The sequence below is a fragment of the Achroia grisella genome, unplaced genomic scaffold (assembly GCF_030625045.1).
Source record: "Achroia grisella isolate CSIRO2021 unplaced genomic scaffold, CSIRO_AGI_Agris_v1 utg821, whole genome shotgun sequence".
NCBI classification, from domain to species: domain Eukaryota; kingdom Metazoa; phylum Arthropoda; class Insecta; order Lepidoptera; family Pyralidae; genus Achroia; species Achroia grisella.
The window spans coordinates 2,533,135-2,677,313 of NW_026713035.1; the positions used below are offsets into that span (position 1 = coordinate 2,533,135).

Genomic DNA, 144,179 nt, shown 5'->3' on the forward strand with positions numbered 1-144,179 from the left:
AAATTAATTGTAATAGTTTATTCGTATAGTTCAGCAATTATTTAATGTTATCTATACATATAAATAAAATTGGAGTGTCTGTTTGTAATATTGAAATTACTGTTTTTTGCTACATGCATATATCAATATAAATACGATACATACAATAAAATAGCATTTGTTTCAATTTTTGTCTGTCTGTCTGTAGGTCTGCTTGTTCCGGCTAATCTCTGAAATGGCTGGACCGATTTTGACGGGACTATTATTGGCAGGTAGCTGATGTAATAAGGAGTAACTAAGGCTACTTCTACTAATTTTAGAAAAATAAAGTTTAATTCCACGCGGACGAAGTCGCGGGAACAGCTAGTATGGTATATAATGTATATTTATAAGTATGTATCTACTAGTAGACGTTTTATTCTAACAGGTCCTTAATTTCGCCGGCGTTTAGGAATGCGGTAATTACGTACGGTACGGCAAAGCTAGCTTATAGGAGCTTAAGTGAATGTGCACATTAAGTAGGTATTGTTCTCTACCTAATTCTGCAGCATACAAGTTTGGAATTAGCATTCAGCTTAGAAACCTGCATGGATAGATTTATTAGTGCTTTGTTAATATTCAGTACTAATATAAATATTAACAACACTATTTTCTGTACTTGTAGTGTCATTCATCTCTCATTAATCGAAGAATATTTCACAACAGCAACATTCTTATCGTTTGTCCTAAAATTTTCCCATTATAGATGAAGAATTTCGTCCGTCGGGCCTGATATATGTCAAATTTCGTCGTAGAATAAATAACATTTCTTCATGGATATTTTCACCTCGCAAATTCGCTGAGGATCCATAAACCTCGCCATTTCACAAATAGCTTACAGATAAGACCAAATGGCAAGTCCATTGCATTCATCCTTTAACGCTCCATCAGTTTAAATGCATTTATGGCTGGAATTTTTTAGCACCTATGCAGATAAAATGTTCCCTTTTTGGTAAACTACACAACTTTACGATACTTTTAGTAGAAACCTTCAAGATATATGTTTTGACTTATAAACAGCTCAAGATAGCATCACTACACAATGTGCTGGCTTTCATCGGGTCAGGATAAGGAAGGAGAATATTTCGAAAGTTTGTAACTAGCGTAAAGTTTTATCTCTGGCTTGTCGCTGACGTTGTGTTTCGCCAACTTAATGATTAATATTGTCTGTTTATATTTTTGTATTATATTCGTAATTTAGAAAACGATAATGCGATTATAATCATTATCTGTTGTTTACGTGATAAATGGTGCTAAATATTATTGAAAATACATATAGAGAACACTTAGATTGTGGATTTAGGTACCGAGGTTTTCTCACGAAACTACAGCCTGGAGTTTTTCAAGAAGGGTATATTAAGGTTTCTTAAGGGTCGGTGACGCTCACGTGACTCCCCTGATGTCTCAGGCGTCCGTAGGATATGGTAACCATTTACCATCAGATGGGTTGTAGGCTTCTTTACCACCGTCGTAAAAAAAATCATTTCGCAAAGTTGATGATTAAACATAATTTGTTTATTAATGTGTGTGGAATCAACACTGAAATTGAATCAGTTGATTGTTGCACTTAACTCATTTAATGAACTGAAGCATTGCAATGGCAATGTCAATATTAATAACTCAGGTGTGAAATAATTATGAAACGTAATTAACAAGTGAAATAATATTAATATGTGTGATTATTACTTGTTTAATTCGCATACATATTTATTATCTTACTTCAGCAATATTGAATATATTGCTGCTGCTGATGAATTAATTACTGTCGCTAGAAAAGCACTCAGCACTTTTTTCCACTTACCTTTACTAATTCTTCTATCAAGATGACAGTCTAGTGCCTTTTTTAAAGTAATTTGTGTTAAAAAGCTACAAGAATTACGTTAGAAGTTTGCTAAAAGAAAATATTTAAATCTTTAATTTAATTATAACCCTAATAAAGTAGTGATAGTAGATAGTTTAAATTCACATACATATATATTGTCTTAAAGTCTCTTGCTCAATCTTATTAAACTAGAGTTACCAAATGCCATATATTAAAAAAGTGTAACTATTAAAAAATGCTTTATTTTAATAAATATTAATTCTATATAAAACTATATACATGTTTTGTGCTAACTTTTTGATAGTTACCGTAAGTCAATAATAGTAATAGCTGATTACCCTTGACAGGGTAAGACCAATTACTTTTCAATAGGCTGGGGATCCTCTCATGTCCCTGAATTCTATAACGAAATTCAAACAATATTAACAACTTACACTGTATAATTATGTGTAGTTCATTTATATTCAAATAGAAGGTTTCCATCTTGCGATCCTATTATTTTCACTCCTCGTGGGAATTTCTAACAACCCTGTCTTAATGGATGACTAGTAAATATCTCCTTTCACGCCAGTTACATGACGGGTAGGTAGACAGAAATTGAACGGCCTACGACGTACGTATATCTTAACTAAAATATGTATACAATGTAATACTTAGATTTAGAAATTAGTGTGTGACCAATAGATATAGGTCATTACAATTTAATGAAAATAAATATAAAGTTGTTTGAATAACGATACAGGCTTGTGACATTAAAATATTTATAAGCTGTTCTATATGTTGCTAGGAGCTGATTCAGGAGTAGGTGCTAGATCTATATATTTATCTATGTATATTATTTTTTACACCTTTAGTATGAGACGTACACTGCTATGTACTTACTTTACATTAAAAAATAATAAAGAAAGTCTGTTCAAAATTAATGAGAGTATCGCGTAACATGCACGCAAAATTTAATTATTGGGAGTCTCTTTGTAATAGTAAGTACTTCGTATATATTAAATTTTACCACGATTCGTTGAGCTGCTGAAGAGCAATTTCACTATGTTGTAAGTGTAGGTAGAACCTACACCTATATACATTGTTTGTTCCATCAACGCATGCCTCAAAATGTTTTAAGTTCAGAATAAAAAATAAACCTATGGTTTCAAATTCAAGTAGAATTAGAAATCATAGGTATATTTTTTTGTACTTGTCCACAAAACATCTTATGATAATTAACAACAATGACGAACATTGTATTTATACGACGCCATCTATTTTGTTAATATAATATTTTTTTTAATTCGTTTGTTGATGGTGTTTCAATGTTTTCATTCAGATATAAGTGGAACTTATGGAATAACTAATAACAGAAATCATCAAATAGATGGAAAACGTCGGAAATACGCACATTTTGACCTGTATACTAACTTACAATATCTGTTACCTCGTCAGATTCGCGGCTATTGTGTTCAAAATAGACGTGAATGCACGTCAAACTGGAACTGATGTTCATACTCGAACAATGTACCACAAACACAATAGGACGGTCTTAAATTATTGTCCAAAGCCCAACGGTGGGACCTCTTTGACGCGTCATGATATATAGACGTTCAAAGCTACAGGGCTTATGAAATATTCTGAGAATATTTCGTAAGCCCTGTAGCACGTCTGATTTACTCAGTCCTGATAAATCGGAGAATATCCTTTCCGATCAGTATCTAAGGATGAATATTCACTGTATGTATAAGACCACAGAAAAGAGTATTAACATCATGAATACTTTACTGTGTAACATGATATTGTGGAAAAATACCGATGTAATGTAATATTGTTTTTCTCGTAAGATATTCTTCTACCATTCCGTTTCTTTCTCTCTGCCTACCCCATAAAGTAAGCTATGACGACAGACATATTGTAACAAAATAAATTACAAGGCTTAGTCCACGTGAAACCTGATATCTTCTTTAAAAATATATTAATGCAAGTCCTGGTACGCTTCGGCTCTGCGACTTTTAGAACAAACTAAATTATACGGCCTTTGTGTACACAACCTAATTAAAGTTTCCCTTCGACTAATTTTCTGGGAAATTATTAAAACTTCCTAATTAAAATCCCAAGGGTCGCCTTTAATATAGAACCTCTTATATATAATCATTTCGTTTTTTCACATTATTAATAATTATATTCATTTTTCAAAAATACAAAGCGAATCTCTTTTAATCTCTTCTAATCTCTTTTAATCAATAAACATATTATATATAATAAATGAAACAAGATTCGCATTACAATGTAGTTGATGTATATAATATAGGTAGTTCCAAGTAAAAATGGTATATAATAAATAAATAATCCTGCACAATTAACACAGTGCCATCTAGTCCCAGGGTAAGCAGAGCTATATAAATACTTTGATATGTACTGATATAAATACTTGTACTTACATATTTGTTTTTTTTTAAATAGATAAGTAATATTCATAGAAAATACCCACAGTACAAAACCTCGATACAAACAATCATACTCATGAATACAAATAATTGCACCGTACGAGGAATCGAACCCGCGACCATCGGAATTAAAGCGGTGTATTAAACCTCAGAGATTTACGACCCGAATATAGCGTTTATGACGAATGCTGGTCATTGATGTTGATTACCAGATGGAAGAACAAGATTACCAAATGACCACTGCAGACCTCATCAACGGCGCACTCATTAGCAAGGTACTAATAACACTGTCATGTACTCTTAGATAGTTCTATAATATAATGTTATATTATATTTATTTATAAACTCTTTATTGCACCAATAGAATTAATACATAAGAATTATACAGAAAGGAGATATGGAAGTACAAAAGGCGGTCTTATCGCTAGAAGCAATCTCTTCCAGACAACCTTTAGGTAGAGAAAATACAACAAAAGTGGTAGGTGGCGCATGAATAGAATGGAAGATGTATATATAAAGGTAATAATAGGGATAGGATAATAATACCAAAAAATATTAGAATATAACACACATTATATATACTATATACAAAATATATACATAGATATATAAATATATAAATACACAGAAATGCAAGTACAAAACAACAATGTCATATGCAAGAAGAAACAAGATACAGAAAGAAGGAACACAGGGAAATTTAAGTGGAGAGGTAATGGGATTTAACCGAGCTCTTAAAAATTATAGAATTGTCTAAGAGATAGATTATGTAGAGAATTAGCTTTCCTAATTCAGACAAGACAGAATTAGGAAAGTGAATAATTCTATAAGGTAGCATTGTCTAAGAACGATATCTGTCTTTCTATTATCAAACCAAAGTGCGTTGTCTCGTTCAGCAATGTCCGTGTTAACTACACAGTTTGCTTCTTATTTTTTCATTCTTATATTGGAATCCGAAATCGAACTGAATATATACAACATTTAGGGTGATATTTATTATATAATCAAATTGTATCGTCAGCTATTGAAAAATACTTAATAAATATGCAAGACATTCTTTAAGTGAACGACTTATGATATTAATGCTGGATAGTCAGAAAATCTTCCGTTCCCTGGAAATTTCAAAGTCTGTAAACAAATACCTATTTTATAAACTATGTTCAACCTTTCAAGTATTCATTGTGTACATCTTAATATAATCATATTATAAACGCGAAAGTTTGTAACTATGGATGTTTGTTACTCTTTCACGCAAAAAGTACGGAACGGATTTTGATGAAACTTCACAGTAATATAGCTTATGAATTAGAATAACACATAGGCTAAAAATTTCAAGCGGGTGAATACCTGGTTTCAAATAATTATATTATTGTGTAAATACACGTGATAAACCTATTCAAACTCGTGGGTGTATATTTATTTATTAAAATTTTAATGCACAAATACAGAAATATACGGACTTAATACCTTTAGCCATTTTCTCCATATAACCACCGGAATACAATCTTAGTAGGGCTGTGTCAAACAATTCTGATCTTTATCCTCGCCAGTGAAGTTTTTATTACAGTAACGATTTAATTTGTAAGTTTAGCTGCTGTTGCTGACTCGAGCACTTTGCAATAAATCTCCCATATTATGCTATTAGTCACGTCATATTCTGATGTTGCCCTAAGCGCTCCCTTCACCATACAAATGAGCTATCAAGAGATAAAGTCACTAGAATAGTTTGACAGTGTCATGGTTTTAGATGAGTCTTGTTGTCACTCTGATGCCCTACAAAATTCTTAGTTAATACAGCAAATTCATTGTCAATTTTCAAAGTTATGTAAATGATAATTTCTTTGAATACAGTTTCTATTTTGCATAAGTGAACTAAACTGAGCGTAGCAACTGATACTGATATTAATTAACAATTCTCCATAATATAATAAACGTAATATAATTTTATTGTAATTCTTATATAATTCCGGGTAAATTTAATTTTATCAAGTATTATATCTTTAACTTCTTGTTTTTTTTTAAGGAATTGATATTAATATCTATTTAGAGTCATTTTAATATTTCCTCTATTTCATGTTCCATTAATTTCATGATTTCTTTTTACTCTTGTAACTACGTTAATACACAATGCCATCCACAAAAGTTATATTATCTTCATACATTACATAATGTATGAAGAGACTATAATTTTCATCATTTTTTAATATCTCCGTCACAAGTTCTTCATACACACTTTGGTTAAACTTAGATTTTTCAATAACAATCAAAACATTTGAAAGCAAACAGTATTGTCGTCCTACAAATTTTTACAGTACACTATAAATTTCAGTCACGGCTCATAAACGTCACTGGTGGTCACGCCAAACTTAACAGGTTATATTTTCAGTAAGTTTTCACCACAGCGACATCCATACTGATGTTGTAAAGAGGAAGGCGTGTCTATTTGTTATCATTGACAATAAAAATTACTTTAACAAATTTGGATATATTTACTTTGACGTGAATGATGACCTTGGTAGCGGTTTAGCATACCGCTATACTTTCGATGGTCGTGGATTCGATTCCACGCACTGTTCAAACATTTGTGTTCTTGAGTATGATTGTTTGTATAGGTCTGGGTGTATGCTATATATGTATTTACTAAAAACTATATGTACGTATTTATATCTGGTGTCTAGTATCCTTACACAAGCTCTGCTTACCGTGGAACCACATGGCGCTGTGGTAATCGTCCAGTGTTATTTATTTATTAATATAGATTAAAGATTATATCACGAGGACGAAATAGACTTGTATCTAAAAACAAGTAGATAAAATCGGATGTAAGAGCTAGTATACAAGATGTTACACAAATTAGCATTGATATTGGAGTAACTTTGTGATCTTCAAACAGCTGCTTTGATAGCAACTTTGTATTATCATCTTACTTAATGGACGGATTGAAAAAGAAAATTTTCATTTCCGTGTTATATTTTGTAATTTTTGTCTGCATTATAGTAATTTACTTATGTACAATTATCTTGTGTGGTTTCTTTAAAACATAATTACTAACTTTATGTTTTCATGGGTTTAGAAATTTTAATATTTTTTTATATATTGTTGGCACTTAAAATAGGATTTATAGTTGAAGAAAACAATGATTGTAAGGCAAAATTAAGAAAATATAGTTACGTAAAAGAAAGAGAGAAATTGTGAGTCGATTTTTTTAGAATTCACACAATTTCAGTCACATCTAGCAAAATCTTGTTTTGTAGATTCTTAACTTAAACCATTTACATTTTACAAAGAAAGGGGAGGACAAGTAATTGATTGCCGTAGAAGACTGTTAAATGGGGTCCAGTGTCAATTTTTGTAGTCATAAAAAAGGCTAAGGACCGAGACGATTGCAAGGTATATGTTGTTCAAAGAAATTTATGGTACGAATTTTAGGCTTTATGTGTCTTTGTGTCGTATTTATGGCGGGTAAAATTTGTTTGGCGTAACATTACAGACCCTACTTCTTCTTTTTAATTTATTTAAATTTCTCTAAACAATCTATAGAGTTATGTATATACTATAAAATACGTAAGTGGCTTTCTGTTTGTTACCTCTTCACGTCTAAACTGCTAAATGAATCTTTACGAAATTAGAAGTGCAGAAGATTGTACTACAAGTAAGGACATAATCAGTCTAGTTTATCTTTTATTTCAAAAAAGCAGATATAGGAACTTAATTACTTCCTTTTTTTATACTACGAAGGTGGCAAGTTATACGGCCCATCTGATGGTAAACGTTTACCGTAACTTAAGGGCGCCTGAAACAGAAGTGACAAATGCGCGTTCCCAAATCTATTGAATGAACATATTTATTATCTGAGATAAAAAACTAAACTATATCCTCGATCTCATGTAGTACGTGTATTCTAAATTTTGTAATAATTAATTAGTATGAAAAGTTCTTAACAAACAAACTCAGTACAATGTTTGTAATAATACAGACCTTACAGCGTAAAATAGTAACCTATTGGCATATTAAAAGCATAGACCAAAGCAAACTATCTTTTTTTTTATATAGCTAAACCATTTATCTCAACTGAATGCATAAGTAATTGAAATGTCCTACATGAATAAATTACATTTTTATTTCAGTGTATCTGAAACTTTAATTATAGAATTCATAAAATATTTAATTCAACAAACCCAAAAAATCTAACGTAAAAATCTTAACTTACATACATGAAATGTATGGATGTACAACGCCATCTAGATCGTTTTAGAATATAAAATTACATACTAAAACTTTCTTAAACAGTGAGCAAAAAGAATTTTAACGTACACAATATTTTTTGACGATGTGATAAATTATTATATCGATATATTTGATACATTTACATTTACAGTTTATTTCAGTAATTTACAGTTATTAGTGTTGTAGATGTTATTGATTAATTATTCTTTTTTTTCTGGAGTTTAGGCTATTGTCAGTTGCTTAAACCTGTAGTACTGCGACCTATATATGTATATCTATGGTGCTCGCCCTTTTAATTAATGTTATCTCCGTTATATATGTATGTATATGTATCCTATATATTGGCTGTCAAGCGTTACCGCAGCCTAGAGCAGGCATCTGGAACAAACTGTAAGTAAGCTTGGAAAATATAGAAGATTTCCAATAAAGACTTATCCTGCTTCAGTTGTTTTTCGTAAGAAGATAAAATGTTCCCTTTCTCATGTACAATCTCTTTGATATCATCTCGTGATAATGGTTCATTTCTCAAACGTTGACATATTCTGGATCTCATTACTGTTCCATTAAGTTAATTACTTACAAAGAGGGTATTAGATGTCAACATGTCAATAATTATATCCTTTAATATCATAAATATTGATTTTCAATAGCACAAGAATTTATTCGTATATAAATTTCAAGGATTACTAATATTTCTGTAACCTAAGTGGTTTTGAATGCGGTAATTACGATAAAAAGAAACCAAATCTAGGAAATCTATCTTGTATGTGACGAGATTTCATTGTAATCTGTCCAGCCGTAAGCGTGATGAAACAATAATGTCCTAAAATTATTATGCGCAACTAAACGGCTGAACAAATCTTAATCAAATTTGATAGTAATAAATAATATATCACTGGACAGTTATCTTTTATCTCAAAAGAATCGGAGGAACTCGCTGCTAACAATGTATAACAATAACATGCCGTATATGCAATACGTACAATAAAAGTAATGAACACACAAATAGAGTTAATCATTATCTAATGATTTATTAAATATAGTAATAGTAATACATTCGTTATCTCTTAAATTATTACTTCTACGATTGCAACTACGTAATGTTATTGCCGACAAAGTCAAAAGGCAACATATAATATCACTTTAAAAAGCATTAATATCATGAGATGCATCTTGTGCATTGTTATGTTCCAGTATGCTTCATGGATCATAACAGTGCAATATTGCTCCATTATGATGAAAGTAGTAAAGTGCTATTGGACTTGAAATAGAGTTGTTGAATTCCCTCTCATATTATAACGGTCTCGTTGATCTAGCGGTTTAGCACTTCCGTTGATCGCGGATTCGATTCCATACACAGTGCAAATATTTGTATATATGAGTATAATTGTTTGTATCCATCTGGGTGTTTTCTATGTATAATATGTATGTATTTCCAAAAAAAGAACTAAAGAACTTCTATCAGTTGTTTAGTACCCATAACACAATCTCTGTTTACCGTGGGACTAGATGGCGCTGTGTTAGGGTGTAGGTAGTTATTATATTATTATATCTAGGTAGACTATTTTCTTTCTTATAATATTTGTCTGTGACTGAACGCCGTTAATTAAACACATCTATGTTATTGCTCTCCGTTACAGGGACAACGTGGATGGGTTTTAGGAAACTTGGTTCTCGTGACATGTTTGACCATGCATGTCTTATTCCTTCTCTGTCCTAGGAGATACTACATTTATAACAAATTTAATTATTTTTTAGCCATTCTAATATGCAATCATCCTTTATATTATGCAAATTAAATTAAATATAAATTGTTTGATTAAAAACCATACCATGTTGTAACGAAAATCTAACAGGGATATCCGACAACAGTATTTTTTTTTATTCTTTATTGGGCTTTAAAAAGTGTACAAGAAGCGAGCTTAATACCATTGGCATTCGTAAACAACTAACCTTTGGGTAGAACTAGAAAGCTTTGTAGGGCGAAAGTAATGGCGAAAATTTGTGATATTAATACTATAATATATAATTAAGTATTTGCATTAATAAAAAAAGTAATCAAATATATATTTTATGTAGATAGATTATTCCATCTTTAATAAACATTCCATAAGTATGTATAAGTGTTTAGAAACACAACTGATTCAATTTCTATTATTTATAAGAGGATATGATAAAAATATATACCTAATAGATGAATGAATTTATACTAATATACATATATTGCTATTTGAGAACCCTACAATGTTTAAATGAAAGTATTAGAGTTGCTGGCAAAGTAGGCAACTAGAACGGTCTATTAATTTTCTTATTACCTTTATTGGTTAGATGATTTCCCCTAAAAATATGCCGGCCAGATCTTATTCTGTTTGCATCTGTCCAAGTGACAAACAATGGAAAAGAAAATCGTAGTACGAACTTTATGTAAATAGAGTATTACCATCAAAAGTTGTTTCTAAAATATAATATTTATATTACTATAGCAATATCATAGCAACAATATTGTAAGTATTATAACTTCTAAGATATCCTAGTTAGCAAAGTCGCCGGCTTAACCGATCTCTCTTTAAATTATTCTAAAACTTATTTTATTTATATTAGTCCAAGTAATAAAATCGGATGAGGAAGGCTGACGATTGTGCCCAGTGACGTGCCTTAGGAGAGGCTTATGTCCAGCAATGCACTGGGTGATGATGATAAAGAAAAAAAAGATAATTTTAGGTTTTATAGTAGTCATACTACGTAGTAATATTACAATACGATATTACACAGATACCTAAACAAATTGAGCTTTATATGTGTAAAATAGTTTTCAATGAACTTTGCTGTTTGAAATCCTGACAACAAAGTTCGAAGTACTCATAGCGATATCCAAGGTGGCAATGGTCGACTAGGAAGGTTATTTTATTTTATTATAAGGTACCTTTATTGATTACATAACTTCCCTTCACGTTATGCCAAGCATAACTTATGTTTTATATTATATTTATATAAGTTATTGTAGCAAAGCTATGGGAATTAAAATTGGAAATCGTACATTTATCTAACACAAAAATCTTCAAACTGTTACTCAAAATGTCAGATTGATACTTATATATACCATAAATGAGTAAAATAACTAAATATTAACATAGATAAAACCATGGAAGACATTAAATTGACGGCATTGACAACACTTCACATGCTTACATGACGCCAAGAATATTTGATTCTAAAATATCACGTGACTTATCTACCGCTATCTCTCGGGTTCAATGTTTGTTATATAAATAAATAAATATAAAAAAACACAAATCCGCCTTTAGTTCGTCGCTTAAATCCGCAGGGAAGCTGTTAGCGAATTGCCAGTTTCTTTATTTCTGTCAACGATAACCTTCCGTTTATTTCGCGTCCCCTTATCCTATTTGCGGACAATTTATCACAGGGTATTTTCTCCGGCGGATTAGCTACTGTAATGCGAGTCATTTGTTCAGTTGTTTACCTTTTCATAAGTCACCACTCACCACATGAACATAACCTTATGCTGGCACCATGTGTCCTGGAAGTTAATTTCATGTGATGACTCTTTGATTAAAATAACCTCTCAGTTTTACGATACCCCGCAGAATATTATATCCCAGTCGTTTTATTATTCTGAGTTATGTTTGGGTTAAGATCGAAATTTATGATATACAATGTGTGTATTTGTATATAAGTTAATATTTCGCAGCTTATTATTATTGTGAGTGTAATTTGTTTGAGATCATAACGATTGAAGTAATAATACAATGTGTGTGGGTTTTATATCAGTATAGTTGATTTTTATTACATTTTAGTCGCATAAAAATGCACAGCCGTGCAGTTCTTGTACACATTTTCGTGGGTAGGTATATTTGAATCTTGAATAGTAGGGGGAGCCTATCGTTTTCCCTCGAATAAACTTTTCATTTATTACGGGTGTTTCGTTAACGGAGAAACAGTATGAAATGTAAATTCATACACAAAGTTTTTAGGTGCTCTCCAAACTTAGGGTACTTTAACTCAGGGTGAGTTACACACAAATTCGTAAGTTTGGATACTACTAGTTTACTACTCTCAATTGATATTTTTTCCGTTAATTATGCGAAATAAAGTATTTGATTGGTTGATTTTTGTATTCACTACTGCTTTAAAAAAATACATGACCACGCATCAAACTAGACATAGGTACGTGAATACAAAAAATATTCACGAGGTCTCGAGAACACTACGATCAGTGTAGGAATTGCTAAAACGTGACTGAGAGGCCGTCTCGATACTACGTTACTCGATGGTGTAATTCGGAACGAATCGAGACCAACTTTATCCGGCATCTCCGGTCAACTCTCCAAATGAGTCGGTAGTTTGGGAGTTATGAGGAACTAGTAAATAAATAATTAATTAAGTTTACTTCTTTCACACAATGTACCTTACAACTGGTGAGGTGAAACTTTGTTAGTTCATACGAGAATACTTGTAATAATTGCGCTAAATCTATTATGTACTGGTATATTCCTATACATTTAGCCGCGACGTAGTACGAATGGTTTTCGAAATAAAAATACGTAGAGTTGATGTAAACTGATTTGAATTAAATTAAAAGGTGCATTATTAAAACTATTGTAAAAACAAATTTTTTAAACCGTTTCTGAAATTAACGTGGTTTTAAAGGATGTGCACAAGTAGATACTAATATTGAAAAACTTATTTGACACCATAATACAACCCGGGTTTTTTTTAATATAAGTGCACATATGACTTTAAGTTATGTGTAATTATCATATATCAGATGATATTAATTACTCATATTGATGCATATTTATTTATTAAATATTTAATGCACTACACAAATAAACACCATAAATGCATATGGTGGACTGAACTGGTTGTAAGGCATTTTCTCCCAGTCAACCATAAGGCAAACAGATATTTATGTGGGCAGTGCATGTAGTATAATATTTTAAAAGTTAGTAATAGATACAAAAATCTATATAGAATATAGTATAAACATTTACAATAAGTTTGTCTCTAGAAGAAACGTTTTCGTAGCCTCTTTTATTTTACAGCGCAAATGAAGAGTACCACAGATTTATGTCACACGCGCTGATGTATATATATACGCGCTATACCTACTGAGTGTATGAGTATTAACACCCAAATAAATTCTCTATTTGGGTGTATGTATTTATATCTTTCATAGATTTCGACTCTGTATTCGGACGCGCTGCAATTTACGCTCATAAATTGGAAGGTTTGATAAACAGGCCGTTGAGGAATACAAAATTTGTACTATGAACCTTTTTTGTAACTGATATAGCTCTAGATACATTACAATAGCAAAGTGACACCATCCATCATTGTGCCGAAAATGGCTTTGTTTTGCATAGCATGTCCACAGAAGCCCTTATTTTTCCTGCCTGACGAATAAGACTGTGGAGATAAAATGGTCATTTATCTTTTCTTTAATAATATTTCTTTATCCTTAAGGCTGTTCGGTCACTCTTATATAATAGAAACAGTTTGTAGCTTTCTTTCTATTTATCTGTAGCAAAAGTACCGTTGTAATTTCTTTAACGTTAGTTGTTTCCAATATAGATGCCCTCATTGTTTTTTTATAAATATTTCTTAGAATTAAATGTTATCAAAATACCAAGTATCTAAAATTTCCGTTTGAATAGGCAGTCTATTTACTTAAGAATAATTAATTTGGTTGCAATATTTCTAATAATAATATTTCATTCCAGTTACACAATACTTTCTGTTCTCCATATTACCTTGCGACATAATACAGAGTTTTAAAAACAGTTTATTTATCATGACCAGGCATTGTACTATAGTTTTTATCCGTTATTGCTCTGCCAAGCAACAGAACAAATGAGGAAGGCCCTATTGTGTAGCTCGTATATAGGTAATCTGTAGTAAACGCTATCTCTTCCCCGACAGCTGTCTTACTATTGGCGTCAAATGGTATACTATTTAATTAATTTTAAATTACATGGGTATTGGTCGATCTTGGTGTTTTCAATGTATATTATGTACAAAAAATGTATGTATCAATTTATTTATATCAGTTGTTTAGTACCCATAACATAAGCTCTGCTTTGCTTGGGACTGGATGGAAGATAAAGTTAAATTCATTAAAGTTAAATTTACATCTGTATTTCTTCTGTAGAACACTACACTGTCATCGAGCCATAGCAATATATATATATATTGTACAGGCTATTACTCGATATAATATAGATATAATTATAATGCATATTTAATGCGTAGTTAGTAAATAAATAAATATATTTTCAAATCTGCTGCTGAAGGCACCACCGCCTTATAACGCTTTCAGACTACAGTCTAACCTCAATATCCAGTTTCTATCAATACTGCAATGTTCATGTGCATTCATACATTGCTATTACAATGCACTCGAAGCGGGCAAGCCGTGATTGGATGAACATTTTGAAAATCGTTGTTACAGGAGAACGGTTAGATATCAAAATGGTACTTGTAGATTGCAATGTATACAGAATGGATAACTATATATAGAGATATTACATCATCACATATCACATAAACATTTGATGGTTTAGGTTTTATATAACTACATAGTTTTATTATAACCTGTGTAGTTTAGGAATAATGTATTGAATGATTTTTTATTTATATCCATATTTAGGGCTTCTATGTACATGTGATACTCATCATCTGCTGCTTCCTTATCCCATTTATCTGGGGTCGGCGTAATATGTTTTTCTCTTCCATTCATCTCTATTCTCAGTCATCTCGTTATTTACCTCCTTTCTTACAATATCATCTTTCACACAGTCCATCCATCTCTTTTTCGGCCTTCCTCTGCCCTTATAACATATGTTCCTATGTATTTATAATGTATAGGTGGAGTAAAAATACTTTGAAAATATCGAATTTCCATGATCCAAGTAGAATTATGTAAATAAATATCTATAGAACCATAATCATGATCGTGAAATGACTCAAATCGTAAGAAACAAATAATATATGTGTTTGAATTTGTGTTACTGATATGTCAAACATGCTTACGAGTCATCTAGTGGTAAGTGGCTACCGTTGTTTATATTCTAATATATACAGCACCACAGACAACACTACATAATAAGACCATTCCTGAAGGCTAAGGTGTCGTGCCTTCTTTTGCCGTATCTCTCCCGTCAACCAAAACAAAGGTTACCCAATAAATTGCTTGACGGCTGAAATTGTTATTAGTAGAAATAAATAGGACAAAGTAATGAATGGTGGTAACGCAGAAGATTTGGCACAAAGGCTACCTACGTAAATATGTGAAAATGATACCTATATACATATATAGATAGGTATGTAATGATGTTGTTTAATGGAAGAAATCTCACAGAAACGTTGAATTAAATTGCAATATATACATACCTGTATATAATAGAAACATATCTACATGAACACGACGTCACGTGACCTTAAACATTACTCAGGACTATGTTGTCATGCCTCATTCCTTGTAATTTCAGCTTGACGGCTGAAATTTGTAATAGTAGAAATAAATAGAAGTAAGTCATGAACTGTATAGTTGACGCAGATAACTAGGTACAAAGGCTAACTCTGTAGATATGTAAGTATGATGCCTATATGCTATATGATGATTTAGTTTAGAGTAAGAACTCTCTCATAAATATTGAAATATATTGCAATATATACATACATTTATATGACTGTGTAAAATATCCACTTGTATACTCCTAACATGATTTATTCGTTGAATATTCATGGCATGTCAGCGCGCACGGAAATCAACTGAACTCTATAATATAATAAAGCATAAAGGAATTTCTGTATTTGTTGTGTATCCTGTATATTTCGCGGATCAAAACTGTTTCTACCAGTTTTGATCCGAGATTTTTTTTCTGGTGACCTAAATATCTTGTAATGTAATCGATATAAAATAAGTGTATGTTAAAATTTACAATTGTTGAAGTAGAAAATGATGACGAAAATTAGATTTTTTGCTAATGTACATAGATATTATTTTCTTAATTTCTTGTACATATCATCTATCACTCCGTCTTCTATCTGGATAAAAACAGTCTTTAAGTCTTGTTGTTTAAAATCTAAATCCTCTTTAATATTTGTGACATAAAATACTCATTTGTACTATTTTTAGAAAATCATGGTTTATTTCGACTTTGATTGCATATGTGTAAAATAGTTAATTAAATAAAAACACTTCATTATTTTCATGTGAACATTTGACATGACCATATCTTCAGCAAATTATAAGCTGTTTTTTTGTTCATATTAGCTATTGAAGGCTAGAAATATTGAGTGCTCGGAATAATATAAGCACGAGAAATATCTCCCTTTAATCGAATAGCTTCTCACATTTATTTATTTGTAATTTTAAAATTTAATGGACTAAGAGAAAGTACATATATCTATTTATAAATTTGTTACAACAAACGTTTTGTAATTTGATAAGTAATCATATTACACTCTGTGTAGTTGTAATTTATATCATTGGATGTTTAACTACTACCTCATGTCTATTAGTTCGGTTAACCAATGAACAAATTAAGCAATAGTGTAAGTTTAACCGACGGAAGACCGATCACTGTTTACAAATAGCCGAAATCTACGACCAATTCACTTAAGTTCAGGTGCATCTAATTGAATACCGTTTAAGTAATGGCTTAAATCTAAATCTATAGTATGATAGTCTGAATATAATAATACTACTATCAGGCCGTGTGAAGTATAAAAGAATATTGCATTATTACATATGTATGGATATCTAATAGTTAATTTAGTTTCTTTCAGTTCGATCTGGCCACCCCCTAAGGGATTAGGGACCTACTACAAAACACGAACCTTCGATCGAATATTTCCACGTATTTCACTTTCTCTTCGTACGTACTTCTTATTTGTATTGATGAAATTATAAATTGAAAGCTCCCGCATGTTATTTATCTACTTATTTGTAAATGAGTTTTATTATATTTTGAGTTTAACGAAAATGTTTACTCAATTAACATTTATTACTGAACGTTACGTTTTGTAATTACAGAGTATGCCTTCTTACATAAAGATGTTAGTTAACAAAGTTAAGTATTTTCACTGATAAGAAATTTCTTATCAGTAAAAATACTTATTTTAATAAATAACATGCGAAAAGTTTAGTTTGTGTTCGCGAAAATTATCTAACACTTTCTCTCAGCAAGTTGCAGTAAGAAAAATTGTAGGAGTAAGCAACAAAAATATCCATTTTGTTTGGTCTAAATCTACCTTTAGTGAAGATCAATTAATCAAGTTAAAATAAGCTGAAACAGTAACGAAAGCGGATTGGGGAAAAATCCCCGGAATATTCCGAGATAAAAATTATTCTATATTAAAAACGTCCTTCAGTGGATGTATCCAGATTCCAAATTCAACTGCGTAATTGGCTTCCTACGTAGAAAAGTTCGGTTCACAAGCAGAATAATTTATTTGTTTCACATACAGATTAATTTCAAAGAGGCGTGCTTAATATTCATTACTAGGGTTCCTGGCATTTCTTTGTTCATCTATATACAGTATGGATAATTGGAAATGTCTAACAGACAAGAATAAGAAAAAAGCACGAAAGTAGATATAATAACTTACTGAAAATATATATCAATATTACATTTACTTTAATTGGAATACCTACTTGCATAAACAAGTAAATATTATAAAATAAATTCAATAAGGCAGTAATTTGTATTGAAAAAGTTACACTGTTTGTATTCTGCTTCTAAACATAGAAAATAGTTAAACATTGTAACTTCAACATATATCCCAAAATAGGGGACAGCGGACGTAAGTGAGTAAAAGAACTTAGAACATTATACAGTGTTATAATCTTCACATCTATAAAGGTCGCATCTTTCGTCAAATTTTCGTCTGCCATAACTCCGAAACTACTTAACCAATTTTTATGTTTGGGTTACTGTATGTAATTTGGTCCAAGTTATTAAAAGTTACGATAGTTTTTATTGCCCTTATACTATATATATATGATATATAGTATAAGGTATGCCGAATAGATATATGTATACCGAAATTTTGTACAATGTCATGTGCGTGAGTACCTCTGCTTCCAATTCAGATACCAATCTACTTTGTAAGATCTGTTAAAGGGTAAAATGCAGTAATGGCTTGTCCAGCCGCTATTTTAGTCGCATCATTACCAGCAATACCACCATGGTTCTAGATTAATTCAATGTCTATGGGATTAATAATTTGCTGAAATGATTGACCGACAGCAAGCTTATCAATAACATATACTATAATATAAGAAAAGATCTCACATAACAATGCATGACTGGGTCAGATAAGTTAATTACATAATACTTCTAAAACAATGATTGTCAGGAAATTTCTAGTTATAACAAAATTTATGGTACTGCCTACGAAACGATGAGGATGGCGGTAATTAATAAGAAGGGCTACGCCTTTCAGCACCCTCGCTAACGAAGGCTTTGTGATCGAACCTTTATATTAATTTAGACAGCGCTGGACGAAGCAACAGTTACTCATGAGTCCGCTATTTTCCATGGGAGAATATTGAAATATAAGACTACAACGATTATAATCAAAGCCTAATTTTTTTTTGTATTGGTCAGTCGCGACCAGTATGTCTGCAATCTGATTGGACTTTTTTATGACTATATAAATATCTGTAATACGCTTCTAGAATTTTGAATGTTTGACCGTGTAAATTAATAAATCATTATCATTTCAGCTAGTTATTACTACGGCTGAATATCTGCTTCCTCTATATGCCCTAAAAGCAACAAATTTCTGACAAAACTACTTCCATAATCTCGTAATATCTTTCCTTAAGTCATAGAATTCTGGTTTTGATAGAGTTCTTGTGCATGTAGTGTACTCTGGCGATCTACTATTTAAGAACGTATAAATAACAATGGAACTAGATCTTAGGTAATAAATTTTTAAGTAATTGACTAAGATGCTTTCTGTTTAGAATCGCGTAGACCTAACAAAGTTAAGAAATTCTATATAACCAGTGTGTTAGTCTGCTGTTTCCTAATTGAATTTGAATTGACGTTTTATATCAATAAGATTTAAAAATAAAATTAAGCATTGAGAATATCTAATAAAGACGATAAACAAAAAAACAGACACACTTTCACATTTGTAATAGTAGTATATATAACTCTGGTGATACATATGTAAGTCATCATCCACTCTACAGCAATATTACATATTTTTACAATAATTTTTTTATAGTATTGACAAAACATACAGTATAAACTACATACATTGTTTAAAAGGTGTATAAAATATTAAAGTAATAAGATAAACTTTACCTGCACTGCGCCTCTAAATCGTTTTATCGGGAAATTATTAAATTCTCACTCAGAAACGGACCGATTATCTCAGTTCAGTGTCAGTCCTATTACGATAGCGATAAGATTGTAACTTGAATGTACGTGTGATAACTGCGAGGATCTACTTAAATTCTGTATTGAGAACGCTCAGACATGATTAAATGATTTCATTTTACTTATTAAAAGTAATACGCTTATACTTTAACTTACAGATTCTACGTGTATGTTAACTTTATAATTTGTTTAATATTGTATGTTGACGGCCGCCATCCTCGAAGTCTTTTTATGTTCTTTTATTTTTAAATTCATAATTTTAGAATACTTATATTAGATATGGGTGTATAAAATATATTATACGTGATATTTTTATACACCCATATCTACTTCATTGTTTACTTGGGTTCCTTGCTCTATTTCAAAAAATATATTGAGTCAGTTAAAGAATAAAAAAAGGCTCAAAACTGATGGAACTACCCATCAGTTTTGAGCCTTTTTTATTCTATAATTGAAACACAGCTTACAAAGTAATCTTGATGACTGAAATAGGTGAGACTGAGATATTAACGCTGACTACTTTTCACAACGCCCACTACACACAAAATCACACACAGTGAGGCTTTCATACAAAGTTGATTAAGCGGTTCAGAGTTTACGGAATAAGTTGTGTGACTGAATATTTTTATATATGAAAGGATATTAATCTAGTGTAACAAATGTATATTAAAAGTAAATCAATTTCATTCAGCAATATTTGATAGGGTACTAAAATTCATACATATATTTCCAAACTTTCATATTTGTAATTTTGATTTTTTTTTTACTTTTCAGGTAATTAACAGAGCTGTTGGAGTTAAAACTAAAGGTTTGATTTGTTTGTAGATCTATATTTACATACCTCCAGGAACTTATCAATCTAACATTTAATTAATGTATTTAGTTAGGTACAGATTGTCAAACCGAAAAAATAGTCCGTTTCGTTCTTTCATTAATTTCCCTAGAAAATCAATTCTAATAAAAATTATGAGTGTTTGTTACGATAGTTTTGATGCTAGTACCAGTACGAGTAGTTAATATAATGAATATCTATTAGTACCTGTGTTGATTGTGCGGCTATATAAAAAATATTTAAAAATGTCGAGGCAGTTAAAATATTTACGTATGTTAATTGTGCGGATATTAAAATAAATATTTAAAAATACACTTCATACTATGTGTATGTAAAGCTTTGAGTATAGGTAGCTGATGTACGAGTATTTTCTTCTAATACTATATATATACTACCTACTATAAGGTTTTTTTAGTATGTTTGTAGGGTAGAACAGAACAGTACAATCAGGTAAATTAAAAATTTACGGTCTCTTAAATTTTAGAGATACATCGTTTCAAATATGACAACGTAGTGTCGCTATTTACTTGTTAATTAATTAAAGAATCCCGAAGTATGTATTCACAGCAGCAGCTGCTCATGTCTGTCATAAAAATTGACGATTAATTTTCTTCTGTAGTTTTCCGTCGAACAGTATGACATCGGTCAATGTTATCGTTCACAATGCAATTTATGCGTGTTGTTGTGTGTTGTTGTTGAAAACGATTTTAAATTTCCGTTAATGGCAAACGGCAGGATTTAAAATATCGTGCTCGATTACAGCCGTGAATGTTTATTACATAATAGACTGATTTCAGTCGTTATTCATTTCAAAAACTTTGCAGTTGGCACTCTCTTTACTGTTTCTTCAGCTACATCTACTTACCCTAACACCTATCTTTATATGTGTGATTGGAAAGTGATCTGTTATAGATAAATATTCTGTTTTCGTTTGATAATATTGGTGTATATCTTATCTTAATTGGTTTTTCAAGCTTTATAATTTTTTTTCTTAATACTGATCAGTATGTTTTATATTAATGGTTAAAAAATGTTCGTAGTTTTACAGTATCGCCATCTGTATAATTTTCCTTGTAACTCAAGTGAGCTTTTCGAGCGCCATCTGTGAGGAAAATGGTTTCAATACGCTAGCGACATCTACTAAAGGTGTGCTTTTCTGTAGCTTCTATTTCAGGAAATTTCTGTTCGTAGCAAAGTATGTGTAGCGAACAATGTAAATTTGTAGCTTAGTTCTAAGATTTTAAGGAAGAGGGCGCTGATTTATAAAACTGCTCTTTGTGAAACTTAGGCTTATTTTTTATCATATCAAATATCTCGCAGTAGAAAAACATATTAGTTGTTTATTACATACATGTAATGAATTGTTGTACGACTACACAATTTTACAGTTCCCATAAATGCTACAACAAATTAAAAAATGTAAACTTGGAAAAACAACTATTTGAGTTGTTCTAAGAAAGTAGTTGTAATAAAGATACAAAGTATTAAGGAAAGTTCTAATTAAGTGGAACCGTGTTAGGGTCAGGGGTACCAGACTTGTTTTTGGTCCGATGCTCCTTTCTTAACTTCCAAACACGTAACAAGGTCCAAGGAGGTATAACACACTCAAAGACACACAAAGTACACTGTTCATCACGGAATTTTTAGTATTTCTTAAGAGAAGTTTGAGCGAACGTATCAAGAAAAAAGATTTAAATTTTGTCAGATATGTGAAGAAACAGACGTTACTCAAAAAACAGATAAGCATCGGATAGGAGAAATTTTTAAGCGTCTAAATTACTATCATTGAAATATTGCCTATTGTTTCTGATAAAATATCTAAATTATAAAAATAATTTTAATTGTTATTGCTTGAAATTATGTAGATATCGATTGTTTGTCATACTTCTACAATTTTTTGTTTCTAAAATCAATTAAATGTCCTTGTTAACAAATCTTGACTGCGTTTAACGCTGAGAATATTATCAAAAACAAGAAAATTTGTTTTCCTTATAAGTTTGTTACAAATGTATATATATAGTATGACACCATCTGAGAAATATCGAATAAACTTTTTAGAGGAGGCCAATAAAACTTCGTATATAGTATAGCGGTGTCGCGGGGGAGACGAGAGGCAAATAAACAAGTCTGGGCCCGAAAACTTTCCAACATATGTCGGAATACGATTGGCCGTATTGTCCGATCTGATCGACGTTTTGCGGGTATGCTGTTTAATGCTAATAAAACTTTTCCTATTGTATTTCATTCGGAAGAAAACCTATTTATAAGACTATAAGAGATCGTTTCAAGTTTGAAGCGATTTTGTTATATTACGGAATAATCATTAGGAATAGTGGAGTAATTGAATGCTTTGATTACTAAAACTTGTAAGATCATTTATCTACCCTAAGTAAGCTAAAATTAGTAAAGTGAGGTTGAATTGAAGATTTAAAAGTACTTGTAAATAAGACGGTTCGAATTGAAGATGGACTATACAAAGTATATTGCATAGATATCCCACCTAAATCTACCATAAATTTTTTTTTACATTTCGTTTTGCAGTAGAAGAATGAGATATGATAAGTTACAGCCAGAAATTCAGCCCTCAGTAATAAATATACATTTGTACAATTTCGATAACATTACCATTTACCGAATGCCGCAAACGTGTTTACCATCTACGTAAATAAGTGTAATGTTGTTAACTAATACAGTTTATATGTAACTAAAATGGCAAACATGCTGATGGTTCTAATAAGTAGCCCTCGCTGGTACTCACTGGCTGGCACATAAATAGACAGTACCACGGACATTACATTGTCTTGTGACGCCCTTGGTACCATGCGGGGTGAGACCTTAGTATTCCAGAATAGCCACTCTGGAAAACTAAGGTCTCACCCCTTAATAACAGTAATAATAATTCTGTATGAGATATATTAAACGGTTGAGTAATCTAGTTTTCTTACAAAATATTTTGCTATCTAAAAATCAACAAACACATACACTGTCTTCTAAAGGAATTGTAAGTTGTAACTTCGGTTTTGGTACTTTTGTATCAATAATAATTTTGTATCAGAAATAAGAAAACTTGGAAGATTTGTTATATATATATTTGATTGATGAAGATTGTTTTTTTTTTCGATGGAATATTCCTTATGATCCTATGAGCTCTCTTCTTATTGTGTTTTCTATTTTTAAATCGACACAATTGATTTTCTTATACATATTTTGGATTACAAATTGAGTTCCGATTAGCGTCTACTCGAAAGATTATGATAATACGGAATTTAAATTTGTTTTTCCATGAAATAAGCATCTTATCAATCTATTAGTTACTTTTAAAATCTTAATTAAAACTTTACTACAATGAAATCTCTTTTTTAAACCACGATTGTAGAAATCAAGCATACGGCTCATCTGATGCATAAATGACCTAGGCTCTTGGTAAACATTGCAGAAGTAATTATTTAACCTAAGTACTCAAATATTTAATAGGTTATGGTTGCTTATCTAGACTTTTATAAAGCTTAATTCAACATGTAACATTTTATATAGAAGTTCAACCGAATGGTTTATATTCTTATTACATTTAAATAAGTTTATTAAAATTTTAATGTATGTTTGATTTAACTATATTTCTTTACAATTATACTATTTTGCTTTTTGTATTGCGTAGTAACTACGAGAAAGATGAACTCCAATAAATTAATTCCTTCTCTTAAATATTCTATTTTTAAGATTAGACGTAGTCAGCTTTCTGTAATCTGTCTTAAATTATTAGACGTGATAAAAAGGAGATCTGATCAAAGTGAAACATTAGTGTCGACTCATTTATAACTGTTACGTAAGATTAAATTCATTCGATGGCATAACCTCCCTAGCGAAATCAACCAGATAATTTAATTTAGAAAATACTTAAATCGTGCTTCTAGTAATTTAATACAAAGAATCTGTTTCAATTTAACATTCTTGCCAATTAGTATGAGATCATACTGAATATAAATCTATTGTGAAAGTCATTTTAAAAAAGCGGCTGTCGTGTCGTAATTTTGATTAAAACTTAGCGATGCTATTGTGTAATATTATATATATACCTACAGGAAAATAGGATGAAAGGATCTTAGCAATAGAGTACATTTCTTTTTAAGTGAACTTACTATAACATATTTTTTAGTTAATTTCTTATTATTCTACGAGGTCATTAGTACCTAATGCACTAAAATGGTCTACAAACTGGCTTTCTTTTGATATGTATAATTTTACAGGATTCCGATTTTTTAGGAACAATATTTAAATAACCAGATATCTAAATACTAAAATAACTTAGTTAATAAATAACATATTAGTCAGTCTAATATATGGCATAACGTAGGCAACAATAACTCAATCGAATCAACAGTATTGTACTTTTTCAAGAAACCGTATACATAATAAATTACTTGTAACGACAGGACATCTAAATCGAATCTTTTCTCCATCACGCATCACTTCACGTTAATGTTATATTTCATAAATCGCCCGGGACATCAGTAGGTACACACTAATGTTGAACGTGATTAATCTTACTCAGCTCGAGATTTAAGCTCAAAAAGATTAACATATTACATCGTAAATTCAGACATCTTGTCGCCACGAGAGGATTGCGTTCTATTTTCACTTGAAATCTTTATCGAGTCCTTCACTCGTCACAATAACTCTCGATGTTTGTAACATTCGATTCGAGTAAATTGTACATCGCCACCATTCGAATTACATATATTCTGTAATGAAATAAAATGTAGGAATTATATTTAATGTAATTTATTTTTACTGTATATATTTTATTAATATTACTGTAATATTTATTTTTTACTTGTTTTACCTGAATCGTTATGAAATTTAATGTACATGTAATTCGAAATAGACAAGAACTTAATATGCTCCAATTTTTATCTATCAATATATCGTAACCACGCAGACATAGTCGCTTAATAATAACTATTCAAGTAGAATTTGTTCAACGAGAAAGTGACTACTAATCTAAACATATAAAGGAATATGACTTATCCTACTATCATTAGAATTTACTACAATTTTGTAGTAGGTAGTGAGCGTACAAAAAAAACAAGAATAATTGAGCACCCCTTCATATTAAAAGCTAGGTCAGGGCAAATAGTCGTTCTTGAATAAAAGGGTGACAACTAAAGAATGAATTGACATTGAATAAAGGCCGGATGACGCACTCCGTTGCGTAAATGGATTATTTGATTATAATTTTCTAGTGTACTAAACGAGTTTCATTTTGAAATGGGTATGATAACTGTCATTTGCCTTAATTACTTATTTACTGTTTGTACATATTTCTTCTGTCGTATTCTTGGTTACGTAATGTTTTATCTGGTTATTTTCTAGGAGTACGTAGTACAGTAGTACATAAGTATATCTTTATATGGTAGGTTAGTTAATGAATTACAAAATATCTACTAATAATATAACCATTATAATAATAGTCATTAATAATATTATCTTTAATTCAATTTAACTAAAGAATGACTTCATTCACCTTTTCTTTTCTAATACTCTGTAAAAAGTTTTTATGAAAAGAAAGAATTAAGAAAATTACATACTGAATTGTTGAATTTCTGAAATATTAAAGACTTTTAATTTTGCGTAGACAGTCGGCGTATTTGGCAGTTGGAATTAAATATTTAAAGCTACAGATAGGACAACGCCTGTAGGGTCAGCTAGTATACAAACGTACTTGTATTATATATTTCAAATGCCTTTAAAATGTACAGACATACTCTTAAGGTAAGAACAGTGTTCAAAACCGGATACGAAACTTACTTGGCAAAAGTTTGCAATAGTTTCAATCTTCGCCAGTTTAATCGTCATTAAATCGTGAATTCGAAACTGCTGATTTGTGATTTAGTAGACTTTCAACTGAAAGTGTAAAAACTAATCTGTTTGCTGATTTACTATTTCTGTTACAATAAAATAAAAAAATACGCAATATATATGAGTACATAAGTAAGTAATAGGTATTATATATCTACATATTTTCATATTGCCAAAATATGTTGTAGCTCATCTAACCGATGCATAAAAATATACTTGAATATGTATATTTCTTAATATATTGTTTATGACTGTTTTATAACCCTTTTAGATGGTGTTAGGTCATGAAAAAGGTATGAAAACGTGTTTACAACATAGAAAATGTAGCAGTGAAAAGAGTAACAAAGTTTTATCATGTGAAAATCGTTTTCAATGTACTTCAGTGGAGAGAACGATTTATATCGAATTTATATAGTATCTGCTCTCCACTTCACCCGCACGATCCAATTATGTCGATTAGCTCTAAAAGGCTAAACTATACCGTTGATTCCATGACTGATAGTTTAGTCAAGTGGTCACAAATAATCAACAAATTTTTTGAAGGAAAGTATTTTAAGAAGTCAATTAAATAATAAAAGTAAATTGTTTTAAGAGTTGTATATTAAATATGTATTCTATAATTAAACTCGGTAATTTCTAAGTAGTTTAACCATCTCGCTGCTCATATGGATGTAACAAAATCCAATTACTTAACTTAACGTTTATACAATTTATTGCTCTTAGTTAGTGTGCACTACCATATTTCTTTTCTCGTCTTCATACTCTATTCTCTAGAAATGTCTATGTGGTTTAATTACTTAATGTTATCTTCTATGTGGGGGTTGAATCATTCATTCAGTGGATATTGTCTAATACACGTATATTTTTTGTAATGTATGAAATGGAATAAATATATTTACTGCATTCCTAATTTTGCTGGTCGAAGGTGTTTGTGAATGTTATAGCAATTTGTTAACTGTTACTACTCTTCTAGTGAAAATAACGCTGACTTGTTACAATTTCGCCATCTCAGGGAACCTACCCCCTGTACCATCAAAAATTAAAGTATTGTGCTATACCGCTAGACCACTGAACTGGACAAACTTAAGTATATAGAAATAAAATAAAATTTATAAAGGTTAGTAACACCTGGTACGGGCAGTAATAAAATTAAAATACGTATTTTATGTAGATACCGAGGATATAATTTTGGAATACTTTATAAGATAATCCCATGTGAACTGTCTTAAGATGTCCTTTTCCCTGATCCCTCTTCAATGAACAATCTCTACAACTTAACTCGTTCGTATAAACCACTGTAGCATCTTAGGCACGTTTCCGATAACCGCGGTCGCTTCACTGCACCGATAGCAGGAGCTCGTCCAGTAGCCGTCGGCATCTCGATTGCTTCCCTCTAAAGTCAGCTGTGTCACGGTTAACCTTATTCATCGTATCTTGAAATTTTCAATAGCGTTCTCGAGTGTGACATTGTTATTCTCCGCTGGTTTTATATATTATATATAACAATAGGTTTGAATTTATATATCTGTTATTAATGTTATATTAATCGTAATTAACAGAGTAATGAATAAAATAGCTAATATGACATTTCGCAATTGAATTAAGATTGAAACAATGCTTTGATATTTTTTCTCTTTTATCAGTTAATCATGTAGTCAAGAAATTTTGTATTTCTTTTCGATAAATAAATATTAGTAATTTGTTACCATAGCCAATTTATTTGTAACAAAGTATATGATATGGGTACTATAAAATATAAATTTTAATACAATTTAGCTATTCCGGGGTTTCCTTGAAATATAATTGTATAGGTACGTAGTTAAATCAAAACTTTTACAATTTAATAGGTTACGCGCGGTAAAGCTGAAATTGTTCAGCTTCTCCCAAAAATTATAATCCCTACTTTGATCCAAATTTTAGTATTACTTGTGTTTTTGATTCTGTCATCAGTTTTAGATACAGACGGCTATTAAGTTTGCAAACAAATTTGAATTTGGGAAAGTTTGAAACATTCAGCACAACAAACGGGTATTGTTCAATACAAATTTTACTTTTTAATTCAACAGCTTGGTCGTTCTAAAAATGTATTTCGGGTTTAAAACTCCCATGTCATTAGCTATGCTACTCTGATAAGTGTCATAGGGATTTAGTTAAATCAGTTTTTGTTATGAGAAAGGTTTATTGTTTGTGTTCAGGAATCGTCGTATTAATTATTTGCGTTGACCGTATAATTAAGGGATGTTATGAAAAACGTTAGAAACGGTTATCCAGAGTACTTCTTTACTTCCACCACTCGAATAGCGACGCATGTGTAGTATTATAGGCGTCACATTATAACCTGATGTCCGTATATAGACAATTGTTACTACTTACTATCTAAAAATCTAAAAGAGGATAAAAAATGTGACTGTTCAAAAACGTTTATTTTATTTCTATATGAATGGAGATTTCTATTTCTAAAAATTAATGAATTCTAAATAAAAACGCTATAATAGAAAATATTGTTGTTTGCCACCTACGTGGTATAAAAAAGTATACTGACATGAATCGATAGTATTAGGTATTTCCTTTTATACTTTTTGTAATATTATCTAATAGTACGTGCCACTCCGTTTATAATGAATTATACATGCCATATAAATGTAATTGTGTTCAACGAGTATTAATATTAATGTATAAGTAATATTACAGTATATAAGATTGAAGAAACAGTCACATAATTTGAAAGTGTAAGGATTCCGGCACTAGGAGAAGTCTAGACGTAGTGAATCATATATAATGTAATCATGCGATTACACGTCATACCTATTTAATGTAAGGTAGCTGCTTAAATTCAGTAATATTGCTATTGAAATTGCTGTATAAGGTACCTATCATAAAACTGGCAAAATATGCGGGATTTGAAAATAATATAGGTATATTAAGATATGTAAAATGTTTAATTATGTTCGTTAACATTCTGCTAAAACAATAATAATATGATAAATATAAATAATTACATAATTTTTAATATTCGTGTAATTCTCTTCTATGAAATTCTATTTAGTAACAGTCTTAACTAAGTTTAAGTCTCGGAGTTTGCGCATCTGAAATTATTAATTACTGTGTTCGCTGTTCCGTACAGACAGAAACGTTAGTAAATCTTCTTGTATTGTCCAACTTGCAGTACCCACTTCCATTAACTTCCTAGCTCTCACAAATTCTAGTAATGTATATATAATAAGAACAAATAATCCTCGTCACCCGGTAGCATCTACTGTAGTTCTAAAGTACATATAAAGTGATTTTAATGTTTACTAGATAAGTGAAACAAATACTAAATATATATATTTTTTTTTTTAATAAAAGCATAACAACCTATTTGTTCATACTCATGAATGCAAGTAGTTGTCTTGTGTAGGACTAAAGATTACTAGAAAAGAAAGAAATTTACTTAACCGCTAAACTACCAAGGTCCTTTAGTGAAGTTAATGAAAAACTACACGAGATTCAAACGCTTCATCGATTTTATAGCAGACAAGATTTGTTTATTATACTTTGAAATAATTTATCTCTATATGACAAATATATATAATATATATAACTGCATCATCATAATAAATTACTACAAATGAATTAACACACCGTTATCTTTGATAATTTTTTCTAAATTTGGTACTTCCCATCCCATACGTTTTCTTCAAATCAAACCATGCAACTTTTATTATATAGTAGTACGACGTGTTCTTTTTACATTTTCTTCACTATTATAGTAGATGTTTTCGCTTGCAAACTTTGAATATTGTCAAGTTAAATCTATCAGTTACTTATTAAATACAAGTAGAGTTTAATCAAATATCCTAAGTCATACGTCATCCCTTAGAGTGAATAGACCCGAATACCAACAACTTAATATGTTAACTTGTCGGTATTCGGGTCTTTTCGGGAATTGTATGATGTACCTAAAAATGTTTTTAATTTTATTCGAAGCTCATCAGCCCTAATGAAAAATCCACCTCGCCAGGTAACCGAAGGACCCCTTTTGTCGCTTGCCTTTTTTTACTTCCTCAAGTTCTCGAAGTTGACACAATGAATGATTAGGGTCACTCTAATTAATCATTGGCCGCAGGAAAGCTTGCTTTTAAACGTACCCCGTCCAATTTATTTCTTTCCAGATAAAGTTTCGTCGAGAAAATTCAATGTCTATTTTGTATTCATGCTGGTTTCGTCGGATGATGACTGGTATCCGCTATATTCGCGATTACACCAATATACTGTAGCGAGCGTGCAACGTATGACAAATGATATTGCTCCGTGTGCCACGCTACATCCCCGGAATGCAATATTGTTCTCTAGCTAAGAGTTCCTTGCATTACTGAGGTCTGTTGTTTTAACCCACTATAGACAAATTCAGACAAAAGACCTTTCAGTTCGCAAAATCAATTGCTGAAGCAATTAGGGGTGCTTGTATTGCGGATTGTATTGTAAATTTGGTTACACATTTGTTTGTGTATTGAGTTAATTGTTGCTGTAGTCATTAATTAAGTTTGTAAGTTTGAAATTAATTTGGATGGTAGTTAACTTATATAACAAACATAGCCGCCTTTCAAATCGTCGATTCTCTAAAATTTATAATTTATTATGTGAGATTTTCAGTCAATTGTTACATAAGCTTTGTCGTTTACAAATTGTTAAAGTACTTGTGAAACCTTAAACAGTGTTTCCTGATTATTATTTCATTTAATATAAGCGTATAAGTGTATGCGTGTAATAAGTGGTGTATGTGTATTATAATATCTCTGTTGATCTACTATATTTTTAACTTCATCCTCATTATTACTATTTTTTCTTTATCTATTTTATCTTTCAATATGCGATATTTACATTTAAATATTTAGCGAGGTTACTAAAATAGAAAATATCCAAACATGACATTCGCTTTGTATTTCTTGAGTGAATTTAAATAATGAAATCATAATATTTTTTTATTATAAACGTGGAGTACTTCTCCTATGCTAGTCCATGTATCTACGGAAATAAGCAATACTATAGAAATATTGAAGTCTTTCTTTATTTAACCGATATGAAAACTAAGTCTGGCGTTCCTTGACGTCTTAGGATAAATATAAAATTTTCATATTATAGAACAAACAAACTCTACCAGAGTGTTGTTCTGTTTTATGTAGTCGCGAGACGTTAACAGACTGCCACAGTTTAGATTAAGCACGATTCCTCTATTTTCGATACAATGGAATACGCTGCGATAAATCGATAGTAGCATATTGGATATTTTCTCTACACTTCTACCTGTTTTGGTAGATTGTATAGTAACTTAAGCTATATTTTATACTTTTATGTACTTTTTTTAGGTAATTGAAGTAAAAATAAAAATATATTCAGTATAAGGTAGGTTATTTTTATGTCTTAATTAATTGTAAGTGTAGTAGTATCCAAAAATACAAGAAATAATAAAATGTATGAAATAAATTAAATTATGCAGAAATATAAAAAGAAATGTTCTCTTGTATTTTCAAAATATTGTATGAACGGCAATAATTTCTCTGTAGCCTTTTCTTTTTGATATAATTGTTGTAATGGAAAATTCTATAGTATAAAGTGATAATTTTCCTTTTCTTTTTTCATCAACTGTTAATTGCTTATCTAAAAATGCGATGTCTCCCTTTATTAGTCTCCGCTGTTATTGGACGAGTGAAATAAGTATATTTTCAGACATATCAGTGACGTGCAGAACATATCATCTACATATTTTTCCATAGTTTGAACGGTGTGGGAGCTTATGCTTATGGAAATGTCTTTGAAATATTCCATCCGTATTCTGTATGGAAAATAAAATGTATTCAAGGGCGATATTAATTTTTCAATAAAGTATTAAATAAATAAAATTTTACTTTTTTTTCTTTCTTACGTGTACTTATGAATATATAGTGTCGAAATATGTTTCGTCTTGTAGGACTATTATGGAAAATCACAAAATAAAGCGATATTTAATAATTAATGTCCAAACTCCTATATTTAACTTACCACTTCCTGCGGCTTGGGTCCGGATTAAAGCGGCTAAAAAGTATCCCATATGTTTAAGATTTCTGGGATATAATCTATCTGTGTATTAAATTTTATTCAATTTTGAAACAAATGTTCACATTTATAGTATTAATAAAGTTTATGATCAAGATATGTGCTAAATTGGTATCGTGTATAAGTAAAATTAATAGAGCTAATGTATTTTAATGTATATAGAGATTTTCCCACAAGGATATTAAAATGCAAACTTAACTGAAAGTATTCATACTCACAACCACAACCAAAGAGTTATATTCAAAATTATTAAATTCGAAATCCCTGTTATTATATTTACCAAGGTCGGAATAGAAAGATAGATAAATATTTTATTTGTATTTTCAGCACACATAATAGAAAAAAAATATTAATTTAACATTTCAACAATCTTTACTGGACTTATGAAAATCGGTCAGGGTCGTCTGTCTGGAGATCTACCCCCGCCTCCTGCACTTGACAGAAATGTATAAAAACCTCTTCATTTATACTATACTTTATAATTGCAAATTTCTCTACGCCTTTTATTGGTATATTAATTTTACTACCACAATTTTATACGAGGTAGACTGAAAAAGTTGCGTGGGTTGTCAGTCTCAAATATTTCTTTCCCCAAGCGTCTTTGCATTGCATTATAAGCTGTGTTTTAGTTATAGGGTCAGATTTCGGTAAAAATACAGGATAAGCGGCATCATATGAATAGCAACGCAATGAGTGATAACACGAGGTTGTTTCGAAAGACTACAGCATGGGGTTTTACGAAGGATATATTAAGACGTCCATAGTCTACAGTAACCGTTTACCAACAGATAGGCCGTATGCTTGTTTGTCACCTACGTAGTATAAACATAACGTTGCTGTTCATGTATGTAGGCAACAGTTGCCGCTTACCATCAGTTGGAGCGTCATTTGCCATTTTACATAAAAGCAATATTGATTTGATGGAGTAAAGGGTGGTTTTACTATTGAATAGGAACATTAACTACCACTACTTTTATTATGATCCCTAGATGATACATGAATATTACATTATACCTAATGACCTCGTAAAAAAGATACTAAGTACACCAGGCAATGTGCACGTACGTTGTACGTTTTTCATCTTAATCTCTAGCCATGACTTATATACTACATTCACGCTTAATTGTATTCGCTAGCGAGTTATTTATCTGTTTATTCCCTACAATCTTTGATGTGTTTTGACAGTATCCATAAAGTATATTACGATTGGCTATAAATCTTACTCGAGCGAATCCATTTTGAATTATAGCAGATATGTTCATAATTTGAATATTTCTGGATAAAGTGTCAATGTTATTTTATCGAACAGTACGTACATATATTTGTTTATTACTATTTCTACTAAAAATAAGTAACCTTTTATTTGTTTTTGTAGCTAAAGTGTAATATTTAGTTTTTTTGTCAGTTTCAATTCGCAACTTCGTCATTATTACCATACACACTACTACACTACACTCAAAATGATATTTTACATGTTCATAAATATTTATACGACCAATTTAATTATGATTGATTAAGGCATCAAGCATCAATTGATTCATTTATTTAATTGTACACTAACCTGAAGGTTTTTGTTGCAGGAATAAATCACTTTGCGCATTAATAATTTTAATTCGAATAACGAATATTTGTCAAGTTGAAATTTTCTTATTGTTAAAAATATATTTAAAGGCTACGAATTTGTTAACCTGACATTAAAAATTTGTGTGTAAGTCTCATTAATATCTATAAGTGAGGATTGAGCGTCTTAACATTTCTCAAATTTTCACATTTATATGTAAATGGGAGATTCAAATGACCATTAAATGTTGGCCATAATCTACTCGGGATATTCGCAGGGTTAAATTGTAAAAGTCCGTGAACCGTGAAAGGATGTTCCGTTGGTGTTCCACTTTACCTTCTAATATTGTCAAGTTTAGACTGACAATGCTCACGGGCCACATCTGAAGACACTAGCGTCGCATTTATATTTACAACGCTACGTAAAAACGTAGGTTTAAAATGAATTTTCTTTTATTGTCAGAATGTTTTTGTATATTTTTGTTAAACTAAATTCTGTCCGTTATTTCTTCCATCTGACCATGATTAGCATATAAATTTCATAACGTTTGATTCAGCCGTTAAAATGTAACATAGTTAGTTGATGTCACATAACATAGTTACATTACTTAGAGTGCATTGTAATATATAAAAGTCTACCGTTATCGAGTGTAAAAAAGTCAGCAACATCGGTCCAGAATTTGTGTACATTACATACATCAGATATTATAATACCGTAATCTACAAAGAAAAAATATATATTTAGAAGAAGGAGGTCCTCTTTTTGGGATAAATTGATAGAATGAAGTAATATTCATAGAACTAGTCTATTCTGTGATAATTTCCATGTGATTTAATCTTAAAGAAGATTATAAATCTTTAAGAAGATTAAGAAAGTAGGTTGTACTTCTACATATGGTGATCCCATTGTACGAAATGTATTTTATTGGGATTGAATTTAATTGATAATGTTAAACTCAATATTAAACTTATTATTAAATTTCGTATTTATAATTCTAGTTATTTACCCTATACTAATATTGATTTATGAATTGCTTTGTCTTCAAATTTACTTTCAAATATGTTGTAATAATTTGTAGATCCTTTGCCACGAACCCGATTTTGAGCATATTGCTTTATGTAAACAACTACATTGAACTACCACAGGAGGGATCGGTATTCAATAGGAAACGCTTATGTAGCTATTATTGGTTCGAAGCAATTTAAATCCACAGATTATGTATTGCCTTATAACTTTATTAGTAAATTCTCTATACATATTTAATGTTGAGATTAATAACGTTTAAATATATTTCTTGTATTTCAATTATTTTTGACAGAATAAAATTAGAAATGTATGAATATATGTAATATACTATGTTTTTATTAGTGACAAGAATTGAATACAGTGAGAAAAAAATCATAATTATGAATAAAGTACAACCTAAGTAGTTAATGTAGCGATTTAAGACTGTCTAAACTTTGATAATCATGTGGACAATCCCCATGAAGCGAAGGTATCTGTTGTATCTGATGAATGAGAGGTATTGAGGATAAATATGGAGATAATGCAACTAGTAGCCAGCTATATATAATAGATTGTTACAAAAGAGAATATGTCAAAAAAATATATATATAAAAATTAAAAATTATACAAAATCCATCAAGGAGATCGCTACACCACACATCTACAAATATTTTACGAGTACTATACAAATGTAAGTATAAATGACTTTCAATACTTCAACATTTGGCTTGTTAGATATCGTTCTATGGTATATACATGGAAATTCATTGATATCTTTTACTTTATCTAAATTTATTATAAAATCTAATTTTTAGTACTTATAACTTAACTATATCGATCTATGTAATTCGGAAGAAAGAGTGCCTAGATATCTGCGTCTTCTATACAATAATCAATTATATTTGTCACCCTGTTAGATGCTGAGGCGAGCCTATGTTGATATTTGACAAAGATCGAATGAGTTTTGAGTGAGTAATATTTGCAAGTTATAGTTTCTAAGAAGTCTAATTCACATTTAAATATTTAATGAATTATATATGAAGAGTAAACAGCAGAAATAATCTCTATAGGGTATTTCTGAGACACAGAAGATAGATAAACCAATTTAAGGACATAGCGATCCATAATAGCTTGCCACGAAATTTCGTATACATACGAAAATATGTAGATCATTTTCTAAACTGAATTATTAAAAAATATAAAATGTTAAGAAATTGAGTGATTTACATTTATATATTTTTATTAAAAAATCATCCCTTTTATTTTTTAATAAATCGGATACAGGATCGGTTATAAAGGGTATTACAGTTATAGCAAGTCAGAAATTACATTTGTTGAACATTCATAAAACTAACCCACTAAGAAGTCACTGCAGACTAAAACATGAAATCAAATTTTTAATTTGACGTAACCACGTCGTTTTGTATCAAGGTTTCAAAAAATTTTCCCTCTAATTCTTCCAGAAATTTGTTTATTTTCATGTACATGTATTACACTAGTATATTTTATGTAATACATACAAAGTTACTTACTCGTAGTCCAATCTTTTACAATAATGTGTATATTATTACTAGACTTCGTGTTGCGGAAGACCGACCCGCACGGGAAGTTTTCGCCCTACTAAGATAAACTTTCTCTAAATAGCCGTTGGGATTTTCGTATCGACGGACATACAATTTTCTGTGTTCGATATATTTATTGCATTCTACGTATATCTTTGTAAGATTAGGTGTTATATGCAGTAATATTTATTTTTATAATTAAGATTGTCATTGTTGCGCATGGGTATTGGGAAATACTCACCATATTCTATGTACAAAGTAGTAGTTTTATTATATATCGACATATATAAAATCAAAAATCATCATCAATATGTATAAATTCATGTATTTTTTAACGTGTACGTTAAGTTTTTGTATTAATATTTTTTTCTCTTAGGTTAGCTTTTCGTTACTTTAGTTATACAGATTCAATTGAGAAGAATTAGCAAGAAACTCAACTGAATGAAGGTATTGTACATAAACTGGCTTTAAAATCATTTTTTTTAAAGTCAGTCTATTTACCTTGTAAGCTTGTATAGGTGTCTATGTTTAACATTAAATAAAGATCCCGTGCATGAACAATGATTACTAAAATGACAATCGTGCATGGCAACAGGCTTTCAAGAAAAACAATATACATATGTAGTATATATTTTTTCTTTTCAAAATCTTAGCACACTAATCGCCCTGAAATCAGTTCAGCCATTTCTAAGATTAGCGCGTACGAACGCTTATACGAAAATTGTAACAATCACAATTTCTATTTTCAAGTTCTATTTCATTGACAATATCCCTCAATAATAATTTTTATCGTTCATATTTTATCATATATATATATATATATATATATATATATTATGTTTAATATGTATGTATTTACAAAAAAAATGTCTGTCTAGTACCCATTACACAAGTCTGCTTACCTTGGGACTAGATCGCGCTGTGTGAATTGGTCTGATATATTATATTATTACTATTATTATATATGATTATGCCAGATAATTCCGATATTGCATATTCATGAACGTTCTAGAATAGTGTTCTATAATTAGTTAATTAGTGGAACGCTAATTTTAGAAGCTGCATACGAATTAATTAACCACCAACCAATGTATTACCGTACCGCAATCAATGAAGACCAAATTACCAATTAGTACCAATAAGTGCATAGCAATCAATTGTTGGGTGTACAAGTGTAAACTAGTACAATTGGCACTAGACTCTAAATATTCCCGGATAACCGGAGCCCGGTGTTCATATTCAGTTTCAGAGAGACAGAAGCGCGGGCGGCCGTGTCGCTAGGCGCGGCGGAAAACAACCGGGAAATATTCGAAACTATTTTATTCTTCTATTGTATGCCTTGGTAAATTATTTCATATCATTTGGTTTTTATGTTAGGTTTAAATTGATAATCAATTTAAATTTTGTTACTTATACGTGCCTATGTTATATTGTTTTATAATGTTGTTGTTTAACATACATATTCATAGCTATTTATTACTAAAATAAATATTACATTAAAAAGTAAATATTGAATTACATAACTTGTATAACTGAATTATTGTAATATTTTTTATTTTTTTATTATTATTTCAAATATACGTTAATTTCGGTCTTTCTTTATAAAATAGTTTCGACTGAAGTGCATATAAGCGGAATGTGCTATGGGTAATAAACCCAAATAATAATGTGTCAAGTACAGTCGTAAAAATAAATTGCTGAGTGGCATGCAAAGTTCTAAAAACAATGGCAGTTGCAAAGACGAATAACTTTAGACTTGTTTTCATGTGAAAACTTGTACAACATTTGGACGTCGGAATATTTAAAGTTAAAGAAAGTTCCTTGTAAAAAAGTGTCAATAAGAAGAGTGTATTGTTGGGATGTCATAAATGCTGTATTCGAAATGCTTTGCTATGTAAGTATACTTTTTTTTACAATAAAAATAATTTATGATTCTATAGTACTTTTGTATTAATACTTTATCAGATATTTCGATAAAATTAAATAGATTTCTAATATTCGTTGTTTGAAATAATAGTAAAGGTTTTATTATATTGTAGTCGTAATACTTTTTTTGTACAAAATTACCTTATATTTTAATAAATTAATATGTGTAAGCAGTATAGAAATTTAAATCTGAACTGAACTCGACGCTGTTGCACAAAAACTATAGCAAAATATTTTTAATAACGACGGTAACAATTTTCAATCTCACTTTGAGTTCCTAAATATTTGAAAATGTTTCCAAACATACCTGATGTATATCATACCATAGTTACATCAATCCTGATTGCTACTTACATGTGTGAACACGTTTTTATTAATGTATGATAACGAAATGATGTACTTGTGGAAGATGATAAGATGATCATGTGATCAGGTCAGCCATAGTGGCAAAGTCACCAGGAATTTGTCAGGATAGTTTCCAGGGGAAAAAAAACAGAGAACAGGGTCTATGCAGATACATTATAACCTTCATTTTAAATGTTGAAGATTTGGCATAAACCCTAGCTTAGTCTGTGTACAGTACGGTAGAAAATATCATGTGTTAATTGAAAATATGACCCCCAGTTTTTACTCTTGATATTCGGAATAAAAATTATTTATAACTTTTTTATCTATAAACTATTGTAATAAAACATTACCTAAAGTTTAATTAAAGTTTACTACAGTACATTAGGGAAACCGCATCCCAATAGCGAAAGCAGTTTTACCGACAAATGTGCAAAAATTCTAATTGTTTTGGGCTTAACCTTAATCAAGTCCCTCAATAATATAGTTTTTCTCGTATATCGTCCGTGTATAGACAGTGATCAGTTACAATTCATTTTATGTATAGATTTATTGCAAATATCTATAATTGTAGTATTTATATCACAATGTATTACAGGATGGTCAATGATTATGAACATTCCGAAAAAAGAAATTCGAAATGAACTATCATCGAATTTTTTATATCGTTTTCGCTCGAAAACTATATCAGAAATTCGATTACATCACTTACCTTTAAACTTTAAACATTATTATTTTGTTATATAAAAAAATAATAATATTGTAATATATATTTCAGTAATATGAGAAACATCGCAGTACAAATTAAGAGATTGAACCTCATAAATCATAATATTTATTAGATGGAATTATTCATCATCAGCTGGCGTCGGATTTGAAATTAATTTAGTAACGAAGATGACGAGGTTAAGCTTCCTCGTCGTGCCCTCTCGTCAATTAAGGGTAGTTCACCCACCTACGTGCCTCCATCTCGCTCTAATCAGTCTGATGTTGCTTATAAAATAATACAACTAGATTAAACTTGTAACATATATCTTTCAGTTACTATTAACAAAAAGGGAACATTAAAATTACTGCTGCGTAACTGACACTAGAATTTCCAATTACGTGACTTCATATAGCGGATATAATGTCATGTCAATGACTGACATCTATATTATATACTAGCTTTGCCCGCAATTTCACCCCCGTTAAATTTCAATAAAAAATATAGCCTGTATGTTATTCTTATGTATAAGCTATATTACTGGTAAGTTTCATCAAAATCCGTTCAGTAGTTTTTGCGTGAATGAGTATCAAATACTATACTAATCCATACTCACAAACTTTCGCGTTATAAAAACGATATTATTAAGATATACAGAAGTGTGTATATAGCCAGTAGCCAGATATAATTATATATTTGCATTGTATCATCCAAAAATACTGTCTTTTTAGCCATCTATATGCTGAGACAAAATCTACTATTATTATTATTATAATTATACTGAACTACTTCCATTACAAACAAAAAATAAAGAAAAGGCTATATAAGAAAAAAAATATTGAAGACTAATAATCATAGTGTTTCGAGTTAATGAGACGAATTGTTTACGGGAAGATTGTAACCGCTAATAAGAATCAAATAACAAAGGTACGGGTACTAATTAAGAATAATATATACAATATATATATATATATTATGTACGATTTGGACTGTCTTTAAGATAAACTTTAGGCTCTGAACCCTTTACGAAAATGCCCCTTCATGAGAATAACAGATGCTGTAAAGAAATAAAAAAAAAACTAGGTGGTCCAATAGACGGGCGGGCGGCACTCAGCTCTTATCCGGATGGGTCCTGACCGGGTTCCGCATGGGGCCTGACTAGCCCCTTTTTTGATTCATGAATACATAACAAGTAAACAAATCAACGTTAATTTCAATAATGGCTGAACAGTTTCATTATTTATTTAAAAATTAATACAAACTTAGCGTAATACAATATGTAAAGTGAATACAAAGTATTTTGACCTTAATGATTTTATTATAGAAAACTGATAAAAGTATGCCCATAATTTTGTAGCTAAGAATCTAGAATATATAATATTCATTGCACAAAATGAATAATCGAATCATATAAATATTAGTCAATTATCCCAATTTTGTTGGCCGGAATCTCAACAGGCGTTATATCGGAAAAACACATATTTCCTTAAGGGGCTTATTCAGGAAATCCAGAAATATCACACAAAGCCACACATTGTGGTATACTTTATGATAATGACAGTAGATATTTTCTTCATTCGTAACTAGGGTCCTTTACTGTATTAAATAAATTGTCTATACCTTTTTTGTTGCGGAAATATGAATATTACGCATAAATACACTACTGATGTTACTGTTAGTGAATTAGTTACGTTAAAGAAAATGTTAGGAAAAAACAAGTAATATTAATGAATTTAATTAATAATAATCTAGTAATTATATTTTAAATTATAGTAATTAATATCATCGTTCTCTTTTTATGTAATTTCTTGTTTTTTTATAGTAGTTGTAGTATTTCTAGTAATAGCTAAATTAAAAAAAAACCGTTGAGAATAACTAATAAATAATTTTAATTCGTACTGTAAAAGTAAAATGACTCAATTAAATGTTTATAAAATGCAGGTATATATTTATTCTCAGTAGATATATTAAAAGAAATCAATAATAATAATTCAGAATTAATACCAACGCTATCAAGTTCTAAGCAGTGGTAATACAATGCTACAATGCTAGCAGTGCTAATAAAATTAGACTATGATGCCGCTGAACAAATTTTAAATAGTATTAAGTATGCCTAAAATCCCAAACAATCAATAATTTAATAAGATTGTTAACATCGTGTAATTTGAATAATTTATGGACTATGCACACATCATCAGAACAATGATGTTGAACTTTAAATTTTCTTTTTATTTTATTTTCTCTGTTTTTTTTTTGTTTCATTTTTATATAGTCAACAATTGTTTTTATGAAATTAATCTAAAAAATCTTAATTAGTCTGATATGTCAAACTCACTGATCAGTAATAGTAAATAATTAGTTGGCAATTCTTTTGTGGACTCCCGCGATACAGGTTCGCCTATTTCGGGGTCCAATGTATAATAAATTTTGTAATTTTTGTACGTTATTTGAATAAAGAATAAAGAATGATTATTAAACATCTAACACAAACACTCATATAGATTTTTTTAAATTAATCTTTAACATACGTACAAAACACGGAGTTTCAATACACAAAGTCGTACTTATAATAATACAAAAAATGTGTCGTTCGAGAATCCAACCCATGACTATTCGAAGGTAAGCGGTGTTTTAAATAGTTAGTTCACAGAGACCGTCGAAATTAAATCACGTATGTCAATCAACAAACACGGAGCAAATTTCTAAATGAGTACGTAATCAAATTATATAAGTTACAGTCGAATAATAACTTTGGTAATAGTCAAGACAACGAATAATATTACAGAAATTTCTACTAATTATCTGGTAATTATCTTTGGAACACAATTTTGTTTTATGGAAAATGAAATTCCCCCTCAATAGTACCTACGGAGTTCCTATGTACATAAGGGTTGTCACACAGTTCAGATGTGTTTGTATCGGAGCGGATATTGATGTCGCTCTTAGTACAAACAAATCTAGATTGCAAACTGCGTCTACCAATTTCAGATAACGATCAATATCGATAGATACTGTCACTGACAAACTAGATATTTATAATTGAATTACTAGGTATGTGAAGGTAAATTCAGATTGTCTTTTTGAAGATTTAAATTCATTATTGGCGGATTGAGGGGGACTGTACAGATGTAAAAAGGCGTTTGATTGAATACATATCTTACCTGTTTTAACCGTCAAGCGGCTTGCTTTGTATGCTGTTGCGATCGAAAGGTCAAGATAAGACAGGGAAATTACAGGAACTCTATTCTTGTAGTGAATTCTTAGTTTATCGGAAGTTAGAGCGGTATCACGGGCGTCACATTCTGATGAACGTAACGCAGTTCATGTGTATGTGTGACATGGAATTCAAATTAAATTTCGTAAAAAAACAACAGTAAGTCTTAAATGGTTCATTACAGATAGGTTGGTTTTTATGTTTTTGACAACCTTTACCAACTACAAATTAGAAATTAAATTAACAATCCGGTTTATTAAATACAAAGATAATTTTAATGTAAATTACGTTTCGTTTAATAATTTACAAATTTAAATACATATACACCTTATTCTGGAATAAATTAAAACCAAAATAAATACATTAAATTTATTTGACAACAAAGCTAGATAAGGGTGTGGATGTGGAAATTTTGCTGTACAAGGCTCATTTAGATTTTATTAGGCAGCGTTCATTAACATTCTTGTACAGTTATCGTCAAATTTATTCAAAGTATTTATTAATATAAAAGAAAAATAAACTGTAATTCAATATCGACAAAGTTACTTCCAAAATCTCAAACTTTCAAGAGGTAGAAACAATTGAATACTTTTTTCATTATACTCGCTTTTATTTAACTTTACTAGCCAACTGGTATTTTTGGGTAACTAGTAAGTAATATTGAATCGATTTTACATAATAACGAATTAACTAAGATTTAAAAAAAGACTGTGGATATAAAAATGGATCCTAGATTGCAACTAAGCAAAATCGGTTGAATACCTAAGTTATTTTTAAATGAACTTTATAATTAATAATAATATCCCAGGACAATTCACACAGTGCCATCTAGTACCAAACTAGTCCCGAACTAAGCAGAGCTTGTGTTATGCATAATATATATTGAATACAAACAGTCATACTCACGAATAAAAATATTAGTACTGTATGAGGAATCGAACTCGCAATCAATTTCCAAACTAAACTAGTGTGTTAAACTCCTAAACCATCGAGACCGTCAATAATAATATTGAATGGAAGATTATTTTAAGAAACCCTTTATCAATTTAATGTAATTCTTTATTAATAAATACATAATTATATATAGGGATCTGAAAATATTTCTTTTTGTATTAAATAATATTAGTAGAAGCATTAAACCAATCTGTTAAAGCCGATATTTTTCTGTACAAATTGCAGGACTGTATAGAGTACATAGTTATCAAATATTTATTGTTACAATATGGAAATCATATAAACTTACATATATTTAGATTATTCCTGGAATACTCTTATTTATCTGTCACAAATAAAACGGAGACTTCATAGCAAGAATAATTGATTCAGTGTTGTGTAATTGAATATTTTCCAATATTTTCCCCGTGGTTACATTGCTATGTTACAAGATATAATATTAGATAGAAAGAAATAATCTAATATATGGAGTGTGTTGTGCAAACGACAAGAATCTATCATGAAGGAATATTAAGCTAAGCATTTGTGATTCGATTTTCTAAAGACCGATTCATTCTGTTGATGTTTAACGGTCACGATCTTCAAACGTTTATAACTGGCAACACTTAAGTCTTCAGAAGAAATACTGAAAGTAACCTGATTGTTTATATAGTTCACTCACTCATATTATAGTAAGTTCACTCACTCATATTATAGTAAGAACATTAGGTTTCAATGCGTGGTCCAGGGATGTTCTTGTAGTTATTAATTTTGAGTAAACACAACACGCAAATTGGACATTACAGTATGTTTAACGCAGTATGGAGGATTATTATACAGTAATATATATAATTAGTTGTATATACTATCACATGTATATATATTTATGAGTTATAAACATGGTACACGGTGCAATTGTAAGAGAATATTTTTTTATTCGTGACTGTACAAAATAAAGTTTTATTTGTGTGAAACAAGGTTACGAGGTTAGTAGATAGAGATCTAGTTATCTGTTTGTAGATAAGATCAGAAATAATTTAACTTCAATTTAAAAGAAAAATACACGCGAACATATTGTACTTACCTTGAAATTACACAAACTATTGACTGAAGAAAGAAAGGTTTCTAAAAATAAAAGTTATATACCTACATAATTGTGTATGTAATTCATTCATCTATAATGTTGCTTATGTGGTTTGTTGTAGTGTCGACATAAATATTATGTTGAGACTCGCATTGTAAATTTAGTGGGTGGTAATTAATCTCCACAGTGCCTAATAAGTCTGATTTAGAACCCAAAATTAACACGCAAAATACATCCATAATTCCCTATCAGTGGTATAATTGTTGCGTAAACTGTGTATTAGATATATAATCTATTGGTATTTTAGACAGGGCTTAGGGTATAATATTTTTTATTTATCGATACTTTCAAGATGTTAATTTAATAGGCAGTTATTTAGGTGCGTGAAAACTTTTCTGATCGTCGTGTATTCGATTCCACGGTACAAATGTTTGTATTAATGAGTATGATTTAAGATTATACTCGTACGTATTTACAAAGAAAAAATATATTATAAGTATTTGTATCGATTAAGAGATTAAGCAGATATAGTGTTATGGATACTAAACAACTAGTATCCTTAACACTATATCTTCTTAACTTGGTATTAGATGGCGCTGTGTGAATTGTCCAAGATTATTACGATTGTATATTTTCTATATTATTTATCTGAAAGTACCACTGACTACAAACTGTCGTGGTAACCTACCTTGTTAATTATCTTATCGTCCTTCACTAGTGCCCCACCAGTATATATTGTTAGTACAGGCATATTCACCATACTATTTTAATCAATAAAAAATGGTTATACAAAACAGGATTATTTCTAACCTCTCGTCATTATATATCTGAATTTATATATATTCATCGAAGGCTGACATACTCATTAATTTCTCCCTTATTGATCTATTAACACGCTCGACTATAATTAATTATCTTAACATATCCGAAACAGCTTAGTGATCTAGTAGTAGCTATGTCGATTAAATCTTATTTCTAATTGTGTTATTTCTCATCCCTTGCGCAGTTCATATGTCTATATATAGGTTAGATGAGAATTAAACATGTGTATGTATAAGGAATGAAAGATGCGTGACTTGGAATACGGTGTGAATGAGAGGACGAGAAATAGGGCTGAGAAGAGTGAGGAAATTTACTACCTTTCTACTTCAGTAGAATTATTATAAAATCTACTAATATTATAAACGCGGAAGTTTGTGAGTATGGATGGATGTTTGTTAGTCTTTCGCACAAAAAGTACTAAATGGATTTTAGCGAAACTTTACAATAATATTGCTTTTATACATAAGAATAACATATAAGCTATTAATTTTACGCAGGTGGACTTGCTACAGGTAGTTTATAATTATTAGTGGGTGCCTACGCCCTCTTAAAATCCGTCGATCGAACGGCGATGTCGTCACGGGTTGCCCGGGTTAAAGCTGAAATCAAATGGTTAATGCACTCGGTCAGATCGAATGGTAGGGTGGCTATGCCTCTCAGCATCATCGAATCATGAGAGGTAACACATCACATTAATACGTGATCTCTGAGATACACACGATTGGCATTGTCTGGTGAGCAATCAGCTTGTTCATTTCGGTCACATAGCGGTTTACCATACCGTTTTAATTTCGGTGGTCGCGGATTCAATTCCTCACACGGTGCAACACACTATGTATTCATGAGTATGATTGTTTGTATCTTTTTGGGAGTTTTCTATATATATTCTAGTATTTATATCAGTTGTCTAGTACCTATAACACAAACTCTACTTACCGTGGCCTGTCCACGGTGCGATGGCGCTGAGTTAATTGTCCAGAGTTATTTATTTATTTTCTAATTCCTATGCTTACATGTGTTCGTCTCTATAGATTTCATCAAGCATTACATATTTAACAATATGTATACACTCGTCGACCACAAAAGCACTCACTGCATGCATAATTTCATTACATTAATAGACGTATCGTTAATCTCGTAATTAAACTGTATACGGGTATTAAACAATTCTCGGTTTCTTCATACCCGCCCTGTTTCATATATAAAGTTATGTAGGTAACTCGATAACATAAGCAGAATTAGAAAATTGCAATTTTATTAAGATTCCCATAGATTGTATAAAATATATTTGTATTTTTACATACGTACATGTTTTGTAGCATATCAAGTCAGGTTAGATTTAGGTAATATTTCGTAAATAAGCATTTATTTCTTTTAATTTTTGAGTTATAGTAGTACTATGTAATATTATGTTATCTGTGGTAGTACTTTTGGCTGAAATCTGTTGAAAATAGGTGTTTTAGTATATATCATGGCAAATTCACTAAATATTACTCAATATTTATATTTTGATGAAATCGACCTAGGATAGGAAGACCTAGTCTATCAGATCTAGCGCAAGTGGCATTCTTCTATAATTTCTGCAAATAGAAAAGCCATAGATAAATCTTGTATTACCGTACTGGGTTGAATGGTAATCCAACCCTACACGACGCTATAAGATTTTCCTATAATACCATTTTATATCAATTTATGCCTTCGGTTGAGGCTTACTCTGAAACGAAATAAATCTGTGACAAGGTGATCGATAAGCTTTATGTACGCAGATATATTTATTTCTGTCGGATGCAGCATGGTATTATATGTCGGCTAACTAAATGGAAATCTGCGGACTAAGAGTGATGCTTACTGCCATCTAAATATATAAATAACTTCCTATTTCCTTTACTCGATATATAACTTGAGAACAACATCTCCAAGTAATTTTAACAATAAATTCTACCTATCCTTATTAAATTAATTAAAAAACAAAGGATTTTTCTCCCCGCCTTCGCAAGGGTACAATTAAGGAACTGTAACTATCTAGAAATAAAGTGCATTTTACTCGCAGATATGAAGTTTTCTATAAGTGAAACATATTTTTAATTTCGGTTAACCTCTGTTTTGCCTATTTCTACAACTAAGCAGCTTTTTAAACTTCGTTTGGACGTCGACATGGCAGGTAAAGAGGCCTAGTGTAGTATTTCCATGGCACTCTTTAATTCTATAGACAGCGATTTAATAATAAATGAAGAATTGACTTTATACTCATTAGTCTACACAGTTTAGTCTAATTAAATTTGATGCGGTCATTATTTACATGTAAAATTAAACACGAGATCTTGCCATGTTAATTTATATATTAATTAATATATATTTCGGTTGTATTACAACCACCATAGTCACAGGTAAACTAAGAGCGGTGGGTAAATAGTAAGTTACTTTTATTAATTAATTTACTTTATGCGATTTAATATTGTTTATAGAATAGTATTGGGCCATGTTATGCGCAAACGTACATTGGTCTACCGTCACATGTTTTCGTTTCTTACTACTACGGAATCTAGCTCGATACTTACCTGAAAAAACTATTGGTTAAAACGCGATGCGTACCTGGTTTGTCTTGTGCATTGACACCCCTCCCGGCTAATTCAATAATCAGTGATGTCATAGCTTTCGCCGCGCACGCATGTCGCATGCATGTCTTAATAATTGTAATCAACGTGAGTGAATTCCTGAGATTCCCGTAACCGTGTGGGCCCGGGGGAAGGGGATTGTTAGTAATGTGGATTGATAACCCCATTGCTAGCAATGTACCATGTCAGGTCGACCTCCACGCGGTTCCCCCTGGTAACCATCGTGTTAAATTCCTGGTGAATTTGTCACGATGGGCTAACTGACCTGACCTCATCATCGTCTTATCATCCTCCACTGGTGCCCCGCCAGCGTACACCGTTAGCGCAGGCGGGTGCACCATTCCATTATCAACCGTGTGGGCCCACTGAAGAACAAGCACATTGAAGTAAGGGTAAGTCATTCATATTTGACCAGCCAGTTTCCTATACAACAATATAGTCCATCGAAGAAGGCTAGATCATAGCCACCGCCGCACCATTTATTGGCCTTCCGTCGCCGGATCACAATAGGAATCGCAATTTATTTATTTAAAATTTGTTTTAATTTTTTCCTATTGTGAAAGTCGAGTGAATGACTCGCATGTAATATTGAACCTTATTGCGCATGTAATAGGATCTATTCAAATTGCATACCACGGTTGCACAAATATAACGATACATTGGTATTTTCGTTAATAAATAAGTTTATATTTATGTCGCTTATGAATTGTTCATAACTCGCAGCTCAATTCTTCAATTTCGCTTTATATCTGTTTGCGTTGTTTCGTTCATTTAATTTCACATTCACCCGCATTATATCGATATTGTTCGATCGATCGAAGCTTCTAGAAATATTATAGTTGTCGTTATACTATTTGACGAAACAATATTACCTGTCGAATATTATGTATGATGATTGTAGTGTTTGAATGTTAAGATTGTTAGTGTTGGTTACCGTAGTCTTTACACAAGAAAGTGAGCAGGGAAAGCACACTATTTAATCTGAATAATTATTGATAAGCAGCGATTTTATTTCTGTTCGTAATAGATATTTTATTTCCTTGCATGTCGGTTAAAGATCGTGCCCTACGTACCTATGATTAAGTTATACGTGGTGTATCGACACAGTGACTAACAACAACGCTTTAGACTACTCCCGCGTAAAATAATAGTTGTGAACATAGTTATTTTATATCTTTTTAGTTATAGTTATAGATATATTATCTGATTTTCTATGACATCACTCACTTCGATTTCGCTTTATGTATAGTTTATGTTTCGCTCGCATATTTTTTTATATATAAATTTATTTGTCACGCGCTTTAGTGTTTAAAACGTTATTGTGATTTACTTCTCGCACCGCATATTTAAAATATTGCTTTATGCATTATTTTATTTTTCTCGCATATAGGTATATATAGATAATAGTTGTACCTATTTTTCGCATTATTAATTAGTAGTTTATAGCATAGTAAGCATATATTTTTTATGTATGCTAGTTTATATCGCGCATCATTTCTCGCATTTGTGTACTTTATTTTCGCTACAAGTACATCTGTCTGTCTTGTAGGTATTTAGTACATTAAATACCTATTATACGTTATTATTGTTTATCGCTCGCCCTTTTACGGTAGTACAGGCATAGTTGTACGTTATTACCGCACATAGTTTTATATATCGCATTTATTGGTTTTCCTTTGTTATTTTTTAAGAAGTATATATATAAATAATAATAATGGCTAACACAAACGCAAAATTAAAAATGTATGAAGCAAAACGTGCACAATATTTTTCGCAACTTCAGTCTATTTATGAATTGTCTTCGAAAACTAAAACGGAGAAACATCGTAATGTTTTTATTGCAAAAGTTAGCCTGATCGATCAAATGCGCACCGAGTATGTTAAAATTGTCGATGAAATTATTCTCCTTAATTTGGAACTAAACCCTGATTATGTAGTTAATTATCAATCTCTCACCGCTTTTGACGAAATGTTTTATTCTATAAAGATGATGGCGGTCTCGTTACAACCTCAATCTTCGCGAACTCCAGCTCCCGCTTGTCAGTCTGCTTTACCAGACAACAAACAGGGATCAGTAAGGATCCCCCAAATTGTGTTACCAGTCTTCTCAGGTGATATTTTAGAATTTCCTTTCTTTTACGAAACATTCAAACAGGTTATTCATGACAATGAATCCTTTTCGGACTCAGAACGTTTTCATTATCTTATGAGTCACCTGTCAGGAAAGGCTAGAAATCTGTGTGCTGGCTTAGTACCAGCAGCCGAAAATTATCCTATATTGTGGCAAGCTTTAATCGACAAGTATCAAGATAAACGCTCTCTTGCAACGTCATATTTAGATAAATTATTTTCTTTAAAATCAATTAACGGTCCTTCGGCAATAAACTTAGAAAAATTTATTGATACTTTCTCGTCGACTATCGCAGCATTAAAGCAACTTAAAATTGAAAAGTTGGATGATTTTATATTTATTTATATGGGATTAAAGACATTAGATCAGGCTACCGCGCAGTCGTATGAGTCATCAATTAGAGAAGATGACATACCGCAGTTTGAAAATTTTATAAAATTTATACGTCAACACGTAAAAATATTACAACGCACGTGTAACCGCACCGCCGGCGCCGCTGCCGCCACCAAGTTGGACGGTCCCGCCGCCGCGTCCGCCAGTGGTCGTGCACAGTCGCATCAACGATCGATCGCTCGATCGCCACGTACATTTTTAGGTACTAATCCTACGCAACGCATTTATTGTTCCTTATGTAAAGGTGATTCACATTCTCAATTATATAAATGTAAACAATTTTCAACTTTCACAATTAATGATCGATTTAATTATATTAAAACTAACCGTATGTGTACTAGATGTCTAAGTAGTCAACATAACTCTTTCAGTTGTCAATCAACTTCCGCCTGTCGAAATTGTAACAATCCGAGACATCATACGTTGCTTTGTTTTAAAAATAATAATTCCGCACCTACGCAAGTATCTCAGGGTACGAAAAACGCACAGACATCTTCTACGCACGGTCGCCAATTACCACCATCTTCTTCGTCGCAATTGCCTCCGCTTGCATACACACAACCCACACAACAGACACGATTAGAACAAACTCCCGTTCCTATTGGAACCACCACTGGTGGAGACAAGGAGTCGTTATGCACGCTTTCATCGTCCATTCATGAGCAGCCGTATGTGACTGAAGTACTTGCTACTGCCAAGGTATTTGCTACTGCTCGTAATGGGAGTGATGTTGTCATTCGCTGCTTATTGGACCCCGGGTCACAAAAGCATTATATTACTTCTAAGTGTTGTTTAAAATTGGGTTTAACCATGCAGCCGGACGCACATACCACCGTTAAGGGTATAGGTGGCGCCACTGAACCAGTTAATATCTCTCTTTCCGATCGAGATTTAATCATGAGCAATATTATAATATTCGCGCTTTAGTTTTGAATAAAATAACAGGTAACTTACCAACATGTCAAATTGATGTTGGCGCGCTCAGTTACTTAACTAATATTCCGCTCGCAGATGATACGTGGGGAACACCATCAGAAATTGACCTTTTGATTGGTGTCAATCTATTCGCGACCCTTTTGTCTGGAGGTAAAATTATAAATTCACCTGGTACTCCAAACGCGTTGGAGACTGTTCTCGGTTATCTTATTTTAGGTGAAGCTCCCACCTTAACTTCTACGTCTTCTTCATTCTCGTTCTGTTCCACCACTTCGTGCGAGGTTTCAGTATTAATTCGCAAATTTTGGGAGATTGAAGAAGTAGATCGCAAACCAATAACAAGTATAGACGATAAATACTGTGAAGATTTTTATACCACAACGACCACTCGTAACGAATCAGGTCACTACGAAGTCGCTTTACCATTTAAGTATAGTTCTAAGTCTTTAGGGAACTCTTTCGATATCGCTAAACGCAGATTTTATCATTTATGAAATACCTTTATGATGAGGTAATTCACGAATATATAGAAAAACAATATATTTCTCCCGTAGACGTAATTGAAAATAACAGCCCTAGTTATTTTATACCGCATCACGCAGTCTTACGTGAGGACAAAGTGTCCACGAAAATAAACTAGACGCAAGCGCGAAGTCTAGTACTGGATTTTCGCTTAATGATATTCTACATACAGGTCCTTCCTTACAACAGGATTTATTTATTATTCTCTTGAATATGAGATTGTTCGCAGTCGCCATCTCAGCTGATGTGCGACAAATGTATTTACGAATAAAAGTTCGCCCGCAAGATCGTTGTTTTCAACGTATTGTATATAGATTTAGTCCTAATAAACCGCTCCAAGTCTTTGAATTTAATAAAGTTGCATTTGGCTTACGTTGCAGCCCGTACTTAGCGTTACGTACTGTAGCTCAGTTAGCTTCCGATGAAGGAAATAAAAACCCTATCGCACTGGTTACCATTGAAGATTATGGAACCTTATTTATATTCGCTCGCTCGCAAATTTTCGTCATGGATGAAATTACTTCGTGTAATTTGTTATATTTATAAGTTCGCTAACATTCTTCCACGCGGCGTCATATCCAGTTCCGATTTGGTTTTCGCCGAACGTATAATTATTCGCGCTGTAGGGTTTCATTTTAAAAACGATATTAGCAAGTTAAATAATAAAAAACCTTGTACCGCATCAATAATTAAATTAAATCCATTTTTATCAGACAATCTCTTAAGAGTTGGTGGTCGTCTAACTCATTCTGATGAAGATTTCGATTATAAACACCTATATTACTTCCGGGCAGAGATCATATAGTTCGATTAATTGTAACACACTTTCATCGTAAAAACCTGCATACAGGCCCAGAATTGTTAATGTCAATACTACGTACTAAATATTGGATTCTCGCAGCTCGACGTATCATTCGCACGATCGTAGCTACTTGTAATATTTGTTTCCGCAATAAACCGCGTCCTACATTCCCACCGATGGGTGATCTGCCTGCACTAAGGGTGAAGGAAGTTCCTAAAGCCTTTGTCCATTGTGGCTGTGATTTCGCAGGTCCGTTTTTTGTAACCCCTTATCGCGGTCGTGGTATAACCACTCGCAAAGCATACGTTTGCTTATTCACGTGCTTAACCACTCGGGCTGTTCATATTGAGCTCGCAAGTGAATTGAGTACAGTTTGTTTTCTCGCCGCGTTAAAACGTTTTCTCGCTCGCCGCGGTCCTATTCAATGCATGTATACGGATCATGGTACTAATTTTATAGGGGCACGATCCTACCTACGTGAACTTTATTTGTTTTTATCGCAAGAATGTAGATCTGTTTGGGATAAGGAATTAGCTAACAATGGAATTAAATGGATCCTTATCCCTCCTAACGCACCGCATTTTGGAGGATGCTGGGAAAGTAATATAAAATGTGTCAAAAGCCATCTAAGTAAAGTCATTGGGCTACAAATTTTAACCTTTGAAGAACTTACGACTGTTCTTACACAAATAGAATCGCTATTAAACTCTCGCCCATTGACCGTCTTAAGTTCAGATCCGTCGGACCTGGAAGCATTGACACCTGCTCATTTTCTTAACACTATACCGCTAAAACACTTCCCAGCACATGACGTAAGTGACGCTATTCCTCATCTTTTGAAACGACACGAGCTTTTAGACCAACTCGTTCAATCGTTTTGGAAGAGGTGGCATCGGGAATATTTGCATACGTTGCAATTGAGACGCAAATGGAACACGCCGGCCTTTCCTATCCAGGAAGGCACGATAGTAGTTGTTATGCAGGAGAATTTAACTCCATTACATTGGCCTCTTGGTCTTATAATACGAGTTTATAAGGGTAAGGATGGCATTATTCGCGTTGCCTCAGTCAAAACAAAGGCTGGTATTTTTCAAAGGCCAGTGGTAAAATTATGTCCATTGCCTTTGCAATAATATGTATTCTATAAGATAGGTAGTACGCATTTATAATAGGTTAATAAGTTAAGTTAAAATCCTTTGCATTTTTCTTATTTAGTAAATTCCGCATTTGATATTTTTTGTATTTTTTCTTTCTTGTTTTTTGCATTTGTCGCATTCGCAATAAGGTTCAATTATGTAGTTCCTTTATTTTTTTTTGTTAATTTTACTTTGACATTATGTCAAGGCGGGGGGCATGGTTACGCCAAACGCGATGCGTACCTGGTTTGTCTTGTGCATTGACACCCCTCCCGGCTAATTCAATAATCAGTGATGTCATAGCTTTCGCCGCGCGCGCACGTCGCACTCATATCGCACGCATGTTAATAGTTGTAATCAACCTGAGTGAATTCCTGAGATTCCCGTAACCGTGTGGGCCCACTGAAGAACAAGCACATTGAAGTAAGGGTAAGTCATTCATATTTGACCAGCCAGTTTCCTATACAACAATATAGTCCATCGAAGAAGGCTAGATCATAGCCACCGCCGCACCAACTATACTCATTGAAATTTCACATACGTATATGTATGTACTTGTACGTAAGTTTCTGATCACTATTTTTGTTAATTAATTAAATTTAATAAACTAAATTATGAGTACTCGAAATTATTTAATAGTTATGAACCTGTGTCCGGAAGTAATATTCACAAGAAATAGAGACGGTCTAACAAATCGCTTTTTAAGTGGTGTAACGCCCACATGTCTGGGTCTTTTGGACAATACGGGTTAATTTCTACCTTTTAACCCTTCCGCAGTTAGAAAAGTTTTTTACACAGCATTACGAGCAATTTTGGCGCACACAGGGCAATTAACGTTAATACCAGGGTCTAATAATATGAAGCTAATGATCTCAGTTAATAAACCGAGCTAACATCCGTTAGAAATTGTAAATTTATATATGTACTAATATTTTAGGTTGTTATGAAATAATATATATATATACTTGTAGTAATAATATTAATATTAATAACTACACATGGTGGTAACATTTGTATACAAGTTTATTAAAAATATATGCTGATTTATTTCTTTTACACCTACAGCTAAATTGATAGATATCTAACTACTATCCTTAACTAATTATACTAATAACTAAAATATATAATAAATATGGTAATATTATTTTAATAAATATATACTGCACTGTGTTTAATTCGCCAAATGTACTGTTGTTCTATTGTTTGTATTGTGTTCATTGAAGTTAAATAAATAAATTATATACTATAACTAATATTATTCATGCGAAAGTCAAATTATTTGTTTCTTGTACTATTATAGTTAAACAGGTTAACCAATCATCATCAAATTAAACATATAAAAAATAATAAAGATAGAGAAAAGTTGTGACTTTCATACCCGTTCAATCATGATCAGGAGATTAAGATCCCGGACAGAAACATGTTTCATATAAAAACTATTGTTTTCCCATGTCTAGTACCCATAGTCTTATCTTTGCTCAACTTGGTACTAGATAGTGGTGTATGAATGATAAATATATTACATAGAGTTTATAACTGTTTATTACCTAATCCTAATCTGATTGGACTGCCTCCTAAATTGTGTAATGCTGCTAAAATTATAAATACGAATCTTTGTCAGTATGAATGGTTGTTTGTTTTCCTTTCACCCAAAAACTGAACAGATTTTGATGTACATTACAGTAATATAGCTTATACATAGGCTATAAATTTCATATGAATAAAACCGCGGACACAGCTAATCATTACATAATATAAAACAAAGTCGCTGTCACTGTCTGTCCGTCCCTTAAATCTTTAATACTATGCAACGGATTTAAAAGCGGTTTTTTTAAATAGATAGGGTAATTCAAGGGTCAGGTTTATATATATAATAATACATGTACATGCCTGGGCGAGTAGCTAGTATCAAATAAAATAATGTAGGTTCACCTCTATAAAAGAGCTGTAAAACACTTGTTCATCTTTTATTATACACTTAATTCTTTTCTACTGTGACATCAGCGCGATCAATCTTTTTTACGCCTCGAGCAGCAAACAGATCACCTGCTACTAGTATTGAAAAGGGCTAGCTGGCTCTTTTTCACCATAAAATGTAAGCAGGTCGGCCGGGTCACCTGATAATCAATTTTATGGGCGGCTTTATACGATTTCAGTAGATAGTGGGTTTCGTTGATATTATATATTAACTAGATGTTTCCTGCATTTTTTTCTAGTGAAATTTCGCTATGTTTTTTTATTGTAGTCTTATGTATATTCAAGAAATATTACCTTATATTTCTTAGGTATATTACATATGCGAAAGTGTGTTTGCTTTATTTTTGTTTGTTATCTTTTCATGACTAAAGGGCTTAACAGATCATTGAAAGTTTGCGTGTAGATAGATTGAATGATGACGAGTACATAAAAAGAGTAGACGCAGTCATGGATAACAGTTAATTTTAAATAAATATTAACACCAAATCGATACAGATGAACTCACAAATACAAGTGTATGATTTGTATAGAAATCGAACCTGTGAACATCAGTTAGTAAGGTTATGCTTGTATACCGCTATCGTAGTATAAGAAAAGCAAGCGTTCTAAACTGCAAACCCCGAGGTCGTCAAAATCAATGTCCTCTAGAATGGTAATACATAAAGGGTGCAATGGGCGTCACGTAATGATGTATATCAGTGGAAGTCTTCAGTTATATAGATGACAGTGGTAACTGTCACATACGTATATGTATGTACTTGTACGTAACTTTCTGATCGCTATTTTTGTTAATTAATTAAATTTAATAAACTAAATTATGAGTTCTCGAAATTATTTAATAGTTCTGAACCTGTGTCCGTAAGTAATATTCACAAGAAATTGAGACGGTCTAACAAATCGCTTTTTAAGTGGTGTAGTGGTAACTGTCACCTACATAAAACCCACCAAATTAAATAAAATCCATATATATTTATTCATGTAGATCTAATAAAAACTCTTATGATATGTCAACTCTACCGATAATTTGGAGGTTTTCGAGCTAAGAGGAACTGACAAGAAACTGATGGAGATATTTAATGGATTATACAGCAGCATATATAATTTATTCTCGTTCTCTGTCTTCATCTGTTACTTAGCAACAGGATTACTTATTTTAAATGTGATGGATTATACTTTTTCTTCTAAAATCAATGTGCCTAATAGAAACTCAGTCCTTATTCTTTTCAAATGAACTTTTATATGTTTACAAAAATAGATATTCATTTTTAAATTCAAATTAGAATAGAGTAACCAACAGCATACGTCTACTTGAATATTTATAATTTGTTTAATTTGGTTGCTTTTATGACCATTCCTGTTACAGAAAATAATTCTTTGCTAGAGCACTGAATTTGTGAAAAAAATATCATAGATAAGTTCAGTACTTAACTCCAACACTGTTGTTTGCGAAGTGTGAATATGTAGTTGTCTCGTAAATAATAGTTAATACCTGAATAAATCAGGGAAAACCTTGTAATTGCATCGCTGGTAATGTGTTTATGTCGGATGCTTGTTAATACAATAAGCCTTCCAAAGCCGGTCGCATATCACGCAGTTTGCTGTTGTAATATTTTTTATACAAATGAAGGTAGAATAAAGCTTTTGTGAGTGATGCGTATGGAAATATATGTTTTGTTTTGTTTCGTTTCGATTGTCGATCTCTGTTATTTAGCGGTTGGGCTCCCTCAGTGATGGTCGCATGGTACGGATTCAATTCTACACGATATAAACTTTTTTTTTACTAAATAAACTTCTAGTTGGGCTAGGTAGAATTTACTTTATTTGTAATATACAGTGACGAAAAGACAGCAATAATATATTAGAGAACACATATATAATTATAATAAGGTGGCCTTATCGCTAAAAGATTGTATCCACCGATATTCGTGTCTGATTTATCTTAACTTAGTGTTCTAGTTTGATAATCACACAATTGTAATTATTGGAGACCAATAAAAGTCTAGACGGGTCACTACGTATAACGAAAGTTAGAACTATATTCAACCAATTAAATACACTCATTCTGGCAACTATTTTCAGCTTAATCAATGCTCAATTTGACAAAGCAATCTTGAAACCAGTTCACACATGGTGCCAACAGTATGTGTATGTATACCTTGTGTGTATACTTGTATGTATACACGCATAAAAATCTGTGCATTATGCATTCATTTAAATAAAGAAGCTCTTCTATTTCTAATTCAAATAGAAGGAGTTATTTATTCAAATATAACTGCTAATACACCGCTATATCTATGACGGAGAACTGTGTATAATCCAGCTACTAAAGAATACGTAAGATCAAAGAATAAGCCATTAGAAAGCCATGGATATAAATAAAAGGAAAGTAACGTCAACAATGTGGTTAATTTCAGAACCTTCGTGTATGAAACTTACCTGTTCATTGAAATTTTCAAAAAGTTCTAACTTAATGTATATATTAAATCTCTTAATACCTAATCAAAACGTTGACTAACAAACGTAACTCTAAAACCAGAGCCCTCATCCGTAAACCGATTTTAGGATTTAGCCCCGGGTGCAGATTTATTGTTGTCGCTGTATCGAACAGCCCACTGGAGGTAACGATCGAGTGGTCGGTAAATAGGGGGCTGTGGATTCGATCTCACTTCGCATTGACAAATGGTTAGAGGCTATATGCGGTGCCGCTGGTTTAATTTCGGTACCTACTAGGTAGGGTTGTGTATGTCTAAAGATATATCTTACGGCCTCGGTAGTCTAGCGATTTGCCACACGAATTTTCTTTCGATGGTCGATTGTCATTGTTTGTATCGGTTTGGATGTTTTTGTGTAAATTATGTTGAGATTGTTTAGAATATTATATACATAAAATTCTGGACTCACAGTGTTAGTTGGCATACTTCTACGAAAGGACTTTATGATTATGATGGAATTTTATATCCGTTATCCGTTCCGTATGTCTGTTATCTATTTTTATAGCCCTAACGGATATGGGTGGGCGACCCCTAATTTATTTTTTTATTCTTTGGACAACATTTAATTTTATATTTTTAAGAATCTGCATTAAAAATACCTACAAACGTAAATTTTAACCCGTCTTTCATTAACCCCTATTTTTAAACAGTGATATTAATTTATATGGGAAAATCTTTTCCTCGTCAGCTAATTATTATATAAAAAATGCATGTTATTTTAGGTATTTATACCTATTGTCTTGTAAATACAGTAGATATAAATACATTGTGATGGAAATTTAGTGGAAGCTCTAATTCTAAGGTAATCCTGTAAGATAGGTAATCTTTTAGTCTAACTAAACAATATTGCAAATATCGTAGTACCTTTTTGCTACCCAGGATGTCATAGAAAATAACTGCAGTAGTACATTTAGAAATGTGTTTTTTCAAAAGAAATAATAAAATGGAACACTACGTATAACGTTATCATGTATGTAGTTGGAATTGCAAGCAAGGTGAATGTCCTCCTGATGGAAAATGTCACCCGTCACCTATATACTTGAACATCTGACGTCACATCTTGGAACCTCTCAGGCCTCGATAAAATATTCTATCACTATAATTAATGCATATTGAGATATTAATTATTTTTTGTCGTCATCTCTCTTACTCTATACTTATAGTTTATGTTTCAAATTTTGAACTAATTTCGACGAGTCTTTGAATTCAATAGTTTCGGAGCCATACTAGTTTTCTAAGCATTTCGTTAAAGTAAATCTTTAATTTTAACGGCTGTTATTCGGACTACACTAGTGCTGTTTGTGGCAGTTGGCCTTTACAGCTCAAACGATAGGGGGCGAGTCCAGATGGCACTCCAAACCCGCGGAAGGACTTATGGAGTGGCTGAAGATCAACTCCCGTCTGGACAATTTGATTCCACGCACGGTTCAAACATTTGTACCTTTAAGTATAATAGATTGTATCGGTCTGGGTTTAAGTATGTATTTATAAAAAATATATAAGTATTTATATCAATTGTCTAGTACCCATAACACAAGCTTTGCTTACCGTAGGAATAGATGACGTGGTGTGAATTGTCCAGGGGTATTATTATTATCATTTTATTATTATTTTCTCATAAACGTTCTGTTATTAAATGCACATCGCTTCATTATCTGCATATACTAACTATGTATTGTGCAACCCTATTAAAACTGTTACTTCCAGCGCCACTAAACAGTAATCAAGTTTGCCAGTTTCTGTTATTAACCTAGTTGCTGTAGCAGAACGCGTTTAGAAGTTTAAATTGTCTTGCCTTAATTCAGCACTGTTTCTAGTCTTATTCTAAATCTTTTTGAAGTATCGAATCATACAGTTAGTGACTAATAATATACCTATATAATAGCAATAGGGGAAAAAATACTAGAGGGATTGCTTATAGGAATAACCTTTTGTAACGCATTCTTTAATATACTCTATTTTTGTGTTTATTATCTAGGCTCTACAAAGAAATAGATATGTATGTACTATTAATTACATGTACTATTAAAATTCAAAATAGAAATATTTTTTTTGTGGGTATTTATAATTTCTTCACATTATTATAACATTGTTCTTTATTTTCTAATTCCAATCCATATCTACACATTCTTTTTTTTTAATATCAAGTGATAGGATAAGTATCCAATAAGAAGTTTACTACCAAAGGAAACTATTTTTTTTTTATTAAAAATCAAATTAAGAAGTGTGTATTTTAGGACGAGTTCGGATTGCAATTAAAAATAAAATTGACAATTCGTATATTAGTATTATGGGCTTTATTTCAACGTTGTAGGCGTCAGCTTGCCAATTTGCCCTTTCTACTCTAATCTAGTCCAGCCTACGGCATTGTTCAGCCGCTCCAATAACAGAGTGTAATTATTTGTTGCCTTGTTAATGTCATTCCGACATTGATATGTTCATAGAAATTCACCACGTTGAAAACCCAAATGAGGTCTATCTATAGATCGTAAATAAATTTCGTAATAAATGAATAAATATTTATTACGTAAATTAACTATTAAAATATTCCAAATAGCGGTATTTGCTCCAATGATTTAAACAGCATTCTATGTACAAAAATTCAAAATATTCTATTCAATTTTAGAACTCCAACAATTTACGCTTCAAATATGCTTTGACACGATAATAAATTATCGACAAATAATATACAAACATAAATCGAATAGTGTAAATAAATTATTTTAATGAAATTATATTTAAATTTAGAACAAAATGCACCGTCCTCATTTTTTTGTTTAATTAAAATGCTTTTGATTTATTTGAATACACAATTCAAGTCTTGTTTACCCGTGTAAGTACTTTTTTCCCTCTGTAAATCGCAGTAATTAGTTTTCAGTTGTCTACTGGACTTATCTAGTAAAATTTATGAACGTAACTTCAAACAATCTATTTAGTAGTCCTCGTTTTATTTTACTGATACATTTATAGTTTCCAGTCTATTTAATTTCTAATAATTTTATTAGCTAAGTATTTTATGTTTAAAATTGACTTAAATATCATGCACATATTTACAGAAGACTGTTAACTAACTGTGTACCTACTAATAAAATAACAGGCAAATAAATACATTTTATACATATTGAAATAAGTTACTCGTAAGTACTAATTGAAGTAAGCCTGGCCACATATTATTAAATTCAGTCTGACGATTGTCTTATGGGACTACCGTTCGCTTGGCGAAGATGCCTCTACGGACCGCTTTATTTGAAAATGTTACGCCGACTTAACTAATATTTACAATACAGCCTAGAACTTTTTAGAATACAGTTCTAGTTCTCATGGTCTATTTAAGTGTTCACGTATTTCTATACAGGTACCTAATCTGAAACACACTTTGTCAGTTATTTATAGACAATAATAACGTAACCGATATCCTTCTAAATTGATTCTTATTTATGGTACGTCATTGTGTTACAGATAAAATAAGTATATATTATGATTTTGATTATTTGTTTTGTCAGAGTTGTTGTTGCTAAAGACGACGAAATACAGTACCCACTAATAACCCACACGAGCCAAACTGGAGCCATAACTTGAATAGCCTTTAATAATAATAACCCTGGATAAGTCACACAATGCTATCTAGTCCTAAGAAAAGTTTATGTTATTGGTACTAAACAACTGATGCAAATACTTATATACTTTTTTTTAATCTCATAGACAATTTTTTTTGGTTTACAAATTTTGTCTTTAATTGTAATTGCAGATGCAATCTAGAGCAATTAAACGGGAGTCGTCAGTACGTCATTCTTCACAAAATTATTAAATGGACCAGCAGTAGAGTAATGTCTGTCATTAAAAATAATTATCAAAATAGGTTCAGTTCATGCATATAACACGCAGAATACACTAAGAAAAATCTGACACAATTTTCTTTTTGAAGATTACTTAAAAATAATACAAAATTCAGCTTTTTATCCAATGAAAGCGGCTTAAGAATGACATTTATAAGGATTTAATAACTTTCATATCACAAATATACCTCTTTTGATGGTAAGGGTTAAAGTTGTCACGGAAAATCCGTTTTCGGCTTTTTAATATTTCATTTTGCCTAAAAAAGAAGCGAAATATCACGGATTGTGGCATGTACGCAGGATTAGCATACATTTAAGATGATGACATCCTTATTGCTCTGGATAAACATAAACCTTTATATAAATGTCGTGTTTAATTCTCGGTTAACTAGAATTCGGGAACAATCTTTTTTTTAAGGCGACTTCTAGTCATAACACAACTAAGAGATTCTCTAAAAAGCTGGTATAAAATATTCTTCACAGTATATGTGATGGTAGATTATTTCCTTCGTGTATTTTCCCTGCACCGCTGTGTATTAAGTACTTCTGCAAGTAATACATAAGTACATACTTTTCTTAGATATATAATATAAGTAATTGTGGTATGCGACCACTAGTTATGTCTAAAAAATATATCGAATTACTTGGAATGGAATTAAATTATATGTGAATGGGATTATGTACCTTTTTAATAGTGAAATAATCTTTACAGTAGACGTCTGTGACATTTACAACAGTTGTTACGGAGTTTTTTTCCTTTTTCTTTCAATTTTCTAAAATCTGCTTTCTCTCTCTGTATAATTTTGATATAGATTGTTTTCGTTGTTCACAAATACGTATTTCTAAAACTATTTAAAATTAAAAGTACCTAAATGTTTTTTTTTTCGTTTATTTAAAAAACCAGTCCTTTTTATTTTTATGTAGAGATAATTATTTGGATATATACGCTGTACCCGAAACTAAGCATAAATGAAGCAATTTTTTTTTCTTCATTTATATGCTATGATATATTCGATGCTATATCTTATATTTGCCTATTCTCATAAAATGTACACCACTATTTTACAAATCAAAAATTTAAATGGAGCCAATGTCTACTCAAGTGTAAAATTTCATCGAAATGAAACAGTTCCTTTGCAAAAAAGCTTACTATAAAATTGAAGAATTCGTTAACGATAATAATGTTTTTATAGAAAAACTTTAAATCTATAGCACTGACAATATTATCTGATTACATTAATAATGAGTGCGTAGCGACTTCTATATTGATTATTGCATGCCTCTTACTTGTTATACTGTAATTATTTATATAAAAAAAACATCTATTAAAAAGAGCAACACACAAGTTTCTTGCTCATTCTTCTTGTGATGAATCTGCATTCCGAATGAGTGGTAGAATCAAAATATGACTATTCAAAAGTGCTTGTAATGAGTTTATTTGAATAAAGATTATTTCTATTTCTAATGGAATTATTCATTTTTAGCAAATGTTTAACCAAATGGGTAAAAATTTTAAAAATGGTTTATGCTCAGTCCATTTCATTTTCGCTGAAAATGGTTATGTTCATTAGCTTTTCGACCGTTATAATTTTATTATAGTTGGTACAGGTATAGAATTAAATTTTTTATGTCCTACAGCCTGTACATGATCGACCGACATTTTTTCTTTTTATTACCCTCCGAACTTATTAAATTTAAAACTGTGTTTTAGTAGGTCCTCGATGTATTTATTTTATGGCTAATAAAAGATTTATTAGCCATCCAAGTTCTAGTTCAGCGGAGTTGATGAAAGTTTATTTTTCGCCTCATTTTCCCTCTTTTATATTCAAATTAACGCTCAATTTAACATCGCATTTAATAAACTCAAATTTCAAACTACAGCAAAAGTTATCAACAAGAGTGCCTATTTCAAACTATCAATACTAAATTTAAATTTAATCATTACATATGCATGAATAATCCCTGTAATCCTTATAATTTTAAGTGTTGCTATTTGTTTTGGAATATTGGGTCAATGGAGAGCTTCAGGGATGGTTGTCACTGTTTATTTGTATTAGGTACAGTCATCCCCAAATATATTTATCATATAATATATTTATCACGTAATATACATACTAGAAGTATAGTTGAATAGAGAAAGAAAAAAAGAAGAAGTAGGTTCTTTAGAGTTTGTTAAATAATAAAATGATAGTCAGTACTGAACAGAAAAAAAGTCTTCAAAAGAAAGGGACATTTACCTGAGTAATACGTTAATAATTTCTAGATATATATTTGGGTTACTTAATCAAATAAAGAGCTTTCCCCTGTTTTATACGTATGTCCTTCATTGTTATAGCCTGGGGACAACTGGCCGAATATATATTTAGTTAATGATCAATTTATTTAGGACAATATATATGAGGAGTAGTTAGTAAATTATTTTCGGAAAATTACGAAATATATTTCCCACTCATAATGTAAAAATTAATCAATCATTACATCAGTGGATGATGAATATTTTTTTTTTCTTACGGTATTTTAAGTTCTATAAATTTACGGTTACTTACTGTGAAAGGCCTTCATTTCAAACCTAATCATCATTTAATCGACGTAATGAAAGTATTAAGTCTCAGAAATAATGGCTTTGTCACAAAAGGTCAAATAACGACCAACCGTAGTAACATGTATATATAAATTTACATGTAGGGATTCTTGAATAAAATCGTCTCTATTTGTGTTATTATTGTTGATTTATTGTGTCGGCTTCGTAATAAGGTTTGCAACACCCAAAACATATTCACTGAACTTAATGGTGTATAAATTAATGTAGGGAGGTTAATAATTTGACGTACTTTGGCCAAATTTTAACGCCTACTCTTCGGTTCTGCCCCTGGGCGAATATCGCGCCATCCTCCGCTGGCACGTGTATTGTGGTTTTCAACAACATTCTCGTAAAATGTATATAACACTAAATAAAGCAATAATTTAATATTTATTGTCTTTTCTTACTTACAGTACGCTGTTTTTTATTTTTAGGTCTCTAGTAGTAGTAATTTTATCTGTTTTGGTGTAATTTAGTTAAAGTTAATTTCATTACTGAATGGATTTATATTATTTTGTTTAATTCCGCTACAATTAGCATAATATTACATACTTATTCTATACAGTCAATTTTATTATGTAATTACCATGGCAAACACGCCGACGGCCATCCTGACGGTATGTGGTAATCGACGCAAATTCCGTGAACTACGGATGAGATATAGACTTTATCACATGACGGCAGCGTTGTCATTCCGCGGACTAAGATTCCTCTTATCCTTAATTATGTTTTATCCTGTAATTTCACTTGCCTTACCTGACTCTTAAACCAAAACACATATTACAATAAGAGCTGTACCCACGCAGAATCGAATTTTTCAAAGCCTACACAGATTTAATTTATATCGTATCATATATATTATGTTACATTTTGTTGACATTGAGTTTTAATCCACCATAATTAGGTACTTTTTTGATTTTGATTCGATCTGGTTGAAACGGTTATATTTACGTACGTAAATAGATGTATTAAATCCCTGCTTAGGCCACGAGGCACTGTCTCAACTTTCTCAACAGTGAACGTAAAAAAAAACTATTTGCATTTGTCGCGGAGCCCGACGCCTATCGATTTCACTGCTTTTAGTTAAGTAACCTCGGCCGAGGGCATCCATTAAAAACACTCATCCATCCATCCATCACAGTAATGCGCAGCCCCGTATAAATAATCAGAAAAAGCTTGGGGACAAAATAAATCCAATCTCGGTCTGCACGAATTCCAAAATCTTTTCATAAATCAAATAGAGTTTCTTCAATCAAGATAGCCATAGGAGGTCTTTCGTCTATCTCACGTAGAGCATTTGTGATAAGGTGAATTGATTATGTACGTATAAGTCTCTGTATAATATAAGATTTGTAGCAGATAAAACTAACCAATAATATTTACCCATTATCACTAATTGCTAAATCAAACTATTTAAACATTGTCGAAGATATGTCGTAACATAAAAATATTTTTGCACGAAGTAGTCTGCGTGATTCGGTTTTACATGTTTCAGCCGCCAAGCAGCTAGCTTTATTCCATTCCATTGTATTCCATTGTATCGTGAGATAAGCCAAGCCAGTGAAATAACAGTTTATTGAGGCCTAACATCTTAGTTCTCCACAGGAGAAGTAGGAGGTGTTTCACATGCTGACGTAATGTTCGTGGTGCCGTTTATTCGCAATGTTTACCATTTACCATCAAGTTACATACAAAAAACCTAAGAAGAATTCATAACATTCACTTCTTTAATCGCAAGTCATTTATTAAAAGTTATACTAGGCAGCTATACTCGGTATCTTGGAGACATATAAATTACATTGAATTTGGAGGACCACTTTATCCTTTCCGGTAAATAAAACTCGCAAGTTAAACGTCCGCACATTATAGAAGCAAATAAACACGATGTTAACAAAGAAGTCTTAACGTTAAATCACAGTGAATATACAAATGGTCGAATTATTTGTACTGTGCTTTCGTCCTTCGCCATTTGTCATCCCGTCCCGACAGCCACCTCCGTTTGTTGGTGACCACATCAGCTATGGATGGGACAAGTTTTCCTGTCTGTACCCGCTAAATCATCTGATGTTATCCATTACTCTGTCTTACACGTTGAAGTTTATAAATGCTGTGCGTGACATCCTTGACATACGATGTTAGTATACAGAGACAGCGGGTGTAAGATTTACTGCTGTTTTTATTTTTGCTATTCCAAATTTAGAGAACTGTCTCGCAGAATGTTTCGCTCGTACGAAGTTTGCCATGTACAAGTTGTAACGTTATAGGATAATATATTGCTATTTCTGTATTCTTTTATACTTTGAGACATGTTTTATTATTATCAACCGATTTCTAAGAAATCCTAGATTTGACTGAATTTTTGGTTTGTGTTTATATCATTACTGTAAGTTACGAGATGTGCTGTAATAAAGTCACTTATTATATTTCTGATAATTATGTGTAGGTGTAAGTGTAAATACCTCAGAATAATGTCCCATTCAAGTAGACAATCAAAGAGATCGCGCCAGGTCCACTATTGTATTTAGCTCGCTATTGTGTACCTAAATATATAATAGCAAATATAAATAACGGTCATTTCTAAACTCGCCGCAGAATTGTTCCGGTCCCGGAGTGCAACGTAAAGTGATAGCAATAATTCATTTGTAGTTCAGTTGCAGTTTGCTCGTGAATCTGAAATGTATAATGCAGCACATTGTGTGTTGTTCGTGGTGTTATCCACGCTTATAGGCGATACTTACTATTTTCCATTTGAGCGGGCGTTTATTTGTATGTGATTTACTATGGTTCCACCACAGAAATAAATAGTGATAGATGATGCTACTTCCGAGATGATATGAGTGGTAATGATTGGTTATATTATAATAATGTTATTACTTTTAAATCTCTTTTGAACAAGAATTTTATCTAGAAACTCTCCGTCTTGACGTTTAATAGTTACAGTGCCAAATTTAAACCAAATAAAATGTCGGCAAGATACAAGCTATTTTATTTATTTATTTATAACTAGTTTTTCTTAAAATATTTATATGAAACATGTTTTGTGCTGTGCTAGGAATCGAATCTAATCGGAAGTAAGTCGTGTGCTAAACCGCTAGACCACCGAGGCTTAACAAGGAATATATTTTATGCCGTTTTATACAACCAATTCATTCTCGCAATATATATTGTATCACACATATAATAATAGTATACATACATAATATTGAAGAAAATAAAATACATTCATACATTACACAAACCATATATGGAATTGTCTGAAAACATTAATAGTTTATTTAAATCTCAGGACAGACATGAAACCCTCTTGAACTATGTGCCATCTCCTGTTCTGTCCTTTGTACCCATCATCTTGCGCGATTATCTTAAATAAAGGACCTACTGTATCTTAGGAGTCAACTAGTATTAATCAGAATATGCTTTATACGACCTCTGTGGTTGAGCAGTTTTGCACACCGCTTTACATGCGATGGATACAAGTTCGATTCCTCACACGCTTCAAAAATTTTTATAATTAGTGTGCTTGTTTTTGTATGGGTATTTTAGTAATTAGTAATTATATCAGTTGTCTAACCCATAATACAAGCTTTGCATAGCTTGAGATTAGACGGCGCTATTCAGATTGTGGAGATTATGATTTTTAGAAATTTGCATTATGTGAGGAAATCACGCAATAATGGTTTTTTTTTTCTTAGCATTATGATTCTGCATTTAGCAGTCTTATCCGTATGAGCTGCAATAATGGAAACTTCAAAAAACATATACGAGAAGGTTTTTTTAAAGATAAAGTGTCCGAATTTAATATCTTTAGATAAGTGTTGTGTATTATGTTTTCCTGATTTACTTACAATGTATGTAATAAGAGTATTCAGTAATCATATTATTAGGTTTATTGAGTTGATTGTATCTATTGAATTAATATATGCTTCTTTCTTCTCTTTGTATTTATTTAGGGAGCTACATGTATATATTAATTTATTTGTTTTCTTTTCTTTTTTGTTATTGATATTATGTAAGTATACTGTTCTACGTGATTTTGTTGAATGAATTTTGATGATGGCTTTTTAATTTCATCTTGGTGAATATTATAATATAATGTACGAGAGAAAGTGTATTATTTCTATAGGAAATTAATATTAATTATAGATACTTATATATTAGGTTATTTAATAACCACCTATTAAAGTATCTGTTACCAGAAAATGTCACGGAATCAGAGAGCAGGTTCTAAGCAGCAGTTTCCGCGGTATACAGCTAGTCAAGTATAATTATCTTGACTTCACCTAATAACTTTTTAGCGAGTGCTCATTACGACTTGTGTTCACTGAAGTTGAGCGGCCAACTGCTGTATATGGATCTATATATATCACAAAAGTCGGTTTCATATATGTACATATATTCGTAATTGTATAGAGTTGCTTTACCAACAATATTATTATATCATTTTGAAAGAGTTAAATTTACTTAACTTTACTTTCAGTTCTTTTTTAACAGAAAGAAATTATCCTTTATGTTTTTTTTTTTTTTAATTTTGCGCCAACTTCACCAATTAACTAAATTATACAAATGGATGATAATATTATTTATGGGACCCTGATGTTTCGAAGAAGCTCATAAATATGATTAAGGAAGTTAGCATATTTCGATCACGTCATGACAAGTACAGGAACAGAAAATATTATCCAGGGGAAGATTAAGGTAAAAAAATACTGGCAGGCTGAGAACTTGAGGAAATGTTGAGGAATTGGCTGTAGCACAAACCTGCTACTAAGCGCAGCAGCATCAAAATTTGTCTAACCGCCGATTAGAATGAGTGGAACTTAAAGAAGGCATTTTAACGTTGATACATACTTTCTGAACACAGGTTGACAAATGTGTGTACGATTGTACATAATCGTGAGAAAAATTTAAGTCCATTTTGCACAAAAATCTTGAAAAATAAGTTTGTCCAAGAAGATAAATTTCATTTTCATCTTTGTGTTGTTCATTTAATTGTTAATTAATCTCTGCACCTTCCTAGGTATACAGAGATCTCTATAGATATCGCTTACTATACTAATTTAAAATCTAATCTCAGCATAGACTTGATGACGTCAAACTGAATATTATACAAAATCTTAGTAAGGAGTGAGATTTCTATCAGTGTAGGTATTTCATTTATATATAAGTTTCAAGAGTATACTATTGTTATCTTTGTAATTCAAGTTATTAGATATAACTTCAACGATTTTCTAAAGGTTGTATTTTAAGCATACCTTTGCTTATCCCTCTAATAACCTAACCGTATATTGTGCCTTGTTCCAAAGTAATATTCTCTGTGACATAGAATTCACACTATATTAATATTTCACACTGAAACTCAATATTAATATTTGGGAATTAGAAACGTTAATTTTGATCTAGTAAATCGACAGCAGGCTTTATCTGTTATAAGCTGTTGTCTACTGAACTGTGTGGCATCTATAGTTTCGTATTGACTGTAATAATCCGAATGACGTTCTATTTTCAAAGTTATTGCATTAAATATTTATTTATTTTTATGAAATACATAATGGCTATATGTGATCGCAAACACTTTAATAGGTGTTCTTAAAAATAAAATGCATAATTTTGAAAATAGAATGTCGAATATAAACCGGCTGGCGATATTGTTTTGTTTCTTTTTATAAAATTATACATGTTCTTCTGGTACATTAGTTTATTAGTATTGTATATTATATATCTTACTAATGAACCTATAATTATTTTTCCCCTAATCACCTCCCACTTTCATTTTTGTTGTTTTTAGTTTATAATATTAAATTATAATAATTACTGCCATACCAATAAGAATACATATACTATATCGTTTTTTCCTTTTTTTGCCTTGTCATAATAACGATTAGTCATCTAATGAAAGGACTCCTTCATTTAATTAAAATTCAATTACAAAGATAACGCTTTTCAGTAGAAGTTATAAACACAGCTGAACATTTTCCAGGCTATAGTCTACGCTTTGAATCGCGGGTGAATAGTTGCGTCAAATAGTTCATTATCGGAAAGTGTCGATAACGTAGGGCGGAGTGAACCATTCCTCTGACTTATGTAGCCCACTTTTACACTAAAACGGTCGATTCGCGCGATATCATCATAATAAAAATGGCGATCGTCCATTCTATCTGACTTTATCTTGATTGTAACCCAATATGTGCATTATTGAGCCACTAAAAAGTATCAAAAAGATGTCCCAGATATAATAAGACTAGATGTTTGCTGTGGCTTTTCTCCCTTATTCCCATAGGCAATTAAGGAAATCCTTGCTGTTTGTGGGATGGCCTATGTTAGGAACGAAACCTACATTCAAAATATCAAGTTTCTAACCCCAGTGGATGTGGTTTGATATATCAGTCAGTAAATTTTGTTTATATGTATAAGGCGATTCTCAAATCGTCTCTATTTCTTGTCTGTTTTGTTCGGTATCCCTGTCGAAACTATACGGATTTTGATGATTATTTTTCAATCAATAGAATTTTTATTCTCGTATTGATCACGTATATTTTTTTACGTAATAGGCTCATAGTAATAAGGTTGTTTTTCGTGAAACAATATAGTATGTACATACTGGTATTTATAAATACAGCAATAATAAAGAACTGCAATTGATGTATGAAAGGATTCTTTCTTAATCCATACAGTTCATTTTGGCCACATAAATATGGCACAATTTGTTTTTAATAGTAAAACAAGATCTTATAAGATTATGCTTGCAAATTATAATCTTTAAACAAATCATATTCTATTCAGAAATGGAACTGATCGAAACGACTTTCTGGGGTCGATGCCAAGTAGGTCATGTTGTATTTAAAACTGTAATTCGTTCATAATTTTTTTTTGTCGACATGATTAAAAAATATGGATTTGTCTATTTATCAGAATTTAAGTGAGCCAGAGTTTGGCACCTCTTGACTTCTCAAAGCTGGCAAAGAAAATTCTCAGCATTGAGACTAATAATTGTCGACACAGTCTGTTGGAAATAAATTATTACCTGCATGTGGTTTTGCTTAGAAGCGGTAAGACCTCCTGTATTACACTTTTTAACATATATTGTTATTATATTTGTTCTCTTTGCGATTATTTGTCGGAAGCAATCATATAAAATAGTCGTAAAACATAGTAGTTTGTCCCGGACTTCCAACGCACGGCTAAAACTGTTGAGCCTAAAAAGCTGTGATTAAAGGTTTACTTCATAATATAGACATCTGTAAGAAATTAGTTTTCAAAATTTCTATTATGAATATATCTTCTTTTTAGACTACTATGATGACAATCAAGCATACGGCTCATCAGATGGTAAACTATGATGCCTGACGTACTCGTTGCCCTTCTATTTTATTATTGTTATTCATATCTATATATTTCTACATAGATATGAATAACAACAACGAATATGTTCATCACAATGCATTACAACAATAAGAATTTGTTTGGTTATATACTTGAACGCGCTATTTTCATAAACTTGGAATTGAACACTTCTTCTAGAACTCTAGAGATATTTATCGAGAAAGGTTATATAAAGTGACGCTACTACGAATGGGAATGCAGCATCAATAAAAAAATGTTGCTATAACAGGGTATGTAGCTAACTCATTTCTTTTGAAAACTCCCTGCCTCTTCTGTGACGCAGATGAAGTTGCACAGGTCGACTAGTTAACACATACATTTATGTTACAAGTAAAATTTGGAATCACGCTACGACCAATAGGAACACAGCATTAATAAAAAAAATTTTGCTAAAACAGGGTATGTAGCTATCCCATTCCTTTTGAAAACTTCCTGCCTCTTGTGACGCAGATGAACGGGTCAACTAGTTATTACATATATATATATATTACAAGTAAAGTTTTGTTGCCAACGCGGCCATAGCTCTACATATGCTGCGAGTTATTAATTGGCACAAAGCTGGTATTCTGCAGAAGCCATATGACATCACAAATTATGACAATGAATGCGAGAACATTTATAGTGAAAACCTCATCGAAATCCATTGCATAGTTTAAAAGAGTTTAACCGATGAACTAATGATAAATTAGTACTTATTATTATATTATAGTTAGAATAATAATAGTAACTATTTATTGTGTACGGAGAAAAAGTACAATAGGCAAAACAATATTTAACAAAGTAAAAAATGTAGAGGCGAGAGAATTTAAATTAAAAGTATATACATAATATATATATGAAATATATTAATAAAATAATAGTTAATAAAATATATCATATGTCTGTCTGTCTGTTAGTTCTTGCTTTCACTAAAACAACTGGACTGATTTTGACCAGACTTTCTCTCTCAAATAGTTAAAGTTATATAGAGTAACTTATGCTACTTTTATTTTACAATTTTCTTTATTTAAAAAATAGTCAAATTCCACGCGGATGAATTCGCTGGTGTTATATACAATTTATTAATTTTTTCTATTGATAATCATTAGTAAAGTGAACTTACCCCAGACTTACCCCGCCTGATTACATATATGTGTATAATCAGGTGGGGTAAGTCTGGGGTATTGTCAACTGCTGATGCAGTGAAAAACTCAATTCGACATTTCGCTGTGGACATTTAAAATATATACCATTTTAATTCTAATGAGGGAATCTACATCAGCATCTCTGTTTACTTTGCTTTGTTATTTGTGTTACCAATCACCGGAGATTCAATGAGAAATGTAAATTGACACTCAAAATTATTAATGTGCATGACGTTCGAACGCGTGCATATTGAACGGTTAGACTGTGAAACTTAAACATGTTGTACCTGGTATAACATTAATTAGTAAATTCTATGTAATTTGTTATATCTATATTGAAACGTTACTCTTCTTAATTAAATTAGCAAGAAATTTAATTTGAATTACGTAATTACTAGGTTAAATAAATTATTTTACTTAAGAACGAACGTCCTTTAGAGTTCACAGCTATCTAATGAGGAATTTTGTTAACTTAATAAAATTTATAACAATTCCACTGAATCTTAATTAAAATATATGAGCCACGAGTTTGTCATTTGACAGCCTCGGTGGCGTAGCGGTTCAGCACACCACTTTACTGCTGACTGTAGCGGGTTCTATTCCTCACACAGTACAAACATTACTATGATTGTTTATATCGGTCTGGGTGTTTTCTGTGTAAATATGTATTTAAAATTTATATTCATTTGTCTAGTACCCATAATATGGGCAGTGATTAGCTTGGGACTAGATGGCACTGTGTGAATTATCCAGTTACTATTATTATTTTATACAGATAATAGTTAATTTAGTAACCTGTGTTGATCTTAGAATTGGTAAGTCTGTATATCAAATATCATTCGAATAGTATAAAACATATTTATAAATTCTCTCAGCCATATTCTTGGTAATATCTTGGTACAAAGCATTTAAAATTATAATATGATGTTTATTGTTTATTTTAATTTTAAAAAACATGTAATTTTATTTTAAAAAAAGTATTATTTTGTTTTCTATTCATCTTCCCTAGCACAGCCACAATTATTACAAAACTTACTTTTGATGAAATTATTTAAATGATTTATATCCTGGTACTTGAAACTTCCTGATGAACTAAAATCTAAATATTAAATATAAGTTAAATTTTAAATTATTAATAGTCACATATATAACTGTGTCAGATGTGTATAAATAAAAGTATTAAAAAGGGGATAAACACGGTGTCCACCGGGCACCGGCAGTCCCATGACACCCTAAACTTAAAAATCACATTGTACAACTCCCAATGGTTACAGGTACGGACCCCGCATAATAAAAACATTTGTATTCACGAGAATTACTGTTTTGACCCAATGGGATCTTTTGTATTTACACCTGCCTTACTCTAACGTCCCGCAGTTTGAGATACCTACAGTTTGGTTTGGTTTTGGGTACGTCATCAGTAGTTTCATATACATTGACATAAAGGTGACTATTCGATTATATATGATAACCATTTACCATCAGACTGGCCGTATGCTTAATTGTCACCACTATGGTATATAAAATAGATGTGTAGTAAATGAATACACAGAAAATATTAAATACATATAGATCATAACAACAATTTTAGACTGCCTACCGTACAAGCGATCTGCATATTATGTACATTAAATTATAAACTCAATATTGAATTCATTGAATCCATTTTTATATGCTTATTTTGAAATGTACTTTGTCGAGACTAAACTGAATAAATTCATAAGAATGTCAGTCAGTTCTTCCACACGAAATATACGCTGATTATGTTGCTAGTATATAATACACGCGTACGGGATATTAATAGTAATGAGGAAAAGTAATGGGCTAGTATTGTAAACCATCGAGGTTATTTTTTTTATAGCATAGGATAAAAATATTCATGTGGGTCACCTGGTGGTAAGTACCCGCAACACCGTGAGAATTGCAAGTGCTTTGTCGGCCTTTTAAGAAAGAATAGGCTACCTTTAGTAACTGGCATAACATGTTAATCCTATGTAAGGTACAGTGGCACCCACCTACGTATACCTTTGGCATATGCATGCACCATTCGAAAATTAAAAACATACAGATCATTAAAAATATACAAGGGTATAAAAAGACAAGGCTTATATATGTATAAGGTATAAAAAGGTAGAACTAAGCAATCGAATGTTATTGGCTATTGGCAGACATAGAGTAGATAGACGTTTGAAATTAAATATCCTACCTTTTCAAACATCATTGAAGATACTTTGAAACTATATAGCGGCATCTTTGAAATAGCTTATTTAAATGTCACTTGATCTGTAGCAATTAGACCTTGATTGCTGTCGTATACAGTACCCATCTTATTATAACGACAGTGTCCCCAATTCAAAACTCTTTCTTTCAAGCAATCTGCACTTAAATGGGACATTCTGTTTGTAACGGTCGCCTTTAATAGTACCAGGAACAAGTGAATAATAAAATTACTATTACTCTTCGTTAAAAAGCTACTTTTATTTGTTTTTATTTGACATTTTTCGAGTGAGAGTTTCAGTTCATATTTTTTTATTGTTCACTTAACACGGAATTATATTTGCTATATTCTGTTATATATTTCTTTGTAGTATATATTGGAATTATGTAATGTTATATTATTCTTTAAAATTTTGAAAGTTGCTTGTATGTAAATGTATAAGCGAGTTACTGTTTTAGCAAATTGCGCCAGAGTTTCACGGTAAATCAGTAAATGTACGCGTGACTCGATGTTTCTTGCCTCTTCTTATCTTACTGTAGTAACTATTTAAAGTGAGTTTGCAAGTTGAACGACCGCCAAAACCAATAACTAAACTTCTATTACTTGTGAACTGTGGAGCTTGGTTCAATTGATTCTGCTTAAACATCATAGAGATCCGACTACCACGAAAAATAGAAATATTGATAATAATAATTCTTAAAGTAAAAGGCGGTATGTGTATACATGTATATTGATTGCCCTGGTGATCTAGCGGCTTAGCACAGCCTCTGATTAACCCTGGTACGATCCTCGCACGATACGAACATATGTATTCATCAGTGATTGTTTGTATTGATTGATTGATTGATTTACAAAAATCCATATATAAAATATATTTTTTTTTTTATTAGTATTTATATCTATATCAGTTGTCTAATACCCATAACACAAGCTCTGTATTCTATGGGATTAGATGAATGAATGAATGTAAGGAATTCTTAGTACATATACCATATATATATATATATATATATATATATCAAGAATTCTTTAACATTTGAAATGATGAAGTCATGACGTCATGAATCGACGTAGCAGAATTTCATCCATAAAATAATATACAGCAATGCAGAGGTAAAGCATGGCTACATAATTTATGGTGCCTACTTACAAGTACATCGAATTCAAATGACATAAATTCTCAATTCCCAATATATTGGTCACGTATTCTATTACTGTTTGTAAATCAATAGCTATAGAAAATATGAACAAGATACCTTCCGAATATAAAGTCACATGGTGTCATGGTTTGTTTGTTGTTCACTCGCATCTGTGATTGATAGCCACAGTAAAACACAACAAATATATATGAAGGATGATCTTATCTATTTTATAAGTGTGTTGTGCTTTTGTAAGTATATTTATTTATTGTTGTGTAGGGAATGAGTGTATTTTATTTGATAAAAATAAAAATATATGTTAATAGGTTACTTATTACTTGCGATTCATGGTTCATTTATTCCACACTCTGACACTATGTAATTGATAGCGGCAGTGATATTAAACTGAAATTCTCTATTTATTTGTTGTGTCAAAAAAGACTGTTGTATTGAACAAATCAAAAAGGTTTTTTTGTTCTATCTTGTAATTTTTACGTGTTACTAATTGCTGGATCGATGTGAATCTTAGTGAAAGCTCCTTATGTGTTGTTCGAAGGATATGATTTTATTGTGTATCAAATTTCATTCGAATACGTCTAGTCAATTTTGTGTAAATAAACGCGCGTTTTTTACATTAATTGGATATGTTTTACTATACTCATGTGCCCCTTCGATCGATCCCCTGTCCAATTCAAACGGAGGTGGTAATTACGGCTGAGCCGAGGTTGGAACCCCTAGGGCCCTAGGGGCGCCCTAAAGTAGTATCAGGCGGGTGTTGGCCTTAAGCCGCTCCATAAGTCCTTCCACGGGTTTGTTTTCCATCTGCACTCGCCCTTTATTGTCCGGTGAAGCTATAAAGGCCAGCTGCGTCCAAAAGCATTATAGTCAGAAATTTAAAATTAAAAAAAAAACTCATACGTGTAAGTCGTAAATATTGTAGTTTTACAGCTTCGTGCATCACACATATATCACTGATACTGTTATTTACATGCCACCCCGTCGTTCTGTGTTTGTTTAGTCCACTTAAACGGTTAAATTGCTCTGACGGCCACGGTTTTGTCTCTGCGTAATAAATTTATCGTTTTTTGTAACGAACTGATATCAATAAAGAACAAACAATTTTGATAACATTAATTCAGTATAGCATTAATCTTTCCCTGCTAGCCTAAATGGCAACCTTTTTTCAATGGATGTTTTATGCATAAAATTTAACTAGTAATTCCCGCGTCTTTCTACGCGTGTACGTTTCTAGACGCCTATCTACATAGTATAAAACAAAGTCGCCGCCGCTGTCAGTTCGCTTATATCTTTTAAATATATAACAGATTTTAATGACTTTACCAGCAATAGATAGAGTAATTGATAGGAAGGTTGATGTAGAGTTTATACGTGTATAGTATAGAACAAGGCAAGAAATTTAAAGATTTGTAATGCATCCGTGTGAAGTCGGAACGTCGGTAGTTGATAATAAAGGAAATGACACCAATGAATATCTTTATAGCGTCATCTATTATCTTTTTAGTAAACTAATAATTAATACAGGTAGTGTAGGTGGTGTATTGAATTTATTTCGTCAAGAGGTGATTTTATTAGTTTTCTTTAAACTTTACGGTGAACCATATTTTATAACATAGACTACGAAAATTTCATCCCAATTCTTCCAGCCGTTTATATGTGAAAGATGAACAAACATAAAGATAAATAAACAAACAAACGGTTTTGGCATCTATTAAAATATTACTATTTTTTATATGTATGTAATACTTTAACTAATGGATTGGAATATTGAATATGAATGATTAATATACAGAATTTAATTTTACAATTTTTTATCACTTCTCTCTGTATATATATATTAATACTGCCACGTTTTGTTTTTTTTTAACTTCCCAATAATTTTAGTTATAAGCAATTTTAATGTCTTATTCATAATATAAAACGTCAAATCAATAACTGCCTTTACAATGTAATTTGCTTTTCTTTTTCAATTACATTTTACACGGAAATTTGGTTGAATTGTACTTATTTCGTCTTTCAACAAAGCAGGATCCATTTATATGAAGTTTTCAAGATTCTTTTTGTTTGTAATATCAGGCATACAAATTGTTTTTCAAGTACAACAGTATAAAGTTTAAGGGTATAAAGATAAAGCGAGATTCCTTTAACTTTTGCCCATACAATAAATATGTACTTTTCACACGTTATTATATTTAATTATAGATGTGTATAAGAACTGAATATATTTTGCATTAATTACATGTTCTGTTTAAAAAGTTATGGTTCTTAGTTCGCCTCAAATTTTTACGGTTTATTATGTAATTGATATGGTTTATTCTTATATATAATACCGTAACTATATATATAAAATTTATTTATATAAATTATTCATAATAACTAATAGTATAGTAAGATACATATTTGAAGTATCAGAGTAATCTATTTTCTTAATGTGAAAGTGTCAACACTTTCGCGTTAAGAAAATAGCTTCATTAATATCTATATAGTGTAACAGATAAAATAGGTTTATTAGACAAATAATGCTGAGTTTTAAACAACCGTACTGAGAGTAAGGGTGCTTAGCAAATCGACAAATATATTTTGATAGTTGTTATCCTTTCAAACTTTTAAGTTCATGTAAAATTATTACCACAAAATAAAATACGAGCATCTATTCTACTGAGCGGAGTAACGTCGTAAAGTTTTAAATTGCGAGATTTAAAATTCCACATCGTTGTTGGATAGTAAATCTTAGGAACTGTCCTTCGTGGCCCAGGAGAAGAATAGCTAACTAAATTTACTCAACTTCGTAAAAACAAAAACAGGTCTGAATATTTAATAAGTACCTGGCAACCCTTGTGCGAGGACGCAACCAAATTGAATTATGTCGCTTCTAAATTTGTAAATTGACTCGTTTACTTTTTCATGTTTCATCTCGTATATTACAATAAACGGTTTTCATTATGAAGTCTGCTATGTTTTTTATGGAATGGTCACGTTTTAGAGTTGTACCGTAAAGGATTTTCGATTTAAGTTTTCAATTTCGATAATCAGCACTTAAAGGTTACGGTCATACGGTTCGAAGGTAAGGTACGTACGATTTTAGACACGACCAAATAATAAATCTTATCAATATTAAAAATGCGAAAGTTTGTTATTAGGATGGATGGATGTTTGTTACTCGTTCTCGCGAACCGTAGTTTCATGGAACTTTACAGTAATACAGCTTATACATCAGAATAACACATACGCTATTAATTTTTTGCAGGTGAAACCGCGGGCACAGCTAGTATTATATACCCTTACAACTTTTAGACCAGGTGCTACTCCATCTATGCCCGCATATCATGATAAGCGAATTCCGACTTTCGAGAATAAAAGCAAACGGCGAAAAAGGATGAGCTGTAGTCGAAGAAAAAAATAGCGGGGACTAAAAATTATACATTGTGGTAGGTCGGGGAGCTAAGGTGGACGACATGTGTTTCATATTAAACAGCGAGTGAAACCGCCGTGCACAACTAATTTCAATATAAAATTGTTTATATTCCATTAATAAAGGTTTTTATTTAAGTAACTTATTTGTTCCGCCCTTGCAGTATTCCATTAAGCTATGTATCACTAAATTTCACTAGTAATTTCCACTACCGGGTCCATGTAAACACGTAGCCGAATTGGCGACAATCCAAACAAAACGCTGCTTATTTCGTGCTAACAGGGGTTGTATTTATGCTTAGCATATGGTACAAGCTGTCCTACGCCAATATACCTATGCCTATACTCCGTAACGGTCATGTCGAAACTTATCTACGTAATATTGATTTTAGATTATATTCCAAAACTTCCACTTGCGTTTCATGTACGTATGTACTATACGGCGTCGGTAATCTAGTGGTTTATTTCCGATGGTCGCGGGTTCGATTCCTCGCACGGTGCAAATATTTGTTTTGATGAGTATGATATGTATGGTATGTATATATTTATAAAATATTATTTATCTAAGTATTATATGTCAGTTATCTAGTACCATAACACAAGCTCTATATAGCTTGGGGCTAGATGGCATTATGTGAATTGAAGGATATTATATTAAAATCATTAACCGCCATTTTACACGAATTCAATTTGGTTCGATGAATTTTACAAAATAGCAATCAGAATGTATCAAACTTATTAACCAATTTACAGAGTATATTTAGAATAGTAATAATACTAGAGTTCCATATTTTTGATTCGGTTATCTCTCATCATCATCAACATTGCAATTTAGTTAGTTAGTTAGTTATACCAGTAAAAATACTAGAAAACAAATGTAGTTGCATAATGATACCTGTACTTGATACACTATACAAACACGGAAATATATTTTGTCGTATAACATGATTAAACCCTGATACTCATTTACATGAAGCATAATACTGTACCCCTGCACTGAGGAGTGATTATATTGTTTCTATTATTTTTTTACTTGCTTCATTTCTTCTTCAAATTAATGAGTTTTCGGTCCAACACGCAACCTTTTAAATTTTACAAAGTTTTATAAGAAAGATTGCTTTATTTTGTGGCAAAGTTATTTGTGTAATCAAAACAAAACTTTTAATTTTAATGTATAAAAGTTAATAGGTAGCATTAAGTAAATAATTATATTCCGCAGTTACCTATTTCTGGTAAAAAAAATTGCCTCTATAGTTGCATTTCAATCTCAAGAATAATGTAATCAAAGTACTTAGTACTATTATCTACTATTACTGAGACAAGAGATTAATGTATGACCAATTATTTTAATCCTCAAAGCTTCATAAGCGACTACACAACAAAGAACATATTATTCTTCGTGAACAAAGAAGATTTATTCTCTGTTCTCGTTCGCAATAGTGGCAAATGGATTTATTTATTTTTACTACCAATATTCAGAGTATATAGGTAGAAATGGAAATATTAAGCTTGAGAGATCAGTTCCAGACAACATTTAGATTATAAATGTATTTGGTCACATAATGAAAAAGCAATCCCATACACATATTATGTCCAGTCAAAACCAAGATATAAAACATCACATTTCGTTATTATTGTTATAGCAAGAATAAAATAAACGTTTGTGGTACTTGTTCCAGTCGTATATGTTACGCTCGTCATCGATATAGCTTTCGCAGTTCTCCGCAATCTTCCATTTTATTGAACTGTGTTAAATGTTTTTTTTATTTCTATATATTCATTTAACACACCGCCTTACCTACGATGATCACCGGTTCAATCGAAATTTGTAATCAGCAATATGATATAATCATGATTTGTAACGGTCTGGGTGTAGTTTATGTAAAATATGTAAATATATACAAAAAGAAAAATATTGATATAGAAATAAATTACATAAATTTATTTCTATATCAATATTTGTTGTCAAATAAAAAGTACTATCTAGTCCCAAGCTAATCAGATCTTCTATGATATGGATATAAGCTCTGCTTAGCTCAGGACTAGATGGCGTTGTGTGAATTGTCCTGAGATATTATATCATATATCTTTAAACGACACATTGGTTCATGTGATGTGTCATGTATTGGCAAGCTGGAAATTTGACCCGCCTCCAAACTAATTTTAACAGACAATGCTCAATTAAATACTTAAGAATCAAGTTAATATTGCACTCTGTAAATGAGATATAATATATTGAAACAATATATGACCTAAAAGGAATAATAGAGGCTCATGTCCAGGAGTGAACTGCGATGAATTATATTTAGCAATGGCATAAGCCATTAAGGTTGCTAACTTATTCGATAAAGAATAAATCTAGTTTCCTTTTTATTTTATAAAAATAATTTACTATACAGACACATTTAATAACGTTAATCTTATCCGAGCGATGCCAATTTCAAAACAAACACGCGGTACTTATACGAATACCGCTAACTAAGTTTGCATAGTCTCTGTTCTTGGAATGCTTCACGTCATAAGTGCCTCATATGGTAGCCGCGAGGTATTTTGTCGGCGCGCCCGCTTTTCAACCGAGCTGAACATAAGTCTGTGAAGTTTCCATTGTGGCAAGCCCTTCGGGAAAGCTACAAAAGCTTGAGAACAAATGCGCCCCGACCGTAGTGTTTGAGCTCGCCGTTAAGAAAACGTGTTTTGCTTACTTTGCTTAAGTAACTCAAATACTTACCGTTACTTAGCCTGTTGGTATAGAAGGGCTTAAAAGAGTCGAGTATTAAAGATCTCCAGGTGTAAGAGACGTATAAAACCTAAATCGTAATACTTTATATTTTCGTGCTAACGTAATATTAAGAGCGAAAGATGTTTGAAGAGAATTGAACGTGTGTAAAGGTCGAAAGCAAACAAAAAGCTATTTATAGGTAACGCTTGTTTCTCACGTACATACTAACTGATAAATGTACGCATGTCAATAAACTCACTCCCTTTTATAAGAGCCATTTGACGTTATTGGATGCAATGTTGTTATCGGCAGACATTCTAATAAAATTTGTTGGAGCAGAGTCTTTTAAATTAAATTATTGTAACATAATAATAAATCTTGGCTAACTATCATTCAAAACTTTGAGACTTTGACAAAGTGGACAACGGTCCACCATTGCAAGTAATTTTGAAACGCCGAGTAAAATTTAAAGAAGACTATAAATCTTGGCAGTGTCTAATGATCATGATATACAGCAGAAAAGTGCGCATTTTTCTTTTTATATAATATTATATGTCAGAAATTCCCAAATACAAGGATAAACATGAAAATGTATACATGACTATATTTTCATATATTATACTTATTGTCTTTATCGTTTTTAAGTAAACAAGCAATAGGTTATTTACCTACTATCAAAGATTAATATTTTTCAACCTAACTGGAAATTGTAATTTTCTTTAATTAATTAACTCTTTTTTTTGCTGAATTTAGTATATAGGCTATCAATGTAGTTGCAATTTTTTTATACAAAACTTAGTGTATTACTCAACACACTCACATTTAACACAAACCTATTTTATGCCAGTAGCAACAGCACTTTCATAGCAATAATGATATATGAAACTAAATCCTTTATGGTCCAGTGACAAGAGTTATTTGGGTGTTGATTTATGACTTCTTATCTTTTTAATATAGCTCGGCGTATGTTCGTATAAATATATACCTACCTACAATTGATTCCCAGTTTTATTTAATAACCTTTTTAGCTTTCTTCATTACCTTTGCTTATTTTTATTTATCATATGTTTATACGATAAAACCATCCAATAAACTTAATAGTGATTGTGAACTAATAAAACTTACTTTGAAAGTTTAGCGGCGTCGTTTATATAAAACATCTAAATTTGCATGACTTATGTGCTCAGTTTTGACATCTCTCATTGCAGAAGTTTAACGTAAATCGTTATTGGTATGTGGAATATAAATAAATCTTGCTTGCTGTGCATAACATAACTAATTTTTCGCTTCTATATTTTATTTCAAACGCGACTAACTTTGCTTTGACTTGTCGTCGTATATTTCTTATAGTTTTACCTGAAATCATAATCGAGATAAAATAAAACTAAAACTTAAAAGGTATGTAATAGATATTGTAGAAGTCATTAAATGATACAATTATAGTTATCATTTTACGAGTGGTAGACGATATAAAATTTGTGGTACAAGACATATGCTAATAATTTGCAATTAAATATTACAGAAACACTTAAATGTAAAAACCAACAATTCTAACCCAGTTATAAATATTGCAGATATAAAGTTCCTAGTCATGTTGTAAACCAACGTCATATAAAAGTTTGTTACGTTCTATTTTTTTAATACCTACTTATTAAAAGTATACAATATTAATATTGAAATTAAGAAACCTCTGTAAAATATTACACAGTTATTAGTACCCATACGATGAAATTTGTAGAAGTTTCATCAAAGCAATTAATACTTTAACTTTGATGGTTTCCAATTGAGACAGCAGGCCTTGATCCTATGCCTTACTTTTAATTACCTCTTTTTAGTCTTTATGTTCATTTTCTGTTAATGTAACTTCATTATGAACTTTGTATCTTGTACTAAAGTTTTGCGACAGTAAATTATTCTCTCCACGATAATTTTAGCAAGATTCGCGTGTCTTTATTATCTAACCTTAATTTATTATTTATAAATCAAACCTTAACCTTTTAATTAAAACATTATTTGCAAGAATAAATTTTGTTTTAAAGCTGTCAGATCCTTCTTAAATTCGCTTAACCTCATTGATCAATGCCAACCCGAGTACATATATATAATCTAGGAATATTAAGCGAATTCCACCAAGGGAAGCTTTCACGACTTCGTAAAGTTGACTTGGCCTCAACCACTTAGTTCTTATTAGGATTGTCGAAATGAGATTTATTCGCTAAGGTTTGTTTAGGCTCTCTGGGACACTCTTTTGCAAAGTTCCTCTAAAGTGATACTAGAACATTAGGTTCTATATTAGTTTGGATTGGTACAAGAAATAACTTTATGATTTTGTTTTATAAAATATACGAATTTTTCTATATACGAATATATTATTATACTAGCATTAACCGCGAATTCGTCCGCGTGGAATTTTATTTTATTTTTCTAAAATAAAAGTAGCTTAAGTTACTCCTTATTACATCAGCTACCAGCCAAAAAAGGTCTCGTCAAAATCGGTCCAGACATTTCAGAGATTAGCCGGAACAAACAGACAGATAGACAAAAATGTTATTTTGGTGTATGTACCATATTTATATTCATATGCATGTAGTAAAAAACGGTTATTTCAATATTACAAACAGACACTCCAACTTTATTTATATGTATAGAAGATGTCTCAATTGTGAATAGTTGATTATCATTTAAATCTGGGGAGATCGAACGTGATATCTAATGTTATAACATTGATATTAAAAAAGATGAAAAGATGATACTCTCATATGTGCCATAATTAAATTCTGTATCAAAATTCTACATTTAAATATTTTTTTTTCGCTTGGAAGTTGCAACACCACTGTCAGACATACGAGTCCATACAGAATTCATAAACTTAACATTCTTCTTATTGAAGTGTGAGAAGATTTTCGAGCCGGAGATTAAAAAATAGAAACGTTTTTTTAAAATATAATTATTATTTGGATATTACTTCTTTTTGGAGGTAATTTTATCTTTGCAAATATATTAATAATAAAACACAATATGACCTGTACGATACACGAGCCCAATTAACATTGTTTTCGTATGTTATTTATGTTATGATATAGTCATCATGAATCTCTCATTCCTGCTATTGTCACTGCTAACAAACATATTAATAAATCTCTAGAATTGGCTCCTTGGCTCCGTTCGTTCTGAGCAGATCTCGTGAAGATAGCTTGTTTTTGTCAGCCTCCCATAACTAGGGTTACATCCCGTTTGAATCGAATTAACGAAACGTAACATAACTACGGTCTAATGTATACGTAACTTTTGTCTTTGTTTTACTAACATTTCCTCTAGAATTGTCTTTATATTTTATCAATACATTTATAAAAGTATTGTTATTAACAAAATATTAGTATCAAAAATAATATATGTTTTAAATTATATATTATGTCATATGATTTAAATGATTAACATAATATAAAATGGTAACATGGTTAGTTAAACACAACAATAGAAAAATAATAATATTTATTGTTTATAAAATAAGCGGAAAAAATAAAAATTAATACAAAAATTTACAGTTATTATTATGCAAAATATACAAGCCCAAGCAAGATACTGTAACCTTTTTCACGAAAAGAAAACCTGATGATATAGCAACTAAAATATACCGTAAAAAAATACTTGACTCTTTTTTCAATAGAACAAAATAGTTTTTACGATAACTATATAAAGTGCCGTTTCGAAAAGTGACCCGAAAATACTTATAAATTTTATCATTCCCTTGCGGAATATTACAAGGGTATTTCAGTACCTCTTCCTTTTAGGATGTGATTTATGCATCTTATAAAGATAATGAGTATATGCGTCCCTTTACTGTGTACTTTAAGCTGAGAATATTGACACTTTATAGTATACCTTCATAAATAAATATAGTTATAATAGGGCAATATGGCTGACTGCTCAATGTACGAGTACAACCGGGACTACTGAGACTAGAACATCAAAATTTGATATAACTAGTATAAGAAGTAAGTAAATTAAACACGATAAAGGGACTTTTTTTAATACCCAAGGTACAGGAACCACATTGCATGGCTAATGAAATTAACTATTGACTTTATTTATAAGCGGCCCGTCCAGACTTAAGTCAGGTTGAGCAATATACATAATATATAGCTTACATCTGTTCACAACAATGTATATTTAAAATAGAAAAAAAATAGAATGGTGGCTACATATATATATATAATACTCTACATATATACATTAACTCAAAAATATATTAATACTATTGGGTAGTTGTTTATAAATTACCTTTTAGGTTTTTCTGAGCTGAACATCTTTTTGGCTTTGGGACAATATATCGACACAATGTCAAATATTACAGGAATCCATAGCAATCTTACATTGCATAAGAAACCACGAGTAATATTATAATACCATATTTAATATTTTATTTATTTGTTTTTGTTAGTTAATGTATTATATTATCGCCTTATAACTTGAGTATAGAATCCAATTTATCCAAGTATCATGACCTAAATTGTATGTTAGCAAAATTATAAAAACAGCTATTTATACTGACTTATTGATAAAGCAATGAATTAGAAGCCCATAAATTAGAAGAGAATATTGATTCGCCATTACGAACATTATTTATGTTGACGGACTATTTGTTTTATTAAAAAAGAACACTTCATCACAGTATACCATCACTGCAAGTAATGTGTAACCATTGACAGTACAAATGAGTCTTATCTGTCATCAGAGCTGCGTAAACACAACGTACCCCAATTTATTATGAAAAAAAAAGTTGCAAACGCCAACATTTTCGCGCAACTCACACGTCGAGGACTTATCTCACGAATATTTGGTAAATTTATAGCACCATTTCTACCAGTTCCACTCATAATGTTAAGTAATTTATTTTAGATACCAACTAGATAATTTCAGCACAACAATTGCTTTAACTGTCTAAGGAAATATACAGTGAAATAGCCAAGCATTTCTTAGTTAATAGATCCAAATATCCAGAAGAAGACTAAACTTCTGTATCACAGAATAAGATAATGAGAAGAAAGAGTAATTAAGCGGCATTTGTGTGACTGTAATTAAACTATGTATATAATTACATAGCCATAATCACCACGGTATTAATGCGGAAGCGCTTAACCGCACGTTTTCGCTGCTTTCATCCCGGAATGCAATTAATACTATAAACCCAGCACTTCGTCAACACTTCATACGATACATATTTCAATTCTTGTGAATTACGCTCTGTGGAATATAACAAAGACAACGCGAAAATGTAACTCAACCTCACGCAGGAAATTTAGTGTGCTTACTGTAGCCATCAAAGTGGTACTTGTTTTGATATACGATAAAGATTCTTAGATGCTGCGACGAATAAAATCCTGTATATGAAATATAATGTACACTTATTTTTGGTACACTACTGAAATAATAGGCTAACATGCTAGTATAACCTAGCTTAGCATGTAATGTCTGTAGACTCTGTTTCAGCATTTAGCTTGTCGTTTAGACCGTTTGCTCCTATAATAATAGAAGAAAAAAAAATCTAATAGAGTTTTTAATATCCGAGCGGAGGGTCAAGTATTAATGTATATATAAGATAAATGACAAAATTGGATGAAATAAGAAGTATATATAAGAAATAAAGAGCATTTGAAATATTCTCTTTCTCTAAATTTACGGAACAATTAATATTTAAGGTATTCCTATGATAAATTGAACTTACGTTATGGGTAAGTGATAAGGTACAGATGACAGTATTCTACAAAAGAAGAACAGAAATCAAGCCAATTAATTGCAAAAAATATGGTTCAGTTTTGGGGAAGTAACAGCGTAACACAAAAATAAATGCCGTTAAATTAAGACGCTTATTGGCAGTCGTTTGTGAATATAATCTTCTTTTAAAATATTTTATCAATTTATCAATCTAAAAAAATATATTTAATAAAGTATATATATTATATAAGCCCTTCATTTGTGTTTATTGAGATGTGCTATTTGTCTTTTGTCTCCATACAAATGTACCGAACAACCTCATTTATAATTCGTACGTGATCTCCGTTTTATATTGAACGTATACCGAATACTGCAAAAAATCGAAAGTATTTGATATCTTTTTGAAGATAAATATTTATATATATATACATATATATAATTATGTTGTATACTATATATGTTCTTGTTTATTCAGTATTTTATTTGCTAAAATAAAGTCACTATACGAAAATTTTAAGTCTTTAAGTAATAAAACCGATTCACTTAGTGCAACGGTTATATTCCGAGATACAAATTCAAATCATAAAATTAAGTCTAACAGTTTTGGATATACTATATGTGAAGATTCTTAGTACATTCAATTCAAGTTCCATTAAGGATTCCGGTTTATCTTCTAGAGCATTATATCCATTAACTAACAAGAAATGACTGGGATATATGGTTTGAATATCCACATCCGCTTTGCTAGCAATATGCTATCACAATTTACATAAAATCAAACATGACAAGATCCTGTCAACATTAAACGTAAAGTCATTATTTATGCTCCATCAGCCAATATTCCTTTGAAAGTTTTCCTTTTTTATCCTTAATGACGTCAAAGTTTAGTCATTGGAATGTACTAAACTTTGACGTCATTAAGGATATTAGTTCTATATCATATGATTTAAACTTTATAATGTTATTTAAAGGTTGTCTATCTTATCTATCAGCTTAATAATGTAACAGATATGCTTAAATGAACATAGTGCACTGTCAAAAAAGTATATTCTGACTAGGTATAATTTTCTTCTGTGACTTAATTGATATTTGAGAAACAATATTAACAAATTCTTGCAAAAGTATGAGTGTCTCGTTACTCGTATTAAATAGCGAGGGCACACCTATAACTTAATATAATCTAGGTAGCTTCTTCTGATTCTATACTTTTTTCGCAAGGTAACATATTTCTATTGTTTAATAAATATTTGTTATTTTAATGTTCATATCACATTTAAAACATATTTCGCGCTGTTATTGAAAAATTTCATCATAACGTCGTTTCACTTTTACTGTCTTTATATTAAAATTCATAAGCGCATCCGAAAAAGACCGTCTTCAGCATCGGTACTACATAGATATCGGAATATTTTATTTGCGACAGGATGAAATATACTTGAAATTCTTTCTTTATTTTGTGTATTTTATTGCTATTGTTTTTTTATATATAATCCTGCATGATGGTTATATATTTAGGGCCAACAAATATCCACAACTTCATTTGGACGTAGATTCGGTTCCTATTTTATATAAAACTTACAAATGTACTGTTAACTATACTGATTAATAATTCAGTCTAGTCTTACCTACGAATATATTGATTTATGTTCAATGTTACTATGTGTGCGTGTTTTCACAGATAGATAAATATAGAACTTATGTTATTTCTCTCTGGTTTACAATATACAGTTTATGATAATTGAAATCAAGACGAAATTTGTTTAGATGCAATAAAAGTATTGTAGTTTAAGTTTAAGAACAAAAATTTGTCATATTAATTGTCACGTTTATATTGCTATTTAAATATTTCCAAAACTTGACGTTTACTTTCAGAAATAACCTTAATAACGATTATTATCTGTATTGATGTGAAGGTGAAAATAGTGCGTTAATTTTAGTTGCGTCTTCTGCTAAGTCTTCGTTATGTATAATTTCCACGTCTGTAGCATTCGTTCACCACTTTATTATCGTTTTAGGAAACAATACAATTACATGAATTGCCTAGTCCTCGATATAGGGTACCCTATATTATACGGAACCTGACAACTATGCAGACCCAAGCCAATTTAGAAAATATCGTAGCCTAAATGAGCCTAACCGTAAATCTAATCCGTAACATAATAATATTATGAGAAAAGCATCGCGTGCATAACGTACATTTCTATACGACAATTATATAAAAAATGATGCTCCAAATGCGATTGAAAACGATTCGTATCAAAAAATGTCTTGCAATGTCCGCAACCCTATAATCTTAAATTGATCTTTTCGAATCGTTAAACTTGAAAAAGTGTATTCAGAAATAAAATGAATTCCCCTTGACCTACCACGTCTTTCGTTCTCAAATTGCTTTCAAAAGATATTATTTAAAATATTCGTGATCATTTCTAATGTTTTATAGTATTTGATCAACTACAGTGAAAGTAATTTGTGAATAATAATAATTTCCAAGTTAATAGAAAGCTCGTGGAAATATAATCTCGTTTATTACAATGTATTACAAGTATTAAGGTTGTACTTGTTGTACTTTACACAAAGCCGTTATTGATTTAGTCACTCAAATAAAACTCGTTATTAACTGTGAATCCCTAGTGTCAAACTGTCTACGACTCGAATTGAGTTGGACATTGTAATCTCCACTTTAGTTGCCAAAAGCTTTATTTTTTGTTCCCTATGTGTATTTAAGGACTAACACACCTGAATCAATTAAAATAAGTCAAAGTACTCTATTGTTACATTTTCAAACTAATATTTGCCTAATTAGAATTTCGTACTGCCAATATCAAAAATGTTACAGTACTCGTTGTTAAAGTTGGACTTCAGATATCCGACTGTAATATTCGTGCTTTCAGATTCAGAACAATTGAGTTGGAGATTTGTACTGATATTGCATTTCTGAGTGTAGAGTAAATTGATGTGAAGTATAGATTCGTTCCTAATAAAAACTGGGCTTATATTCACATAAGGAAAATAGGAATAACAGTCTTGAATTATTTTTATTACAGTTTCTGATATTTGATAATTGTTTTTTCTTTCTTATTATGTATTGCTACCAATGAAGTTAATTTTACTTATATATTCATTGTAATGAATCAATTACGCAAAATGTGTATACCAAGCACTCAGTTAATTATTTTTATGGAATATATTAAATCTCCATTTCATCAGAAACTATATTTTAATTACGAGTGTTTTCTTGTAGCAAATTGCATCTATTGAAAGAAGTAGAAAAGTCAGTACTTCGATTTCTAATAACTTTAACAGCAATCAACGTCTGATGTCCACTAGATGAAGTAATTATATTTCTAAAAATATTTTTTTTTACTAACATCACAATAGAAAAGTTTAAAACAATGGATGCTTAAAATTAACATATTTTTAAACTTTAACCTTTCGCCACAGTCGTAACAATAGATTTCAACTTTCGAAGCGGTAATAAAAACGTTAAAGAAAGTCACTGCGCAAAGTTTTTTTGCGCGCAGTTAAATTATTCACATTCATTACTTTGGTAATTTATATATCCAGAAGCAAAATTTGTAGATTTGCAGAACAAGTGGATATATGACAGGGCAGACACATTAATTCACATTTCGGGCATTGTGCTGTGTCAAACGTAGAGTTTAATAATCTAAATGTTGATTACCTGGAAAATCGCAGCTACGTTCAAATATTTAGCAAACATTTCAGTCAGGGATTAAATATGTATAATCCATATTATGTATTGATTTCACATTATTTTCTTCATTACTACCTTCCTATTGTTAACTGTAAATGTTGCTTTATTATACACTAAAGATGCTGTATTTAAATCTATGTTTTTCATCATTTAGTTTAAATCCTTTGTTGATTATGTATTTATTCATTTCAACCTGTTGTCATACATTGTATTTTTTTCTGTTTATATAAATGAGATATTACTTTTATGTATGATGTAAAATGGAACAAATATATACATTGTAATTATATAAATATATAATATATACATCCAGTTTTAAAGATTCTATTGTGGAGATCGCCTTTAATTAAAATGTTTTTTAATATTTACGCTTTGACGGATTGCATATTTCACTGATTTTGTGTTATAAAATATTTTCTTCAATTTGAAACGTCGAGTCACGTAATATCTATTAATATGATTTTTATTGCTTTTTAGATTTTTTCTTTAAAGCATCAGATTTACTTTTAATATTACTTAAAAAAAATTGTATTTATTTTTTTATGAATAGTCTTATTTTCTACAAATCTGAGTAAATTTAGGATACTACTTAAATAAATTAATCTTAGGATTATTTTATGTAATTATCTTCCTTCTATTCCAATTTGCATCGAATTGCAATTTTGAATTGCAATAGAACAATATTCCAATATGTGTAATATTGGAATTTTGTTCTATTGCTGTAGTTAATAAGACAATTGTTCGCAAAATTCAATTCAAACCTGCAAAGTGCCGCTTTTATTATAATTGGCCAATTACTTGTCAGTTATTTCCTTTTCTATTATGAAAACTATTTGTACTTCGACTGTATCGTTATGATATATTTTACTCCCTGACCTGCTCAAATCGATTCCCTGTCCTATTCTATCAGAGTTCGATCTTCTTGCAGTGCCTTCAGATTAAATGAACCGCCAATCTGTAGATGCCCTTCAGCAGCTCCATAAGTACTTCCGGAGGTTTAGAGTGCTTTATGAACTAGTTCCCTTTTCGTCCAGTGATAATGTAAAAGCCAGTTGCAGTGACTGCATTAGATTAATTCTAAAAAAGGTACGATATTTGCCTTTTTAAATTGACGCCTACAGTAGCAACATTATGTAAGTATATGAACCTTGCCAACTATTATATAAAAGTATACTAAGCTAAATCTCATAATTTTCGCAATAAAGCGAGATGACTTACGTTAAAATAAACTACTAAAAGAACTAGAATTTCTGCTATTCACAGAGCAGAGATTCCTGCATTTGTGCCTCTAAATACAGCTAGTGCATTAGCATATGAATGGAGTACGTTTCTATCTGAATAAATTCCGGTGTCTGTATGGTATAAAATATGGTAGGTCACGGTGATGGCAAACGAAGACTTTTAAGACAATTGGATTTATTTTCGACACATAAATTTTATAATGTTAATTAGAGATATGACGTGCGGTGTCGATCGCATCTAGGTGCAGACTGCGTGGCGTCTGTTGCGCCGGTTATAAGTTTTTTTGAAAACGACTACGACACCGCACGCAGAGACAATAACATAGACAAACATCATTTTAATTATTTTGTTTTTTAAGGCACAGAACGCGTCGCTTACACACCCCACCCCAGTGTTGAGCCTGGCTCAGCACTCATTATCCATCGAAATACGAACGACACGCGTCACCGGCCGTTTCAAAATGCCAGTCTTAGTTTTCAATTCTACGACCCTAACTCGACCATCCCTTCCTGGAAACACCTGCTGAACCACAGCTTTCAGCCAGAAATTACGAGGTGCATCAGGATCGACAATAAGTACAAAATCACCTACCTGTATCGGTGTCTGGTCGTACTGCCATTTACGCCTAGGTATTAGGTCAGGAAGCACTTCTCTGACCCACCGCTTCCAAAACATGTCAGCGAGCCTCTGCGCCTTACGCCACTGTTTACGTAGGTACAAATCAGAGTCATTAAATACACCAACAGTTGGCAAATTTGATGACGAACCCAACATAAAATGATTAGGAGTTAGAGACTCACTACTACCTACTTCTACCGATACATGTGACAAGGGTCGACTGTTGACAATATTCTCAACTTCCGTCAGGAGCGTGTTGAGTACTTCTTCACGTGGTGCACGTTCTTTTAAAATTACCCTAAGTGAAGTCTTGACACTCCTAATAAGTCGCTCCCATGCCCCACCCCAGTGGGGACTGGCAGGCGGGATGAAGGTCCATTCCACTCCATTATTAGCTGCTTCATTTGTTAGCCTATCAAAATCTACCTCATTTATAGACTTCTTCAGCTCAGCATCAGCGCCTCTCAAGTTTGTACCATTATCAGAGTACAGCATACGAGGCCAACCCCGTCTTGCTGCCATTCGACGAAGAGCCATAATGAGGGAGTCAGAGGTAAGTGATGATACCAGTTCTAAGTGGATTCCACGGACGGTCAAACAAGTAAATAAAACTCCATACCTTTTCTCTCTATGTCTCCCCACAGTGACCTCCATGGGTCCAAACAAATCCAGACCACAGTGTGTGAAAGGACGCTGATGATGAGCCAGTCGTGCTTCAGGCAGCTCTCCCATTCTCGGTACCTGTGGTTTTGCTCTTTTTATTCTACAAAACATACATTTATATGCTACATGTTTTACGGTTGGACGTATTCTAATAATCCAATATTTCTGTTTCAGGTTGTTTACAACGGTTTCCTGGTTCCCGTGGGCTGTCTTCACATGGTTGTATCTAACAATTAATTGAGATACCTGACTACGCCCGTCCAAGATGATAGGTCTCTTCATTTCAGGTTCAACATCCGGTGCAGCATCTATGCGGCCGCCGACACGGAGAATCCCGTACTCATCCAGAAATGGAGATAACGTAAGTAACTTACTACCTTTTGACAAACAGTTACCATTTTTAATTGCAGCTATTTCATCACCGAATGACTGTTCTTGTGTATATTTTAGCAGCAATCGCTCAGCCCTCTTCATGACTGTGCAAACAGTCTCAATCTGCTTTCTACACTTGTATATAAATTTTAGAATACATGCCGTAGCCCTCACCAGTCGTAACCAGCATGAAAATCTTCCTGGGTCAGGTACAGGTAAGTTACAATCTTCATGTTGTATTATCATTACTCGTTCTAAACTCATTTCATTTATCTTATCGATTATATTCACCGGCCACGATGACTCATCGCTGTATAAGAATGACGGACCTCTAAACCATTCATTTTTAAAAAGAGAATCGTCGTAATTTTCTCTCGTAGCGAGATCAGCAACATTTAATTTTGTAGGTACATACCGCCACTCCTCAGGGCGGCTTAGCTCGTCTATTTCACCCAGCCGGTTTGCTATGTACGTTTTATAGCTACGTGTATTATTACATATCCAGTGTAGCACGGTACTAGAGTCGCACCAAAAATAACGCCTTACTGGATTTATTTTGTGTTCTCTGATTATTGTATCTGCCAACCTCGCAGCCAATAAAGCAGCTTGCAATTCCAAACGCGGCACGGTAGTATGACTCACGGGCGCGACACGGCACTTGCTAGCTATGAATGACATACATATATCTTTATTTACGTACCATCGCCAGTATGCGACTGCGCACATTGCTTTAGTCGACGCATCGCAACACAAGTGTAACTCTAAATTACTATATTCACTTCCAGCCAAAACCTGTTTCGTAGCGCCTGTCACTACGTCATTGCAGCGGGATGTCGTAGCGCAGCTATTAGCTACGCCAGTTTCGTAGCCGATAGCCCGTTCGGTTACGCTTGTAGATGTAAGAGAGGTGAGAGAGGTTATGTTTACCTGAACTGATGTGCTACGTTTTATCGCTGACTCGCTCCCACTCGTCGCTGCTTGATACCACCTCGGCAGACGGATATTTTTTATTTCACTCGTTAGTACATTGACCCACTGACACCATTTTTTATGTATGTCATCTGTTACTAAGTCGTCCCAGCTGATTCCAGCGCGCCAGGTATCTTGCAACATTATTTTACCTTGTATAGAAAATGGCGATAAGAATCCAAATACATCGAATATTGACATTATGACTCTGAGCATAACTCTTTTTGTTGGTCTATTCTTACCATTAATTATGTCATGTGGTATGCGCTTGAGAGACACATCGAACCCCAACTCGTCTTCGCGCGGGTACCATATCAATCCGAGCGTACGTTCACCTTCGCATTCTTGATCTATTTTGAACTTTACGGCCGTAGTACCTAAGGACTCCTTTGGAATACTATCCAATACGGCTGGACTGTTGCTAGTCCAATTACAAATATGAAAACCACCTGATTTGTGAATTTTACTAATATTACGTACCATTGTTATGGCGGCGGCCTCGTCTGGCAAACTGTCTATGTAGTCATCCATATAATGTTGATTACATATCGCTGCTACGGCGTTTGGCATCGATGACTCATACCTTAGTGCGTTTTTATTCTTAATAAATTGAGCTATGAACGGTGAACATTTCGCGCCAAATATTAATGACGTCATCACGTACGTTTTTTCATGTTCTGCAGGACTGCTTCTCCACAGAAATCTGAGTGCGTTCTGGTCTTCTTCTCTTACCTTTATCCTTAAAAACATATCTTTTATATCGCCGGTCACCGCTACTCTGTTCTCCCTAAATCTTACCATAATGCCGAATAGAGATGTAAGTAGGTCCGGCCCCTTCAGTAGATAGTCATTTAATGACAAACCATTTGTGCTAGCTGCGGCATCGAAGACCAGACGTAGTTTTTTTTTATTTGGGTTGTCTACCCCAAAATGTGGTAAGTACCATGTCCGTGGCGAGACACTGCAATCTTCCAACTCTCTGGCATAATCATTTTGTAATAAATGATTAACACGTTCGACATACCTGTTACCATATTCCGTATTTAACATAATTTTCTTTTCTATACCTTTTAATCTGCGTACAGCGTTAGGGAAGCTATTTGGCATCCTGCAGCTTTCATCTTTCCATGGTAGCCCAACCTCCCACCTGCCGTTGATGAGTGTAGCAGTTTGCTCCATCACTGTCAGGGCACGGATATCATCAGCATTCTCCCGTGGCTTACCTGACACTCCCATGGACTCGATGGTGAATGACCGTCGCACCTCGTCATGGATGTCTCGTAACATGCGCTCGCTCTCGTCGACTGGTAAGCTGTGTAACTCAGAGATAAGGAGGGTCGAGTGGGACGATTGTTTATGTTCCGGTATACCTAAACAACCATGTATACACCAACCTAAGGGAGTGCGTGTAGCGACGGGTTCATTCTTATTACCTAAACTAGTTTGCAAAGGAATTAACAAATGATAATTATCCTGCCCTAATAGTATTTCAGGTTTCAATTTTTTTATACACAATTCATTTTTAATTTTACGCAAATTTTTATACAAGTTGTAATTAACAGTAGATAAATCTTGTATAGGCAAATCTAAATTATTTATGGTACGAGCTTTTACAGTATACACATCATTATTATCATATGAATTTACAGAGAAAATATCAAAGGTTACAACAGTAGTGTTACATAAATTTACAGAATTATTCCATGCACCACACATACGTAATGTGTCGCTGGGGCCGCTCAGTCCCGCGCGGTTAGCGAGATCGGTAGCTATGAGCGACACAGTTGAACCGTCATCAAGTAAGGCGGTGGTATTAATAACACCGTATGGTCCACGAATTTTTACCGGCACTACTTTTAATAACACTTGTTGATTATTTACGTTAATATGGGTCACAGTTTCACTCACGGGTGGACATTCGTTCACTTGTTCGGCGGTGACGTCGCTAGTCCTGCACCCGGTGGGTACGGGGTAGTGCAGAAGCCGGTGGTGCGCTCCGCCGCAGCCATCTTTATCGCAGGCGGGCGCCGGACATGTTTCGCGCTCATGACTTGACAGTAAACACTTGTAACAAAGATTGTTACGCTTAATGTATCGCCATCTATCTTTTCTTAGCGCTTTTTTAAACTGCGTACATTTTGTTAAATCGTGTCTTGAAACACGACAGTATTGACACTTATCATTCAGTACTAAAACAGAATGTGATCTGCTACTTATATTATTATCATAATTTTTATATTTATCGCTGCGTGCATTTATTAAGCATAAGTTAGATGTTGTGGAAATCTTTACTGCTTCTTGAGTTAGAAATTCGGATAATAATTCTAATCTAGATTTCTTTCTTTCTAGTAACAGTGTGTAACTATAATCTGACCACTTAGATACAAGAACAGTTGGCATCTTAGATAATAATAATGTAAATGCATCTATACCTTGTAAATATTCCTGGCGGCCGACGGCTCGTGTTGCTTCCACGAAATTCTGCACTTTCACAGCAAAGTACACTATGTCCTTTTGATATTCTTGTGACACTGGATGTAACTTTTTTAATTCTTGTATCAAGCGTGATATGATTATATCTGGATTACCGAACCTTAGTTCCAGTGTCGCCATTAATTTATCAGGAGTTACGGCGCTGATGAGTAAAGCTGATACCGCTTCCTTTGCGGCTCCACGTAGACATTTCCGTAAACGCCATAAATTTTCCTTCGGATTGAAGTTGCAGACTTCAGTCGATTCTTCATAGGCCTGTTTAAATTGCAGCCATTCCATGGGGTCCCCTGAGTAGTATGGCAAATCCTTCGGCGTGCTCAATCGAGACAATAATTTAGCATTCGAGTTGCTATTCGCAGAGGCGGCGGCCATGTTCTTTAGAGCGCTTGCTAGCATCTGAACTGTAGTACCATTAGTGCCAGAATCTATTGCTGGCGGACACGTGTCACCCTGTTGAAAACCATGATCGTGGGCAAACTGTGTGTTTTCCAATTCTTGCTGGCTGTGTTCGACCCACCTCTCCACATTACTATTAATGTTGGTGCGATTATCCTCTAGGTCTGGACTGTATTCTGCTTCTAAATCAGCTAGGTCTGCTTCCAATTGTTTGTCAATTAATTCCATTTGAATTTTAGCTTTCTTCTGTGCAGCATCGAGTTCTAACTGCTTTTTACGTGCCAGTACAGATGAATACGAAGACTTCGTGGACTTTGCACGCTTCGTTGTAACGGGCGTCGACGGTTGGCATTCTTCTTTACAAGTACCCGCTTTTGAATTTGTGCTCATAACGGTCACCGTCTTCTCTTCTGTAGGCTTCATATTACTCGGCCGTGGCGTATCTTGATACTGTTCAGAACCAGGATGCTGCTCCGTCTGCATGCAGTCCTTATTGCGTGCAGTACTTCGGGTGCCTACCATTTTGTGCGCTGGTGGTGTGCGGTACATAAATCCGGCCGAATGACCAAATGTATGGTATAAAATATGGTAGGTCACGGTGATGGCAAACGAAGACTTTTAAGACAATTGGATTTATTTTCGACACATAAATTTTATAATGTTAATTAGAGATATGACGTGCGGTGTCGATCGCATCTAGGTGCAGACTGCGTGGCGTCTGTTGCGCCGGTTATAAGTTTTTTTGAACACGACTACGACACCGCACGCAGAGACAATAACATAGACAAACATCATTTTAATTATTTTGTTTTTTAAGGCACAGAACGCGTCGCTTACAGTGTCCATTTCATGCAATTGTTTGAAAATTTTCGGTACTTAACCTCAGTTTTTGAGCTACAGGTGATGATAATAACGATATGGAGATGGTTGAGTTTTGTAATCTTCTTACAGAATTTGCTATACGAGTATATATGTGTTTAACCATGATATACCATATGTGTGTTGTAACGATAATATTTGCTTTTTAACATAATACTAGGGATCCGTCACGGCTTCGCATTGCATTACAAATCTTTGAATTTCTCGACTTGTTCTATACTATAACACGCACGTATTGCATATACAAACCTTTCTCTTGAATCACTCTTATCTACCGCTAAAAACTGCGATAAAATCCGTTGCGTATTTTGAAAAATACAAGCGAACAGACAACTGCTATGACTTTGTTTTATACTATGTAAGATATATAGATTTATTTGTACAAAGACATCAAAAATCAATTGTAACTAAGTTCTGGCCTACTTTACCTACCTAACGTTAAAGAAATATCTTGTGTATTTGTTTGAGATTCTAACATATATGCTACTTCTAATATATCTATTTCTAACATCAGGGATCATTCTATGTTAGTGTACAATTTCGAATTTCCTATGCTCGAAGTTCGAATTCTGAGAAACAATTATATTCATGCGAATCAAATATCAAAGATCTTTTCTACTAAGGTACTATGTACCTTTGTTAACAGGTATTTTTATCAGAGTATTGTTCTTTCTGACATGGAATAAATTTATTTAACATTTGTAAAGGTAATCTTATTGTGTTTACCCTAAAATCACCACGAATGGTCTTCTTACTTCATTGGCACGTTTTTGTTTGCGGTTATTATTGAATTTGTGCTTTTGTAATAACACTAATTGTACAATGGTAAAGCGAAGGGTATCTCCTGATGAATATAATATCAATTATTGTACAATTCCCAGCAGCCTGGGAATTTTGTTCATCTTGCAAACGTCGCAAGTGGAGATAGATAAATTATTTTTATTACAACAGAAACTATTTCATACAAGAATTATTCTTTCTTCGTTATACCAAAAGGTTGATATTTATATTACTCAATATTTCGCTGCATACACGTTTAAGAAGATGAGCAAGAGAGAAAATATATTAAATTTTAACGTAAGGCACTTGACGTAAATACAGACGAAACAAGAATATTTCATGCAGATACAAATTAAACATCATTATGATTTTACTGCTTTTAATAATACCGTTGGTTTTAATGCAACATTCGTCTCATGTCTGATCTATTTTATACTTTCCTTTAGCAATTGTTATATTGTGGATTGGTGGACTACAATATATGTTAAATCTATCCCCAAAGGACCATTATAGCATGCTCCATCGCTCCTATAACCACACTTTCCGAATGGCTGCGCTGCAAACAGGCTTCAAGTGTAATCCCTTAATGTTATAATAAGAACTTCCACATCCAATACATGTACAGTAATAAAACTTTAAGGATTTCGGATTTCGTGTGTAACCAAACTAAATTTTATCCGCTAATTCCAATTTTACCTTTGAGACTGCTTTTATCTGGTTGGATTTATCTTCACATACAAAATGTTTTATTCAATTCTAGTACAGTAATAACGCGCACCTGTATAAGTGTCAAGATACGAATTTAAATTTTATTCCAGAATTAAGGGTTTCACTTAATTCTGGATATATATATATATATTATTTTGAAAGTGGGTCTGTAGTATCTGTACTATACATTTTTAAGCATAAAACACGAAGGTTGTTCGCGTAATTCTACAATTGAAAAACTTTAACCTTTCTTCTCAGTAAAAATGTACACTCATTTCAGAGTATGCTGAAGTAAAATATTAAAATACTTTTACTTTCTAAATACTAATTCATCATGAAACAATAAAATTTAAGTTGTAGTGCAGTCAATAACGGTTTTAATATCGGGCAAAACTTAAAGGATTATCTATACACAATAATACCTAGTTTGACGAATTGGCCGCAGGTTAGATTTCACACACGATGCAAACATGTATATTCATGAGTATGATTGTTTCTATTAGTGAGTATTATACATGTCGAAGTAATGTTATGGATTATTAACAGAAATTAATATTTGAATAAGTTGTCTAGTCCCCATAACACAATCTCTGCGTAGCTTGGGGCTAGATAGAATTGTGTGAATTGTACTGGATTATTAATATTATTAGTTAAAATCACTTTGAATAAGGTTTCAGTTTATGATTACATATGTGTACATTTATGTCTTTAATATGTATATTGACATTGATTGAATATTTTTATATACAACTATAAATTGTTGTGGTTGTCTGTAAGAGATTGCTTTAAGCGATAAGGCCGCCTTTTGTTTGCATATCCTTCTTTTTTTTATTTCCTTTTTGTAATTATTTGTTTCTTTTATGCACAATAAAGAGTTTTATTATTATTATTATTATTAAATTTAGACACACTAGCAGTATAACCCAGGAAAGTCAGTATTTTGTAAACTAAAGCTTTCATTTTACTGAGTGAGAGCGGATAGTTTTTTAAATCTCCAATTGAAAAGTCGACGCAAATTCATTGCGGTGACTAGTCTACGTTCCACGGATTTATAGTATAGGCGCAATATTGGCAGCGGCTGGTTGATATCCCCCTTTTCACGGCTGTATGCCAAAAGCGCTCGGGCGAAAAATGAAAGGGGATCACAGGAAATTGGTGGAGCAAAATATTTCTAAGTGACCGCTATCTAGTCTGTGTGGGCGATTGATTGGGTTCTCAAAAGGTCTAAGCAAAAAGATTTTGTATAAATCTTAAATATATACACAGATGCCACAAAATTGCTGCTTGTTATTTACCTACAGGTATTTTCGCTTTAGAACGTATTATTTTTATTAATATAGATAGATAAAAAGTAAAATATTATTGTATGAAAATTTTGTTATAGCATTTTATTATAGCGGTTGTCTATACAATCTGCAATACAAATTAGTTATAAACGTCAGATAGTTTTCATTTTCAAAGATAGAAAAACTACAGAATTTCCTGTATATCTGTTTCGGAATTTCGTTACGTTATGTAATATATAATAGAAATAATAGAAAAAATCCAGGCCAATTCAAACGGGCACTTATTTTATTTTCGTTAGAAAACAATATAAATTCTAGTAATCGAACCAGTTACGGATAACAAAGCAAACATTGTATTGTAATGTGGTGATCTATTCTATACTATATATGAGTATGTAGTTCGTTTGGCATGTTGATACTAAGAGAGAGAATAATAAAAAACTTTTATGCAAATAGACGAATTATGTAATAGCGTTAATATACAAAATAAAATAAGAAATAAAAATTATATGAAAGAGTTTTCCAGATTACAAACTAATAGGCGTATAATTTATGTTTAAAATTATTTACTTTTCAGTAAATGTATTTACATGGCTATTGTGAATATAAAAACTTTGATAGCTCAGAAATATAATATAGAGATTGCTAATAAGGGTATCTCTTGTTGCAGGCCCTACTACAGGCACACGATGTGGTCGCCCGCGAGGTCTACGGCGAGGAGTCGCTACGAGCCTCGCCGCCCCCTGTCAACGGCCGCACCACTGCACCACCGCCTGAAGATGAAGAGGACACCGAACCGGAGTTCGAGAACGTGACTAGAGTGCGCCTCGTGCAGTTCCAAAAGAATACTGACGAACCCATGGTAAGTGTAGTGCTAAGCATATCATAGTCATACTTCAGACTTTTTTTTATTATTTAGTTTTCGTACGACGTGTACTGGTCTTAATTCAAAACTAGGTATTATTATTTATTACACTTAAGTAGGTATAAGAACTATAATTTATTCGTTCTAGTACGAAGCTCATATTATGTCAACAAAGTCCTGATAATATAACTTTAGTAATTTTTTTTAATTATCTACACCATACGTGTGTAATAAGTGTCTCCGAGCGACGGTAGGCATTACCCTGAAGGTGGACCATCCAGTCCTAGTCTAGTTTACCGCAAATTGAAAAGCAATACAATTCTTTTAAAGAGTACTACTAAACTTCTACTGTAAGAGGTCTCGGAAGTCTTTAATCAGTGCGGGTAACTAAAATTATTCTTTATTGTACACACATACACGTACATAGGAAACAGTAGTAAGGTAAATGTAATATACAAGGACGAGCTTATCTGTAAAAAGAGATTTGTTCCAGTAAACCTAGAAAATGTTATAGGATAATGTGTTCACTAGATCAGTTATATATGTACTTATACAAGAACAAAAAATAAAAGGAGACTTCATTAGGGAGGAGAAATTTTATTAAGTTGGTTGTATTAGTTATGAGTAATCAATTTATAAAATATTCTATTATTTTTACTATAGAATCTTATTTCTGGAGAATAAATAGCTAGCGGGGTTGCATCACCGCTTGAAGCGTCCTTGTAGAGAAGCATTTAACTGACATTGGAGAATTAAATTGTTATTTCCATTATCTTAGTGCAGCAAATTTATTACGTTGCCAGCGACAGACACAGAAAAACAGTAAAAGCAAACAACTTAATGTAATACTTTTTATATAAGGTTTTAATAATACTCTCTTAATCATTATATAATTACACAAATATGAAAAGAAAATCGAATGACTGGTACCTTAGAACTGATAAATATTATATATATAGCCTATGATCCTGCGTGGCCCTTCCTGAGGACAAACATATTATGCTTCAATGCCTGTAATTTATCTGCTATATCTCACCGAAACACAGCTTACAAAAAATCTACTTCGAGGCTGCCTGTATAGACTGAGACAGAGGTACCCATGTAAAGTCTAACGCGGGTGAATATTAATATTTTGTTAGTTACTATTGCAGTAATTATTTATATATTTTAATTTAAATAACTTTCAGGCACTTTATACAGAAATAAAAAGTACATATGGCGGACTTAAGCCAGTGCAGAGATAACTTGTTGGCGGTGCAGATAAATTATAATTATATTCTTAAGACCTGATTGATTCTAATTTCTAGAAATTTATTTCACCATATATTTCCAACGGTTCCTGTTAACAGATTTTCCCTACTATCATTTAATTTCGTTTCTGTAAGTAAGCTTCTTTAAAAACACTTCTTTCGTTAAGTATATGTTAAAAAATTTCAGGGCATAACTCTGAAACTGGCTGACGACGGCCGGTGCATCGTGGCCCGTATAATGCACGGTGGAATGATACATCGCCAAGCTACATTGCACGTCGGAGATGAAATCAGAGAAATTAATGGCACGCCTGTCGCTAACCAGTCAGTCGCGCAGTTGCAAAGGATGCTGGTATGGTATTTTTATTTACTAGCTCTATGTAAATTATCCATATGATTATACTAAATGTAACCTATACCAGAATTAATTTAATTCCGTTGCGACGTTTACCTCAATATGTATGACAAATGTTTAAAGTTATAGTATTTTACTATATCTAGGTTAATAATCATACTACCTTTAGCACGTTGTGTTAATATGAATCAAATCATTTAATTGTATATAATTTTAACTTTCAGTATATTTGACAAAACAGATAATAAGTAATTGTTTAGTTTGAATTTCCAAAATGTTACATCCAATATCTACATATTCCTTTACATGTAGGCACGAGTAGGTAATCTGTAAGAAGTGGAAGAAAGGAAATAAAATTATTGAAATAAGTGTTACTAGTACTGCAATGAATTCCACAAATAAATTCCTTAAAACTGCAGTTTTCATGAAGAAAGTTAAGGTAGCTGAATTCCGTTTACCATCAGATGGACTGTATAAATGATTGCCACCATTATGGTATTATATAAAAAAATATTGCACCATGTATGTTTTCAATTACAACATAAGAACAAAATTTTATTAGTAATTTATGTCTAATATATAAAATGTTGGTTGCGAGTACATCCATTGTGTCATGCACTTTGAATTACGCAGAAACAACAAACATAAAACTCGGACTCTCAACATCTGTTTATGCATGTTTGTTTGTTGTTTTAATCTCATTAAATTAATGCTGTACCAAGTAACAAATGTGACAACTATTAAATGCTACATGGAGTCCCTCGGGATCCTGTCCCGTTTAAAAGAGTTACGACCTTTGAACTACGGTCGTCAATGGTGTTATTTTGAATTATGTTTAAAGATTGTTTTATGTATCTGATTGGGTCATTGGTTATGTTTTATTTTCGTGTAGAATTTACATGTTTTCGATTTATTTTATAGCGCGAGGCTCGTGGATCGGTGACCTTCAAAATTGTGCCATCCTACCGTTCTGCACCGCCACCATGCGAGGTAATGACTTCTCTGTATCTAATCTCGAAATCTAACCTATCGATTTTTATTATATCAATTTGTAGGAAATTTTCTTCTTAAATGATTGATACTTGTGTAGTTTGTTATTTGAAAGTTTGTAGTAATTAGTCTCTGAATTCATTAATAAAAGTTAGATTAGAAAATCATTTGTGAAAGGCTAATATGGGTATGTGATTGTGTGTAATACTTACTAATATTAATTTAGACGAGAATGATGCAAAACGCTTGCTTTTTTTTATTAAACTGTAATACACTGTAACAACAGATAAATAAAGAAGAGTCGACAAGCGCACACAAATCTTTGACTGTATGCTTGTCTTAAGCATAAATGATTGGTGCAGATAAATCCAAAAATTAAACCCTGTATTTTTGTTCTGACTAGCTTTTCCGGATAAAGCCTTCGCCCGTGCTAGTAAGTAGCGAGACCAAGACCCGTTGCTACTGTATGTTGTCCTATGTTTTCAGTTTATGGTTTTGTTGTGTTCTTCACCCGGGCATGGCTGCGCGTCCCCGCGTTCTCCCACGATTCTGTGCGCTTGTTGTTCTTTGCCACGCTTCACAATTCATCTCACTATCTTACATTTCATATACCTACATTTCATTCAGTACATTCATTCATATTTCCCATCATCTATCAAAATCACTCACTACACATTCTTAACGTCATTCTTATTCATGTAGTGTCCTGTCATACCGTAAAAAAGTCTATCGTGTATTTGTTCGTGTATCATCTCATAATGTTCAGCTTTTAATATTATGTTCTCTTTCAGATATTCGTCAGGGCACAATTTGATTATGATCCTTTAGAAGATGAACTGATACCGTGTGCCCAAGCTGGCATTGCGTTTAACATCGGAGATATTCTACAGGTAAGCAAAAAAAGTATGATAATTTTACATTTAACGAAATATTGGTATTAATCGTTTAATAGTATTGAGAAATCTTGACTAAACTAGATAATTTGATACAACTGTATATTACAAGAGTTGTAATCGTAGAAATAGAACTAGTTTTTGTTGTGTAATTATGCGATTCCGACAAACAAGCTGGCGGTCCACCTGATTCTAAGCGATAACCATCGCCCATTTACATGAACAGCAGTGTGGTCATCACGTTATCATGCGATACACTCATGCCTTTCCATTGAGAACTACGATGTATTAAATCTTATTCAATAATTTCACGTCTGTACCCTACACCGGAAACAGAGCTTACAAAGAAAGCTCCTTGGTGGCTGAAATAGATGAGATTGATGTACTGACGCAGAAGAATTTATATTATATTCTAGTATAATGGATATGGGTTCTTTTTAAATTATTTCTTCATCTATGCTTCACTATAATATTATTTCCCAACATTACCACAGAATCCAAAAATGAGAGGATCCAAGATAAATGTAAAATTGACATCAACTCTACTTCAATCAACATACATTCCTTCCAGATAATAAGCAAAGATGATTCGCATTGGTGGCAAGCACGCAAGGATGCTTCAGGTGGTTCTGCTGGTCTTATACCCAGCCCTGAACTCCAGGAGTGGAGGGCCGCCTGTGCAGCTGCGGAACGCTCGAACACCGACCAAGGTCAGAGGAAATAAAATTCCCGAAAAGTATAATAATGCAACTGTTGTAAATCTGTTTATCGAGCAAATTTTGATAGTAGGTTAATAATGGAAATTGTTTATACGATAGTTTGTTGCATAACATTTGCCTGATTTTCTTCTCATTTGTTAAAATGTTTCCATTGCTACTGTTACTTGATTTGCTTCAAGTAGCGTTCATTTTGATGTTGTATTAGGAGTTTTCTCTCATGGAAGTTAGCTTTAGGCTATTGTTTAATGGATCCATCATTGTTTTTATTTTTACTTATAAATTTAGGTAACATGTGTACGTTAAACGAAAAGTTGCAAACATTTTGTCTTCTTGGTATAAGTACTATTAGATCGATGTTAGATTCCATGTTATTGTTATTAATGGTTACTGGAATGATTTTGTCTTTGGCTATATTGTTTTGTTAATGAGTTTGTTTATGGAATGCGTTTACTAAATATAATTGTGACAGATGTTACATTCTAAACATTTGTCGTTGTTATCCATACAATTTATTTTGTTCTCCTATTTGTTTAATTTCTTGAATGTTTATGAAATTTCCAGTAACCTCATAGTTTGCTCTAACAGTATTTTTATCCATAGTTAAATTTATATTAATTTCTGATTTGTCTGCTAATTTGCAACATTTGTATACATTATCATAACATTAACATAAAGTATTTTGCTTTCAAACGTAAACATCAATGGATGAACCTACAGTCGGTATGTAAAACTGCTTTTTTATGTGTTCAATGAGTAATACAAGCTCCCTATATTTAATACTATCTATATTCTATACGTAACCTAATATTTGGATTCCACTTGATTGCATGGTGTCCATACCACGTTCTTAAGAAACGTCTATATTATTAATAAGTTCCTGTGTATTTGATGCCCCTTTGTATGTTCGTATACATATTTATAGTCAGTATATAAATCTTGGTAGTGAACTAACAGGTTATTTAGTTGTAATACTCAATAAGACCAAAGGGAGTTTGTGTAACCCCAATCATTGTTAAAACGCTGCTTTTGCGAAATGTCTCTGCTTGTAGAACTTTGGTCATTTTAATGAGACAAACGTCTATAAAATTAAGTAAAGAAAGGAATGATGAGTTATTATATTAAAACAGGACATTTCAAATAGAAGTTTGTACTTATATTTGAAAATTAAATGTGCTGTGTTGACTAATTCATACATTGAAGTAATACATATATTGATTTTTTCTTTATTTTTGTCCTCTTCTATTATACATTAACAGTGAGTATTATGACACTATAAATTAATAATAAAACCTCCATAATTGTTATAAATTTTTCATTCGATTCGATGATGGTTTATTGTTAAGTATTCGCTTTGTAAATATAAATCAACTTTTCATTTTTTTTATATTCGTGAATAATAAGAGTACAGTTATAATGGTTAAATAGAACATTTCACAAAAGTAGCGTGCCCCTCCCCCCTGATGTTACAAGTAATTACTATACCATACCATTCCATTGCGTTTGCATGAACCGTGTTGTAATGTTGTGCCGCTAGGAGCTGAAGGATGCGTGTCACATACCGAGGGATGTGAGAATACAGGTAACATTAGTGTGTATTGTGTCATTTGATGGCAGACCTTAATATTAAGAATATAAAGTCTAAAATACAGTGACATAGTATGATTATAGTTTTTTTTAAATAAACTTTCATTCTTAATTATGAAATGTTTACTGTTTATAGCTAAGTAAGAAATAGTAATATGGTTCCAAATTTCATTTAAATAAAGTTCAATTTATTTACTTCATTTAAAAGAACGTAACTAATACCATAATAGTTGCAATGTCTTTGTAGGAGATTTATGATCAATGGAGCTAAATGTATTTGCATGGATGTACCGGTATTTGGTGGTATTTATAATATATATTTGTGATTAAATAAATATTAATTAGAAAATTTAAGTTTATGTAAGCATGACAATAAATAAAGAAGTTTTAATATCATATTAAAAATTACATATAAGAGTGTTGCTCTGATTTGTACTTATGTATTTGTGATTTTCATGTGACTAATTGTTTGTTTCAGTCAACTGTTCTATATTTGGACGCAAGAAAAAACAGTCGAAAGACAAATATCTTGCTAAACACAATGCAGTCTTCGACCAACTAGATGTCGTGACTTATGAGGAAGTCGTTAAGTTGCCATGTTAGTATTTTGTACTATTATATAGATTAAATTTGCGACAAGAATGGACAAGATAAGTTTTCATACATCAGAGGAAGTATGAAAGTAGAAACAGAATTGAAAAATAGAGTCATTTGTCTTCCAATTTTATTAATTATTGCTTAGTGGTTTAGCACACCGCCATATTTCTGATTATCCCGGGTTCGATTCTTCACACAATGCAAACACTATTCATGAGTGTGACTGTTTTATTACTGTCGGTATTTACTAAGTATATTATGTATGTATTAAAAAAAAATACTTAAGTATTTCTATCAGTTGTCTAGTACCTATAACACAAGCTCTGTTAACACGAACTAGATGGCGCTATTTGATTGTCCAGGGATGTTATTATTTCCTCCATTACAGCGTTCCAAAGGAAAACGATAGTGCTATTGGGCGCTCACGGCGTGGGTCGTCGTCACATCAAGAACACGCTCATAGCTCGGCATCCTGACCAGTACGCTTACCCGATACCACGTGAGTAGCCCATTTGGTTATATTTGATTGATTATGTATTGATTTTTTTATTGTGTGGTTGGTTGATGTATGCTGACGGCACACCGGTGAAGGATGATAGGATGAGCAAGAAAGTTAGTTTTTTTTAAATTAGTAATAATTAAATGGGTGTGCATTATTATTAATGTACACCATTAATACCAATTAAAAAAAAATACCTGCGCTTACGGTTTACACTGGCGGAACGCCAGTGAAGGATGATAAGATGAGCATGAGGTCATGTCAGTTAGCCCAGCGTGACAAATTCACTAGGAATTTATCAAGATGGTGTCCAGAAATGTGAAGGTTAACCTGACATTGTATATTGTACATTACTATGTGGACAAATGAACCCATTACTAGCAATGAGAAGGGGATTGTTAGTGAATAACCCCCTACCCCCTGAAAGGAGGTTATTGGTACATCGTGGCCGATTCGTAAGGAATTAATAATATATAATAATAATATTTATTGCAGTTATAGATTATGTTACATAATTAAGTTGTACATAAGAGTCAATACAGTTAGATGCGGCAGTGTCCAAGTGCAACTAAATTACGTACCATACATTGCTAGCCGTGGGGCCAATAACCTGTATTCCAACAAACTAGCAATTAATGTTAAAATCGCAATAAATAATCTTTAAAAGGAACTATTGTTTCTTTCAGACACTACGCGGCCTCCAAGGACGGACGAAGAGAACGGTCGACACTACTACTTTGTCACGCATGAAGAAATGATGGCGGATATTTCAGCCAATGAATATTTAGAATATGGTACGTACACATAAATTTTTAAGGAGTTGTTTAGAATTTAATATTGTTTTCTATTAAGATATGTCATGGAAAGGAATGAAAACAATGTTGAAATACTTGTTTAGACTTAAATAGAGTTTATATCATATATATATTACAAAAATGTATTATTTTATTTCATATAGGCGTCATCACAACCACATTGTAGAATCATCTCCCAGTAATAGTATTTACGAACCGAGAAAACATTGAAACTTTCTTCCTCCTTAAAAGGTTGACATCTCACCTGCTGTACCTGTGGTGTTACAGGAGCTCATAATTCATCATTAGCCCCGATGAGCTAAAAAAATAGTTATTAGGATTTGTCTTATTTTGTCTACTTCCGCTACTATTAGCAAGTGTGAGGCTACAAACATTCAGTGTGGAAACCAGACCACCGTTAACAGAAGCGTTACGACCTTTCTCACTAGTGACGCATCTGTGCAAGGCATCATCAGGCAATGAATAGAGTTTGGATATAGTTCATAAGTGTTGACTGTTCGGCGACCAGACTACGTCGTAGTATTGTCTCCTTCGTTACGAGGCTGAACTATATTTATTTAAACTTTAATGCACAAATACAATATATAAATGTACATATGGCGAACTTAACACCTAAGGGCGTTTTCTACTAGTCAACCATAATGCAAACTGAGAAATTAATAATCGATACTATATGGTACTGTGCAATTATATACTTTATCACAATCAACTCATTTTACTTAACAGGAACTCACGAGGACGCAATGTACGGCACCAAACTGGAAACAATCAGGCGTATATATTCGGAGCGACGCATTGCCATCCTGGACGTTGAACCACAAGCTCTAAAGATACTTAGGACATCTGAATTCGCACCGTACGTCGTGTTCATAGCTGCACCACCACTAAACAATGTCGCTGATGTAAGTATTTAGGCATCTAAATAAATTTTAGAGATCGAATTTTATATATTCCTAATTGTATGTATTTCCACCGCTTTACTTTGAATGGTCGCGGGTTTTGATTCCTCGCACGGTGCAAACATTTGTATTTATGAGTATGATTGTTTGTATCTATCTGGGTGTTTTCTATATATATTATGTTTTTTCTATATATATTATATATTTACAAAAAGTATTTACATTAGTTGTCTAGTACCGATATCACAAGCTGCTTACCGTGGACTTATTTTTTAGCTTAAAAACATGTTCAACAATATAGTTCGTCTAAGGAAAACTTTTGTACATACATAGTCGTTGTATGGGTAATTTTTTTTTTCAATGTGAACCTGTAGAACAATACGCTGAGTGGGTATCATATTAATTCTACCGCTAGGCAACATGCCTTGCAAGTTATTTTCCGATATAAAAGACGAGATATTACAGTGAACCGAGATAGCACAGAGCGTCGTACAGCATGCCTAATATCCGTGGTGCTAATGATTTCTCTAGGTTATTGTTTACTTTTTGAGTTATTTGGGTAGATATACATTATAAAAAAAATCTGGTCCCCCTCTGTACATGAAACATGAAAAACTATTATTGGTGGATTTTATAAACGTACTAAAACCTAAAATAACTGTTAGTATTGTTGTCTATTTATGTGCATTTGTACGCTAAAATTTCATAAAGCTTAATTAGATGCAGTTTTTACAAATGTGTTGGGTAAGCATCACTTAAAATAAATATAATTAGACGATCGTGAGCTCAGTTAGTCTAAAATATAAGAGCTAAAATTGAAAATATCTTAAATACATTCTAACCATGATTTACGTATTTTTTCAGTATGATGGATCCCTGGAAGTACTAGTTCGTGAGTCAGAGCATCTTCGACGGACATACGGCCACTATTTCGACCTGACGATCGTCAACAATGACATAGATGACACGTTAGCGCAACTGGAAGCAGCTCTCGCTAGACTCCGCTCCACCCCGCAGTGGGTGCCAGTTTCTTGGGTCTACTGACAATCTGACTTTTACCTATAAAAATACTAATATATCTGAATAATATCTGAAAAATAACTACAAAAACAAACACCGGAAATGGGAAGTGTTAAAATGTATTACATTTTTCGACTATTTAGAAATCTAATGTTTAATAATGTACCTCCAATTCTAAAACATTCTTTGAATTGCACTGTAAAATATTTATTTCCAAATATTCAATTATGTTCACATCTAAAACTTAAAGTATTTTTTTTTACATGTGATTATGAATTTTATAACGACGGGCAATTTTCGAAATGTCATTCTCTAAACGTAGGTCTGAAATTATTTACACCGTTTTACTAACGACATAATTTTGTTAATGATGTCCATTTTTTATTATATCTATTTGGTTTTGTTGATGATCAAAAATGAAACCTACTGTGATGTCATTATGTTAATTTTTATTTGTCAAATTGTAATCATGGTTATAGAATGATATTTCGCAATTGTTCCTATCGTAGGTACTCGGAGTGTCATACTCTAAAGTTATTCCTAAAACACTTAACAACAAACATTGATCACACTTTTTACATATAATTATATCTTAGTCTAACGCCATATGTCTATATAATATCTGTGTGAACTCGTCTCAATAACAAGTTGTTTTATTGATCATTGAAACGTGGATAATTTTAGAGTTGAAAATACTTTTACAGAATGACATTCTATTTTGACACCAATATCTTAATTTTCATGATTGAATACTAGTTCTGAATTTTGTTAATCTGTGCAGTTTATTATTATACAATTGTTGCTGTGTTGATATGATCTTTATTGAATTTTGATTATATTTAAACTAACGATATTCTCTTGTATGTTAAACAAAGTTACCTATAGTGATATTATAAAATCTATAGATTAAAGTTCAATAGAGATCAAATCATAGATATTTAAATTGAAAGCACAATGGGGTTAATAACACTGTATTAAACATGAAACTTGTACATTTCACGTACTACTTTAAATTGGACACAACACTACATTTTATGGTATAAAATTGTTTTAGACACTTGCTGTGAAGTTATGAACAAATCTTATTAGACATTCTCTCAGCTGGTGCTAACCGTCGACGTTTGTTTCTTAAAAGGATTATCCTAAGGTATATATACCATTTTGAATATTTCTAATCTTAATATAGTACACTTTAACTGTAATTGTATAATATTACATATATGAATATCTGTAAACGCAAAATACCTAATCAAATAGAAACTTGCGTTATTCTTATATTTCATATTCTGTACTAATTGATATCTATCTATTTTTTAAGATTCAGAAATATTTGAAATCCTATATTATTCAGATTGTACAATTATTCCGATCTTACCTTATCCTCAAGGATAGTTAATTATAATAAAATCTTCTATATGGACACTTCACTAGGTACTGATTAAGATCTTACTGGCTGGCTGTTATAAGTATAGGAAAAAAATTGCAAAACAACAAAAAAATTGACGAATTACCACTAAATTCACTTTTAAAGTGCACGATTCCTTTAGCCATAGACAATTTGACTACGTTATAACATGGTCGTATACAAAGGCTGGTGATTTAGTTGTTTTGTCTATGGATTTATAGGTTATAATTTATATAAAAGACACTTATTAAGTTTCTTAATAATGGGTATTATATTTCTTTATAATTGTGATAATATGTTTTTGTTGTTTTATTTTCGATTGTAAAACAATTGTTACTTTATTTCTAAGAGTATAGAGTTTTTTGTAGGTTGCGTATTGTATTGTTTCGTGCATTATCGCTCAATATCTTACGTGCCAAAAGTACGACTACCAAATTTTTGACTAAAACTAAATTCGATACGATTTTAGGCATCACTTGCACATGTTCACATGATTTTTGGAACAATGTACATAATTATATATTATAGTAATTTACGATAATAAATAACTCATTAGAAATGTACACGTAGCTCAAAATTTACTTCGGGATTTGAATTTAAGGTCTCTATTAGTGTATTGTAATTGAATCTTACCGTTTTCCAACTACTAAACAAGTTTACCGAATGCGTTGAAGGAGAGCCGTCTTCTGTTTGTTATTTTTTTATTATAACTTTTATTCAGATTGCTGACAACCATATTTTTAATAACAATGAACTAAGTCTACATTAGTGTACCTACAATTACCTATTTCAATTTGAGTTCAAAAATAATGTATTGGACTGTTAAAATTGCACAGCGTATTACGTAATAACAAGTTAATGAATTACAATGTATTATTAAAACTAGAAAAAAAAGTATATATTAATTTTGTTATAAATATATGTAATAAAAATGTCAAACGTGTAATAAACCTATTCTTAGTCTAATTTAGCTTCAAGTTAGTTGTCTCCTTCTTTCAAGCTCAATTCCAATTTGAAAGATAGTGAGAGACTTATTAATAGATAATTAAGATAGGTTTATTGGATGTTACACTTTTTTATATGTAACACAGAGCTATATAAAGCTATAAACAAATTATACAACTTCAGACTAATGTACCATATTTGATAGTTGGAAAACGGTCTTATTAACTATATTACAGGATTAGAATTCACAGGGTTGCAAGAATCAGTATAGTCATAAATATGATTTATGTATGTTTCACTACTGTACTTATCTATTTTTAAGTACTAAATACCTACACTTAAGTATTAGAAAGATGCCGTGGATTTATACAATAATTCATTCACACCACACCGTTTTCAGATGAACTCTAGTAATGTTCAATAGATCATACTTACAGTTCTGACACGATGCAATTAGGTTGGATATCCTTCGTATGGTATTTGGCGGTTATCCCTTTAGTGTATAAGTTTAAAAACTTAACATTAAAAAGTACTTTCAATATTTCTTGTAGTCTAACCAGGGATAGACAGGAATGAAAAGTAAGCAAATTGGGAATGGATTATCCAATTTTGTGAAACTTAAAAATAGTACAATACTACGGGCTTAAGTATTGAACTGTTTTTATACTGTATACTTTCATGGCATCTTCTAGAATTTTCTCTATACACTAGTATTTTTTTCTACTACGATTACTTAATTAAGGCGTATTATATTAAAATTTATATTAATATTAACGGATACAGTGTTCCATTGTCAGAATATCAATAATAATTTATCAATAAAAATCTAGAATAATTCTAAAGATATATTCACATGTCACTTGGCAAACATTTTACATGTTAATGTTGCCATATTTAAATTTTAATATTAACGAATCTGTGTTCGATTTTCAAAAGATAAATCAGAATATATCAACAGGAATCTAAAATATTACATAAATAGACAATCATGTACTTATGAACTCTAACCTAGAAGTCATATGTAAATTTTAGATTATTTTTAAAAATGGATCTTTTCGAAATATGCTGTATTCTCGAATGTATCCCTAAATATTTTAATTATTACTCGTATTGCAAATTATAGTGGATACGGTATGTTGCAAACGGTTCGCAACTAATGAATAATTGTTAGAAATGAACGCCTTTTTCAAGTAATCATTTTTATTATTTATTCACGCCTGCACGTCTACATTCCTGTATATAATATACAATATTATAATATAAAGTAGTGATGTTTTACTATATAACTACTCACTGTTTCACTATTTTTACTTTTAATTAATACTTAGGCTAAGTAGAAATTGTTGTAAGTAATTTTGAGGTTCCGTATCATTGTTAGGAAATTGGAACATTGAATGTTTGTCATGATGTGCATTATTTTTGTGAGTGCCGTTCGTTTTTGTTTTTAACTTTTAATAGGTTACGTTTTTATTTATGTGTCAATGTATACATTATAATTAGATAGAACAAATGATTATTTAATTCATTGATATTACAAATACAAGAATATTCCATAAAATCATTATATTACTATTAGCTATAATAAATGTTCAACTTATATTAAAAGATATATGTATACTTGTTTCTGTTTATAGTCAATTTATTTTGTTCAGTTGGAACTAAATGTTATTTTCTCTGCGTTGTAGTGTGTATACCATGGCAGGTTGCTATTGACAAACTATATGTTACTTTAGTAATTGCGCTCAATTTACAATAACAAATGCAAAAAAAAACATAATTGTCACCGGTGCCATGCTACAATCCGGAGAGCATAGATTTTTAGATTTTTCTTATATTCTCAATCGGAGCATTGGATAGTGTCAAATAACTTGGGGCCAAATCCGCTATACGGCTTTGTAAATCTCCATGCTGTTATAGTTAACAAATAGACATGGTTTTGGCTATGCACTTATGAATAGAGCAGATACGTAAACATGATTTGAAATTGCTCAAAATACAATTTCATAACTAGACTGTGCTCCAATTGAGAATGTGGTATATAAACGAATGATAGTAATGAATGTAGTTAAATTAATGTAAACGATATTGAATTTAATGATAGTTATGTAATTGTGATGTGCAAGATTGGAGTAGCACTGTCAGCTTCTATAGACATGTAGTAAATGAGCCTATTGTATAATATTTATTCGCTGCATTCTTCCAAATACCTAAAATGTTATATGACCCATGACAATCGTTATGGTATGGAATGGTACACGTCAGAACACTTTCAATGGCGTTTTATTTAATTAATTGTAGTTGTTTTTAATGCAACATATTTTCACGTTTGAAAACTATTTTATTACTATGTAATTAGTACAGTAACAATATGGAGTAAAAGGCTGTAAAGGGCAACAATACGCAAAGATTTAAATACTATAAGCGTAAATTTGATTTTGTTTACTACTTGTCTATAGGACCTGTTATATTTCGTTAAAAGTTAATGATGTTGCCATATTATTAGAAAAATATTTAACTAGATCATGATTTAAATGCAATATAATTGTAGAAAAATATTCTGTTGCTCATTTATAAATTTTATTGCGCTAAAACATACCGCGATGTTTATGAAATGATATATATGGATCTATCAGTTATAATATTTATATAAATTTTAAGATGTAGCAAAATTTTTGTTAAATCCGGTTGTTGGTTTGGAAAAGTCGAAACCATACGTCCGTGATTTATCACCTGCATTACCTATTAAATTGTATATGAAACAGTTGTTTTGAAAATTGGTATATAAATTTTATGACATTTTTAATAATGACTATATCAGGCTAAATGATGTTCATGATGAATTATGAAAAACATTGAAAAATTACCATCTAGTAGCAGTTTATTTCCTAACATAATTAGTAATGCTCGGTTTTTATTATTTAATCTAATATATTTAATTTCGTCTGCACTTTTTTAATATACCATGGAGTATTATTGTACTTCATCATTACGACTTACAACAGTCTACAGTCTCTTCGGTAAAAAATTAAGCTCTGCTACGGTAAATTAAAACAGTGCTGAATTACTAAAATTGAAAGTTCATAATTGAACATGCTATATTATAATACATATATATACTAAATAAAGTGTTACTTGTTTCAAATTATATATATATTGATGTATGTATACAATTTATATATGTATATTGATTTACAATTTTTATTTCATGTTAGTAAAAGTGTTTTTTTAATGTAATTAGTGTGTATCTTCTGTTCTTTAGTGCTGCTCATATATGGATGAGTGTTTGAGAGAGTCTATCTTATAATAACTATTATGTAATTAATAATACATTTAAATGAGAGTATTAATTAATGTTATTATGCGTCATACAACAGACACGTGACATTCCGAAATCATTGTTATTAATTAGGTATAATTGTTTATTTTATTTCCATTTCTGTTGTCAATAACGAAATTTATGTGATCTTTAGTTTTTAGTTATGTTACTTTGTTTAGTTTTGTTTAACAATTCATGTCATCTGATGTACTAAATATAACAATGTTGTATCTGTTGGTGCAAACTGCTAGAGCTACGCCCTAACACTAAAAATAATCATACATCATTTTCTTCTAATTAAACTTATCCAAGTATTTTTTTATATTAATAATAATTTATAATTTAATATTAATTATTCAGATATTTGTAATTGCAACATTTTGGGTAATTTATATTTAGTTTAATTACAACATAACCGCCATTTTTATTTCTGACACCTTATAATGAATAATAAGTGTTAAATAATATTAATTAATAAATAACAGATGCGTAGTGTCAGTATTGAAATTGTTCCACAGATCCAACAAATGTTACCCACATCTATCTCGATAATGATAAACAAATGGAGGTTGGAATAGAACTATATAATTTAGAACTTATCTAAAAAAGGCTTTATAAGGTAAACGTCTTTAGAGTATAGAAAATACGTAACATACGTCGAAAACCTGTCGAAACTGATCATGAACAGATGGGCTGTGTGGTAGAGTATAAAAAACCCGATTTTGATGTCTGACGATGTGAGGGAGATAGAAAATACTCCTCGTTGTTTACCAATCACTCTAAAGACTCTGATATTGCTTATTCGTCTAATATAATGAAACATGTAAATACATGTTTTGTTGCCATGTGTTCATATTGACATCTACACTTAAGCCTTAAAGATAAGTAAGTACTGCAGTCTCCATTTGGTATCAGTTTCTAAATTCCGTTATAACTTTTTTTCTTGTGGTTTTATGTTCAAACTCAAATTATTATAATAATAATTCAAAAATAGTAGAGGCATACTAAGTGTTTAAATGTAAAATCACATTTGAAAGAAATTGATGATGTTAAAGGATAGTTTAAACTATAAATACCTACTAATTTTACTCTTAAATGTGTAAAGCAAGCTATAATGAAACTTAATTCTAATGTTTTGAGTTTCATTGTAGCTTCTATAGATGTCGCCGTAATCCAAAATCTGTGTAACAAGGCAACAAGAAACTAGGAAACAGTTTTATTGAGAACAACTAAAGATGACTGAAATAAAATCTTATTATAATAACTGTTAAAATTGAATAAATCGCACAAAATATTTATTTCTTTTATTTAAATCCTTTTTTTGCAAATACTATTTCGAAAATTTTCTAAATATCAAACTACTAAAATATCTAAGGAAATAAAAAAAAATTATAAACCAAAATATCAGGCAACACTGTTCATAAAACTTGTGAAAAATGCCAACAATGTTTTTAAGTCGTTACAGGGAATTTGAAAAAATTACAGTTGTTGTAAAGGTTGATTTATGAAAGTTACTTCGATATTGCTTTAAAAGGACATATCATCTAATAAGTTATTTCGATCCCTGAAGACGATAAAATCTTACATTATGAGTGGTCAGACGCAATTCCACATCCACATGGTATCTTTCAATTTTCAGATTATTTTATACATTACTTTTAATTATTTTTGTATATAGTAGTATGTAATATTATATTATCTGTGATTCATTCATTCAGTGAACAATTATATTTTGTATGAAATTATGCAATACCCACCTTTTTTAGACATCGATTCGACAGAACTAATTTCGACATATACTTGCATAGATTCAATTTTGTATTTAGTTTTCGTTCTTGTAAGGGTAAAGAACAGTACTCTGCACCAACTGTTCTATTATGTAGGTAGTTGGAATGGCACACAATCTGCCGACCTATCTGATAGAAGTGGTAACGTTTTCGCGCCCCCTAGGGCGGTATTAAATGCATTGTATATAAAGCCTAAGAATATCATATACGCTAGGCATGTGCTTGCTTCTAGAAAACAACGTACAGAAGAATCTATTGATGCATATATGCAAGCTTTAAAACAATTATCTAAAGACTGCGAATTCGTTGCTGTAGATGCGGAAACTAATAAGAATGAGAGCATAAGAGATGCTTTTATTTCTGGTATCTCTTCAAGCAAAATAAGACAAAGGCTGCTTGAAAATTTGACTCTTTCACTTAGCGAAGCGTATAATCAAGCGCTCTCATTGGAGATGGCTGAAACAAATTCCCAAAGTTTTAACATGCCAACAATTAACGTGATTAAAAATTCAGAATCAAATATCGAAACATCAATGGAGAGAGAAAAGTTTGTAGCGAGTACTTATCGTCGCCGTAAATGTTTCTTCTGTGGAGGAACCGTACATCCACGTAGAAATTGCCCCGCTGCAGACGTCACTTGCCAAATATGTGAGAAAAAGGGACATTTTGCAAAAGTGTGTCGTAGTAAGAATTACAGCGCTGCCACAGCGGAACAAGATGATGTTTCGGCGTGCATTATAGCTGCATCACCATTTTCTCTAATCAAAGCTACTGTCCCTGCTTATATCAAAGGCATAAAAGCAGAAGCTCTTTTAGACACAGGCAGTTCTTTAAGTTTCATTAATGAAAAATTCAGTAAATTATGCAATCTCAAGAGTAAACCATGTCATCAAACCATTTCCATGGCTTCGTTGAGTCACACTGCTCCTGTCGCTGGTGAAACGTACCAGAATATAAAAATCGGTAAACATACCTACGAAAATATAAGCTTACTTATTGTCAATAATCTATGTGCTGATCTAATAATTGGTCATGATGTCTTATCAAAGCACTCCTCACTAGAACTATCTTTTGGTGGACCTAAAGAACCACTAGTAGTATGTAATGTAGCACAGGCATCCGTACCAGCTGTCCCACTATTCGCTAATCTTTCATTTGACTGTAGACCTATTGCTGCTAAATCACGGAGATACAGTGATGAAGATAAAAAGTTCATTGAAGACGAAGTAAATAAACTATTGGCAGAAGGCGTTATTGAAGAGAGTAAATCACCATGGCGGGCACAAGTACTTATATCCAATACGGAAAATCATAAAAAGCGTCTTTGTATAGATTATTCCCAAACGATCAACAAATACACTTTGATAGATGCTTATCCATTGCCAAACATAGAGGACACAATTTGTAAAATATCAAAGTATTCCATATTTAGTGCTATTGATTTAAAGAGTGCCTATCACCAGGTACCTATATTACTTTCTGAAAGACCGTACACGGCCTTCGAAGCAGCCGGAAACTTGTATCAATTTAAACGTATCCCTTTTGGTGTTACTAATGGTGTCTCCAGTTTTCAGAGAACTATCGATTGGGTGATTAGAAAAGAAAAACTGGAGGGAACCTTTGCTTATCTTGATGATATAACCGTCTGCGGCAAGACTCAAAACGAACATGACGATAATTTAAGTAAGTTTCTAAGAGCAGCTGAAAAGTACGGTCTTACACTCAACAAAGAAAAATCTAAATTTTGTCTAACCTCTATAAATATCCTAGGATATAATATATCTAATCACGTAATTACGCCTGATAATGATCGTCTTCGACCTTTAATAAAACTGTTAGCACCAAATGATATGCCATCACTCAGGCGAGCATTGGGAATGTTTGCTCACTACTCTAAGTGGATTCCCAACTTTTCGGAACGAATCCACATATAACAAAAACTGAAACATTCCCCTTAAATACTGAACAAATTCAAGAGTTTGAAAAATTGAAGGCTGATATAGCCAAGTCCTCAGTCCACGCTATCAACGATAAATTACCATTTAACGTCGAAACTGATGCATCTGAACACTCTATTGCAGCTGTTCTTTCACAAGACTCAAGACCAGTAGCATTTTATTCAAGAGCATTAAACGCTAGTGAGCATAATCATTCAGCTATAGAAAAAGAAGCATATGCTATCGTCGAATCATTAAAGAAATGGCGCCATTTTCTGATCGGAAAACAATTTAAATTGATTACAGATCAAAGATCCGTGTCTTTTATGTTCAGTGCTACGCATACTAGTAAAATAAAAAATGAAAAGATACAACGATGGCGTCTAGAATTATCGCCGTTTAAATTTGATATTGTGTATAGACCCGGTAAGGATAATTTCGCTGCTGATGCCTTATCTAGAATTTCTGCTTCAGCTGGATCTCGAACCACCAAGTTACTTTCTTTGCATGAAGCCTTATGCCATCCCGGTGTAACTCGAATGATGCACTGGCTGAAAACTAAGAACCTGCCTTACAGTATAGAGGAAGTCCGTACTATGACCGCTACATGCAGGGTATGTTGTGAAGTAAAACCTAGATATAGACAAGATACGGATTCACAACCGAAGCTTATAAAGGCCACTTCTCCTTTTGAGCGACTCAGCATAGATTTCAAGGGACCAGTCCCATCTAATACAATGAATAAATACATACTCACAATAGTAGATGAATACTCACGTTTTCCTTTCGCTTTTCCGTGCTCAGATATTACAGCTCAAACTGTAATAAAAAATTTAAATAATCTCTTCATGATTTTTGGATTTCCATCTTATGTACACTCCGATAGAGGAACTTCATTCCTTGCTGTAGAAGTCAAAGAGTTTTTACACTCTCGTGGAATTGCAACAAGCCACTCGTCGCCGTACAATCCACGAGGTAATGGACAAGTGGAGAGGATGAATGCAACCCTATGGAAAACGATACAGCTATCTCTCAGGACAAAGAATATGCAAATAGATGAATGGGAGAAAGTATTACCACAGGCTTTGCATTCAATTCGTTCACTGCTCTGTACAACTACCAACTGTACACCACACGAGCGTATGTTTGCTCATCCACGACGTTCTTCAAATGGCACGTCAATCCCTACATGGCTTACAAGCTCAGGACAAACGGTTTTAATGAAGAGGTTTAATAGAACCAATAAATATCAACCACAGGTAGAGGAGGTAGAGTTACTGCACCCAAATCCACATTATTCTCTAGTGCGATTGGCTAACGGTAGGGAGACTACAATATCTAACAGATATTTAGCACCAAGTGGAGAGGATGTCACTCAACTTCCTGATTCACTAGAAACTGAGGTCATACCATCTGCTGACACGCATTTGAGTCTGAGTGATCCAACGGCTATGCCTAATTCAACTCCTAACGAGACAAGACCTACTTCTTTATTAACGGAGGAAGTTGACAATGTGGCCGAAAACGTGGCTGAAGAGTCTCCAATTCTTCGCAGATCCAATAGGACTAAACATGCTCCTCAGTACCTTCAAGATTACCATTGTGACTGATTATTCAGCTGGGGAGAATGTAATGAGTTTTGTAGCCGTGTCATATTATTGTCCATTGATTGTCAAAATTGATATATTAATAGCAATAGAATTTTTAGTAAATTAAAACCATTTATTTAGTAATATGCGGTTTTAACTTTTCACCGTTGTACTCAATATTCATTCTAGAAAGACACGCTGCGACACCAGTGAAGTGGAGTCTCTTTCAGCTAATTGCGCGATATTAGGTTTTAAGTTTTTCTATATTTTTACTCTGTTTTATGATTATAATATCCTTTAAAATTGTATTATTTCCACCTATTTCTATTGTATACTGTCCGAGTTTAACTAGAGATGTAAAATAGTTGTTCTCATTTTACAAATCGATTGAACTGTACGGAATGAACACAGTAATCCAACTCGATTATTTATATCTTAATATCGATTATTGATACATGATACAATATTTTGACAGTTAAAGTACTCTGTGTTTGACAGCTTTATTTAATACAGTTAATAACTGACGGGTGACGCCAAAATAAAGAGATATTTCCAGAATATCAGTTATTTCTAGCTTTATTTTATATTTTTAGTTCTTTCCTTAACATATTGTAATCTAAGTTAATTATTAGCTTTTTTCCTATATGTGTTAAGGGTTTATTCTTCAAAATATAAGTCATGTCTCAAAGAGAACGCCGCAGTAATGCAGGCAATCGCATGGCCAAGTTACTTGATGAAGAAGAGGAAGACGACTTCTATAAAACAACTTACGGTGGCTTCCAGGACGTTGAAGAAGATAGAGATTATATGTAAGTGTGTCGATGATTAAAGAATAACTCAAATATCATGTTAATCAAATGAGATAATGATTCCATCCTTATTTAGTACATAAATATTCACAGTATGTACAAACCTAAAACTGAATTGTACTGTTAATTTTTATTATTATCAAATTTACAAAAGATTGCAAGATTGCTTGCACGATTTAACGCTGAAAATCGAATTAATTGGATTGTTTGCTTATATAGCTACTACTTGTTATTAATTGAGAGGTATATTTTATACTGATAGTCAATCAAATTTTGTAAAAGAAGTTCCTCACATAAAGGACATAGCACCTCAATATCTTAATTATGTGAATATTACCACACTTACATACCAATTTTTTAATTTATTCCATGTTTAATTTCTTTAGCATGCTCTTTTTTATGTAACCGTCATATATATAGATGAACAGCACTATGGTTATCATATAACACCCATGGTACCACTCACACATTGTTTTTCCTGAGCACTAAGATACTTATATAATTTGGGTGAGATTGAGGTATCCATCTGATAAATGTATGTATGATAAACATATTTATTATTTATCAGTTATTAATTATTTTTTAATCCTTTATTTATCTACTTCTTATTACAAGTTCAATTTACTATTTGCTTATTATTAGTTTTGTAAAAATTAAAAGTTAGTTTGCTATTCGAGTTTAACCTAAGTAGTACTTTTTTTTCAGAGAAGAAAAAGAACAAGATGATGTTGTCGATTCGGATTTTGATATTGATGAAGATGACGAGCCCCACTCTGATCAGGAGGCAGAATCCAAGGAGAAACGAAAAACAAACACCAATGTTTATAAGGTTGTTCATCTGTACATGGCATACTCTTTTTGTGTACTGCTATTTGGTAGTCTGTTTTTGATGTAATAGTCCAATTTGATGGCTATTTGTTTTTATTTCTTTCAATATATGAAGCTGGTCCAAGGAGTCAACTCTTAGGCACTATCTGCTAATTTTTCCACTAGTCTGTGGAATTCATATGTTTTAAGTCGAGAGTAACTAGCTTTTGGTTTTGATGTTTTAAGGTTGCTAAATATACCAAGTGTAATATAATTAATTTTTAATTTTTATATAGATACACAAGATAAAGAGAAATCATAAACTGGATTATTCATGGTCACATATATTCTTAAAGCTGAGTGCCCAGTTATAAAACTATGTTTAAATATTATTTATTTATAGGATCCCAATAGGAAAAAGGCTGCAGTTGAAAAACCTAAAGCAGTTGGAAGGAAACCAAAAGAACCAAAGGTTAAAGAAAAAGAGGATGATGCCGAGAAATCAGAAAAAACTACAGTACTGGATGCATCTACAACAGGTATGGGAGTGAATGATACAAGAGTTGTGTGTAAATAGAAGAAAATGTCACTTGGTTCTCTTTGCCAGTAAACTTATATTAGCAGGCAAGCTTATATTTTTAGGCTCAAAAGGAGGCTTCTAGAACTATACTATAGAGACTATATAAAAATTGTGTTACCCAACTAAAAAATTACAATTTCTAATTTCTATATTTTTTACTTATGTGGTATGAAATACAGAAATACAGGTATACTATATAGAAAGAAGTAAAACTTGTGTTAGCCAAATATCTGAATTTAAATAAAATTAAATATGAAATAATGAATATTATATTTAATTATTATGTGGTATGAATGTGTGTTAGCTTGTCTAATATATTGAGGAATAAGAAAAAAGTGAATTTATATTTTATATAATTGGCATTATATTGTAATTAGTTATGGGAGACAAGCCTTGTATCTGAAGTAAGTGGGAAGTATCTTAGCAAAAATTAATAACTTACCTATCAAGTTGTTCTTTTGTATCATCATTATGTAATTTTAATAATTGTAATATAATGCTATGTTAGTTCGGGACATTGAGCTCCCTAAAATTTGGTTGAGTGCAGTAACACTGGATCACCCGTTATACCTGTAGTTATTTTTTCCAGAACGAAAATCTATCAGACAAAGTACAGCAGTAAAATCAGCAGAAACACAGCAGAGGATAAAGATCAGATCGGAACTGAAAAAGAAAAAGCCAAAAAAGGTAGAGGAAAAGTGGCCAACTCAAGAAGAATTATTAGAAGAGGCACTTGAAACAGAAAAGGAAAATTTAAAAAGCTTAGGTAATTTGTAAATGTTATTATAATTTAAATATAGAATTTATTGATTATTTTGTCACTTATATTTTTTATGTCTTTATTAGTTCTGCTTTATGAGTAGATTACTAATTTATTAGTTTCTGTATTTCATTGTTAGTTTTTAACTGACAGGATCTATTATTTATTATTATTTAAATTCCTCTATATAGATATTTTAAATTCCTTAGCCGGTAGCTTACATAGGCAGGTCAATTTTTGAGCTAAATATTTTGAATCCCCTTTGGTTTACTTGCAATACTTTTATTTATAATATTTTTATTACTTCTCAGAGAGATTTGAACAAATTGAAATGGAGAGAAAGAAGGTACGACCTACAAAGAAAACTATTACGGGACCAGTTATTAGGTAAAGTCTATATCTATTTAATAAAATAAATTTTATTTTTGAGGAAATTAATTTGTGATTGCATTGATTTGTCAAAACCAAAATTTAAATGCATAATGGCGAATCTACATTCATCATATTTACTCAATAGGCTGTCGATGGTAATGATAAAATGTCTACGAAATCATAATGTACAAATTAGTTCAGATAGATTGAATATCTATCTATCTATGTTTATTACATGTATCATTAAAATTGTTTATTTGTATAGAATTATTGTAAATATTTTATTAATAATATATTTCAGGTATCATTCCTTTTCTGTCCCTTTAATAACTGAGATATCAGAAGAAGAAAAACACAGTCCTCTTCGCACGGAGGATGCTACAGTGAGTGATGTGATCAAAAGTGAAGATGGTAAGACATTATAACTCCAATGATAAGGTTTAGGTTGCCTATAATTCACTTAAATTTAATAGCTCGGTGATCTAGTAATACAATAGTTTTTGATACACAAATCTTCTAATATATAAAATTCTCGTGTCACTCTATTTGCTACCGAACTGCTCCGAAATGGCTTTACCGATTTTTATGCAATTTTGCGTGCATGTCGGATAGGTCATCTCGTTACTCACAATTTCATTAAAGAGTATATAAATATGAATAAATAAATAATACAATATTTACTAGTTAAACCAGCTTAAATGTTATTATTACAGAGATAACAACAGGTGAAGAAAGTAATGCCGATGTAACAATGAAAGAACCAAAGATTGAAACAATTGAAGAAAAAATAGAGAAAATGGAAACTGACACAAAAACAGATGTAGAAGTGATAGGACCAGATGACGAAATAGACATCGAGAAAGTTAACGAGTTAGTATTAAAATTTCTTTATTTTGTAAAATATAATCTAAATAAGGTATTGTTATGTAATGTTAATTAAACATTTATAATAAAATTTAAACTTTAAAACCTGATTGTTTACTACAAAAAATTTTATATTTCAAATATCGTCAAAATATTTGAAGAAATTGAATAAGTCTGTCGAATAAGTCTATAAAACACCAAAAGATTTTTATGCCAATTTTAATTTGTGATTGACTTTCACTAAAAACAATGATAACAAACGAAACTAATCCCATATACGGGTCACTTCCTGTCCATTGAATTGAAATTCCCTGCCAAATGTTATATCACGACATCATATGTTGCATTCAGTATAACAGTACTATGTCTCTGTCTACACCATCGGGAGTAGTCATAAAGATATTATAACTTACCTACTTTCAAGTATAATATAATTGAACATTAATATCTATATAATTTTCAATTATATTCTCTGTTACAGAAAAGATGAAAAGCCACCTAAAGAAGAGACCAAAAATATCACATACCATGAGCGTACGTTGATTTCTTTCGAGAATGACATAAAGGATATTGCCTTTAACGCCTGCTTCCCGAAGTCGCACCGGAAGAGACGGCGGGATCTTCTATGCGCTGTTACTAAGTATGTATAGACTCCATTAGTAAATGTATGTCAGATGACGACCTCGGTAGTCTAGCGGTCTAGCACACTGCATTCGCCCGATGGTCGCGTGTTCGATTCCTCGCACGGCACAAACATTTGTATTCATAAGTATGATTGTTTGTATCGGTCTGGGTGTTTTCTATATATAATATGTATGTATTTACGAAAAAAAAAATCTATGCACCAGTTATCTAGTACCCGTAACACAAGCCTTAGATAGCTTAACTTGGGACTAGATGGCGCTATGTGAATTGTCCTGAGATTATTATTATTATAATAGATTTCAAGTAACTGCCACTGTAAATGGTAGCTAAATGAAAGGGAGAAATGAGACTACAAAAATATTTGTGTTGGTTTCGAACATAAAGTATATAATGTCTATTTAAATTATTTTATAAGTATACCTGTATCAGTTATACATAAAATATAGTATATTTTAAAATGTTTTTAGGAGGCCAGCACGCTACATAGATCCTATAACAAAACTTCCATATAGAAGTGTAGACGCATTTCGGATAATACGAGAAGCATATTATCAACAACTGGAGGCAAGAGGCGACAGGTCTGATCCACAAGTGGCTGCATGGCTCCAGTGGAGGCGTGCGGATACCGCATCGACTTATGTGCAAATACATATAAAGTGAATTATGAATTGTATTCTGCAGTAGTTAGTCACAATTTAGCTTGTACGATGCAAAAATGGAAAGTACTAAGTTGACTGATTTAATATCTGGTATAAGGACAAGCAAAGACGATTTTCTTCCTTGGATTCACCATATGGATGCCGAGTTCATCTTTAGGCAGGGAGAACAAATTCGAGCCGATACTGAGACTTGTGTAACATATACGTATATTTAAGAACCTCTTTCCGATGCATATCAATTCACCTTCACTACTTGTGTTGCTCTCTCTGCCCAATCAAGACTGATATGAACCTGCTATAATGAACTTACTGCAGTTCCGAACAATCCAACCACTTTAAGATAGTGTATATTGACCCGGTTTCCATGTTATTATATCAATGGTACACTAGTAGAAAGATCTCCAAAACTGCCTACACAGAATATTGAAAACAGGAGGCAATATCGGAGCAGGGGAGGGATTGTGTCGTTTCTAACGCCTCGTCTGTAGTCTCGTCACATCCTGATTATAATTTCGTATGTAAATTTTTCTAAGTCCTAAGTTTAAGACAGTCTTACATATGCTGATCCAATGTTAATAGATGCAGTAAAAATGTAACGCATGATTTATTAGTATAAATTAATTAGAACAAGATTTATTCGGAACCTAAGTTGCTTTTATTTATTTTTATTAAATTTTATATGCAACTATATATCATTGTATAATTTTTGTCACGCTTACCTTGTCTCAATTTTTATTTTAGTAACGAACGTATCTTTTCTATATCCTTACAAAGTATAGTCCAGGATAACTTGTTGTGATTAAGGTATCGATGTTTCTCATATTAGAAAGTAAATTAGTTTGATACAATTTAATGCTTTAACGAATTTTAATCATCATGGAGTTTTCCTTACACATTGTAATTGACACAGGATATACTTTTTATTATATCAACCAAACTATCTGGAAAATACTGACATTTATCAAGGAAATTCTAAGATTTCTAAGAAAATATGCTTCATATGAAGCCACTAAATAGGCAATCTGGGTGATATATATAAACCTGCAGACTAATAAAAACAGTCATACTTAATAATACAAATTATGTATTTGTGTATGCTGTATTCTGCAAGAATCGAACCTGCGACCATTGGAAAAAGGCTGTGTATTAAGATATCTCCAACTATTTCTTATATGAGTTTTCGTAGTCGTGACTTAGTTTCATATCCTAGTAAGACTGAAATTTTCTACTCTGTAAACTGATTCTGAAGAAATTATTAATTTTTTCGGAAGTAGTTCACAGAATAGAATGAGATCTATATTTGAAGTAGCATTATAGGCACCGAGAAGGCAACTTCTTTTACTTGTTATCGGCACTTTATTTATAGTATCATTAATTCCAGTAGCTACAGTAGTATTGTTTCTTGCTTAAACATCTATGATTTCTCAAAAGAAATCTGTAACTTATTAATTTCTAAATAAAACTTCACTAATGGAATTCCATATATTTTAATAATGAATAAATAGTTACAATTACGTTTTGCTTAAGTATAAAATTAGATTCAGTATCTGTACAAATTGTACAAGTGTAGAATTATTCTAGTTAAAATTATTATGACAATGCTTTAGATGGTTTGATGATACTACGCGCTAATAATATGAAATGAAAATTTTAAAAAGATATTAAGGACTATGTACTTATTAGTAATCGAATTGTTTTGAGTATCAACTTACATTAGGTACTAGTAAATACTGTCATTGTTTTAAATTTCAATTAATTACACTTTCTTTCCTTTCTTTTTAAAGATCTGCCGTAAATGAAGCGTTTAACCTTAAATCTGGCACACTGTTCCTTCTGGGCTTTTTGGTCTTCAACTCTTTTAGTGTTATAAGGCCAGATGCTTTAGCGTCCAACCTTGAGTGGGATTTCGATGGTTCAGTTGTGGGCAGATAAGGATATTCACTCAAATAAGTCTGCGCACTTTTAACATGATTGCCATCTGCTAAGTCACTGATTTCAGTCACCGCGATTTCGTAGGGGCTTATTGTCCTATCAGTAATGTTCTCCATTGATCTAAAGGTTTCGAGCACTGCTTTCTTATGTGGAATTCCCCTCAGACTACCTTGTCTACTTAATTTTCCATCCATAACATCACTAAATAAATCTTCTACATTAAATTTCTCCGATATTTTCATTAGTTTACTCGATTCTTTATTTTCATTTTCTTGCATATCATTCCAAATTTTTGCGATTTCAGATGAAGGCATTGAATGTGATTTTAATTTTTTCTTAATTCTTTTTTGCAATCTTTTGTTTTCAGGAGATTCAGATGATTTACTTTGCAGCAGTTGTTGACATTCGCTTATTTTAGTAGGTTTCTTTACATCTCTAATTTCTTCTAATGATTGAAAGAACTCTTTTGCCATTTTGAAACGAGATTTATAATCTTTTTTGACTGAGTCCATGTCTCTTTCCGGTGAAGGTTCTATTGATTTGTTTGGGCTTTCGACTATTTCTAATTCAATATCGGATAGACTAATATATGTTGTTTCTTTGTCCCGGTTAGATGGTTCAAGTTCATAGGAGTTGCTAGTTTTAGTATCAGCGCTGTCAATACTTACACTTTCAAAACTTTTGTAACTACTATTTTCTTGATATGATTCCTGTAGCGATGAATTTGGTCTATTGATCACATTGACTGCGTCTGAAATAAATAAACATATTGTATTCTTTATTGTACTCTAAATACATATTTAATTACGTTCATTATAAATAATGTTAAGATAGGAAAAATAGGAGAATTATTGTAACATATTATTTTTTATGAAATTAACTAATAAAATTTTATAAAATAACTATTATTTGTATGACTGTTTGGACGTCCTCAGCCGACCAGCTTTATCGCAGTTGACACAGAAAAGACCGCGGCTGGTGGATTGATGTGGAAATAATTAAATATATGTCCAGATAAAAGCTAGGTATAATTGTATAACAAAGGTTATAGACCAATGGAATCCAGCATTCGAATTCGTCCACTAGTTTTTAGCAAAAGTGAAACATACGTCGAATCACCCATTCTCACAAACATTCGCGGTTATAGTACTGATAGGATATTTGTTACAAAATGTAGGTGAAATTAAGAATGTAGTTTAGAGAACACGTACCTGAAATAGACTTAATGCTATACAGTTGTTTTTGTGAATTTTGTATATTTACTTTACTGTGTTTTCGAGCTAATATCGGTTTCGGAGCAGTGTTAGAAGCACTTTCATAAAGCGATATAAAATTTTTCACGTTTATTTTTGGCAATTCATCACATGATTTATATTTATCAAAATCATCGTCGTATTCGTGAGACGTTTTATTAAATATGTCCATTTCTGATTTGCTAATAGATGTTCGGCAGAGATCATTTAATTTCTTATATTTGTTTTCCTCTTGATTATCTTTGTTTATTTGTTTCATTTGTTTGATAATATTTTTTACATATATGCTTTCTTTTTTTATTGGATCACTTTCTTTTACTATGTTTGATTCATTAAAACAGTTATTCCAAGAACTTGGGGCCATTTTCAATGTTCTATTCGGTAGCGACGTTTCAATGGAGTGTGTTCTATTTAAAGTACTTTTTATATCAGTGATATCTTCGTTACTGTCTAACTTTTCAAAATCTTCGTGTTTTCCGGATTCTAAAGTATTATTATCTATATTAGTAACTGTTTTCAGTGTAAGCTCTGATGAAGATTCATTTCGATAGTTATTTTTATTTTGATGAATGTTATGCATAGATTGAGATTTTCGGTTTGACCATGATAAATCTTCTGTATTCGATATTTTATGAAATAATGATATACGACTAGACACCAAACCACTATCTTGACTTGCACCAGTAACATCTGCTGATGACCTATCTGTGGTGCTTGGCTTTCCTAAAAAAGTATCTATTTTATTCAAAATTTGTTTTCTGGATGTTCCAAAAAATCTTTTTGGACTTGTTTCAAATGCTTTGAAAACTTCTTCCGGTAGCTCTTGTTTTCCTGGTGACGATGATTTTGGTTCACAGTAATTTTCCTTGTCTATGTTTTTATTGTTTAGTTTTAAGGGCTGTTTACTTTTTAGAGGCTTGGTTTCGAGAGAACATATTGTATTGTTTTCTAAATTAGTATCAAGTTTATTATCCCAAAAGGTTTTCCATTTATTTACCAATTTTATATTAGATTTTACTTGTTGGGTCGGTTTTTGAGAATCAGTAATTTCTTCAGTTTTAGTATCTATATCTACTGAAGATTTATTAAGAAATGAATTTCCGTTGTCATTACGACTTTCATCTGCTTTTAAAAAGTTTTTAACAATTTGTTTACCTCGTCGCTTAGTTAAGGAGTCATTGTTTCTTAGATGTTTTGAGGACAATCGTCGTTTCTTTTGAAATGTTGTAGACTCTTCAGATTTTGCTTCTATCTGACGAATTCTCTCATCCCAATATTTTTTTCTTTCTAGCACTAAATTTGTGTGTTTTCGGTCTCCAAACTGAATTTCGTCTTTATTTGTTAATTTATATTCATTTTGTACTTTATTGCTTTGAAGGGTCTGACTTGCTGAAATGGATTCAGTGACACTTGCCTGAACCTCAGAAATCTTTCCTTCCATGTCTTTTGGTTGTCTTTTCACATCTGTTCCAATTTCAGATGCCGAATTGACATATATTGTATCAACCGTGTATTCTTTTTTCTGTTTCGCTGTTTGAAATTGATGGTTCTCATTCAAACTTTTAGTACAACTGGATTCAGTATTAGGAAAGTACTCTTGATATAAGTCGTTTAGTTCAGCAAATGCCACTGTTACAGCATCAGTTTCAGAACGTTTTTCAATTGCATCTATCTGTTTTATATCCTTTATTCCAGATGGTATACTTCTGTCATTTTCTTCAATAATTGGAGTAAAAATAGGCCGTTTTGGTTCAAATTTACTTGGTTTTATATTGTGATCTTCATGAACAACAAAAACATCGTTTTTTAATTCACTACAAGTTTGCCATATTTCTCTCTCTGCTGGACCCATATTAGATAATTGTACTCGTTTTACTTCATAACTGACGTCACTAGGAGATGATTTCTGTTTACCAACTAATTCTGTTATTGGTGCATTATCGTTATTATTGCTATCAGGTGAGCTATTATTATCATCGATACTTACGTATGCAGAATCCCATGTATCTTTTTTCGGGGTATCATTTTGTGACAAATGTGTTGTCTCAATTTGATAGTTTTCAAGTTTACTATTGTTCTTAGATGCATATGAACTATCTGCCATTTCTGAATCTAAACTTTGAAAAGTAGAGCATATAGACAAATTACTGTCCTCGTCTTTCTTAATTTGATTCGTGTCTACAGGTGTTGTAAATATAGACAATTCGTTATTATTTATATTTACATCGGTTTTAATTTCCTCACTGCTTGTAATAATTAATGAATCCATTTCTGGAACAGGAGACGTAGCTCTAATTATAGGCGGCAATGAAACTGGGGCCCCAATTTTAAAAGCAGTAATTGGTAATGATTCTTTATAATCACTGGATTCTCGATGTTGATGTATGAAAAATGGATTTATAAATTCGTTATCCCCTACTTGTTTTGCTATTTCTACTTCAGTGTCTATATAACCAGGGTCGTCATGATTACGTACTTCACCTGATATTATTTTAAAAACTGGTGATTTAGGACGGGTTAAATTAATTATATCTGCATCTATAAATGGATTGTTGTTTGTCGTTGATGTTTCGTTATTTTCGTCTATTAATATTTTTATTAATGTATTGTCTGTTTCTTCGCACTGAGAGTTATTTCTTTCATATTCATTGGCTACGAAAGAACATAATTCTTTTTCTGTTTTATAATCATGTTGAAATATTTCGTTAATAAATGGATTACTTGCTGAATTTGTAATATCGTCTTGTGTATCATCTTGTGAATTATCATCATTGTAGTTTTGTATCAGGCAATATTCTTCCAAGCTGTCGCGAGCATCATCATAATTCACTTGACTGTATATTTTCGGGTCTTTCGGTATAGTGCTAGCGTCATAATTAGTTTTATGTTTTTCTGTCAAAATTGATACAGATATAGTTTCAGGTATAATAATTTTATCTCGACTGTCAGATATGTGATACGGTTTCATTGTTGTGTCAATTAGTGTAGAGTTAACTATATCAGGAATATCCTGTTTAGATCTAGGTTCATTATTACTATTTTCTTTATTTGTTGTGAATGTCTGTTGTTTACGTATATTGTCTACAAATGCTTTACAGACACGACTTGTAATTATAATTTTCCTGACGGCTCTTTGAAATTTTCTTATATCGTTGTACTTATCATTACTGGAATTTGATGAAATTTCGTTTATACCATTTTCATTATGTTTTTTTAATATCGATTCGTCTGCGGAAAGTCGGAGATTTTCAGTCATTAATTTTTTCGCTTCATTATCAGTAATTTTTTCTAGAGAGCCATTTTCTTTTAACAGCATCTTTTCAGTTACGAAGTCCACAATTCTTAGAACTACTTTTCTGTCTGTTTTTACATCGACTATGTCTATTTCTTCTCCGTCCTCCAAACAAAAACTTTCTCTCTCTAAAATGCCAATAATGTTATGAGACGCTGTCATTGAAAACGGTGAACCGACTATGTTTTGGCCTCTACTTGTTATAGAAATTTCGTATCTACCTTCTCGTTTAACCACATAACTAATCTTTGCATGGTCTGAATGTAAGTCTTTTTCGATTTCAATTTCATACTTGGTTTTTGGTATATAATAAGTTTTGTTCATATCATTTTTACCAAAGGCTCGTAAATATGTTGCACCTTGTGTTATAGGCAGTACACTTTCTGTGAAGTTTTGTTTATTTTGTAAGCCCAGTAGTTTTTGTCTAATTAACTGCGCTTTTCCAAATATAGGTGGCAGTACGGTCATACCGTATGTGTCTTTAGGTCCTTTAATTAAAACTGTTATTTCTTTTGGATCTAAAGATTGTTGTCCGGTCGGATAAATCTTGAAATGCATTTTATTATTTACTTGAGCCGCTGATAAACCAGAACCTCTTGCAACATAGTCCATGGAGAATTGAATAATTTCTAGAGGAGTTCTTTGGGAAACAGGTTTAGAAACAGGTGGTGTCAATTTTTCTAGGGCTTGCCGGATGCGGTCTAAATAAGTAGCTAGCTTCCATTCTTGATGCTTGCTTAGTGAGCCGTTCGATTCCAGCTCCTGTCGGGAAAAGACCTGAAATAAAAAAAGGATATAGATTATTTTTTAAATTAAATGATCATTCTAGAAACTACGGGTACGACTTGACGACTAATATCCGTAGTGCTGTTCATGATTATACGTGGTTACCATTAGGACTGCCTTATTTGCCATTCGAATTTAAAATACTTGTAAGAAACGTCTCATTTTATATATAATTAAAGGATAATGACAATTAATACGCTAAAGAAATTGCATGACGTGCATTGTGTTCTAAAATCATTTTCGCATTATTGCGAAATGAAACCATTAGGGACAGATTGGTTCGATGGTTTTTTTCTCTCCTCGTCAGGGTAAATTTTAGCGTTTATCATGGCGGGCACCTGTGGAGAATGATGAGTATGGGGTTAGGTTAGCTAGCTCATCGTGAAAAGTTTACCAGGAGCTTATCACGATGATTTCAACATGACCTAGTATTTTGTTAGCGTTGGTTTTATCAGTCCACATTTCTTACAATCCGATTCACTGTAATAGAACGGGCAGATGTACAAACAGTTTTTGTGTTTTATATATATTTAGCTAATCACCTACCGGCTCAACACCAAGATAATGGTGTGCTATTCCCTGGGCATGTGCCAAAGAAATTCGCACCGGCGGGTGACCTGCGCAGGCGCCCGGCATGGCAGAGTCCAGCACCCCGCAGACTATCCAGCCATGCCGCCATACTGTGTCCAACGCCTCCACTCTGACAGGTCCTACCTCGTCCAGCCATTGTACTACTGCTTGTTTTTGGTCTTCGCTCGAGAATACGACTGAAATTGTAATTAATGGTATATATTAATTACCGTATAATTACATTAATGGGCCAATCCAGTGTCGTTTGATATTAGTTATGAAGTTGACAAAGTCGGGTCAGATAATGAAGTTAGCCCAATTCACCAGAAATTAGCTACATTGGTTTCCAGGGGGGCCGCGTGGAGGTTGACCTGACATGGTAACTATGGGACTACCAGTCACTAACAACCTCTCTCTTACTATCAACCTCCCTTACATTGTACTTATGACCTCAGTGGACCATGTAAATACATGCAAAAGGCGTTTACAATCGAACAAAAGATAAAAAGCTTTATTCATTCAATTTTCGTACACAGTATTACAGTTTATAAAAATATCATAAATATGGAATTTGTTTTTAAATTAAAAATATTATGGATCTGTTGCAAATCATCATTGAGCCGCGGGTCATTAATTCTCTAATAAATTTATATTAAGTAGGGAAATTAGTTTTAGTCACAATTATTAGAAATGTAATGGCGGAAGCACTTTCGCTTCATGAAATTTTACGGAGTGTAAAATATAGACGTATAAGATACGTAGAAAATGCAATAGTCGGAACATTAAAAATAACGATACAAACCATAACGGAAGTACAAACCGTAAAACAGATACATAGTTTTAAATTTTTTTAGAACTATTAAATTTATGTTGTGTTTTAATTCACTACAGAACGTTGAATATTTTTATATCTTTGATTTTTACAATAATTTGATAATTGTAAATTTAAATAATATGGGATAAAAATGACATAATTATTTAGTGAATATTTAAATTATTTTATTCTTATCTATTGAATGTATTTCACCCTGACGTATAGGGGCAAGGAGATTGTTAGTTGTGTGGATAAATAATCCCATTGCTAGCCAAGTCAGGTTGACCTCCACGCGGTTTCCCCTGGATTACTGACCTGACCTCATGGTCATGTCATCCTCCACTGGCGCCCCGCCAACGTAAACCGTTAGCACAAGCGGGTATACCATTTCATTATAATAAAAAAAATAATTCCCGATGAAAAAAGAGGGGTGCAATAAATTTGTTTATTATTTTCGTTTGTTTGAAAGCTGACGCCGACTCGTCATTCGAGGTGATTCTTTACGAATTTACAGTTACCAGCCACATGTCGTATTTTTTGTATTATTAGGGAACACCCCTAATTTTACAATTGCAATATTTTTAAGTAGATTATACCAAGTTACAATTGAACTCAACAAAAAAACACTAACAGGTAATTTACAGCCTGTTAAACATACATTTCAACTAAAAAGCGGACCGTGAAAAGTTTAAAACATACATTGTTGTTGCTGAATTGGTAATCCGAGGTAATGAAATACAAAAAGCTAATTATAAATGCTTTGTTTATGCTCATTAACAAAAACAACAAACGTGTAAAAGATGATAGTCGCACAAATTAATCGTTAGGTTTTTTTGTAAGCTGACTGCCCATTTGATAATATTAATACCTATCTCGATGGTCTAGTGGTTTAGCACACCGCCTTACTTCCGATGGTCGCAGGTTCGATTACTCGCACAGTACAAACATTTATATTTATGAATATGATTGTCTATATGGGTCTGAATATTTTCTATGTATAATATGTATCTATTTACATAAAATATTTATTTTGTATCGGTCGTCTTACTAGACAACCGATACAAATACATAGATATATTTATATAACATAAGCTTTGCTTAGCTAGGGATTATTTGACGCTGTGTGAATTGACCTAAGATGTTATTATATAATTATTTATAAAATTCGAGTACTATTATTATGAATGTACGGTTTTGAATATTATTAAATAATCGTGAAATGTATTAGATTGGCTAGCAGTAGTTGCAGATTGATCTAGGCAAAACATTGATTAACTCATAGTCAGTGTACCGAGACGGTGATAAAATATTCCAATGCAATACTGGTTTCAGATTACTAACTTCAACCCATATATACGTGTTTACATAATATACATACCGACATAGATTATATAATCTACTAATTAAGTATGTACCTACCTATCCCGTTAAAATGATGTCGTGATCACTTCTAATAAGTATTTCAACGTACCTAATTGAAACGACAAATGGGCCAACTGACGGAAAGTGACAATCGTTGCCTATGTACTACCTCATAATCATGTATATAATGTTAGAGAGAATTAAAGTTAGAGAGCTCTCAGTTGACTAATTTCTTACTTTTCAAATTTAGAAACATAGTCAGTCGCGTGATGTTGGTAGCGTCACTATCATGCCGCCACCAATAGACATAAAAAGCAAGGGAACAAGGAAGGAACGGCTTTCTTTCTGTTCGAGGCAACCGAGACGACCTGACGTAGACTATGGCAACGCAATTTATGTGAAGCGTTATTTGAAGAGAAATAAAAATCAAGTACCGCTGCATCAACGTATCAGTTCTGAAACTTCCCTATAATAAACAGCCCCACAGACCAAAGGTAACGTCCGTTCTTGCATTGTAATTACTGAGAACTAAGGCATATTTTTACCATTAAAACGGAAACTGCATACAAACCTAGTTGCTTGGTAGAAATGAGTGAGACTGAGGTACCCACGTAAACGAATTTATACCAAATCTATATCGGTGTTTTTTTAAAAGATGTCATCTGTATAAGGATGTAAGGTGGGTGCACTTAGAAATTCATGCTGTTTTTAAGGCTACTTATTAAAAAATTACAGTTATGTTCGTGAGATCGCAAATTAGTTCTACCTACATGTATTTACGACGTAAACGTGACGCCGAGTCAGACATATTGTCATGTTGTCATTAGGCTTACCTAATACTGAAGTTTATTTGTCTAGTGATTAAAATAATGATAGAATTGAATACTGTTTATTAAAATTGAAAATAGTACTACTGTTTTTTATAAGTACATGCTCATATACGACTACTTTTTTAATTTAGATGATATAAACCACGGAATACTCATGTACAGTTATTACTAGGATACGTAGAGCTGTGGTTATTTATTTTCTAAACTGAGACATTGTTTCCTTAAAATTCTTTCGAATTGACACAAAAAGGTACAGGTATCCATAATCCAATTTGTAGAATCCGTGCGATCTCTATAGTCATTTCCGAAAGATAATCAAGTCCGTCTTTATGAAGCAGGACAACTGCTATAAGTTTGCTATAGATTTTTAAATAGGTCAAGAATTCTATCACGATTGACTGTAGAATGTACCCCTGTCACTTATATAATGGCGCCACTGGAAATCGCAAATCCGCTGAAGATAAATCCACTGCTAAGCCTTAAGTTCTCGACATTGAGAAAAGTCTAAACGTTTCTTGTCATGGAATGCGTTATTTACGACTTACAGTTTCTATACAAGAACCGATCTGTACGTCTGATGTGTAGGGGTCGATCTGTCGAGTGTACGTACAATGTCTAATCGGGCGTACCTTTCCATACCCAATATTTAACCACGCAACTTACTTTATATGCAAAGGAAGTGATTCATAGTAATTAAAACGATGTTTACTTTGCCAATATAAAGGCGTTCAGTTCTTTGAAGAACATAAAAATAAAGATTTTGAATTAAGCACGACGAACAGATACGAGGACGTACGTCGCCTTCAACTATAGAGTATCAGAAATTGTATAAATTATGTTTTATGTAATTAGAATGGCAAATAAGCTGACGACTTACCTGATGGTAACCGTCACCTAAATACATGAACAGCACTACGGATTTGACGTCATCAATATTTGTGATACCACTCCTGCGTTACAATTTCAGAGGAATAAAATATCATGCTTGCTCGCAGGGACTGGTCTGCTCTGATAAGTAACGTTGATATATTTTGTTAAGGAACTGTTCATTTATTGTCAACTTTGCTATACGGCAAAATTCCTAAAAATCTAATTCTGAACAATATTAATTAGAAGAGCAACACGCAAATTTTTTCTTCGTACTTCTTGTGATGAGTCTGTGTTTCGATAGTAGGTACAGTAAAAATATAAAGTAATGTAAAGTAAAAAATATGACTACTCAAAAGTGCTTATATTAAGTTTATTTGAATAAATATTATTTCTCTTCTATTCTTTTTTATTCTTATCTTCTAATTTCACTGCTTAATCGAACCCTACAACCATACATCTCATTAAAAAACTTACTAGCTCTGAAAGCGGAGTCAATATTCTTAAGCAGTTTGAAGAGGAAGCTCTGCTGTCCCCAGAATAAGGTAAGAAGTGTTGCCGGTGCCAGATAACGGAGGGTAGTGAGGATCACTTCAAGTGCTGCAGACAACATGCCTCGCTTCGCTTCGTACTCAGGATACTCGGGGATGGTGAACAACCCTGGAACAAGGACGTGAATTCAGTCTTCACTTGTTTATAAAATATAATTATAGCATTCGTAATTAACTTGAGGCACTATCGACTAGTTTTTTTTTAAATAATAAATCTTAACATGAGTACGTAATCTTCAATAAGCATAGAATGGTTAATAAATCTAAACTACATGATTGGCAATCCAATGGAAGGTTAATGAAGGATATAAAAATGTTTAAAATGTCTTACTATAACCCAAAAGTAGTAAGAAACTTGGTCGTTATGATGTGTTAGAATGAGAAACAAGGAAACGACCTACTTAATTGAAAACGTTACAATCATAATCTGTAATGACAGACATCAAACAAAATGTATTACTACCAGGGCCGCCTTTACCCAGGGGTTCAAGAAGTAAATTTGGGTAAGGGTTCCTAGAGGGCGCTGAGTGCTAGAATATAAAAATTTATAAAGAATATAATATAATATAAGACGGCCCTGTTTGCAACAACTGTTAGTTCCTAAGTCATTCCTGTGATATCAGTGTTATATCGCACCTTTTATGTAGAGTTACAGCTTATTTAAGAAGCTGTTTAGCGGCAGAAAGAAATAAGACAGTAACATCTATGTAGACGACTTGCAGTCTTTTGCAGGCATTTGTAAAATATAAAATACTAACCAATACTCCGCGGTTGTTGCACATCGAGTACATTTTCTTCGTAACCTTTCAACAAATCCGTAATTCTGTCCGACATTATTCAATTTTACTGTCACTTCTATATTGTTATTTAACCATCTTATTTAGATCTAGTTAGTAACTATTTCGTTTCGCAATGATATTTCGTATATACTAGAGTCACACAGAATGTATTTGCATTTGGTCTTATAATGAGAATAAGGGGTTTAAATATCTCTTTTCATGAACTTTAAACCGTAATATCTCGGCCTAATAGGCCTTTTGTTTTAAGAGCGAAATATTAACAGATTAGTTGTTTTTTCATTCACGGGTTATGTTAAGCAAATTCTATTATCATTTGTGTGAATAGCCGTTTTTAGACTTGGGTTCGAGTTTATATTCTAATATTTTAAATAAAGGCAATCTATTTCATTACTTTATAATATAATTGTTGTGTTTATATAGAAAACCTACTTATAAAATGATTTAATTGGCATTACACAAATCTTTAAGAAAAGCGAACATGCAAATTATTTTTATAAACTGTAAATATGTAGTGTATAAATGATTTCTCTTAATGAGACAAAGACTTAACAAGTAATAAAACACCGTTTGGAATTATTTAAAAATTCTATGAAGGATTAAAGAGTTTTTTTGTATCTTCACATTGTTTTGACGATATTTCGTAGAATTTTCAGATATTTTAATTTATACATTATTTTCTTGTTGTAGATTTGTATGTATGTTATATAGATTAATTCAGTTCATGATTACTTCTTTTAGGTAATTTGATGGTCAAACACTGACGGTCTAGCCGACTTATATAGGTGAACAACACTACGGACATCACGTTATCACGAGACATCCATGATGCCACTCATATGTTGTCATTCCAGATGTAATTTTACTATAAATGGCTTGGTATACATATTGCGACTAAAGCCTATCTCTAAGTTATGTACTGTAATATGTAAATGTTGAACATAATATTCCTGCTTATCATTAGATTAGGTACAATTTGAATATCACTATATAGATTATCGTTTATTAAAAGTTCATAATAACAGATAATCGGTGCTATTACTTGCATGTATCTGAAATAT

General features: G+C 31.9%; 3 protein-coding genes across 3 annotated transcripts; 2 read left to right on the forward strand and 1 right to left on the reverse strand.

Annotated features, from left to right (window-relative positions):
• Window positions 1-38,619: 38,619 nt before the first annotated feature.
• On the forward strand, window positions 38,620-114,772 carry LOC131851999 (peripheral plasma membrane protein CASK-like). The gene is made up of 12 exons (XM_059202565.1): window positions 38,620-38,701; window positions 103,774-103,965; window positions 105,406-105,570; window positions 106,495-106,563; window positions 106,967-106,996; window positions 107,355-107,453; window positions 108,028-108,166; window positions 110,238-110,357; window positions 110,745-110,855; window positions 111,542-111,649; window positions 112,397-112,572; window positions 113,434-114,772. The coding sequence occupies exons 1-12, from the start codon at window positions 38,690-38,692 to the stop codon at window positions 113,611-113,613; spliced, it is 1,401 nt and encodes a 466-aa protein (XP_059058548.1). The 5' UTR covers window positions 38,620-38,689; the 3' UTR covers window positions 113,614-114,772.
• Window positions 114,773-125,091: 10,319 nt separating this feature from the next.
• LOC131852003 (vacuolar protein sorting-associated protein 72 homolog) lies at window positions 125,092-130,217 on the forward strand. Its single transcript, XM_059202570.1, has 9 exons — window positions 125,092-125,377; window positions 126,083-126,206; window positions 126,588-126,723; window positions 127,354-127,530; window positions 127,836-127,911; window positions 128,198-128,307; window positions 128,610-128,766; window positions 129,242-129,400; window positions 129,873-130,217. Exons 1-9 carry the CDS (start codon window positions 125,247-125,249, stop codon window positions 130,063-130,065), a joined length of 1,263 nt encoding a protein of 420 aa, XP_059058553.1. The 5' UTR covers window positions 125,092-125,246; the 3' UTR covers window positions 130,066-130,217.
• Window positions 130,218-131,559: 1,342 nt separating this feature from the next.
• Window positions 131,560-143,155, reverse strand: LOC131852001 (uncharacterized). The gene is made up of 5 exons (XM_059202567.1): window positions 143,080-143,155; window positions 142,248-142,430; window positions 137,874-138,094; window positions 133,208-137,318; window positions 131,560-132,741 (listed from the first exon to the last, which is right to left on the reverse strand). Exons 1-5 carry the CDS (start codon window positions 143,153-143,155, stop codon window positions 131,843-131,845), a joined length of 5,490 nt encoding a protein of 1,829 aa, XP_059058550.1. The 3' UTR covers window positions 131,560-131,842.
• Window positions 143,156-144,179: the final 1,024 nt, after the last annotated feature.

Coding starts and splice junctions, on each gene's coding strand:
- LOC131852003 (XM_059202570.1), top strand. CDS start 125,247: ATGTCTCAAAGAGAACGCCGCAGTAATGCAGGCAATCGCATGGCCAAG. Junction 126,207..126,587: donor CAAACACCAATGTTTATAAG/GTTGTTCATCTG, acceptor ATTTATTTATAG/GATCCCAATAGGAAAAAGGC. Junction 128,308..128,609: donor TGTGATCAAAAGTGAAGATG/GTAAGACATTAT, acceptor TTATTATTACAG/AGATAACAACAGGTGAAGAA.
- LOC131851999 (XM_059202565.1), top strand. Junction 106,997..107,354: donor TAAAGCCTTCGCCCGTGCTA/GTAAGTAGCGAG, acceptor GTTCTCTTTCAG/ATATTCGTCAGGGCACAATT. Junction 108,167..110,237: donor ACGCTCGAACACCGACCAAG/GTCAGAGGAAAT, acceptor TGTTTGTTTCAG/TCAACTGTTCTATATTTGGA.
- LOC131852001 (XM_059202567.1), bottom strand. CDS start 143,155: ATGTCGGACAGAATTACGGATTTGTTGAAAGGTTACGAAGAAAATGTA. Junction 138,095..142,247: donor TGACTCCGCTTTCAGAGCTA/GTAAGTTTTTTA, acceptor TTACAATTTCAG/TCGTATTCTCGAGCGAAGAC. Junction 132,742..133,207: donor TAGCATTAAGTCTATTTCAG/GTACGTGTTCTC, acceptor TTTCAGACGCAG/TCAATGTGATCAATAGACCA.